The sequence below is a fragment of the Balaenoptera musculus genome, chromosome 12 (assembly GCF_009873245.2).
Source record: "Balaenoptera musculus isolate JJ_BM4_2016_0621 chromosome 12, mBalMus1.pri.v3, whole genome shotgun sequence".
NCBI lineage: Eukaryota > Metazoa > Chordata > Mammalia > Artiodactyla > Balaenopteridae > Balaenoptera > Balaenoptera musculus.
Genome location: NC_045796.1, coordinates 8,615,521 through 8,759,699, shown reverse-complemented (window position 1 = coordinate 8,759,699; position 144,179 = coordinate 8,615,521). Strand labels below are relative to the sequence as shown.

Sequence of the window (144,179 nt, the reverse complement as noted above, 5' to 3'; positions counted from 1 at the left end):
TTCCTGTGGTACCTGTCACTTCTGCTGATGCCCCATTGGCCCAGACGCTTCACATGGCCAAGCCCAGCTGCAAGCGGGTGGGGGGTAGGCGCCACCTGGCAGGGCAGGAAGAAACTGCAAACTCACAGCCCAAAGGGGTGTGGGTCCAGGGATTGAGGCTTTGGGGGGAATCTCCCCCACATGCAAAGAGCAAGGATGAAGACACTGGCCCCATCTTCACAGGACTCAGAGTCTGGGTGGGGGGCAGGCAGGGAGATATACAGTTCCCACGACCCAGTGTCAGAATGGAGTAAACCCAACAGTGGCCCAGAGTGGGCTCCATGCGGTGGGTGGAAGCGCCAGCAGGCAGCACCGGGAAGGAGACTCTACAAGGCGGAGCCAATGGCAAGAGAGAGGGGCTGGGTCTGCAGCCCCGGCAGCTGCACAGTGAGGTGTCTGGGATGGGGGGCCGGCTGCAGGGGATCCTGGTGGGTAGCAAGGAGGAGAGGTGGAAGATGAGGCCACCAGCTACAGCTAACTGACATCATTACAGACAGGGTGGTACCATGTTATTAGTTTTAGTCAGTCTCACATTCTTGCTCAGGTGACTCTTGAAATTTTAAATACTTATAATAACTCCAGCAAGTTTTTACTGGGAAGTTGTGCAGTTGGCATTTACTGGTGCAAGTGACACAGTAGGATGGAAAAGATGTGGATGAATTTATATCACTAGCCTAAGGATGATTTTTTAATCCTTTTTCAATTTCAGATGCACGTTGATATTTCTGTGGGAGTTACCTTTCTTATCCCAATTATATGGTCAAAGGGAAAGCACATTGAAAATTTTGTAGCTGAGGAGGCTGCAACTTCAGCTTTTCGGATTAAATTCGGCACAAGGACCCTGCCAACATTAGGGGCTGAAATTGCTGGAGATGTGTTTATTATGGCCTGCAGCCACTGTAGCAGAAATGGAATTTTGTTTGAGGTTGTAAAGAAAAAAATGCTGCAGGATTTATGGAAGCGCAAATGGCCTGGGTATCTCTGGAAAGGGTGTATAATGGGTGCTCCGGTGATGAGGGGCCCCAGGCAGCAGCTTTGCTTTGCTCTGCACTTAATGACACAAGCCTTCACCTTCACTTCCCACCTCTCTTCCACCCCCTTTCACTCTCTGCTCCTCCACTATCTTCAATTTTCTTCTCTGTTCCTTTTCCTCTCTTCTTTCTTGCTTTACCCTAAAAGAGGAAGTAGCCGTTTCTGCCCCCTTGGGAGCCCCTTCCATAAACTTTAAACAGAAATTGACAAGATCTGCCTTGCAGTTCAGTTCAGGAAACATTATGGGCTACTTTTCCAGAGAGGCAGGCAGGATTTTTCCGCAGGTGGTAAAAAGAAAATGCAAGGAGATGGATCAAAAACTAGAGTTCTTAATATAATCTTTGAAATGAGAGTTTTTAATACAATCTTATTTTTGTGTTCCCCTCCCGCCCGAGTCCCCAGCAGGTATTCTGGGCTTTGTCATGGAGTGAGTGAGAGAGGGAGAAAGAAGCTGAGGCAGGGCAGTTTCCTCATTCTTAAAGCTTCTGTTTGAGAGAGACGAAGAGGAGGGAGAGAGAGAGAAAGAGAGAGAGAGGTGCAGAGAGAGGAGATTTACAAAATATCTACTTGACTGCACAAAGGTTCTAGTACAAGGGTGTTCCCTGCAGCATTGTTTATAACAGTGAAATGCTGGAAACAACTTATATATCCAATAATCAGGCACTAGTTTAAAATTATGGTGGGGTGTGACAGCTTCCCAGCCCCCAGAATTTCTGACTCAGTCCGTCTGGGGTGGGGCCTGAGAACCTGCATTTTTAACAAGCTTTCAAATGGGCTGATGCGACTGACCTGGAACCACCCTTATATCACTCTGAGAACCATTGTTCTAAATAAGGAAAAAGGTGCTTCAAAGTTAGAAGTAATAATCTTCTTTCCAACTTTTCCATATTTTCTAGAATGAGTGCTCCTTTAAAATATCATATGCAAAATATTGTAAAAGAATTTTGGAATTTTTATGAGACCAGTTTTTTTCTTAAACTGAATAACACATCTGCATGAATAAATATTATTTACCTACTACCTCCCAATACCTGTAAATTGAATTTCAGATAAAATTCATTCTTTACTCTGTGTCCTAGCCCTTGCCCGCTGACGTTTGTGTATGTTGACGACCACTATGTGCATTGTGTGATATTTTGCAGTTCGAGCTGATAAATTCTTGGCCCGAAGCCATGGCTCAAAAAGTCACAGTACTGCTGACATTATACACGGAAGGATCTCCGTGAACCAGAGGGGTGCACACCCCTGTTTGAAGAGTTTTAAAACATTTTCTTCTCTTCCCTCTGTTTTTTTTTACACTCACAGCTGCTGAATCGTGGTGTGTTTCGGCGTCAGCACTTGCCTTCAGGAGTTCTTGCCCACCTGTCAGGTCAGTGGGGCTGCTATACTGGTCAGTGCCCAGGATCTGCTCACGTCCTCTTGAACCCTCTCCCTCCATGTCTGTGGGCTCCCCGACCTTTTTTAAAGGACTGCCCTTGGCTATGGGAGCACCTTAGCCCCAATACCAACAGGCCCAGCTCCCTGACTTGCGTGGGGACCACCCTGAGGTCCCTGAGGTTCCTCTGAGGTTCCTCTGTGGAATCAGGCTGCAGTGACCCTCTATGGGGCGTTGGCTTGAGACTGAGCCTTTGCTGGCCCCCCCGTCTTGCCTTCCTCACTTCCCAGTCGGCCCTGGGAGCACTGCTTTCACAATCAACACATCACCTGTGTATGAATCTTCATCATGGGGTCCACGTCTGGGGAATTCTGACTTAAGTCACGGGTCCTTGTATGGTGTATGTAATCTACACAGGATTATTGTCAACAATAAAAATGCATTGGTTGGAACTCTGCTGACCAGTAAGGACATACAGAGTTACAAGGCACAGCTGATGGTCTGGAGGGAATCAAGATCTTGTTTGGGAGATGTAAAGCACGTAGAATAAAGTTCAGTGATACCTGGGGGCAGGATCTTAGTTGAGACATATTTGCCCATGCTTTCGTCTTCAGGTCACTCTTTGCCATCCTCCCCTCCCACCTGTGGAGTGCTGGGGGAGCCAAATTGTCCCTGTGTCCCAAGTGCAGCACAGAAGTCACAGGAAGACCCACAAGTATGAAGAACGGTGTGGTCAGGCATGTGAGATGTCTCAGTGGGGTCTCATGTGACTAGATGAAATGGCCTGGTGGCACCTTCCCAAAGGCTGTGCACCCTCTGAGCTTCTTAAACTTAGGGAAAGGAGGGGAAGGTGACCGAGATTATGTTTCTCTTCATCTTGATAGGAGGAGGTGTCAAAATAGAAATCCGGTCGACATACAGAAAACAAGAACTGAGATCCATGTGCAGCACAAATGTAGGGGCAAGCACCAAATCGATGGTGCAGCAGGCAGCGCTGTGGCGTTGAGCATATGACAGTTTTATGGGTTCAAGGAGGCTCTGCAATGCGTGTGTCTTCTTATATCAAGTCTCTCTATCGTAGACCTTCAGGGAAGTCAAAGAGTTGGTTAAACCAATAAATAAGAAAAATCCTATGCAAAAATCACACCCTCATGTTATGCTTTGCTTTGACTTGCTTCACTTTCAAGCTTGCCCAAGGCCAAGTAATCCCCAATTCAAGCCTGGTTAGAACTAATCAGAAGAGTTTTGTTTAACAAAGCAGAGGGAGGTCAGTTCTTTAAAAGCAAAATATTCAAAGGATTTAATTTTTATACACATAAATGCATTCTATTTACTGAGTCCCTAATTTGGCCCAGAGCTGAAGTGGCCCCGTGACCTCTTCAAGGTAAACAAGGGTGAGGGACTTGTTTGCCTGGCTAGTTACTCCTCCTTGGCTTTCCTTCGTGGTAACTCTTGGAATGAAAGATGGATACAGCTTCCAGTGTTGTGCTCTTGGCTTGCAGCCTGGGGGTTGGGGACCCCTGCCTTAAGGGACTTCTGTTATCAATTTCTTTTCCTATTTGTAGTATAAGGAGGATGTTATTTGCCTTGCTAATTATTAAGAATAGAAAAGAGATGAATCCTTTTAGAGACTTTGGCTGGTACAGAATATGACCTGAGAAAACCAGTGCTTTTATGATACATAATGTTAACAGTGATATTGACAGTGAAATGCTGACCAGCCCCTTGTGTCAGTCAGGGTTTGATCAGAGAAGCAGAGACACTAGGGGAGATAAATATATCTCCCTGTCTGTCTATCTATCTATCGTCTACCTGTCTATCTATCCAACACCTATTTGTGGACATAAATATACACATACATACAGATAGATATAGTAATAAATATAGATACATAAATCTTAAGGGCTCAGTTATAGAGATTTGACCGTGGGCAATTCTGGGAGCTGCTGCAATGATCTCTCTGGGAGCTGTTGCCTTTGTGCGATGCTGGAGCTTGAAGTCTGAAAGGCAGGCAGCAGGGAAGCAAAGATGGATGTAAAGTCTTGGAAACCAGGATCAAGCTGCAAGCCAAGAGCATGACACTGGAAACTGTATCCATTTTCATCGCCTCTGACCTAGATGGTGTGGTGGCCCTGCAGGGACTGGGCCCTTTGTCACTCAGCTAGTCACTCTGGCCCAGGGGTCAGAGAAACTAGAGGGGATCTGCAGATCTGGGTGTTGGCAGGGGTCCATTCCTTCTGGAGGCTCAAGGGGACAATCTTCCTAGTCTTTTTCAGCATCTAGAAACTGTGAACCTTCCCCGTTTTGTGGTCACGTTGCTCTGACCTCTGCTTCCATTGTTGCATGTCATTCTCTGACTCTCCCACCTCCTTCTTCCATCTTTTAAGGACCTTTTGATCACATTGGGCCCAACTAGCTAATCCAGAATAATTTCCTCATCTTGAGATCCTTAACTAATCACACCTGCAAGATCTCCTTTGCCGTGACGAGGTAGCACATTCACAGGTTCTGGAGATTAGGACATCTTTGGGGGCCATTATTCTGCTACTGCAGGGAGTGGGTTCCAGCTGTTTTGTGCCACACTCCCATGTAGAACTCTGAAATGGCCTGTGCTGAACTCTGGATATCAGTGAAGTTTACTTAGCTCTAAATGCTAGTAAGCACTTCCTGAGTAATGTAGGGTATAAGGCATGAATTAAGCCCTAGATCACTGGACACTATTGGACTCACAGAGGAGAACCTCATATGCTGTACACAATCCCATCTGCAGCCTAGAATCGTGTAGTTGTGACTATAATTACTCAGTGTATTTTTAACTTTTCTTTAAATTACAAAAACAACCCATGAAGATATGCTTGTTGTAAAAAAAAATTCAAAATGAAAAAAACAGAACTATAAATAATGAAAGGCAGAAAACCCTCTTAGATAGCCTCATCCACCAGAGGGCAGACAGCAGAAGCAAGAACTACAATCCTGCATCCTGTGGAACAAAAACCACATTCACAGAAAGATAGACAAGATGAAAAGACAGAGGGGCTATGTACCAGATGAGGAACAAGATAAAACCCCAGAAAAACAACTAAATGAAGTGGAGATAGGAAACCTTCCAGAAAAATAATTCAGAATAATGATAGTGAAGATGATCAAGGACCTCGGAAAAAGAATGGAGGCAAAGATCGAGAGGATGCAAGAAATGTTTAACAAAGACCTAGAAGAATTAAAGAACAAACAAAATGAGATGAAAAATACAATAACTGACATGAAAAATACACTAGAAGGAATCAATAGCACAATAACTGAGGCAGAAGAATGTATAAGTGACCTGGAAGACAGAATGGTGGAACTCACTCTGTGGAACAGAATAAAGAAAAAAGAATGAAAAGAAATGAAGACAGCCTAAGAGACCTCTGGGACAACATTAAATGCAACAACATTCACATTATAGGGGTCCCAGAAGGAGAAGAGAGAGAGAAAGGACCCGAGAAAATATTCGAAGAGATTAGAGTAGAAAACTTCCCTAACATGGGAAAGGAAATAGCTACCCAAGTCCAGGAAGCACAGAGAGTCCCATACAGGATAAACCCAAGGAGAAACATGCCGAGACACATAGTAATCAAATTGGCAAAAATTAAAGACAAAGAAAAATTATTGAAAGCAACAAGGGAAAAATGACAAATAACATAAAAGGGAACTCCCATAAGGTTAACAGCTGATTTCTCAGCAGAAACTCTACAAGACAGAAGGGAGGGGCATGACATATTTAAAGTGATGAAAGGGAAGAACCTAGAACCAAGATTACTCTACTAGCAGCAAGAATCTCATTCAGATTCAACGGAGAAATCAAAAGCGTTACAGACAAGCAAAAGCTAAGAGAAGTCAGCACCACCAAACCAGCTCTACAACAAATGCTAAAGGAACTTCTCTAAGTGGGAAACACAAGAGAAGAAAAGAACTTACAAAAACAAACCCAAAACAATTAAGAAAATGGTCATAGGAACATACATATAGATAATTACCTTAAACCTTTAATGGATTAAATGCTCCAACCAAAAGCCACAGGCTTGCTGAATGGATACAAAAACAAGACCCATATATATGCTGTCTACAAGAGACCCACTTCAGACCTAGGGACACATACAGACTAAAAGTGATGGGATTGAAAAAGATATTCCATACAAATGGAAATCAAAAGAAAGTTGGAGTAGCAATACTCATATCAGATAAAATAGACTTTAAAATAAAGAATGTTACCAGAGACAAGGAAGGACACTACATAATGATCAAGGGATCAATCCAAGAAGAAGATATAACAATTATAAATATATATGCACCCAACATAGGAGCACCTCAATACATAAGGCAACTGCTAACAGCTCTAAAAGAGGAAATCGAGAGTAACACAATAATAGTGGGGGACTTTAACACCTCACTTACACCAATGGACAGATCATCCAAACAGAAAATAAATAAGGAAACAGAAGCTTTAAATGACACAATAGACCAGATAGATTTAATTGATATTTATAGGACATTCCATCCAAAAACAGCAGATTACACTTTCTTCTCAAGTGTGCATGGAACATTCTCCAGGATAGATCATATCTTGGGTCACAAATCAAGCCTCAGTAAATTTAAGAAAATTGAAATCATAACAAGCGTCTTTTCTGACCACAATGCTATGAGGTTAGAAATCAATTACAGGGAAAAAACCGTAAAAAACACAAAAACACAGAGGCTAAACCATACGTTTCTAAATAGCCAAGAGATCACTGAAGAAACCAAAGAGGAAATCAAAAAATACCTAGAGACAAATGACAATGAAAACACGATGATCCAAAACCTGTGGGATGCAGCAAAAGCAGTTCTAAGAGGGAAGTTTATAGCTATACAAGCCTACCTCAAGAAACAAGAAAAATCTCAGATAAACAATCTAACCTTACACCTAAAGGAACTAGAGAAAGAAGAACAAACAAAACCCAAAGTTAGTAGAAGGAAAGAAATCATAAAGATCAGAGCAGAAATAAATGAAATAGAAACAAAGAAAACAATAGCAAAGACCAATAAAACTAAAAGCTGGTTCTTTGAGAAGATAAACAAAATTGATAAACCATTAACCAGACTCATGAAGAAAAAGAGGGAGAGGACTCATATCAATAAAATTAGAAATGAAAAAGGAGATGTTACAACAGACACCATAGAAATACAAAGCATCTTAAGAGACTACTACAAGCAACTCTATGCCAATAAAATGGAGAACCTGGAAGAAATGGACAAATTCTTAGAAAGGTGTAACCTTCCAAGACTGAACCAGGAAGAAATAGAAAATATGGACAGACCAATCACAAGTAATGAAATTGAAACTGTGATTAAAACTCATTCTATGAGGCCACCATCACCCTGATACCAAAACCAGACAAGGATACTACAAAAAAAGAAAATTAGGATACCAAAACCAGACAAGGATACTACAAAAAAAGAAAATTACAGACCAATATCACTGATGAATATAGATGCAAAAATCCTCAACAAAATACTAGCAAACAGAATCCAACAACACATTAAAGGGATCATACACCATGATCAAGAGAGATTTATCCCTGGGATGCAAGGATTCTTCAGTATATGCAAATCAATCAATGTGATACACCATATTAACAAATTGAAGAATAAAAACCATGTGATCATCTCAATAGATGCAGAAAAGGCTTTTGACAAGATTCAACACCAATTTATGATAAAATCTCTCCAGAAAGTGGGCATAGAGGGAACCTACCTCAACATAATAAAGGCCATATAAGATAACTCCACAGCAAACATCATTCTCAATGGTGAAACACTGAAAGCATTTCTTGTACAATCAGGAACGAGACAAGGATGTCCACTCTCACCACTATTATACAACATAGTTTTGGAAGTCCTAGCCATGGCAATCAGGGAAGAAAAAACAAATAAAAGGAATACAAATTGGAAAAGAAGAAGTAAAACTGTCACTGTTTGCAGATGACATGATACTATACATAGAGAATCCTAAAGATGCCACCAGAAAACTACTAGAGCTAATCAATGAATTTGATAAAGCAGCAGGATACAAAATTAATGCACAGAAATCTCCTGCATTCCTATACACTAATGATGAAAAATCTGAAAGAGAAATTAAGGAAACACTCCCATTTACCATTGCAACAAAAAGAATAAAATACCTAGGAATAAACCTACCTAGGGAGACAAAAGACCTGTATGCAGAAAACTATAAGACACTGATGAAAGAAATTAAAGATGATACAAACAGATGGAGAGATATGCCATGTTCTTGGATTGGAAGAATCAATATTGTGAAAATGACTATACTACTCAAAGCAATCTACAGATTCAATGCAATCCCTATCAAATTACCAATGGCATTTTTTACAGACCTAGAACAAAAAATGTTAAAATTTGTATGGAGACACAAAAGACCCCAAATAGCCAAAGCAGTCTTGAGGGAAAGAAACGGAGCTGGAGGAATCAGACTCCCTGACTTCAGACTACACTACAAAGCTGCAGTAATCAAGACAATATGGTACCGGCACAAAAACAGAACTATAGATCAATGGTACGGGATAGAAAGCCCAGAGATAAACCCACACACCTATGGTCAACTAATCTATGACAAAGGAGGCAAGGATATACAATGGAGAAAAGACAGTCTCTTCAATAAGTGGTGCTGGGAAAACTGGACAGCTACATGTAAAAGAATGAAATTAAAACACTCTCTAACACCATACACAAAAATAAACTCAAAATGGATTAGAGACCTAAATGTAAGACTGGACACTATAAAACTCTTAGAGGAAAACATAGGAAGAACACTCTCTAACATAAATCACAGCAAGATCTTTTTTGATCCACCTCTTAGAGTAGTTGAAATAAAAACAAAAATAAATAAATGGGACCTAATGAAACTTAAAAGCTTTTGCAAAGCAAAGGAAACTACAAACCACATGAAAAGACAACTCTCAGAATGGGAGAAAATATTTGCTAACGAATGAATGGACAAAGGATTAATCTCCAAAATATATAAACATCTCATGCAGCTCAGTATTTAAAAAAAACAAACAACCCAATCAAAAAACAGGTAGAAGACATAAATAGACATTTCTCCAAAGAAGACATACAGATGGCCAGAAACACATGAAAAGCTGCTCAACATCACTAATTATTAGAGAAATGCAAATCAAAACTACAATGAGGTATCACCTCACACCAGTTAGAATGGGTATCATCAGAAAATCTACAAACAACAAATGCTGGAGAGGGTGTGGAGAAAAGGGAACCCTCTTGCACTGTTGGTGGGAATGTAAATGCATACAGCCACTATGGAGAACATAGAATTACCATATGATCCAGCAATCCCACTCCTGGGCATATACCCAGAGAAAACCATAATTCAAAAAGACACATGCACCCTAATGTTCATTGCAGTGCTATTTACAATAGCCAGGTCATGGAAGCAACCGAAATGTCCATCGACAGAGGAATGGATAAAGAAGATGTGGTACATATATACAATGGAATATCACTCAGCCATAAAAAAAGAAGGAAATTGGGTCATTTGTAGAGACGTGGATGGATCTAGAGGCTGTCATACAGAGTGAAGTAAGTCAGAAAGAGAAAAACAAATATCGTATATTAATGCATATACGTGGAACCTAGAAAAATCGTACAGATGAACTGGTTTGCAGGGCAGAAATAGAGACACCGATGTAGAGAACAAACGTATGGACACCAAGGGGGGAAAGTGGCAGGGGGTGGTGGTGGTGTGATGAATTGGGAGATTGGGATTGACAAATATACACTAATATGTATTAAATAGATAACTAATAAGAACCTCCTGTATAAAAAAGTAAATTAAGAATAAAAGAATAAAAGGCAAAAGCCATCTTCCAGCCTCCCTCTCAATAGATAACTGCTGTGACATTTTGGAATGTGTATTGGTCAGCTTCCATTTGCACTTCTGACCTTCCCCATCCTTCTCCACCCTACCTGCCCTGCCCCTGGGAGCCTGACCCCTATGGGACCACATTAATGAGATCCTTTACTCTCCAGCTTCTGACTGGACTTGGCCAATGGGAGGCACTAGGAGGAGATTGGAGGGAGGGAGGGAGAGGAGTGATGGCAGGGTTTTACTCCCTCTCGTTCCCTCCCTGTTGGGTCACTGTGAGTTGGTTGCATCTCCACCGAAATCCAGATGGTGACCTTTTCCAAAAAGCCATCTCCTCCATGTCCCCCAGGCTTGGGGGTTGTTGTGGTTCCCTGCTTTCGTTGGTCCTGGGAACTGCATTAATCCCTATTGTTTCCCAAAATTCTTCCCCTACTTTTGTAAGCCATCCCTTTATCAAATTCTCTTCAAATTATTCAGCTCTAATGCTAGCACCCTGATGGATACAGAGCATGTCCTTCCACATTTTTTATACAACTTTATACATACACACACATAAGTAATCAGATGGTAAGCTGGATGCTTTGATTAGGGGTGTGTGTGTGTGTGTGTGTGTGTGAGAGACAGACAGACAGACAGACAGACAGAGAGACAGAAAGGGAGACAGAAAGGGAGACAGAAAGACAGAGACACACACACACACACAGAGAGACAGAGAGAGACACAGAGAGATTTGAGATGTACAACCGCGCAGATATTTGGAAGTAGATGGTCCAGAACTGGTTGAATGACTCACTTCCATGAAGGTGTGAGAGGGGTTGGTTTGTTGCAAACTAGAGTGTATTTCTCAGGAGGATTACTTTGAAAAGATATACATGTAACTTCAGTTGCTCTGAATACCAACCCCACCTCCTAGGGGTGGGAGCATAGGGGTGATTCCCCGTTTATCTCAAGTCAACAGGAACCTTGATGGGGCTGTTCCAGGTGGGGGGACTAGCATCTGACGCACAGCTCAGAATGTAAAGAGAGGCTTTATCCTCAGCCTGAGGCAGCTGGGTGAGGTGAACCTGGACTCACGGAGCTGGTTACACAAGCAGAGATGGCAGTGGGAAGGTGGGAGGTGGGGCATACGTGTTGCTCGTAGGCCAGATGGGGACCACAAGGGAGGGAGAACTGGCTATTTAAATCCTGTCCTAGAAGGACAACTAGGTCAACCAAGAGAATCCATGTAGATCTGACTCGCAAAGAAACAGGTGTGAAGGGATAAGCCATCGTGGAAAGTGCAATTGCATGTTTCCCGAGGGGGCTCTACAGTATCCACAAAGGTGCCCCTGAGAAAGAGAGAGTGACGCCAGCCTACAAGACCCTCAGTTGGCCAAGAACTCTCCTGCCCACCTTCTCCTCACTCTCTTCCATACTCTTGATCCTGGAGGGGTCAGGACCCGTTAGCAAGCTGAGGGCTGTGAAAACCTCAGGAAGGCAAGGGGAAGCAGCTTCAATGTCTGCGGGCTTCTGGGTACAGCCGGCTCCAGGGGAGGTCGGGAGAAACTCTAATTCAAATCAAGTTTGGAATTTTTATGACTATACAGGATTAGACATTTTTAGGTATGGAATTGACACTGTGTTTATGACTTAGAGCAGCCATAGGATTTGTTTTCTCCCTGTGAGTTCACAGAAGTCATGACACTGCCTGAGTTTTCTCCCTGAGACAGAAGACGAACTGATCCCACTGTAGATATTTTAAAGGAACAGTGGAAGACAAAAATAAAGTCATTTTCTTATCAAATCTTACGAGGCTTTCCTGTTCCATATACATCTTAAAATTTTTTACTTGACCTGTACTATACTTTATACAATCTTCTGAAACATCCTCTAGTCACTAACTGGCATGTATTAGACATCATCCTGTGTCAGTATAGTTTCAATCCATTGATTTTCCCAACTGCCTAGAATTCTACGGTCTGGATGTACAATACTTTCACCAGTCCTTTATTCCTATTATTTTTGTTATTTACTATTAAGAATAATATTGCAAAAATATTTGTTTACCACCTATGTGACACCTATGAATAGATTCTCTGGATGGATTACTGACGTGGAGCTGCTGTCACATAGAACATGTTGACCCCATGTGTTTTTATCTTCCTACCCTTCATGCTCTTTCTTTCTGATAATAGCATCCCTCTTTTCCTTTGGGGAAATGGAGATGTAATAAGAAAACATCTCAAATTTTTGTTTTCTGCTGTTATTTAAAAGCAAATACAGTGGGGGCAGTGCTTGCACTGCCTGGGGAAGAAACTTAGCATCCTGTCCTCTTGTGGGGAAGTGGAGTCATGTGATCCATCTAAGCCAATCAGATGCTACCTCCCGAGAACACAAAAAATGGAAAACGGTTGGGGATGATTTGTCCCAAAAGGGGTGCCTTAATCAAGCTGGCTAAATATTTCTGCCCTAAGGCTCTACTGAGTCCTATTTTTCCAGAGACTTTGTTATTAATTCTTATTCTTCTAATGCTGTGGGGGGGTTTGTTTTGTTTTGTTTAAATCTAGCTAGATGTGTCTGTGTTGTTTGTTAATGATACAAAGAATATGTGTATTTAATATTTTGACAAATACCTCTAGTTGTCCTCCAATCTGAAGTAGCTGTTTAAACTTCCACCAACAATTGGCAGCTTTGGGTCTTCATTTCACTTTGATTTGCTTTAAACAGTCGTGTGGTGTTATTCAATTTTTCTAATACAATACCACTTCGATTTCCTGATAGAGTGATTCTACTTCTAACTGAGTAAAATGTCATTTTCTCCTGTAGGTTGGCCAATAAACAACTTATTATTCCTAGAATGCGACAGGCTTGTATTATCTTGCCAGAAGTATAGTTGATGAAATGGCCCAGGGTCAAGTTAATTTGATTTATAACTGGAGTGATTCACAAGGATATGAACCACAAACTTGGACTCAAAGTATTCCAAAACTGAGTATTCTCACATGGTCACCTTGGCAACTGTAAATAATGACATAATCCTCAAGTATCAGCAAGAAGAACGGTCAAGTATTGTACAAAAAGTTCCTTTAATTCACATCATGTTTGCCAATTATTTTATTCTTACTTTAAATGTATATTAGAAAAACCAGCTGTAGAAGCTGAACAATTTGAATTGAAGGCATATGAAAAAAAAATCAGATCCTCCAACTGGGCAAATACCATCACTGAAAGCAGTACATGTAGGATTCATTGCCCTGTGTGAAGAAACGTGTCCAGGTGACTTATGGACAATTGGAGCCATAAGTAAAGGTGAAAGATAGTGAGCACTCAATTACCAAGAATTGTACCAGGGAGAGTATGGAGAAATGAAATCATGCCCACCACCAACTTCTTGAAACATTTCCTGCAGTGTGAATAAGGGGGAAAAACTGGACGCATTTGACTTTTATCTCCTCTCCTCTCTCCACCTACTTTTGTTGAAATTTAGAGAAGAATGGAAAATGTCCAGAGGAGAGAGAATTAAAACATCCTGGCACAGGGGCTTTGCAAGGTTTTGCCTGAGAGCTGGAGTGCTATTCAAAATATTTGACAGCCAGTATGGTAACGTAAATGAACATATAAGGCAAAATTAAATCAGTTACCGCCATGTGTTTTATAGGATCTTATAAAGGAAGATCACTTGAGTAAATAAAGTTGTGTTGTTTTGTTACTAAGATACGGGGAAAAGATTGCCTTTCACATGGCAAGCAGTACAACTGACAGCAGAGAGATTGCCAAGTGCCTGAAATAAATAAAGACTAGTTGCCAAGGCCTCCAGTATAGACTGCTGATGAGAGTGGACACTGCATTCTGCTCATATTTCACAATTAAGGAAGGTGTTTTCTGTATGGAGTTTCTTTCTTTCTTTTTAAATAAGAGAAAATCAAACAAAAATTTAATAGCATGTATATGTGGGAGAGACCCAAGAAAACTGAGTAACTCCTGGGGTTCTTTATAGATACTATTTCAGTTTATGGACTCTGCCTTGTGTTTTGAGTTTCCTAAGAATTTTTTTAAAACATGAAGTGATGTTAAGTTTTATCTAATAAGTTTTCTGAGTCAAATAAGAAGAGCATAAGGTTTTTCTCCTGTAGTCTATTAATGTGGTAGATTACATTTATGCTAATGTTAAACCTCCCCTGAATTCCTGGGAAAGAGCATATTTGGACAAGATATATTTTTGTTTTTATGCTTGACTGGATTTGGTTTGCTAATGTTGTTTAGGATTTTTGCATCAATGTTTATCAGTTAGAGTGTCTTTAATGTTCTCTCACTTTATCATCTTGGTCTAGTTTTGGCATCAAGATTATATTAACCTCATGGAATCCTCCTAGGGGAGCACTTGCTCATTTTACATCTTCTAGAACAGTGGTCCCCAACGTTTTTGGCACCAGGGACCAGTTTCATGGAAGACAATTTTTCCAATGGACCAGGAGTGGGGGGTGGAGAGGAAGATGGTTTGGGGATGATTCAAGCACATTACATTTATTGTGCACTTTATTTCTATTATTATTACATTGTAATATATAATGAAATATTTATACAACTCACCATAAAGCAGAATCAGTGAGAGCCCTGAACTTGTTTTCACTTGCCACTCACTGATTTTTGATATGAGTCTGCAAGCAATTGATCTATCATGGTCTCTGTGTAGTCAAACCTCTCTGCTAATGATAATCTGCATTTGTAGCCATCCCCCAGCGCTAGCATCACCGCCTTGACTCCCCCTCAGATCATCATAAGGAGCGAGCAAGCTAGATACTTTGCACGCACAGTTCACAGTAGGGTTCACGCTCCTATGAGAATCTAATGTGGCCGCTGATCTGACAGGAGGCAGAGCTCGGGCAGTAATGTGAGCGATGGGGAGCGGCTGTGAATACAGATGAAGCTTCGCTCGCTCACCCGCCACTCACCTCCTGCTCTGAGGCCCAGTTCCTAACAGGTCATGAACTGGTGCTGGTCCGTGGCCTGGGGGTTAGGGATCCCTGTTCTAGAAGATAAGAACAATTTTTCTTTGAAAGTTATGTACAATTTGCTCATAAAATTGGCTGAACTTGCTATTTTCCTCATAGGAAGATTTTAAAGTACTGATTAAATTTCTCTAATAATTGTAGGACCATTTGGGCCTTCTCTTTCTTCTTGAGTCAAGTTTAATAACTTATAATTTTCCAGGAATTTATTTCATATAAGTTTTCAAATTTATTAGCATTATATTTATGAGCAGATTAAGTAATTATGATGAACAGATAAAACAACTATGATACTTCATAATTTCTTTTCCTTTTAATATCTGCTGTTTATGTAGTTGTGTCTTCTTTTTTTTAAGTTCCTATTTACCCTTTATCTGTGCCTTCTTTCCTTTTTTTCTTAATAAATTTCACTAAATATTTAGTTATTACTCTAAGGACCATTTTCTATTTTTATTTTTATCTTTATTTATTTATTTATTTATTTTGATAGGTAAGAAGTGGATTTATTTAGAGACATACACATTCCATAGACAGAATGCGGTCCATCTCAAAAGGCAAAAGTGGCCTTGGGAAAAACACACTCCACAGACAGAGTGTGGGCGGGGATTTCCAGGAATTGAGCCACCACCTACTTTTGGGCTTTTATGGTTGGCCTTGGAACTGTCATGACGCCTGTGGGTATATCAGTTAGCTAATGCATTACAGTGAGTGTATAATGAGGCTCAAGGTCTACTGGAAGGTGAATCTTCTGCCATCTTGGACCTAGTTGGTTCTAACCAGTTTATGTCATATCCTCAAGGGCTATGTCATTCTTTTAAAGGTTGTGCCCTGCCCCCTTCCCTCCTGTTTTATTTTCCCCTCAGAGATTTTACTCCTATATTCTTAAGGGAAGCAGAGGGGCAATGGTCCATCTTCTGTAACTGCTTCAAGGCTGAGTAGGGGCATTGACCCTGCCTGTCAGGGAGCAAAGATCTCTGGATGCCTGATCTAGGGGCCCCCAGTAAGGACTATTTTTTAAAATTATACTCTCTGTTGTAGCTATGGATTTCTTTTCATTAATGTCTGCTCTTTTTTTTTTTTTTTTTTTACTATCTCCTTCCTTTTCCTTTAAAGAGTTTATCCTCTATTCTTGTTTTTTCTTAACTTCTTAATAGGGCATTTAGCTTATTTTCAATGTTATAATTTTAAATCCAGGTGTTTGAGGTTACATATTTTTCTCATATATGAATATTTAAGGCTATACACTTTCTAGTTTTGCAACATCCTATGTGTTATGATATGTACAGAACTTACTATTGTTCAGTTCTGAGCATTTAAAAATTTCTGTTATGATTTTGTCTATGTTTAATTTCCAAATATAGATTTAAAAATTTTATTTTTTAATTTTATTTTATTATTTTAAAAAATAAATTTATTTATTTATTTTTGGCTGAGTTGGGTCTTTGTTGCTGCATGTGGGCTTCCTCTAGCTGTGGAGAGCAGGGGTTTCTCTTCATTGTGGTGCTCGGGCTTCTCATTGTGGTGGCTTCTCTTGTTGCGGAGCATGGGCTCTAAGTGCACGGGCTTCCATAGTTGTGGTATGTGAGCTCAGTAGTTGTGGCTTGCGGGCTCTAGAGTGCAGGCTCAGTAGTCGTGGTGCACGGGCTTAGTTGCTCTGTGGCATGTAGGATCTTCCTAGACCAGGGATCAAACCCGTGTCCTCTGCATTGGCAGGTGGATTCTTAGCCACTGTGCCACCAGGGAAGTCCCTAAAAATTTTATTTTTGACTTTGATTTCACTGCACTATGGTAAGAGATCATAGTCTGTATGACACCTATTTTTTTTTTTTTTGAAATTTGAGGCTTCTTTATGGCCTAATTCATGGCCAATTTTTATAAATGTTCCATGTGTGCTCAATAATAATGTATATTGTGTATATGACCAATAAATCGAGCTTGTTAATTGTGTTAAATATTCTACAGCTTTACTACTTTATCTGATTTATATATCCATAATTGAGGAAGGAATGTTGAAATCTCTCCTCTCTTGGTTTAGAAGCTATACATTCTATATTTTTTATATTTGTCACTCCTAAAAGTTTGCTGTACTTAATTTAAAAATCTAAATTAAATTTCCCAACCTCGTTTCTGGACAATATATGGTTATTTTAACACTCTTAACAATGATTACCCCAACTAGATTTCATTCTTTTGTGATCCAGTGTTTTAGTTGTCTTCTTTTGTAACTCCATAATTATATATTATTTTTATTATATTACACAACTGGTATTTGTTTATATTTACCTACATATTTCCAAAGTCCTTTGCTCACCTTTCGTCTTTGCATCTCAGACCTTTATTCTGAGCTCATTCTTTTAGAAGTTCCTGTAGTAAAGGTTTATAGGTAGTAGGTACTCTCAAATTTTATTTATCTGAAAAAGCCTTTATTTGATTCTTAAAAGATAATTTTTCTGGGCACACAATTCTAGATCTGAGGTTATTTTCTCTCAAAGTCTGAAGATATTATTCCACCATCTTCAACCTCCTGTTGTTGAGAAGATTGCTGTTCAACTTAGTCCTTTTGTAGGTGTTCTCTCATTTTTTTCTGACTGCTTTTAATCATCTCATTACACTCTGTGTTTTCAACATCACTACAATGTACTTAGGCGTGTATTTTTTTGTATTTATCCAGGTTGGTGTTTGCTATGCTTCATACATCAATGGGTTTATATCTTTCATTGATTTTAGCCATTATTTCTTTGAATATTGCTTCTTCTCTATTCTGTTTTTTTCTTCTGGGACTCTTTTTTCGCTATAATTATTCTGAATTCTTTTTCTGGAAGGTTTCCTATCTCCACTTCATTTAGTTGTTTTTCTGGGGTTTTATCTTGTTCCTTCATCTGGTACATAGCTCTCTGCCTTTTCATCTTGTCTATCTTCCTATGAAAGTGTTTTTTTTTTCCACAGGCTGCAGGATTGTAGTTCTTCTTGCTTCTGCTGTCTGCCCTCTGCCATTTTATATTTTGAATCTAATAATTCTAATATCTAAAGTACTTGGGAGTCAAAGTCTTGTTTCTGCTGACACTTCTTATGGTGTTTGTTTCTTTGGAGATTTATGATCTCATATTTGATTGATCGTAAACTGTGGGACTGGAAGTGGGATGTGTTCAGTGCATGATTCCAGGGGACTTACTTCTGAAAAACCAGGGCTAAACAGGCTCTCTACTGATTTGTGTTTTATATGAAAAAGGAGAAAATAAACCCAGAGATACAATCTTGCATGGATGATTCACTCTTGAATGAATGAAAAGAATACAGGTCTGGTAGCGGCGTCCATATCCAAGGGGTATCAGAGCCAAGGCAGAGGTAGATAGTGAGAGCAGTCCAGTCCTCAGTCTGGAGGCCCTCAGTCCACCTGCCAGAGGATGTGTTTGCCAAGGTGATGCTTCTCCCTCAGGTGAGAAGCCCTGGCAGTCTCTCTTCCTGGAGAACCTGTAACAGTTCTCCAGTTGGTTGGTTGGCTCAGCAGTTTCAAGTTTTCCTTGTGATCTCTGAAACATTGCATATTTTCTTTTTTGCCAAAAGTTAAAACAAGACATCTTGCTTTTAAAAATACATTCTAATGACATTTTCATGTTAGGCTCTACAAACCAAGCTAGCAAAGGCCTAAAGAGAATATCCAGCTTGATTAATTAACCTAATTAACCTGTTCAGGAGTTTGCTAACTATCACAATATGCAAAGCGACCACAATTTGATTGCTACATTTGAACCTCTGTTTGATATAAAGTTAATTAAACCATGCAGATAAATCACATTAAAGTGAATGATTCATGATTGGATCTTGTACTTTGTTGCTACCAAAATATCTTTTTTCTGAAAGATAATTCCATACACTGTGTCTTACTCATGTTTGTGCCTCCAGTGTTTATCATAGTGCTTGACACATCGTAGGTACTCCATGAATGTTTCTTGAAGAAATAAATTATTTAAAAATGATTCTCTAGGGCCTAGTGTGTTCTCCACATTCTTCATGGTTTTATGGGATAGCAAATAAGAAGGTGAGCTTGCCATGAAGTCAGGAACAAGAACACATGATGATAAACTGTGTGATGCAGACTAGAAGTGCTAAGAAATTTGCAGGGAGAAATTCTTTGAGGGTCTAGTCAGGAAAGGCTTCCAGGAGGAGGTGGCATAAGATTTGAATCCAAGCTGCAAAAAACATTTGTTGAAGTGATGGTTAGATGAAGGGAAAATGGGTTGGGGCTTCTAGGTTCAAGGAGGAACATGAGAGGGCACAGAGGAGGGGTGGCCTAGGTGGCCTAGTGGAGCACCGAAGGGGGAAACCCTGCATCATTTCCATCCATGGGATGCTATACAGGCCCCACTACATGCAGTGATGCTGCAAATGGAATCCATCCTGGAAGGGCCCACTCATAGAATTTACGAGCTGCAATATATGTCATATTTATGAGCACACAAGAAGGATACTTGTCATGAAAGCAAAGCAGAAGATTATAATCTAGTTTAAAAACATGCCCAAGGGCACAGGATGGTGAGATACACTGACAAAGGGCACCAGAGACAATGGCATAAATAAGAAGGGGAGGCAGTGGAGGGTAGAATGTCATGTTTGGTGACCCTGTAGAGTAGGCATTCTGGGGCCTGTGCAGGTGGCATGTCCTCCCCAGCAACATGGCCTCAGCTGGAACAAAGGTGAGTGAGCTTGGAGGAAAGATTCAAAGAGAAACAAATCATTGGTCAGTGAACCTGGGGATTTGCATGAAAGCAGGGGTGCTGCTACAGCATCAACCCGTGGTAGCTGGCCTCCAGGTCGGCCCTCCATGATCTGCACCTCCTGGTATTCATGCCTTTGTGTAGTCCCCTCCCACGTTAAATCAAGGTTGGTCTGTGCCACCAACAGAATATGTTGGAAGTGACTGTGGGTGACTTCCAAGGCTGGTGGTAAAAGGATTGCTACTTCTGCCTTGGACTTCTGCATTGCCTGCTCCAGGGAATACCAACTGCAGACACTCAGCTCTCTGGGAGGCCCAGTCGGAGAGGAGCCGAGGTCCCCATCCAACAGCCAGCACGGACTTGCCAGCCACATGAGTGAGGCTCCTCGGAAGTGCATCCTCCAGCCCAGTCCAACCTTCAGATGACAGCAGCCCCAGCAGACATTCTGACTGCAACTCACAAGAGACCTCCAGCAGCCCCACCAAGCTGCTTCCAAATTCCTGACCCACAGACACTATGAAGAATAGTCTATGAGTATTGCTTTCAGCCACTAATATTTGGAATAATTGGAACACAATCCTTCTGGAAAATAAGCGAAAACACAAAAAAACAAGCCTGTCACATCTCTGGGTAACCGTTCAGTCATGGACATGAGGCGGGGTCAGACAAAGGCAGGTGGAAGGCGGCCAGATGTGCTTTCTTAGCACAATGCCTGGGCCAACTTCTGAAACTGCCAACTGCAACCTGAAGACCGTCCTTCCTGAGCTCTTGTTCCACTCCAATTGATTAACACCTCCCCCCGCCCCAACTGGGCTCTTTTAATTCCACAGGATTACAGTGGATGCACTTGATATCCCCCTATGGAAAGCACACATAGGGTTAAAGCCTCCTTGGGGAAAAAAAGAGAACAAGGGAAGGGTAGGGAGAGGTAATACTGAGAACAATTCCTGTAAGCTTCAAGGGCTGACCTCACAGCCCTCTGGGCTGTAATTCGTTCCTCTCTGACCTGGAGTGTGAGCTGGGTGAGGTAAGGGCTGCCTGACTCTCAGCCACATGTGCATCCGCAGATGCTAACACATCACTTGACACAAAAATATCTGTTCAATAAAGGTCCTAGAAAGGAATAGATTCATGAATGATTTCCCTATAGTCCAAGCCCTAAGCCCGTTGACAAGAGGTAGATGATAGAACTGGAGTGTCTAGCTGCTTCCATTTACAGTATGTGTGACTTATGGTCCCGGGATACAGGTCTGTGGGCTTGTACATCATGGCAAGAGAAACATTCTCAGAATCCCTAACAGTTACTGTGCTAGACTGGATATCTGACATCTTAATCCTTTATGTTTCACTAATTCCCAGGATATCTGTACAAAAGAGAACTTGCCTTGGCACTGCCTTGCAGGGGGAACAAGTTAGAACTTCTGTGCAAAGAAAGCACGTTTCAGGCAGTGATGGATTTACAGCAGTTTGTTTAAGGAGTACCTTCCAAACCCTGAGAAGATGCATGATGTAATATTCAGGTCTTGGTGATTGTTGGTTGACTCAGAAGGATCTCTCACCATTTGAATGATAAGGAGGTGACTCTGATAAATGTGTAGTGGACATGGGGCAGGCCAGGCAAAACATATTTTTATTTGCACTTTCTGCCTTGGTCCTGATGCTTTTATTGAAAATCTGATAGAGAAGGGGTTTTTGGAGATGCATGGTATCGTGGCAAAGACATGCATTTGGGGTCAGGCGTGTTGGACTCTCACCCTCACGGGTCACTAGTGTGGGTGGACACGGCATATGACCTCTCAGGGCCTTGGTTTTCTCTCTGTAAAATCAGAGTGATGCCTCTGACGTTCTTGTGGGACGTGGAACAAAATGGTTACCACTCAAGAAAATTTGATGAAGCGTTATTTTCTTTCATTGCTGGTTAGAAGCAACCAGCTTTTTTCTCCCATGTCAAGGTGGAATCTACTTGCCTATGTCGATTTGCTCTTTTCTTTTCCCTTTCCCCTCTGTTTATGGAAACCTAGAGACTGATGTTTTCCTCCAGGTCTGTTGTGCCTGAATTAATGCTCTCCCCGCATCACTCCAAGCACTGTGGGTATGCCATCTCTTTCATTCTACTTCTATGTAGAGTCTTTTAAAAGTTTTGTGCACATCACCATTGGGTAATGGGTATCGTACAATGTCTTGCTGCTGTCACGGCACAGAGACACATTCAATATGGTGCTTAAAAAGGAATTCAAAAGCCAAGAGCCAGACTGAAGCCTGAACAAGATTTGATGTCGGATGACAGTATGAGACATGCATTGTAGTTGGTACTGGATGGCCATCTGAACTAGGTTTCTATTTCTCCACATGAAACAGGAAAACAGCATTTGAATCTATTTTGCTGCATAGGAATGCCATGACAATGTGTATGGGGAGTGCTGAACTCTCTGAATGTATAGTTATTTAAAAATTAACTAGAACCAGAGATAGCGTGCCTGGACACAGATTGATTTGTAAAGCTAGGAATAAGCCATAGAAATAACTTGGAGGCAGGCTAGTAAAGGATTGCAATTAAATAGCTGATGATCTGCCTAGCCCAAAGATGACATTGTTCTGTTTCGTTCTGACAAACAAAATAGAAGCAACAACCACGAGCTTAAGAAATTATGTGAAAAAATAATAAAGTCTATCAGGACAAGTGCAACAATAGAGTGGACAAAGAAATGACCAGAAGGAAGGACACTTCAGAGAGCTTATATTTTTGAGATGATCACATTCAGGACAGATGACCATGGCTCTTAGGTCAGGTGTTTTGAGATCTTTTAAAAGGTTTTAAAAACCTTTACAATTTCTCTTAGGACTTTTAAGATTAAACACACTCTTAAGTTTGTAATCAAATCACAATCCAGAGTCATAAATGTTAGGTATTTCATTTACTATCGAACAGCCCATGGCCAGTTGTTCTGATCTAGTCATCAAAACTCTAAAGTTGGAGGTGATTTTGCATGGTACTTTACTCTGAGATGTCCAAAGAAGAAAGTGGCTCTAATAACGAACATGCTGGGGAGGTAGGTGAATGCACGTGTATTTCACGAGGAAGGAAGGAAACTACCCTTCGATGAGCCTTCCCTGTGAGCTTCTGCACGCAATGCCATGTAATCATTTTCTTAAAACTAAACTGAAGAGTGAAATCCTGAAATTACAAAAGTCCTAATGGAGAGTTAATGCCCAGGGTGAGAACAGTGTGACTTCTTGTATTGCCAATTCTCTTTCTCTGTTCCCTCTCGTCCAGTGTGTCAGAAAATCATCTTACCTGTACCTTCAAGCTGTACCGAGAGTCTCATTAGTTCTCATCTCCTCCATGGCTATCCAGTCCGAGCACCATCTTCCCTCACCTTGATCATAAAAGCCTGCTTACTGGCCTTTCGCTTCCACGTAAACCTTGTCACGGCACTCTTCTCATCAGGGTCCTCCAATGCGCTCCCCCGCCCCTCCACCGTGGGATAAAAGCCTAAATCTTAATGGAGCCTGCATTGTCCTTACTACGATGTTCCCCATCTTTTAAAACTTATCTCCTGCTAACTTTCAATCACTGCTGTTTTTAGTGTTTTAGATCCCCCGTGCCTAGAGCAGTGTCAGGCACGAAGTAGATACACAATAAATATTGGTTGACTGAGCAAATGAATGGCAGCTGATCTATCAGTATTTCCTGGAACTTACTGTGTGCTTGGTACTGTGATGGCCTTTTTGGGTGGCAGACAGGACATAAAGATAAATCTTGATTCTCATCCTCCTGAGGACAGGGGGAAGGTACTGGTTAGAACTCATGGGTTGCGAGGTAGAAATCCTACTCCAACTTAGCCAAAGAAAACTTTTGTCTCCCGGAAGCAATCTTCAGGAAGGACAGAGCTGGGGCTGGAGCCCAGGACTTGCCCACTTGCACGATTCTTTCTCCCTGATTGGTTGTTCTCTATGTTTTGGCTTCAGTCTCTCTGGATGGTACCCTCGAGGCTGGAGCCAGACACACAGGCCCCTCTTGGCTACTGTATCAGTTTCTTGCGGCCGTTGTAACAATTACCAGTTTGTGGGCTTAAAACAACCAAAATTTATTCTCTCAGTTCTGGAGGCCAAAAGCCTGAAATTCTTTCCACTGGACTGAAATCAAGATGCTGGCAGGACTGTGCTCCCTGCAGAAGCTCTAGGGGAGAATCTGGTCCTTGCCTCTGACAGCTGCTCATGGCTGCTTGTGTGCCTTGGCTTGGGGCTGCATCACTCCCATCTCTACCTCTGTGCACACATTGTCTCCTCTTCTATGTATCTCAGATCTCCTTCTCCTTCTTATAAGGACACATGTAATAGTATTTAGGGCCCACCAGATAATCCAGGATAATCTCTCCATCTCAAGATGCTTCACTTAATCACATCTGCAAAGACTTTTTTCCCCCCCTCTGTATAAGGTAACATTCATGGGTTCCAGGGATTAAGACATGGACATCTTTGGTGGGGGGGGGGGCATATTTCAGCCTACCTCAGCGACCATCCTTCAGCATCCATGAATGACCGGAGGAAAAAAACTTTTTCACCAGCTCCAACGAGAAAAGTCCTGACTCTGACTGACCCTGCTTGGGCCACTGGCGATCCTTGGACCAACTTGGGTGGGAAAGAGGGTGGTTGGGAGGGGACAGGCCCCACTGGAGCAGCTTGGTTGGAGTAGAGGAGGGGGCTATTGTTCCCGGAATAAGAGCAGGGAGGGGGGGGGGTGCTGGGCAGACCAAGGCCATAGCGCGTTAAATGGCGGGGGTGGGGGGGGAAACATTGCAAAACTGGGGAGTAATTAAACATTAAAATGGTTGCAACCTGCAGGAAGAGTTCTGGGAGCTCACAGACCTTGCAGGATGAATGAAGACCTGGGACCCAGGGGAACGTTTTCCCGAAAGGAAGGCCATAGAATTCTGCCTTTCCTGGGTGCTCACTGGGCAAGCGGCGCCTGCCAGGGCTTAACCGCGCGGATATGGTGTTTCCGTTCAGAAAAGAGATGCTGTGTTTCTTTTTCGTCAGTCGAGAATTCGTCTTGCAGTCTTTTCCTCTTTGCAGGACACAAGTCTGGTCAAGTTGTGGCCTGTCACGACGGAGGGCTGACTCGACCTTAGGTTGTGAGCTGCAGTCACATGAGGTCTGAGAGGACGCTGCTGGGCGACGGCGGCACCTGCGCCCAGAGCGCGGACCTGCCCGGGCGCAGGCGTCCTGCTCGCCTCCAGGGGCTCTCCCAGTCCGCTCGGACGGGCGGCGAGGCTTCCGAGGCGGAGAGCCGACCACAGATAGGTGGGAATCGGGAGAGGGAGCCCTAGGCCGTGCTAACATCATAGAGATCGGAGGAAGCGAGGCCGGGCGAGTGCTCGGCCCTGAGTGCTCCGCGCTTACAGAACGCTGCCTTTGAACCCAGTTCAGGCGCTCCGCAGAAACCACAGCCGGGAGCAGCGGTATCTCAGCACGTTAAACCCCCCTTTCCCGGGCGCGGGGTGTGGGGAAGACCGGGGAGAGCCGCAGGGACGACCGCAACAGGCTGATAGAGGTGAAGGCGCCTGGCTCGGGTCCCCAACGTTGAAGCCAGAGGTATTTAAGGTGACAGAGGGCATGCCTGGGCTTGGCAAGGATTGGAGGTGATGGGCCATCCCCGCAGCCAGAAAGCCGGAGAGGTTAGACAGCGGGAGCGCACGCCCGCACAGCAATCCCTGCGTTTCTAGACCCGCCCAGCGGTTTTCCCGGGCGCCTGGGCACCCTGAGCCGCGGCCCCGCGCCCCGCCCGCCTCGGGCCGTCACCCCGCCACCCTCGCCGCCCCCGCAGCCCGCACGTCGGCAGGGGGCGCCCGCGCGCGGCTAAAAGGCGCGGCCGGCGGCCGGCGGCCTCAGTGCGGAGCGCGGCGGCCGCGGCGCGAGCAGGGAGCGATCGGCGCAGGGCCCGGGCGCGCAGGCGCGACGCAGAGCGCTCCGACGCACACCGACGGCGGGGACCCGACGGCGGCCCCTCTGCGCTTCCAGGCTCCAGCCCAGCGCCCACCCGGCAGCCGCCCGGCCCAGCCCGCCGCGCACCCCGGGCTCCCGATGGCGCCCGAGGTCGGGGCGTCCCCGCGGGCTCGGCCCCCGCTGCCCTGGGCGGCGCTGCTGCTCCTGGCCGCGCTGCTGCTGCCAGTCGTCTCCTCGGCGGGGGCTCCAGGTATGCGCAGTCCCGGCCTCGGCCGCCCGGCTCTCCGCGCCTCCCCACCGCTTCCCTGTCCGCCTTCCGTGCGCCGCTCACCGCCTGTCGCTCGGGGGGCCGCCGGCCTGCGCTGCACTGGCTGCATGTCCTGTCACTAACCTGTGCGTCCTCACCGCTCGCAGGTCGGGGCGCGGAGGGGCGGCTGGGGACGCGGGTCCGGGCATTCGGAGCCTCGCGCGCTGGAGGCGGGCCCGGGGACACGGTTGGCGGCAGGGGACCTCAGCGCAAAGCGGTTTCAGCTTTGCCGTCGAACGCCCGGAAGACTCAGCAGTCTAACATTCCGGGAACATTCCGGCAAAGAAAAGAAGGGGGGAAAAAGAAAAGAAAGGCCACCTCTCGGCGCTGCGGTGGGGGGAGGGGTGACGCTTTCCTTTGCCCGGAATTCCCCGTGGACATCCTTCTTTCCTCCAGTTCACCTGCCCCGAGGCAGGGATGCCTGGTGAAGGACGGCACTCGGGAGACCAGAGGGAGGCAGAGAGGCAGGACTGTTCTAGAAGAGCACGGGGATAGCTGTGAACCGCCGCGGGGCGATCGGGTACCTCGGTGCCCAAGGAGAAGCCGCGCTCTTACGTTGCCTCTCGGTGGGAAGTTTGGAGCGGGAAAGAGGACAGCTGTCTTGAGAGGAGGGAGAGGGGAGAGGGAGAGTCAGTTCGGGAGAAGCTCACCATTCCCCGAAGGCTGAGGCTGGAGACGGGGGTGGATGCTTTCTTTGGGGGCAGAAATGTGAGCAACGCTTTTCAGAAAATGCAAGCGCGATGTTTTCAGATTTCTTGTACGTCTCCCGCAGAGCGAGACAAATTTTTCATCCCTAAGCCGTTGGTGGCCCTTGTTTCCACCTCCTGTGCAGGCATTTTCACACTTGACAACTGCGTGGCTTTTATTTATGTCATCGGTTTGTAGGAATCCAAGAAGTCAACATTTTTGTTGATACTGCTCACTCCCAGCTGGGTTATAAAAATTCAGATGCGATTCTCAGGAGGGCTACTTGCTTTATGATTCTATTTAGTGTCTCGATTGCCCTCCTACTACAAGGGAAAGGGGAAAAGTTGGGGGTCACATTGCCTTCCGAGTCTTTTTGGTGGGTGCATCATGCATAACGCTTGTCTCAGGATTATGCCAAGCGCTGGGATGCTAAATGCCACTTTTTCATAAAACGAGGGTCCAGTTGTAGGTTGTTTTCGTCTCTGTTAGCTACTTCTAGGAAAGCATTCACTGAATATTTGTATAGTGCTTATCAAGAATAAAACTATTTTAAAGCCCTTCAACTTCCCCAACTACAGCCCGTGGCTTTTTTTTTTTTTTCTAAATTAAAATTCTCTGAATTTGAAAGAGTTTTTGTGTCAGAAAACAGACTGAAAGTGGAACCAGTGGCACACTGGCATTTTACAGCCTTGTACCTGTTAGATTCCACTGCCACCTGCCCGATGGGTTTACATTTGAGTGGGTCTGAAGTCTGGGTGGCTTGTGATCGCTCCCGGAATCCTGCTGTCTTCTGTCTGCTGCTCCTTGTCTCGCTTTCTGCTCTGTAAATCACTGAGCTGTGGAATGTTGGAGCTGGAACGCTTGCTGGCACTTCTCTCTACTGTGTTGACGTGGGATTTGCAATAAAATGATGACCAGACTAGAAGCAGACAAAGGAGGACAAACACATTTTGAAATGCATATCTACTGCATTTAAATGACAGAAGGAAAGGAAGCGACGTCACCTGCAGAGAGCTCCATGTGCTGGGGAAGAAATCAGGGGGCACGTAATTTATTCATCTGCTTCTCTGGAAGGCTTCCTGCCTGTCTTGCTGTCATAGCTACAGTCACCGCTCCAGACTTGTACTCTGGTACTTACAGCAGGGCTGTGGACACACTGCTTCCTCTCTCACTGAATGAATGCATGGGCTTAGCAAGCTGCTCGAGTCAGGCCCTCTCCTATCCCCCAAACCTCTGGGACCAGAATCCCTGTCATGAAATCACCCAGAGCCACCTTCCTAGTGGCTGACCCATCACAGCTCAGAGGAGCTTTCCTTAAAACAGAGGTGATTTGCAGGGCATGCTGAAGATCTAAATAAACCCTTCAACTTGGTGGTCAATTAAAATGTAAAACAAAATAAGCAAGTGATGCACGCTCCCCGCCATTCCTACAATAAAATACTACGCAACCGTTAGAATTGTGATTGCACTTGCCAGTCTGATAAGATATGTTTTTCTAAAAACATTTGAGGACACAAATACTCTCATACATTTATAGTGGTTATCTTAGGATGGTTTTGGGTGATTTAAAAGCTTTTTTGTTTAAAGCTTGAGGACCCTTTCAGGGAATCCGCAAGGTCAAAGCGATTTTCAAAGTAATACTAAGATATTATTTGCCTTTTTCACAGTGTTGATGTCTGTAGTGAGGGTACAAAAGCTTAGTGAGAAAACTTCAACTGTCGGTGCTATAGTGTGAATCTTAGCGTTGGTGCCATTGTGAGTTGGTAGTCATTGCATTTTTCAGGCTTTTGAAGTTAAGAAAGGATATGCCAGTTTCAATGAAGAATGTCCTTGGTGCAACAGTAAAAATTATTAATTTAACCAAATCTCCACCCTTGTATGCATGTCTTTTTAATATTCCGTGTGAGGAAATGGGAGAGGCACATAAAGCACTTCTGCTGACTGCCCAAGTTCGTCAGTAATCCTGCAGAAAAGCAGTTGTGTGATAGTTTGAGTTGTGAGCTGAACTAGCCGCTTTTTTTCATGGAATGCCACCTTTACCAGAAAGAATGGCTGCAGACAGACGAGTTATTTTGACTTGAGTATTTGGCAGACATCTCAAAAAATGAACAAAGGCAGTCTGCCGCTTTTGGTAAAATAACTGCTAGGATGTCTTGCCAGTGAGAAAATTGAGCTGTCAAGTGAAAATTAGAATTTTGCCATGTCACCTCCAACGTCCTAAGCTTGAAAGCTTCCCAATACTTAGAAACTTTTCTAACAAGATAGGTGGTGATATAAAAGAATGTGATTTTGAAATACTGTGTTATAAAATGTGTCAACATTTAGATGCTCTGCATAAGCAAGTGAACTGGTAAATCCAAGTGACGGATGCACAGTGTTACAAAATCTTGCCTGGCTAAAAGGTCCATCAAAGTGCAAAATAACCCAGTGGATTTTTAATGTAACAAAATGTGAAAAATTCTTTTTATGGTTTCAGATTGTACATTGCAACTAACCTTTAAGAAACTGCTACTTGATGAGTTTTGGTGTAGTATCAAAGATTTTCCAAAATTATCTGTAAGGCTATTAAAATACCTTTCCCATATCTGTATGAGGTCAGATTTTCTTCAGGTACTTCAGCCAAAACAACATACTGCAATAGGTTGAAGGCATAACTGGATAGGAGATCCCGCTGTCTTCTATGAAAGAGATTTGCCAAAATGCCAAAAAATGCCATTCTTCTCATTTTCTTTGTGTTTTGGAAAACAGTTATTTTTCATAAAATGCAGTTTGTTATGTCAGCTTGTAATGGTTTACTATTGCTATTTTAACATGAATTAATAAGTATGTAGTTTAACCTCTTCCTAGATTTAATTTTTGGTCAGTAGATATGGATAGATAAAATCCACAAAAACACAAACTCTGTGAGATCCTCATTAATTTAAGAGTAGATAGGAATCTGAGAAAAGGAAGTTTGATAACCACTGCCGTATAGAAAGGATGTAGGTTCAACATCAAGGCGCCTGGGTTTGAGTCTCAGCACTGCCATTCACCCGCTGTGTGGCTTCGGGCCAGTTAGTCAATCCCCACTAGACCAAGCAAATGGAAAGATTCCTTCCACCTCTAGAAGCCCTCACAGATTTTCCTGTGGCCCAACCTACATGCAGCTCTGTAGGGTTCCCCTCCTATTTCTGTCCTCTTTGAGAGGAGGAGGTGAATACACCCTTTCCTTTTATCTTGTACATTGGAGCCCCTCCTCCCCCAGATGAAAGAACTGTTTTATTTGTCAACTGAGCACACAATTCATTAGTTGGAATTAGAGGTTGTAATAGAATTGCAGAGTGATAATTTATGTCCTTGGAAAGTTATCACTGGTCAGTTCCAGAGCGTCATTTTACCAAGACCATTCATAGCTCTATTTAAGACACAAAGGCCCATTCCCTGAAAACCGGCCCTGTTGGGGGTGAGGAGTGGAGGGGTGTATTAGTTTCCTGTTGCTGTTATAACAAATTACCACAAACTTAGTGGCTTAAAATAACACAAATTTATTAACTTAGAGTTCTGGAGGTTAGAAGTCTGCAATGGGTCTCACTGGCCTAACATCAAAGGTTTTGTTCCTCCTGGGGCTCTAGGGAGAATCCGGTTCTCGACTTTTTCAGCTTCTAGAGGTGCCGGGGATCCTCAGCTGGTGACCTCTCCAGCAATGGCATCACTAAACTTCCATCCATGCATCACCTTCTCTGACTCTGACCTTCCTTCTCCCTCTTTCACTTAGAAGGACCCTTGTGATTACATCGGACAACCTCCCATCTCCAGATTGTTAACTGAATCACATGTGCAAAGTCTATTTTGCTGTGTGAGATCACGCATTCACAGGTTCTGGGGTTAGGACATACCCATTTTTGGGGGCCATTATTTCGCTACTGCAAAGGGTGAGGGTGTGGGTAAAGGGAGCCTAGATGCAAGCATTTCAGGAAAGGCCCCATCATGATTTGCTCATTAAGGAGCAGAGCTGTTTTCATTGGTCCCTATGGAATTTAGGAATTTCTTGAGTTCTAGTAAAACTTCTATTCAGAAGCTTTTATTTCAGTTAGAAAATATGGACGTGAGTATTTAAACGTATAAAGATAAAGGAGAGAAAAGAATATATATGTATGTGTATTCACATGTTTAACCATAGAATATTTATGTTAGGATACACCTGACGTTGAGACCTTGGCTGCCTTTGGGGAGAACTGGGTAGCTGAGGGCAGGGAATGGATATTATTTCATTATTTTAAATAATTTTTAAAAATATCTATTTGGTTGCACTGGGTCTTAGATGCGTCAGGCGGGCTCCTTAGTTGCAGCGTGCGAACTCTTAGTTGCGGCATGCATTTGGGATCTAGTTCCCTGACCAGGGATGGAACCTGGGCCCCCTGCATTGGGAGCGCAGAGTCTTAACCACTCTGCCACCAGGGTAGTCCCTGTTGCATTATTTTAGTAGACATATTTTAGAGCATTTGGAATCAGGGAGATATTGGTTAAACACATGGCGAACATCCTTTTTTCCTTCTAAGACATTATCCTTGTCTTAGTTACAAAGAAGATGAATTTAATTTAATTTGGGGGAATTGTGTTATTAGTATCATCTTATTAAGGAAAATTCTCCAGTATGGATCAGATGATTAAAATTTAGAAATTGTGAATAAGGAATTTTTCTGCCCCTGAGTATTAGGTGATGCCACATGGAAGATGCGGAAGACACAATTTTCTCCCAGTTCCTTCCTTTTTCGGCTCCTGGCCCGGCAGGCGGCAGCACTTGCGGTCCATGGCCCTTAGAGGGCGCTCGGGGCCTTCCCGCCGCGTTGCCCCGTTGCCGCCGCCCGCTGGCCCCTCGCGTTCCAGCCCCCGTCTCCGGGGCTTTACAGAGACAAGAAACTTAGGACACACGTTCAGTTACCTGCTTTGGTTTTCCCTTGGTGTTTGCCCTTTTTTTTTTTTTTTTTTTCAATTTTGCTACTCATTGGAGTTTCCTTCAAATATTAAGCTGGGAAGGACAAATCGCTCACTGAGAGTGGACATGCCTGCAAGTTAGCAATTTTCAGTTGCTCATTGGTGAGAAAGAATTTGAAGCCTAAACCTAAAGCTGGGGTCAGCGGCGCTTTAGCTGCTGGGGTACCCCTGTTATATCTGCAGGTTCTGGCCAAAGCTGCAGCCGCTGGAGGATGGGTGAGCACAAGGGACCCTGAGGGGAGGTACCTGCCTCCTGGGCACTGCAAGTCAGTTTTGAGTGAGTTTTGGTGAAACTGTCTCTCTCAGTATCTCCCCTCCATGCTCACTGGATTCTTTTTGTAACCAGGGAGAGTAATGCAAATCCTAAGACGGGTTTAGAAGTGCACCATAATAACTGGAGAGCTGCTAATTCTTCTCCTGTGGCCTCCTGTATGTGGAGACCATGATAAAATTATAACATCATCAGAATCCTTAAAGTACAGTCTAATTAATCCTATGTTCATCTTTATGAGGAGTTCTTAGGTGTGCATTTACTTTCTTTTTAATATGAACTGGCAGTTAAAAGTGCCTCCGTTTACCATTTCCCTGTATGTCATTTCATTTAATTTTCCCTGCAGCCTTGTGAAGTTGGTGACGTCCTCATCTAACCCCGAGGCGACTGGGTGCAGAGAGGTTAGCTGGTTTTCCCAGAGTCGGACATCTAGTTAAGTGGTTGTCCTGGGATTTGGACTTCAGTCTTCTGGATTGAGATCCCATGTTCTTCCTACACAGACTCCCTGGCTCCCACTGGCTTGGACGTTTCCTATGTTCCCCTTGGTCTCCTCGTTAGGCCGGTACAACCGTTTCTGATTTGCTCTGGATACCCTTCCAAATCTGTGCTTTGGTAACATTGCTGTTGAGAAATGATTCTGTCGTACACGGAAGCATGTTAAACTCTGGTAGGGCTTAACTTCAGATGGGGTTTTAGTGAACCCTATTCCCTGTTACGAAATCGATTTGGCATTTGGACATAAGCAAGATCCTCATTGTGGGAAGTGCCCTCTACTTAGTGGGCCCTGGAGGCCAGTGCTCTGGGTCTAGTTTGTTACATGAACCCTTCGACCTTTAACGCAGGGGTTCTCTGTGAATGTTTGATCCATGTGATGGGATTCATAACCCTGAACCGCTGGCCTTGGATTTTCACCAGAAGGCTCCCAGAATTCAAGTTTGATTACAGCGGAGGGTTAAACCAAGCAACAATGCTGAGAAACAGGAGCTGCTTATCTGTGGGGTTGACAGATCCCCACCTGGTGAGACTGTAGTACTAAGAGCGTGGAAGTGTTTCAGACTTCTCAGAAGAGATGTGCCATTTAAATGGTGCAATTTGTCTTTTAGGGATTATTCTCTGGTGTCACATCTCTTCATTCACTCCAGTGGTCCTGACCCAGCCGCTCATTTGCACTGTGACCTTGGGCAGGTCATGACTCTTCAGGCCTCGGTTTTCTCATCTGCACAATTAGGGGATTGGACTAGAGATCTGGAGAAGGGCCCCTTCCAGCTCTCACTTTGTGGGAGTTTCCATTGGAAGGTGTCCATTCATTCAGCAAGCACAGGAATGCCAAGTCCAGTAAACGCAGTCCGTCTGTGACAGCACAGGCATGGGGAGGGGAGGGGAGGGGAGGGGAGGGGACAGACAGTGTGATGCGTGTTAGGACTGGAAGGTCCAGGGCAGCTGTATTGTTTCGTCGCAGGCAGATGGTTGGCCAGAGCCAGCAGTCACGGATTGGGGATGCACCTGTGTTGCTCTTGCGAGAAGGGTGGACGGTGGGTCCCTGCTCCCTAGTGCTGTGGCCGGAACCGCTTAGCATCGTAGTCAACAATCCGAGCAGGTGTGCAGCCACGGCTCCTAATCTGAGACGACACCACATGTGTCTGCAGATGCAGTCCCACTGACAGTCACCCGCAGCTGGACCACCCAGCGCAGGGCAGGGCCAAAGAGGCGGGAGACCTGCTTGGTCACGCGTGGCCTCCTGGGAGCTCAGAGGAGCCACCCGAGCCAGGCCAGGCCAGGTGAGGGCGGCCCCGGCCAGGCGGGCCCTGCTGGCTGGGATCTGAAGACCTGTTGACACCGACGGGTACTTTGGGTCGACAGAGGGGAAAGCTGCCGGCACGATCTCACGGGGGCAGCACCACCTCATCCTCATAGTGTTTTATAAAACAAAATCCTCTACAGCGAAGGCTCAGGCTCTCCGGACTAGCGATGGCCCAGCTGTGTGGTCGTCACACTGATGCTTCCACCTAGAAAGTAGAGAGCGTGGGTGAGCCTGTCACACGGAGGCCAGGGGGGCTTATTGTATTTGTTGTAGGTCAGTGTAAAGACAGCTTTACGAGAGCATTTCCCCAGCCAGAAGGGTCAGGACTTCGGACGACATTATGTGTGTAAAAGGTCATTTTTTAAAATCGTTTTTAAAAGTTTTTATTTTCAGGGAGTTGTAGATTCCCTTGCGTCACCCAGTTTCTCCCGAAGGGCACATCTTGCATGAGGGCAGTGCGCTGCCCTGGTCGGGGAGATGACACTGGTGCAAGTCATCAACTCTATTCAGAGCTCACCAGTTTCATGTGCTTTTGTGCGTGTGTTTCTGTGTAATTTCAGCACACGTGTAGATTGTGCAAGCACCACAGTCAACATACAGAACATTCCATCAGAAGGACCCCTCCTGCTTTTCTTTTATAGCCACGCCCACCTCCCTTCTTCCCCTCCTCCTTGGCAACCACTAATCTGTGCTCCATCTTTGTAATTTTGTCATTTCAAGAATGGCATATCAGGGACTTCCCTGGTGGTCCAGTGGTTAAGATTCTGAGCTTCCACTGCAGGGGGCAAGGGGGCTCCAATCCCTGGTCAGGGAACTAGGGCCCAAAAAAAAAAAAAATGTCATGTCATATCAATGGAATTGTATATATAACCTTTTGAGATTGGTAAAAGCCTATTTTTAAAAAGTATATATTTTTGCCCATTCTGCTTGAGATCACTACAGTTAGTTTGCAAGTATTTTGTGTGTACTGAGATATTATGGTGAGTAATTTGGTATGGCAGGGAAGTACTACGCCCACCCTGGTCCAAGCCACCTTACCTGGATTATTGCGATGACCTTCTCACTGGTCCCCCTGCTCCTGCCCTCTTCCCCCACACTCTGCTTTTAAAACAGCATCACAGTGATTCTCATGATGCATGAAGTCACAGAGCCTTCTACCTCTCTCAGATAAAAACCGAAGTCCTAGCAAGTTTTCAAGGCTACATATGATCATCTTCCTCACCAGGCCTTCCCTCACTATCAGCTTCAGCCCCTGGGCCTCCTTGCTGCTTCCCTAATGTGCTAGGCACCTTCCAGCCCCAGTGCCTTTGCACTTGCTGTTCCCTTGGCCTGAACAACTTTCCATAAACATGTATGGGATATCCCTCACCGTCTTCAGGTTCTTTATGCGGTATCATCTTCTCGTGAGGCCTCACCTGACCACTCCCCACCATTTAACAGTATAATCTTACCCTTACCCCACAGCACTTCTTATCCCAGTTTTATTTTTCTCCTCAACCTCTATCACTACCTGAGAGTGTGCGTATTTCACGTGTGTGGTGGTGATTGCCTGTCTTTCTCCTCTGGAACGGAAGCTCCGTTTTGTCAGTTGTGTTCACTGAATTTTCCCCATTGCCTGGAACGCTGCCTGAAACTAGTGGGTACTTAGTAAATATTCACTGAATGATGGCATATGCTTTCTTTGGTATTAATTACCTATGATATGCATTCAGTCTCTTTATGTATGTTGCCCTGAGGCCAGCAGGATATGTGCAGTTGGTGGGTGTGGGGCAGGCCCCTGCACCCCTCTCACTCTAACCTGTGGAGTCAGCACATGAATTTTGAGGGGTGTTGGCTTGTGTTGGAAGTCCCGTCTGCAGCGGGAGTGAAGAATTTTATTCACATGGTATTCTTGTTTCCTAGGGCTGCCGTAACAAAGGGCCACAAACTGGGTGGCCCTTTAAACAACAGAAATTTATTCTCTCGTAGTTCTGGAGGCTAGAAATCTGAAATCTGCAGGGCAAGGTCATACTCTTTCTGAAGGCTCTAGGGAAGAATCCTTCCTTTCTTAGCTTCTGGTGGTTTCCAGAATCATTGGTGTTTCTTGGTTTGTAGATGTGTCACTCCAATCTCTGTCTCCGTTGTCACTTGGCATGCTCCCTGTGTGTCATCTTATAAGGCTATTGGTCATACTGGATTAAGGCCAACCCTCATCAAGCATGATCTCATCCTAATTTGATTACATCTGCAAAAACCCTGTTTCTAAATCCTGTTCACAGGTACTGGGCATTAGGGCTCAACATACCTTTCTGGAGGACGCAATTCAACCCACAGCATATGGTATGCCTTCATACCAACACAGTTCCTTTTCAGTAGGTGAAAGAATTCACACAACTTCCAGCACTGGGCCGTAGTTGAGAAGTGGGCAGATATGAGTCACTGTGTTGCATTGTGTGCTGAACTGTCAACCCAGAGCTCCAAACACCTACGCACATTCAGTGAGCCTAATTCATAGATCCAGCCTGGCTAAAGCCTTCGTTCATAAAGTAAGTAATTAAATAGTTAAATCAGGTCTTCTATGGGCAAGTAACTCTGTTAGGCTCTAAGGCACAGGCTACAAAGACTTAATAAAGAAGTTGGGATTGATGCAACAATAAATAATGGCATCAGATGTGATCAGTGTAGCAATACAGGATCATCTAGTACTTTCTAATCAACTTCCACCTGCCAGATAGAGTGTTAAGTTCTGAATGTTTTTACACTGATGCACATAGAATCGTAAGATCAGCAAGGGAAATCACCAGATGTGTCCTAGGACTTGGCCTGGCGGGTGCACTTTGAAGTTGACACAATCTACGTTTTTTTCCTATTTAGTAAAAGTTGAGATGTGTTGCTGTCTTTCTTTTATCTAGGTTGTATTCTCTAGTGGTGTCTTCTAGGTGATGTGATGTGGCAGACTTGCTCTCCCAGAGTGTCTGACTCCCTGACATTCTTTGTGTTATGGAAAGCCACCATGTTCTCTTTCTGCTGTAATACCTCCCTGGCTCTGCTGTTTATAATACTATTTTCTACCCTACCCAACAATTTCTTTCTATTATTTTCTGATAGACTGGGAGGATTGAAGCATCTTCTTACGTTGAATAATTCTCAGAATCCACATACATACCTACAGATATCCAAGCAAACCATAGTCAAAGGGAAGAGAAAAGAGGGGCAGAGAATACTAAGCTCCTTGACTTTGCTGAGACCTGGGCTGATCTTATTCTACAGTTGTCGTGATGACATTTTGACTGTAACACCCAGGGAGAGAGAGGTCTGGGAGATGAGGCACAGGCTACTGTCTGAGTAGATTGTGTGTCTCTTGTAGAACATGAGGGGTGTCTGGGATGAGTTCCACAGGGTCCGATGATGCCCTGAAGTTGTAATGAGCTTTCCTTGCAGGGAGCAATTCAGGAACATTCTGAGGGTTAAAGGGTAGGCTGGGTTAGAGTCTTAAGAGATTAAATGTCTTATTAGAATCCAAGTTGTGGAAAGCAGTGACCAGTGCGCCACTCATGGGAGAAACCTCTAGCAAAGGCTGTCCCTGAATCCCACTGGTGCCATACTTTGTTCTCTGATCATCCTAGCCTGAAGAGGACCTTCTGAGCCCTGATAAAGTTTACTGTTAGTAGCACTCAGCTGATATTTAATGTCGGATGCCCCTGCTCTTCCTTTTGGATGCCAATATAGTGCTTCCCTCAGGAGACTGAAGACCTTTGCCTTTCTTATATATCTGTGATTACCTCACTTGTATCCCTGGGCAGTGCCTTGCTTAATAACCCTGCCTCACCCAATTGAGTAACACATTCATAGATGTTTACCCTTGAAGGTGGGGGAAACCTATTGGAATTTGGGTAGAACCATCTAGTCATGGAAAGCATTGAAGACCATTTTAGACACACAGTTGATAGGCAGATTGAAGAGGGGAGACTGGATCAGATTACCCAACTTTCAACTCTCAAGATTTAAAAATTCTAATAAGTATATTATGTAAGCGTATTTCTTGAGATTGAGGGAAATGAGGACCCAAAGCCCTCTCCTGCTGTGTGAGGAGGGAGTGCTGGCCAAGAGCCCAGGTACTGGGAATCCTGCCGGGTCGTTTTCTATTGGGTTGTAATTGGTGACATTGGTCCTTCTGTGGTTCTTCTTCCTACTGTTGTATCTCACATTTATTGAGTGCTTTATGATTTTCTTTCACATTTTATTCTCACAAGAATCCTTGGAGGGTAGCTATAGAAAAGGAACGAGTTAAGTTTGATATTTGCAGCGTGAAACATCGGTGGCATATTTGCTTCGTTGGGGGGCTTTGAATGGGAGTGGACATGTCCTAATAACAAGGGGAGAAAAAATGAGCTCTTCTGAGCCTTTACTTGACTTGACACTGATGGACATTCCCTTCTTCCTGAAGATCTCTCCACTCCTGCCTTCCATGATGCAACTTGAATCCTGGTTCTCCTCTTTATCACTAATGTTTCAGATTTAAAACATTTTGGTCCCAGTCATCCTGTAGACACCAGTGTTCTTTGGGTTTCATTGGAGGTGCTAAGTGGACAGTTGGATGCGCTGGTGCTCAGAGGAAAAGCCAGAGCTAGAGTTATGAATTCGGGAGCCATCAGCACATGGGTGGTGTTTGCAGTCCTGGGACTGGATGTGCTAACTTAGAGAAGGCCCAGGAAGGGTACGCAGAGAAGAGGGGGGTCCAGAGCGGGGCTTGGAAGCACTTGAGCGTTTTGAGTTCTGGCAAAGAGGGAGGAGCTGCCGAAGGAGACAAGTGATGGGGAAGAGAAACCAGGGAGTATGGTGTCCTGGAAGGCGGGAGACTGTGGGTCAGGGAGGACAGGAGAGGTACTTCCACGAGGAACATGATTCAGCTGTTGCTGGAAGCAGCGCAAGTGAAGGACCGAGAAGGAGGATTTGGCAACACGACATCTTCCTGACACTTACAAGAGCTCGTTCAGTGCAGTGAGCTCATGTGTCCCAGTGAATTCAGCTTCCACTAATGACTTTCAGTTTTATACCTTTGGTTCTGATTTCTCTCCAGGCCTGCATTTATTCCTTGTAGTTATAATGACAGCTGAGAGGCAACCAGGTACAGTAGGAAGAGCATGGTCTATGATTTCAGATAGTGACCACTATCACTTACTAGCTGTGTGCCCCTGGCGAGTCACTCGACTCTCGAAGACTCAGTTTCCTCATTTATGCAAATGAGGATACTGTTTGGGTGAGCAGATGTGAACTTTTATATGTAGAATGGATAAACAACAAGGTCCTACTGTAGAGCACAGGGAACTATGTTCAATATCCCATGATAAACCATAATGGAAAGGAATATATAAAAAAGGAATGTATATACATGTATAACTGAGTCACTTTGCTGTACAGCAGAAATGAACACAACATTGTAAATCAACTATGCTTTAATAAAAACAAAATATTGAATAAAAATAAGCATACCAAAGCGCAGTTCACTGGGTTGTTACGGAGATTCAAGAGCTAGAGGTTATGATCACGTGAACGCTTTAACCACCTCTGGACCCCCAGTGCGTAGCCCAGAATCTGACACATAGTAGGTGCTCAGTAAATATCTGTTGCAGAAGTAAATGAAATGGCTGGCACTGAGTAGGTACACAGCAATTGTTCATTTCCTTCCTTCTCTTTTACTTCTCTATTTTTTCCTTTTCACAAATGGTCCCATTGCAAAACTTAAAACTGTTTGCTCCTTGGGTGTGTTGTGCATTTTTTCATCTTCATCGATAGATGATTTGCCTCTGCCCATTCGTAACCAGTAAGTGATTATCTGAAATATTTTAAAATTTTAAATATGAAAACGTATTTCAGAAAGTGATTATCCTTAGCAATCTGGGTTGACACTGGGTCCATGTGGGGTTGGCTTCCGGTCATGTCTGCCTCATTTACTCTGTTTCATACCTTCCTCTCCACAACATTTGCTTGGCCTCTCTTCTAAGGGTATTTTTTCAGGGAGCTTTCTGAGTAAGATGAGCGTTGATTATAGCGACAGTAATGCCCAAGTGTTTAACATAGTCAGACAATGACTTTCACATTTTGGGACAAGGAATGAATTTTCAGGGAGTTTTCTTTGGCTGGCATGTCAAGCAGTTTGTAGTAGGCTGAGTTTAAGCTGCACCAGCTATTTCTCAGCTGCGAATTGAATTTGAAGAATGTGCAAAAGATCCCACAAAAGCCTGGAAAGTACTGGTTTCTTGTAGGGTTTCTGATGCCAGTCAACAGCAGGAAGGAGTCCTATATTCCCTTCTCATATCGAGGCATTTTCTTTTTAGGGTTCCTTGTTTTCTTATTGTCATAGATAAATATGTCTATGGAATTCCTCCAATTACATTTCCCTAAAGCATTCTGGAAAGCTGGTGGTTTAGATGGGGAAAAATTCTTGTTTTTGTCTCTGGAATAGTAGCTTTTGCTTACATTGGTTCCTGAATAAAATGGCCAAGGGCTTTAAAACCTTAACTCCTAATGTTCAAATTCTGCCAGCTCTGCTGGTTAAGTTCACTCTTTCTGGCTGCATCATGATCTGGGTAGAAGTACTTACTCAAGTCCATGGCATACTGACAAATAAATCATTGACATTGTCAAAATTAAATTCCTCAGTGTGTGTGAAAAAAAAGACACATAAATGTATAAAATCAAAAAAAAAATTAAATTCCTGGAGTGGATCCCTTAAAAACAACAAACAGAAAGAAACTAAAGTTAAAGCAGTTCTCATTTAGAAATCAAGAGAAAAAGTGATTTGTTTTTATGGATCCAGAAATGATGATATCAGGTAGCAATGGATTGGGCTGCTGATAACACGCTATCTGGTGAGCAGTGGCTCAACAGGTTAGGGAATTGTTTATCTTACTCACCAATAAACTCGGGAGCAGAGAGGTTCTCAGGGACCCAGGATCTTTTTGTATTTCCACTCTGCCACCCCAGGCCAGGTCACCATTCTCAGACTTGTTACTTGATTGATGTTCCAAGATGGCTGCTGCATCTCCAGGTATCACACTGACATCCCGGGGAGGGGGAAATGGAGGAAGATACAAAAGGCAAAAGCATAGGACAGCAGATCCTGACCCTTTGATAATGCTTTCCTGGAGGTGGCAGCAGTAACTTTCTCATATGTCATTGGCTAGAATTGACCACATGACTACCCTTAGCTATAGGGGAAGCTGAAGCGTTATGAATATTCAGTAGCTGAAGTGTTATGAATATTCAGTAGCTGAAGCATTATGAATATTCAGTAGCTGAAGCGTTATGAATATTCAGTATCTCAGCCTCTACTATAGAAGAAGGCACGGGAGGAAGAAGAAGCTGGGCATGGCTCTTGGGTACCCAACCCACAGTGTCTATACAGCAGTTTCTGAATTCAATGCGAACTGCTAAACTGTTCTTAATTAGTTGGGAAACTTGGCTTGAATGGGACTAATAAAAATTCAACTTAAAACGTCTCAGAAGACATCCTGAGGGAAAAGGCAGATTCATTTTAAGAGTATCCTTTGGGCTTGAGAATTTGATTTTGGCTTTGCCGCTTGCTGTTTGTTTTGAAACAGAATTCTTTGCTGCTTCATTTTTTGGTCCATTTGTGTGTTTTTCTGCTTTGTAGATCTTTCCCAAGGTGCTGGGGGTCAGGAGAGAAGAAAGAAAGAAGATAATGAAGGGGAATAAAATGAGGTTAAACTATATTAGCAAGTATTCTGGCTTCCACTCTTCACCCCAGTATCCCCCCAAATACAAACACACAGCCTAGAATCTAGAACATTCTAAGCAAACTTTGTCCATCGGGAGCTGTTAACCCTTGAGGTGATGACGTGAGAGTGTTGGAATGACAGCGTCGTTTACCAGCATCAAGGGACTGTGGCTGTGTTGAGGGTGCAAGTGGCCTTGGGTGGGAAGCTGGGGGCCATCTCCTGTGGAGAAGGGGACAAAGGAGAAAGCGCTGCCCATGTGGCATTGGGCTCTTCCCTTGGGAAGTCTCCACGTGCCCACAGGAGTGCCTGGTGGCCTCAGGCTTGACCAGCTTGTGTGCAGCCCCCAAGGGGAGTAGTTTCCCGAAGCCAAGTGTGGGGATCAGCTCAGCCCATGACACGAGGCTGCCTGAAGCTGGCGCAAGGGGGAGGGTGCTTGCGCAGAGCTGGATGTGGGTGCAGTGGTGCTGCCAGCGGGAGAGGATGGAAATGGACTCAGACAAACTCTACTTAAAGACTAGCCAGCGGCTCGAATTCTGAGATTTGGATGGTTTTACCATTTGGCTGCTTTGAGCTGATGGGGAAAAAATGTGATTCACGGTTGTATTCAGTGACCATCCAGCGCCCTTATAAGCACAGTGGCAGGTATGCATATGAATTTGGCCTTTTCGTCTGAATAAAATGATGCTCTGTTGTCATCAAAATACTGGACAATGCCCGAGGGGCCGGGGACCTTGCAGGGAATTCGGGTTTAGCAGAGGCTGCTGGTGAGGTGCGCAGGAGTGCAGTTGCACCCAGGGCCCGGCTGGCCCCTCTGGTCATCGGGAAACCCGGACTGATGCTCCAGCCACACACAAGAGCTGCCCGGGCCATTTGGAATCTTCTAGCTTCTCTACTCACATACACCCTTACCAGGTAAATACGACAGGACATATTTGCTGTATTTGGGGGCATGGGGTAGAATGTAGAATCCAATAAGTCACCATTAACCTGGAGAAATTGACTGGGTTTTGAGGGATGTGAACCAGGGTTAAAGTCCGGAGAGCCCTGGCTACCCTTGATCTCCCGAGGGACCCGGAACATCTGCTTGCCTTGGTGTTTCTCTCTGCGTGAGGCCGGCACTGTGTGGATCCCCGTGGTGGGGTCAGAGGTTCTGTCTGCAAAGCTCTTTCAGCTCCCTGGAGTGTTTTTTACGTTTAAAGACCCCAAAGATCTAGAGTTTGGTTTCATTTTTTATGCAGTTATACCTAAAGAACCATGCCAGCCGTGGGGAACACTTTGATTGAACCCCATGCCTAGCGTGAAGTATCAGAAGAGGAGCCAGGCCATTATTTTCATACTCTGACTCTGTCTACCCAACCACAGATTTCCAGGTGGAAAACTCAATCAGCCACCTGTAAATGTTACTAGTATCAGTTTTACTTCGCACAGTTGCAAAACACCACGCACTTCCCCCCTCCCCTTTTGTTTGAAGGGAAGGGTGGTAACTATTTGGCAAATAGAATTCCAACATCTATTTGAAAAATTAGTTAAAAAGCAGTCATTTCAGTGTTTTGCCCACATGTTGCCAACCATCTGGTTGTTTCTGCATTTCTGGAGAATCCTGTGCTGTCTGGTATCTTATGGATAATTGTTGAATTTTTCCAGCTTTCCTCGGAATCATAGTCAGATTTGTAGATCACATTGCTTCCTCCCCCAAGCTACACTGCAATTTCAGTACGTCCTAACCTTTTTTGGCGTATCGATTGGATTTTTGGTCAAACATTTGTGGTTACACTGAGATCTGTGTTTTCTTCATTTCAGAGTCTGGGAAGTATTTGGCGGTTTTCAGTGGAAAGTCAAACTTGAATTTCAGACAAAGAAGCAGTAGAGAGACTTACACAAACATGAAGTCTTTTTTGCATTAAAGAGCAATCCTTGGTATACTTAAGAAATAATTTTAGCATTTTTGGGTTTTAAGGGACCAGTTTATTTCCAAAGCTTTTAACATTCCTTTGGGGGTTTTCTCCTTAACCAAGGTTGTCCTCTCCTGCTCCTTGGCCTCCACTGCCAGACTGGGTGGGCTACAGGGCGCCCTCAGCTAAGAATGGCAGCCATCCCTGGCTGGTATTTGCCTTAATTTCTTTGGGTGTGTCTGCACTGGCAGCCTTTTGTGACCAAATGTACTGGCTGCTGGGGTAGCTTCAAAAAAGTTATTTTTGACTTCCATAGAAGATTTTGATTAATAGGCTCTTAATCCATTAGGTTCTGACTGCAAGTGGCGAAAACCCAACTTGAACTAATTTAAATTCCAGAATTCATGGCTTGTGGAACCGTACATTGGGAAGGGCAGGGGTTGAGCTGGTCTTAAGGATGCCCAGACTCTTTCTCTCCATCTCTGGTCTCTGCGCCGTGTGACAGCAAGAACTGGTCGCCCACAATTCCAACCGAAAGCAAAGGCAGTGCTCAGGGTCCAGCTCCAATGAGAACAATTCCTGTGAAGTTTTGGGGGCTGGCTGGGTCACAGGACCAGAGGTCTGTTACCAGAGAATTGGGGGAGGCTTCACTGGGTAGAGAAAAATAATATGTGTCCTTCACACAGCACATTTTTGGTTCCCTGCCTTGCAGAGATTTTAGGGTCTTATTAGGACTCTTTAGGAATGTAGGGAGCTGAGAGACTTTGGATTCAATTAATTTTAGTCCAGGGAATCCTGAAGAATCGACACCAATTTCAGTGAAAGATGGCAGAGATTGCAGTTCTGAGAGAACCCTGACCCCCCTCTGGGCATTTGAATGAATCTCTTCTGGCTGAGGCTAAACAGGATAAGAAGTAAGGGAATAAAGCAATCTGGACTTCCAATCTTTCTATTTTATTTAAGCTGTGAGGCTGAGAAGCCTTCACTCTTGGACTTTACCTTGTCCCTGGGACTTTTGTAATAGGAGAGACAAATTGAAACGGGGACTTTTTTATGTTGCTAGTATTATATTTTCAGAGTATCTTTATTCTGTCATTTCATCTCGTTGCTGAAATCCCGTGGGCTATTTTGGACACCATGAGGTGGGCAAAATTTGGGATTGAAATAGGAAAGGCCAGAAGTGGATTTTCAGGCTAGAGGTCAACTTGGCTTTGGACTTGGTTAAAGAATGAGCCTTCCTCATTTCAGAGCTTTTTGGGGACCCGGGGGGGGGGGCAGTCCCCACCTACGATTAGTACTGGGGGAGGCTCTGAAGGGGGGACAAGTGGTCCTGACCCTCGCTCTGAAGAGGCAGTCACACTTGACCTCAGGTTGAGGTCATGCCCAGTGGGGTGAGGGAGCAAGCTTCCGGGGATGCTCCGGGACTTCCATTGTCCTCCCTTGATGTTTGCTTTGGCCTCTGTCCTCATCCTGCTCCCTTCCCTCCTTGAGGCGTGCTGATTGGAGGGGTGAGTGGTGAGAGCCCAGTCTCCATTGGTCTACTTTCTCTACTCGGTGGCACTCACGAATTAGAAGAGACAGGCACACAGGTGTCCTCTTGGAGCCTGCTTTGCTGTAGGAAGGCTGCATTCGGCTCCAATCCTGCCTACCCATGGGGAGCGCTGGGGGGAGGCCCAGGCCTGTTGCTCTCACCCAACCTGTGAGGCAGTGGTCCTAAGCTGGTCTGCTCTGCAGGCTCAGCTGTGTCCACCCAGAATTGGAGGCGGGAGGGGGGACGGGAGGGGGCACAGGAGGCACGATGGAGGTCACACATTAGACCCACCTTCTCCAGTGCAGCCTCCTCAGTAATAAACCTGATAGTTTGATTTCTGACTCCTTTATCTACTTTCTCAAATTGGTTGAGCTCAAATGTTCATAAGGACCACTTTTGTCCCCTACCCTTCAAATCCCGGAAAAGCTCCTTCACACATTTAGTCAGGTGAGATAAAATTGTATGTGATTTGTTATTTATCAGCTCAGGAGAAACATACAGGCCCTTTTTCATCGTTGTCCATTGTTGCTATCTAACGTCAATCTATAAATTGTGTAGTACAATATGACCGTGAGTTTTGAGATACAAATCTATTTTTCAGATTTAATTTTCAAGTGAAATCAAATTATCATTTGAGTCACCTCCCTCAGTAAGTATGCAGTAGAAAACTCAAAGAAGAAATACTTATTTTTCTTGTAATGACTGCGTCAGTTGTTGTCTCAGAAAATATTGGGTTCTACCAATTACCATGTTATCGGTGGATTTTCCTACCTCAGCTGGGGGGTAGCCTCCTTGTCTAGATGATTCTGTGAGGGGTTGCTCTGTCCAGTGCAGTCACAGGAATGAAAGGATTTGAGCTTGTTTGTCAGCTACTGTTCTGTTTCTAGATGGTAGGTTGACCGTAAATCCAGCTCAAAGTATTCATTCATTCCTCTGATATTCGTTGAACTCTGTGTGCCAACGCTTTGGTGTAGCGTATTTGACTAAAGTCAGTCAACTTGGAAAGCTGTGATGGAGCAGGTACAGAGGAAGCACACAGGCGGGTTAATGGTGGTCTCACAACTTCTCCCTCACGTCTGCCATCCATCTCCTTTCCCTCCTCTTTTTGCCTGTCTGGAGAATGTAATGAAGTAACTGGAGGATATTTTTTAAAAGTAGAACAAAACAAAACAAACAAACGAACACAACACTTTGGATCCAGAAAGATCCAGTTACTATTCTGAATCACAGTCTTAAGCAGGATTTTCCCATGGATTGTGTCATTTTTTTGGATCACTTTTATCCTTGATTCATTGTATGAATGGATTCTGAACTTTCCTTCTCTTAATCTGAGAAGTAGCCCTTGACAGAGCTCCCTTTCTAGGAACGTATTTATTTTCAGCTGTTGAGGATAGGTGTGTACCCTTAAGGATGGGTGGTGAGTCTGAACCAAGAGTTTCATTTTCAACACACTCAGTTTGGAACTCACGTGGGCCTATCAAATAGGCAGTAGGAACTCTCCATCTGGGATGGTTAGGGCAGAGTGGGCATGTGGAAGTCATTGACTGTACGAGTAGTTGAAGCCTAGGTAGCACCTCACACTCCCCTCCCTAGACGTATCCTGAGATGGGTCCTCCTTACTTCCTTGGAGCCTAGGCAAGTTTTTTTCACAGCTTTTGGGTCTCTTGGGAGAGAGAGGGAATTCTGGAGGTGGGAAATGAGTCCTTGAACATATCTGTACCTCAAGCCTTCAGGGGCTGGGTTAGTGCTGGTTCTTCTCTAGACTTTAGCATGCACCTTGACCTGGCGCTCTTACTGATGGACCCAGACTCCCATGGGAGTCTCAGCATTCACACAGGACATTGGGAAGTTGTCAGGATCAGCAACTAAATGGTTTCTTCTGGAGTTACAGCAGAGGTCACCAGCTGGCTGCCAGTGGACTGAGTCTGGCCAGCTGGGGTGTGTGTGTGTGTGTGTGTGTGTGTGTGTGTGTGTGTGTTTCTTCATATAGTGTTTCTTAAAACTTAAGTGAATTAGTATAAAATTGGGAGAATTCACACAAAAATCAGGATTTCTAACTTCTTAGAAAAAAATCCCCAGAATATTGGACAATCTGGATCCTGAATTCCTTTTGGTCAACAGGTGCCAGAAAGTAAATTGTGCCTTTGGTCAGAGTGTACATTCCTTAATATGTCTTCGCTTATTTGCTTCATCTTCCTGGTCCTTGGAGGTGTTTGGGTTAGGGACCCTCGGTTGACCTCATTAGTCTAAACCATCCTAACGTCTTTCTCTTCAATCCATTAGCCATTTAAGTGAGTTCTGAGTGTGTGGTCAGTATCTGATGCCCAGAGAGGTGCCAGAGTGGGGAGGTGGGGAAGGGACAGGTGAGGGATTGTGCCCTGTTCTCTAATGATAAATGAGCCCTGTAGATGTTGGGCAGACCAGGCCGGCCGTGGGACCTAGCTCTGGACCCAGCCTTCCCGAGGACTTCCGTCAGCCCTGGAGAATCCCTTGAGGCCACTCTGCGGACTCTCTGAGGACCGACATTGCAGAGCCCTTGGAATCTTGAAATCCATCCTTGAACAGATGTGGAGCCATACTTGGACCCTTCAACCAAATTGCCCTGCTAGGGCCCTCTTGAATGCGACCTGGAGTTTGGCGCTTAGACCAAAGTAAGAACTCTGGGTGCTGACTGTCCCTTATTTTTCATTCTCAAACGGACCAATAGAGGTCTCATGGGAGCCATGGCACGGAGATGTCTAGCTTGGCAATTACCAGGTCTCTGAAATATCATCAGAATACCATTTTGCCACTCAGTACCTGGTAAAACATTCTGGAATCTGGATGAGGTTTACTGGTATGAACTGTGGGATGACTCTGTCGTGGTATGAAACTGCTCGAGTCATAGCAGCCTCTGCTGGCTGCTGCTTCTGTCTCGAGCACCTCACCATCCGTTTCCATCGAAGACAGCCTCGAATGGGGGGTGATGGGGAAGGACACGGACAGGAAATTCTTTTTGTTTCCTCTGAAATCCCTTAGGGTGCAGCTTGAGCTCACGTCCTCATTTTGCCTTCTGTGGAGATGGAAAAACAGCTTGTCACAACCCTAACCTGTCACACACACTCTGTGAGGTGCCCTCCCCCAACATCCCCTGTATTGGGTCATGTGATTCCTGTTCTATTAACTTTGGGTGTGTCCTTCTTCTCTTTGGAGAAGCTGTTCAGGGCATACATGGCTTTAAAGAGTATACCCCTGTATCATCTTCATCAGATGAGAATACTGAAAACTATTACAAGAGGGTTCTGTGCTTCATTTATCTAGCAGACAGGAGGGTCTGTTCTAAGTTTCTAAGAACACTTAAAAATAAATAAGGAGCCAGTGTATGTCATGTATCAACTTTATGCTACCAGAATGCTGATCTGGAACCCAGAATGCAGTCTGCAGACCCTGAAACCAATTTCACACTCCTTATGTCTCTACTTCACATTTAAGGAATGAAGTCATGAGACCTACAAAACGATGATCAGGAATAGAACAAATTGCCATGTTTCCAGCCCCAAGAATAAGTCTTCTGTCAAGTAATCCAAGTTCATGCACACTGATCTGTACCTGCCTAGAACGGTTCTTCCTTAGATAGAGGCTGGTTTGATGAATACTCTCAGAGCTCAGGCACGTGGGGGGTGAGGGGTAGGCCTGGAATGACCACAGATTCCCTTTCACTTAGCCCTCCTGTTCTTCTTTTCGTCCAGGCCTTTCTGAGGCATGGGTGATGTTGACTAGGCAGCATCAACAATGAAATCAAGTTTAAATATCAAAGTTGATGAGAATCCAGGGAATGAAAATGTCGCTTAATTAAGTCACTGTAGTATTTTGTCTACTTGGCCCAATTTGTGTGTGTTGGGGAGTTGGGTGGGGGGATGGTACATTGGTCTAAAGCCTTTGGAGAATCTTAAATTCAGGACTGATTTTACAAGCAGATTGACCCTAAGGCTGCCTCTAAGGGATGACTTCAGGGTCCCCAAAGGTCTTCGTGTTCAAAAACGACCTTTATTAGGTAACTCTCCAAGGCCTAAAATGTCACCATTAGAAAGTTGTTCCTTTGGCCTAAGATTTTGTTATAAGAATGCAAATACTGTTCACTTACTCCATTCCTTCCAGGGAGAGGAGAGGATGTGCACAGGCAGCGGGAGGCAAGGTGACCGTAGGGGAAGGCAGAGTACCCCCCAGAGGCGAAAACCGTGTGGGGAGGTGGGATAGATGGTGGAGCAAATGATAAACACAGCTGGAGGCCTCACAGTTGGTTTTAGGATACTAGTGGCTTCCTAAATTAATTTTCCATGAGTGTGGTCATTGGTCATTTATGAGCAGGGACAGAGTCCGAGGGTCTGTGAGCTGTGGGAAGAGCCTGGTTTTGGAGTTGGACACAGCAGGATTTGCATTTGGTTCCACCCCTGTTCCACACAGCTGTGTGACTCTGGGCAGTTCTCCTAACCTCTCTGTTCCAGGCCTTGCTTTCTTCATCTGCCATATGGAGGGAGTAAATAACACCTCCCAGGTTGTGTGTGTTAAGAGCACCTATTGCAGTGTAAGTTTCAGGGCAGAGGGTGGCAGCTGGTAGGCACTCAATCAGCCCTCTTTTCCTGTCCATTTCCCTCTGCCATTTTTATACTTTAGAGTTGTTTTACACCATATGGCCTTTTTCTTAGTGCACAAATGCTGATGCAGGCAGTTATCGAGTTGAGACACACTGACGGTACTTGATCATTGGCAAGAGGAGAACAAACAAACTCATGCATGGACACACTTGGAAACTGATGGGGTAAGCGGAATGCAATGATGTGCATTAGGTTTTGGCGACCCAGGGGGATTTGCCTCTTGTTCTTCTTTACTTTCCTCATCTTATTGGAGCTCCTTGAGGTTTTGAATGTCCCCCTATGCTGGGCTGATGCAACCATTTGACTGCGATTCTCATGTGACTTAGAAATTATTCCATGCTGTGTCCAAGGACAGATGTAAGGCAGAGCAGGAATGAACAATGAGCATATTTATAGATTGTTCCTCTTTTCAGATGTCAGTAATGAATATAAATCATCTTCAGACCCAGGCCGTTGTGTACTGATTGAATCACTCGCACCCAGAGGAAAATGTGATGGTGTTAGGGCTTCGCAAGTCTCACATTTCAGACCATCTGTCTGAAGGGAGGTTTGGAATTGAACTGTAAAGAAAAGCATTATTCACTTATTCATTCATTTGTTTTCTTCCTTAGGAGAATCACCTAACCATGAACATCCTTTCGTGGTGTTGGAGTCCTTGCTTTGTTTCCACCGATATTTTGGTCAGGGTGAAATATTGGATTCCTGGGAATGATTTCTGCTATTGTGGGAAATGGGGATTGCAACTAGAAAGGGTCAAACACGTGGCAGAGAAGGAGGGGAGGTTTTTGTAGTGAGGCCTTGGGAGAAATAAAGGAAACTGAGGAGAGGGAGCTCCGGTCCTCAGACAAAGTAAATCCTGAAAAGTTTCTCGTAGGCGAGGAAGGGTCAGTGAAAATTATGGCAGAGTCGCCATGATTGCTAATCTTAAATATCCAGAAACTCACTAGTGTGCTATCTTTATTGTCTCCTCAACTCAAAATTTCCCCGATGGTGTTAAGTTTCTTGTCTGTGATTTCTCCCATCTCGGGTTTACAGGACCCTCACCTCTGACAATGGGGAAGGAATGCTTTCTGGGGTCTGGTCCGTGCTCATCTTCTGACACTGTGTGTTTGTCTCCAAAGTGGACATTCTTTCTCTAGTGCCTCGAAAATTATTATATTCAGACTCTATTTTTTCATTCCTTGAACTTCTTTAGTGGGGGTCCCAGGAGTTCTCTACTTTTATCATCTTTACTCCTGAGGCAGCAGGGTAATTTTGGGAAGAATAAGTGATATACGTTAGAATCAGCCATACTTATTTTGTTCAGAATCTTCATTCGTGTTACAGTCACATACTAACCAATCTATATGTTATCACGAAACACTCCTTTTTCCCTTTCTTCTTCTATGAGAGTCTAAATTCATTTTTCTTAATGTTACTAAGTTTAAATGTTTCTGGGTTTTTAAGATTACTTTGCCCCCCCTGAGAATGCCTTGCATCATTGAATAATCAGTTTCAGATCCAGATTTGCCCTAGAATTGACTGTTGCGTGAATATTAGCATCTGTTTATATTATGTTGCATTGCAATATCGGTTACATTATGAGCTGAGATATTTTGTTTGACAAAATGTTATGTTTCATTTTGGTTATTTTTGAAAATCAAGAACACTCTTTTGGAACTTCATAACTGAAGATAAACATGTGCTTCTTAATAATTTGTCCTTCCTCTTCTGGGACAAAATATGGAAACATTTAAATTAGCTACATGCAGATAAAACCAGCGGGTTACCTCTCGTACAAGGTGTTGATCTTGGTTTGTTTTCTTTGTGGAAATGAATGATTCTGTTATCTCACTTTGGATACAATGGAAATTCTTCCTGATCATGAGAGTTTTATGTTATTCTTCTCAGAGTTGTTTGAAAGATTGTCCAGCTGTACTATGCAAAATCCTAAGAAGTTACTTAATACATGAATGCTTCTGGAGAATATGTCAAATTACTATTTTGTTAATCTTGCACTAGCAAGGCAACATGATCAAGCTGGAGAACGCCTAGAGTTTATTTTGATTTGTCTTTCTTTTGGTTTAAATTTACCACCCACAGTTCCCTGAAATACATAAAAGCTTGTGGGTTTGGTATGTCTGTTTTGCTGTCGCACTGTAACGATGTCCAAATGTGACGGTACTTAAAGTCTTCAGGGTCAGACAGATTGAAAGTCATTTGCTCTTTTGCTAACCATGTCAGAGAACGTTGGAAAAAATTCGTTTTCCCAATCTGCCCTTCCCATGAGTTGATAGTTGCGCTGTTTGCATAGCTGACCACCCACTGAAGCCAAGGCATGTGAAACTGCTGTCCACTAAAATGGGCCTGAAAGTCACGTGGGACCCACCCAAAGATGCTACCAGTAGACCCGTGGAGCATTACAACATTGCCTATGGGAAGTCACTGAAAAGTCTTAAATACATCAAGGTGAATGCGGAGACACACTCCTTCCTTATTGAGGATGTGGGTAAGTGACGCTCTGGTCTTGTTCCTGGTCAGAACTAACTGTACACCTACCTTCTCCTTCCATTCTCAGGGTGACTATTTGTGGGACAAAAATGGTACCCAGTGGTTCTTTGGGGATGGACAGCCAAGGTCAAGAGGCTATTAAGCAACAGCCTTCATCTTGCCCATGGGCTTCCCCAACCTGCATTTGAAGTCCAGCGTTCCTGGATCTCTCTCCAAATTGACGTAGGAAACAATTTTTAGTTTCTGGATGTGCTTTTGGAAAGTACGTCGACCCTTTTTTATCTCATAGCAACTTGACAACTGGACAAGTCTGTAGCTTGATCTTGAGATTTCTAATTGATAAACCATTTTATAGTTAGGGATTACTCAAGTAATATGTCCCTGTAGGGGTGTGTGATGTGTCATGCTTTGCCACACGTGGTTCAAAGATATAACATTTCTCGCCATTAGATTTGATTCTGGAAGTTTGGGGGATTTAGCATTTTGCCTAAATATATTCTTTTATAAGCGCAGGTGTAGGTGGTTTTGAACTCAGGCTTTGAGCTGCCTCCAGTGGATGCTCTATCTTCTGCTTTTTTGGTCCCACTGGCCTGAAACCCTGTTTATTCTACAGTCATCTCATGGCCCAACCTTAAGATGGATCCTAGGAAGTAACAGAAGTCAGCACCTGTGAGAACCAGGTTCCCCGCCGGCCACGTTAGCGTCCTGCTGCCTTCCTTCAGTGGATCAGAACCCGCTCGTGGCTTCTTAGTTTCCTGGTCACCATCCAGTACACTGACTCCTCCTCCGCCTCCTGCACTGTGATATTAAGCTTTCTGGGCAGCAGAGCAGAAAGTGCACGGAGGGGAGACAAAGAGGGACAGATTCCCGTCTTCATGGTTCCAGCAAAACATACGTTTCACTGGATCTGAATCTCCTCCACGTCACTAGGGCCCCACAGAGTCCTACCGTGAGGTTAATTGGAGTTTCTATCCCACCAAAGGCACGAGCAGCGTCACATTTGCTTGCTCAACCCTTGGGTTGTTAGGGTTGCTGCAGAGAAGAAAAACATGCAGAGAGAAAACCCTAGAACTCACTGCAAACTGAGAGTGTCTCCCCGGCATCTTTCTGATGAGTTAACTGAACAGAATCAGAGACAACGTTGATGAAATTTCTTTGAAATACGAATAAGCTCAGAGCGAAGAGAGAAAGTGCCTGGCGAAGCCTGGTTTTGCTTTTTGTCTGAACCTAGAGCATTTCCCAGTTAGTCCGGCAGGTCGTGCCAAACCCTCAATGCCACCAGGCCCTGCCGTGGTCAGACAGAAGGCGGACCAGTCTTGAGCGTAGCAGGGGTCCCAGATGTGTGGCGCCCCTGGGCCTCTGGCTTTGAGAACTGAAGTTTTGTGAAAGGAACTCTCCTCACTTTGAGCAATGCAATTAACGTTATTGCCTTTGACAGAGCTCTTACCTCTCCAACGCTTCATGCCCTCAAATGCCCACAGACTTTCATCTCTTCCAGGAATTGGCACCTTCACTTACCTTTCATAAGATAATAGTTCATTTGGAGGAAAACCAGCACTACTAGAGTTTTGCTTTTCGAAGCTGCAAGTTCAGGGTGCCCTCAATTTGTAACACAGTGTCTGGGTTTCCTTTTGCGTCCCAGCAACTTCAGGATCTCAGCCAAAGAGACCTTCGCTGTGTGTCCTTGACCTGTAGATGCACGTCAAAAAGTGAAGCCCAATTATTTCAAGCTTAGCATATCCAAGATCCCAGGAAATGTTTTTCTAGATTTTTGTTGAAATAGTCAAAGACAGCATGTACACATAGTAAGGGAAGTATTTTATTATGAAAAGAGGAAAATTCCATGTAGCTTTATTTATTGCAATGAAGATTTCCCATGCACTAAATTTTATGAGTTACACTGAAATTTTCTCACTATTTTTTGGAGGTTGCCGTTTGGAGTTTCCATTGGGAAATATTCTTTGTAGTTACTAACACTGTGGGTTAAACCAGTTATCTAGTGGACAGTGCATGCCTGTTTCCTCCATTGATTTCACATTAAAAAAAACGCAAAAGCTTTTCTTGTTGACTGTTCATGAATCCAGGTTTATTACACATGTCATGTACTTTGTATTAAATAAATTTTGTGTTCTTTTGGTCAGGTGTGCTTCAGTTGCCTGGGATGAATGTCAGTGATTTTGATTAAAGAAAAGAGAGAAAGCTATAGTTAGACTGGTCACTTAATTCAGATTTTTATATTTGGTTATAACTGGTATAAGGAAGACGGTGACTTAAATTGTCATTCTTGGAGATTTGAAACGGTGGCTTGATATAAACCATATGTTTCAGAGCCGGGGGTAGTGTACTTTGTGCTGGTTACTGCAGAAAACAACAGTGGAGTGAGCCGTCCAGTTTACAGAGCTGAAAGCCTGCCTGGTAAGTCTTATCTAGAATTGGAGGCTGTATTTTTGTGACTTAGATTGGGAGATTCTTTGCTTCATCAGGTCAATACAAATCTAGAATCATTAAAGAGTTCCCAAACAAGAAATTTTTAGACTTGTATGGCAAGCTGAAAGATTGAAAACTAGGGGAGATTTATCCCTTCTTTTAAAATAATTTTGATGTAGGTTATTAGCATTTTGTCTTAAATTTCGGAGTACTCATTACAGTAAACTATGTATAAAAGACCAAAAATGTGTGTTGTCCATACAGGTTAGGGGCCTAGTCACTCGTATGGCCTGAGCAGATCCTTTGGAAGATTGTTGAAGAGATCGTTGAAATATGTGTTTAGGGATGCACTGAAATGTGGGCACTCCAACAGTCCTCCTTTCTAACTATCAAGTTACATTTTCCTAATTTAGGAGGTGAATGGATCAAGATTGATGGTTTTCCCATTAAGGGTCCAGGACCATTTAATGAAACCGTCACAGGTACTATTTGCTCATTCGGTTCATGTCTTCACTGAAGCACCATCTCAAAAGAGGACTGTGCTTCTGTCACACACACATGTGCTCACAAACCTTCATTTGGTTCCCATCGCTAAACTAACACACATGCCGCACAGTTTTGGTCGATCCGCTCTGCACCGGGTGGACCAGACTGCAGCCCGTGTTGCTCACTCCTCACTGCTCTTTCGTGTTCTGGCGTGGGGGCATGTCCTCGTCTACATCTGGGGAAGCTGTTGTGCTGTTCACAGGCAAATATGGTGGTTGAGATGGCAGCCCTGGCCCGATGAGGATATTTACAGCTCTTCTACCTGTGGAGGCAGAAATGAATGGGGCCCACCAAACAGTGGCTTTTATTGGCTAATATGCTGCATCAAGGCTTTCTCTCTTTTCTTATCCATGGGATATTTTGTGATATGTTAGATAACCTGCCTTCCATCTCTGCTCCATATTTGTATATATGTGTGTTTTATCATTTGGATGTTGATGTTGTCTGGCCATATTGTTTTACTTGTTGAGAGAAGTGTTGACATTTCCTGTGTGCTTCATGAATATATTTGATTAATGGTTAAACGATAATGCAAAATGAAAGCAGTTATTTCAGAGTGTGGTTGGGTGATATCCCAAAGGCAGTGTGGCAAGGAGCAGTGTTTTTAAATACATCAATCTGGTATTGTTGTTGAGAGGAAGGTGAGTATGTGGAAACCAACGACCCTAATCTGCTTCTCAGGTCAGATTTGATGGGTGTAGGCAGTTTTCAAAGTCCACTTTATACAAAAAGGGAGTGGAAGAACAAAACAACCAGAAAAGAAAACTGGATTTCTAGGAAAGGTGATATGTTCTTGTTTAAATACGTTGGACATGAGGGGATGTAGCGGCGACGTCTTATAGGTGATTGGAGATGAGGGCCTGAAAGTTGGAAGAGAGAAGCAAGAGGTAGGCGTGGTTTAGGAGTCATGCTGTAGAGTGAGAACTAAAGTAGGGAGAGTGATGAGTGGGTGAGAATTAGGAGAGACAAGAGTAGAAGCCAAGGATCAAACCTTGGAAGACGTTGACAGTAAAAGAGTCAAGAAGGTAGTACACCTAGAAAGTGTGCAAAATAGGAAAGGACGTTTATTTCAGAGGTTGTCTACCCCTAAAGATACACATGTAAACATTCACAGGCACACATAAACCTTTTACTGACAGATGTACTGTGTCTTGTATTTGAATTTCATACTTTGTATTTTAAATAACCATTTTATTTTTATCATCTACCTGATAGAGTTTTCTGAATGGCAGTTTTAGAACAAGTAATTTTCTTACTTTTTCTTAAGCAGTTAATTTCTTATGCCTTCTTTAATAGAAACAGGTGTGTGTGTGAGAGTGGGTGTGTGTGTCCTTTCTGAGTAAGCACATGTGACAGAAACCCTGGGAACTGGGAACCACAGACAGTCATGCCCCAGCTCACTCTTGGTTTTATGGACAGTGAGATCCTTTAACCTCTCTCTGCAGGAGCCTCTGTAGGCCCTAGTTGCCAAAGAATGCTCTGCTATAATACATAACACTGTATTTGCCATACATTATGTTAAAAAAGATGCTGGAAGAAATTGCTAGCCAAAACCTTTTGCAGTATATGATATAAAGCAGAACTTCAAAAAAATGCATATCCAGAATGCATAGACTTGGTTACAGTGTTCCAGAAAATAATTACATTTCATTGTTAATGAAAATAATAAAAATAACTTTTGAGAAATTATCAATAAGGGATCAACATGCATCTGTACCTTTCTTAATACGACCTGGAAAATATGCTATGCTATTGTTCTGAGGAAATTGTTAATATATGATAATCCTGTTAAACAAAAGAAGTACTATTCTGAATTCCAGGTATCTTCATGCAAAGTAAGGGATTTGTCCTAGAAACGCAGACATTAGCATCTGCACCAGGTATGAGGCCCCAAGGGTTGGCTCTAGTGCTTTGATCAGTAATACCTCACGTTCTTCCGGTGTTTACTTGAAACCAGAGGAAAATCCGTTCTTTTATTCTGCTGGAAACAGTGGTTTCAGTTCAGATTTCAGAAGGCCTCCTTTGCTGGCTGGAATCTATCTTGACCTCATTGTCTTTACTTAAAAATAGGACTTTAATTATTTAATTCATTCATTCAGGGCCTGTGGCTTTCCAGGCAGAGTTCTGGGTGCAAAAGGTGCAATAGTGAATAAGATAGACAAGGGCCTTAATGGCCTTAATGAAGACTGTATTCTAGTGGGAAAGAAAGACAATAAACCTGTAAGCAAAAAGTAATGCATACAACGTGTATGAGTTTGGTAGGGATGCCATAACAAAATATCACCGACTGGTTACCTTAAACAATAGATATTTATTTGCTCACAGTTCTAGAGGCTAGAAGTCCAAGATGAAGGTGTCAGCAGATTTGATTTCTCCTGAGGTCTTTCTCTTTGGCTTATCTTCCCTCTGTGGGCATGCATCCTTGGTATATTTGTGTGTCCAAATTTCTGCTCCTTCTAAGGACACCATTCAGATGGGATTAGGGCCACTTTAGTAATAACCTCATTTTAACTTGATCACTTCTTAAGAGGCCCAGTCTCCAAACACAGTCACATTCTGAGGTAACTAGGGTTTAGGTCTTACACATAAAAATTTGGGGGGTGGGGAGACACAAAATTTAGCCTGTAACATAATCATAAATTCTTTGAAAAACCAACAGCACTGTGAAATAGAACAAGCAGTGTGGCGTAGCCTGGGAGGTGCCAATAAGATGACTGAGACCCTATGGGGACTGTCTGAGAAGCCGCAAGAGGGGAGGAAAAACATGCAGGGAGGCTGGACCTGAGTGATTCTCAGAGGGTCACTCAAGCAAATGTGGACACTCTCAGGACTCAGAAAATGCAACCCTAGGGCAGAAGTTTAGACTTCCTCTTTGGGTAGCTCATCTCATATCTTTTTGTTAGAAAGTGTTCTTAGTATGTAAATGTAAAATCTCTCCTGTTGAGATGTAAACCCATCTCCCTTTGTTTTGTCCCCAGGGAAGAGATGTTGCAAGTCCCTTCACATATTGGAATCCTATTATTTAGCTTTCCTGCAGACTTTTCTGAAGTTGTTTGAGCTTTTTTTCCTGTGACGGGATCTGGGTAATCTGCTCTGTGCAGAGCCAGGCACTGGGAGTCAAAATGAGGACCATGGTCCAGGATGAGGACCACGGTCCAGGATGAGGACCACGGTCCACCTCTGTTTCCAGCCAGCCCAGGGACTCAGAGGGCAATTCATCTGCTTTCACCAGCTCTTCATCTGGGAAATTTTAGCTCTCAGTAGGATCCCATGTATTTTTAATAATGTTATGGTTTTCTAAAAACCTAGTCCTTTGTGCTTTCCTTAAACTATGGTGCCCAAACTAGACATAAAATGAAAGTCGGATTTATGCCTCATATTTTCTTTACATTATACTTTTAGTTCATGAAGCTTACTACTTTTTTTTTTTTTTTTTTTTACAGTTAAATTATAGCTCAGACTCAAGTTCAGCACAGAGTTCACAATTCTCTTAGGCCATTTGCAACCAGCACTGGCATGATACCTGTGGCCCAGCCCTTCCTTTCCTTATCACAGTCACCCCCGGATCCCCAGGTTGCTCCCTGAATCCAGGTAGCTTGAGGGCACTTGGCTCATCGTGCGCCTCGCCGCACCTACGTCCTGGACTGCATCCACCTCCGTGACAGTGGTCCATTGGAGAGTCTCACTCCTGTCACTTAAGATGAAGTTGCTCCCCTCCACAATCTAGAGTCATGAAATTCCCCATCATCTCACTTCTTCAGTGCCCTCATGTCAGAAGCTTGTTTCACATCCAATCAGGCTTTGGGTCTGTAGACCCTTCCCCTTTCCAGAGTCCAGAAGCCGTCTCCTGGCTCATTTCTTGCTTAGTTTATCTGGGTCCCCAGCATTTCAACCACACTCGTGTCAGCATGGCCATGCCAGCCACCCCCCTCCCCCCAGCTCTCTGGTTTTCCCTCCTGCGTGCTAACTGCTGAGCCTCGTGGGAGAAATAAAGAGCTAAGCTGATACGCATTTTGACAGCTTCTTATAGCTGGTTTTCTAACTTCATCTGGGCCCTCGGCTCTGCTTGGCAATTATTTGTCCTTACTCAGTTTCCTTTCTTTCTCCCACAATGGCTAGTCCAAAATTTGGCCACTTTCTTCAGGCTCCTTCCTCCGCCTGCCTTCCTCTCACTTCTAGCAAGTAACCTTGTTTCCTGCCTCTCTGGGAAATAAAGGTCATCAGGGTGACATCTCTTGTCTTCCCTCTCTTGACTTATAAGCCTTCATGGTTCCCTTCCCTCCTCCTGGCTCTGAGGAAAGATTGCTGTTCTCTTTAAGGCTGACTTCAGACACGTAAAGCTTCTTTGCAAGCGTGGTTAGACCCGAGGGCTGTTCTGGGGTTGGATTCATCTTTGGAGGCTCCCCTCCCCCATAGGAACTGACTCAAAAGCTGATTTGAACAGGTGTCAAATTATTTGACACTGAAACGGTGAAACTATGAAACCCTGAAAACCAAAGCTTGGCCTCTTTCCTTTCTTCCCTGGCACTCCTTTCATAGGAAATGTCTGTGGACATATCAGGAAGGCATGCCCCGAGCATGCGTTTTGGTCTTTTCTATCAGTAGTTCATCAAAATGAGCACCCATCTCCAGGTACATTTTCTTGCTAGTTTGTTTATATAGATGTGACTGATGTGGAATTTGAAAATTCTAACCCATTGTCTTGAGATGGGCTCCTTCCCTAATCTCTTAACTTACAGCATAATTAATCCATCAAACCGTAATCATCTCCACTGCACACTCTTGCAGCCCAGACTCAGGCTCAGCCAACAGTGAGAGCTGGTCTTCTGAGCCCCTCAGCCATACAATGATGGGGCTCCCCAGGAAGGCTCCAGGTTCTGTTCTAAGAACCTTCTCAGGTTCTAAGCTTCCTTCTAAGGTTCTAGGCTTCCTTTCAGCTTTGAAATTTCACGCATTAATGACACTAAGGCACTTTGAATGAGCGATCTTAAGCTTTGCAAGCAGTTGGGAAGCCTTGCTGAGCAATGGCTGTTTGCCTTGGTCTCCACCGTACTTGGAATGTCTTAGGTCAGCAAATCCAGGAAGCGTATGAGCCAAGGAAGAAACACTGAATTATAGTTTCTGGGTGTTGGGTTTGTGACTGCATACACAAAGGTGCCCAGGATAAAGAACTGTCTCCAGTGATACACTGGAAGTGGCGCCCTCCCCTCCTCTGGATGCTAATGGCAGGCATTCTGCCAAATGAGCCAAGGAGCCGGTCGTGTTAACTCACTTAAACTGATGTGTGTGTGCATGACTCTGGGAAAGAGTAGCCTGCGTGGTACAGCAGTAGGCGAACCGCAGACAGCACTGCCGCCCTGGGCGGTCGTCAGATAATCCTGGAGCCAGATCCTGGGGCTGCAGAGTGTTGGACCTGAGCTTTAAGTGTAGCCCAGTTCAAACTTTTTAATTATGAATCAAAGACTGTCCTCTTTGCACACACTGGTTTCAATTTAACAGTTCTTTGGCCCACAGGGAATTAATAATGTCTGTGACATTATATTTTCAGTAGCTCTCTCATGCAATTATTAGTGTTTGTTTTTTAAGTGTGCAATTCACAGGGCAGACCTGGTTTGTGGTTCCTGGCCTGGATGGTGAGCTCCTCCGGGGCAGGGCACAATGATATACTCATCTTTGTATCTCCAGAGCCTGGGCCAAGTGCATAGTATGTGCTCAAGAAATGTTTGTTGAGTGAAATAAATTTGGAGGGTGCTTCTTCTCCACACCTGTGCTCTGGAGGCTGCGCAGTGTGTCAGGAGGTCGGGCACCCCCGTCTCGTTTAGCCGCTGACTCTGGGGCTGGCCCCGGGCAGGCCACTTTGTCGTCACTCTGTGGTGCTGTCATTAGTCAGAGATCCTAGTTCTTGCCCCCTGTTTCTTGGCGGGGCCTGGGGGAAGGATGGCGTTGAATGCATTTGGAGATTGGAGTTCCTCAGGGCTGGCCGCTCTGTGGAGACAGAGTCAGATCCACCTGCTGTGGGCTTACCTCCCTCCACGTTCATCCTGGGGCTCAGGTCTCTTTACGTGAGTGCCTGTTTCAAAGCCGCCTCTCACATCAGAATGTGGTTAGACTTCAACCTTGGAGGCTGTTCTTTAATCATAAAAAGTAGGCAGTAGAGGCTTGTGTGCAGAGCTGTTTAACGTCACTTAGCCAGACGTTCTTGGGTGGGAACTCGGGAGTTTCAGCCCAAACAAGAATGCCGTGGGAAGAACTCAGCGCCGGCCAGCTGCCGGGAAGAGGCAGCAGTGGTGAGCGGCCTTCCAGGACAGCAGGGCTGAAACCCACATTTTGCAGTGTTTCATCTCCATGTCTACACTGATGAGTGTAAATATCTGTGCACAGATTTTCCCTTCAGTGAATTGTTAGGAAACGAGCGACTGTGAGAGAGGCCCTTTCCTCCGATGGACGGGCGCTTATTTCAGAGGCTGATGAGTGGCTGCTTCGAGTGGGCGGGGCAGGGGCTGTGGACAGCTGGGGAGATGAACTGTCCCCACCGTCCCCACGTGTGTGGCCTTGAATGGAATGTCGGCCGACCTTGCTGCCAAGTCTTAGAGGAACCTGCAGTAGTTAATAAATCTAACGTCCCAATAAGGCCAACATCTTGGGGGCTGGATGCCATTTTCTGACTGCGTATCTGTCACCGACTTTTCTTTGGATGTCTGAGTGAAGAAGAGGGTGGGAGGGGCAGTGGTGTCACTGAAGAGGGTTGCAGCTTCTAATATAGGCTCCCTGCAAAGGAAGATGTCAGTCCTGAAAGAAAGCACTTTCTTTTCTCACTTGTCAGCCTATTCATATATTGTAACTGGATCTTTCATTTGCAAATGACATGTTGGATAGCGCTAAAAATTGAAATAATGAATAGCTGTTCAACAGAAAAAGGTCTTTCATATCCAGAAAGCAACTGCATTGCTGAGTATCCTACTCCCAAATGAAACAAATGCAGAAGAGCTTTAGACTGAAACAAACCAAACCAAAAACAAGCTTTGAATAATTTTTCTTAGAATTTTTAACACCCCTTCCTCTTAGCTTACATCGACCAGCAGGCTCTGTGTCCGCTGTGGGGTGAGGAGACGCCAGATGTCTGCATTTCAGCCCTTAAGGACCTCAGGAAAGGATGATTGCTTCCTTTGCTTTCTGTGGCCCTCCTGAGTCCTCAGGAAGTATGGCTGAAAACTGAAGCACCACCAGATGGGTCCAGCAGATGCTTCTAATGATGTGCTTTCACATCCCTCATGGAGGAGGCTTTGCAGCGGGTCAGCTGCCAGAGCTCCCCATCCTTCCTTCCACCCTGAGTCAGGGGGGGCTCTGGGCCGGGGATGGGGAGCGAGTGAGCTGGGCCCAGGCAAGGGCTCACCCTAGGCCCTGGTGCAGGTGGCCGAGCAGGTCGACAGCTGTGTCACTGTTCCAGGCTTGTAGCTGAGCCACTGCCCTGAGTAGGACGCAGAGACCTTAGCTCTGCCTTCGTGGTGGTGGAGAAAAATTATTGGCTTAACGTAGGGAGAGACGCCCCTCAAAGGGCTTATGATCTGCAAGACTGAGGGATGTGTCCGTGCAAACAGTTACAGGACTGCCGATTTCTTGTTCTGGTAGGAGAGCACGGCTTCATCGCCAGCTTGTGCGGAGTTTGCCTGTGTCGCTAATGTCCTGCTGGCTGCCATCTTGGGGCGACCTGGCCTTTGCAGCCTCAGTCCTGTGCGGTGACATTGATGGTGTAATTTTCACTGATGTTCATAGCACCACTGGGGTCAGAGTCAGCCACTGATGGACATTTTTGGATGACATCCTGAAGCTGCTGACATACCGGTCACTCTTGGGGCTTCTCAAACTGGGTTCTCAGAACTCGGGAGAACATGGCACTGCTAGGAGTCCGGGAAGGCATGAGATAAACGACGCAGATCCGACGGGAAGTGGTTTCTTGATGGTCGGTCATTTAAAATGTTATTTTTGACTTTAAAACAAACCCCAAAATATTATAGAGTAGTCTATAAAATTCAGATGCAATTTTGAGATAAAACCGAGATTGGGGCTAAATTGCCATGCTCCAGGCTTCTGGGGATTGAGCTCACGTTCGCTTCTTGGTGAAGCGTTTGAGGAGCTCTGTTCAGGGGTAAAGTGAGCCAGCACTTTTGTGAAACAAACAGCCAAACAAAACAACATGGCTGGAATGGAGTGGTCCCGGGGTGGTTGAAGCGTTTGCTTTGTTTCTGAGACAGTCCTGCTGGATTTTGAGGACCCCACTGGGGGCACAGATGCTGGCAGCCTTGTGCCAGCCCATTGGTTTGCCTCTGATTGCACCGTCCCTTTCTATACCCCGCGTTGAGTAGGATTCCCTGTGGCTTCCTCATCTGGTGACAGCCTGTCTGTCCCTGCATGATCCTAGGAAGCAGGAAAGAGGAGTCTCTGTGAAACCTGGACAGGGGGCGGCAGAAATCTTAAACTGAGGGCACTTAGGTTTGTCGGTATTAAGTTAGTTTTAAATGCTTTATGAAAGGCTTCCCCAATCCTTAACATTATTAGTAATTGACATTGATTAGCTCGGGGGAGGTCAAGGTTTTTTGGTGTTTTTTTTTTTCTTTCAAGACCTTCTCTCTTCTCCCAACCCCTCAAAAAGCAGCACCGATGGACTGACTCCAGGCGATGGTTTCGGGGTGCTGTTCTGGTGTCTCTGACGGACGCTGAGATGCGTGCCTGCCGCACTCATTCTCCCCTTGGTGTCCACAGTGCCTCCCAGGATGAGTCAGGCAGCCAGGCCACTGGAGTAGCTGACCAAGTACTTGGCTCTTCATCAGATGGTCGCTCCTTGGAGACGGAACCACGGGTAAATGTAAGGGGAATAGTGTGATGAGTGGATCCTGGCGGAACAAATGGACCCACCTTCCCTGAAGAGCAGCCAGGCCCTTGGGAAGGAACTTAGCTGGCATCTTCTGAAGCAGGGGTACTCACGGCGTGAAAGTCTTAGATGGTGATGCCTAGCTCTGCAGACCAGTCCTTCACCAGAGGTGTCTGTGAGGCACCAAGGGGACCTCCTCCCAGACAGGCACCACGCTTCTGCCACAGTGCGCTGCTCGCGACACCAACTCTGCAGCCGCCGTGAGTTTCGGAATAACAGTGCAGAGAACCAGGGCTACAGCTCCGACAGACCTGGGTTCCAATGCCAGCTTAGTGCCTGTTGCTGCCCGGCTTCAAGATTCTCCCTTAATCTTTCTGAGCCTCACTTTTATTGTCTGTCAGTGGGGTGTTTATTAGGTTATTGTGAGGACGCTTGTCAGATGACTTACCTGGTAGGGATCCAATAGATGAGGAAGGTTGGTGATACTCTGACAGACACTATTCCAAAATGAAGCCATGAGATTTCCTTTCTCCTTGTTAAATAGCTGGGCCTGTCCAAATAGACAACAGCTCGGTACATCGTTAAATGTGCTGAGGTCCTGCAGAGCTTTGGGACACATCAGAGGTGTTGCAGGAGGATTATGTGTCAGAATTCAGCCAGGAAGAAGGAGCCCTTGGCAGACAGAGGCTGTGAGGTGTTGCCGACCTGCCCCGGTGTCAGGGGCAGGGGACCCAGACTCACAGTGAGGGCCGCAAAGCGCGTGTCTGTCTCCTCTGGCTGAGATAGCTCGTGTCACCCCCTCTAATGCATCTTCCCTCCCCCTCTCCTGCCCCCTCTCCTCTTCCTAATCATGCTTATTCATCAAAAGCACATACAAGCTCTGGAATCTCAACCAGACGGATAGACGTGGGAGGTGGGGGTGTTTTCACAAGCCCTCAGGTGTTCTGATGCACAATACAGCCTGAGGACAGCGCCTCGTGGGCCGGAATCCCGCCCGCCCTCAGACCAGTGTCCCTGGTGGCCTTGAGGTCTGCTGCTTGCGGAGGGCGGGGAGGCTGCCTGGGGCAGAGGCTGGGCGAGTGGAAGGCCGGTGAGCACCCCGGGATGAGGGTAAGGACCATCTTCTCAAAGCTTGGGGGTCAGCACAGTGCGAGTCAAGATGGTCCGTAAGTGGGACAGACCACTTACTCTGCGAAGCTCCAGACTGAGTGATCCCTCACGTTCTCCTGGAAAACGAGAATGTCCTGCTAGCTGAGACCAGGCCAGGGAAAGCGGTCCCGGACAGCAGTGGCCGTGTACTTTTGTGCCAACGAAGAGGAGGGACCCGCTCAGAGTGACTGGTAACTGAGATGCTGATGAGGAAAATGAACAGCGCTTATGGTGCAAAAAAACGCACCTGGATGGAGACAGCCTCACGTTTGTAGAGGCTTTGGCAATAAGCCCGTCTCTTTTGCTCACGTCTGGTTCTTTGGAACCCATTCTTTTAGTGCCCACTGTGCGTCAGGCATCACGGAAAGCTTTGTGATACACCCGCAGCTCACTTTCTGGAAGGAGCCCCCCACCCATCCACTGCATCTGATAAATGGGCGATTTCATTTTTATCACGACCACAAACACAACAGGCACTTAATGTGTGCTTGATAGATGCCACTACGATGCGAAATGCTTTACGTGGATTCGATTACAAAACCCAGTGTGCAAGACACTAGTTTACAGAGGAGGAAATTGAGGTTTGGGGAGGATTCTCAAAATCACACAGGCGGTGAGAGGTAGACGCAGATTCAGACCCCTGCTTCTGAGCCTGTGGAAGCCCAATTCAGAAGCTACACGTTTAACTAGCATTGAATTGTAAACGGGCAAAGCGTCATGATGAATTTTGGATTTTTTTTCTTTGTGATAAAAACAAATTTTAATTCCCTCCAATTTCAGAATACTTGCCAATTTGCATAGCTGGCGACACAAATCGGGAGGGACATTCTTCTATTTATTTATTTTTATACATTTATTTATTTATTTATTTTTGGCTGCGTTGGGTCTTCGTTGCTGCACCCGGGTTTTCTTTAGTTGCGGCGAGTGGGGGCTACTCTTCGTTGCGGTGCACGGGCTTCTCATTGCTGTGGTTTCTCTTGTTGCAGAGCACGGGCTGTAGGTGCGCAGGCCTCAGTAGTTGTGGCGTGTGGGCTCAGTAGTTGTGGCTCGTGGGCTCTAGAACGCAGGCTCAGTAATTGTGGCGCACGGGCTTAGTTGCTCCGTGGCATGTGGGATCTTCCCGGACCAGGGCTCGAACCCGTGTCCCCTGCATTGGCAGGCGGATTCTTAACCACTGCACCACCAGGGAAGTCCTGGGAGAGACGTCCTAATTGTGCCCGGTTTTTGGATACTTATCATAATCTACACGGTAATTGTTTCACCCAGCTGACCTGCCTAGTGTACGGTGTGTAATCACTGTAGGTCTTGCTGTGATTGACCCGTTCTGTGCAACATCTACCTGGTTACGTGGTGCCCAGAGCGATGGATGGAGTGTGTCCTGCCAAGTTTAAAATACACGCGGCACTAGTGGATGTGAACTTGACTACCCTTGGCAATTGTGACTTCCTGTTTTCAAGATAAAAGATTTACAGGGATTTATTAGAAAATTTTCAGAAGGCTTCTGTGAGGCTATCACATACGGCTTAGAGAAAACAGATAATCTCTTTGCAAGTGAATTTGAACCATATGAATAGTTTTTCTTCATGTGCGCATCAGCTTAAAAGAGGGCTCCCAGATGATCTATAAAAGATCTATAAAAGCTGTTGAAAGTATGTATCACCAGAATTTCAAAGGAAGGAAAATTTGAAAGTACTTGAAAAAAATTGTGGTTGGCTTTTCTAAACTCAGAGATTTGAAGGATGGAGGGCTGTGCGCTGAGGGATGACACTGTCACCTCACTCTGGTTTCCAGAGTCAGTGGCCTCTGCGCAGTCTGGGGACAGTTGTCTGGGACAGTCTTGGGGGAGGGGCCTTCTCTGGTTCCTTAGCTACCTGCTGAGTATACAGTCTGATCCATTAAAAAGAACGCATACATGCAAACGTAATGCCTACTGTGCAAGACGTTATGCTCTCACTCGGAAGGGGGCCTGTCCAGCTCAGAACCCTTGTCCCACATTCATTAGCAGAAGAGGTCTGGTGTTTGGTGGGATGGCTCATGGGTGAGGGGGGAGCATGAATGAAAGGGGCGTAGGTGGGCGAGAAGGGAACTTGGCATCAGTGGCTGAATTCAGGTCGCTGCTTGGCACTTAGCCGTGTGGCCTTGGGTCTGTTACTTCACCTCTTGGACCTCAGTTTTCTCGTGGGGATTATGACATCGATCCTACTCACCTGGGGAATGTTGGAAGGACAATTAAAATGAACCATGCAAGAGCTCGTGACAAACTGGGAGGCTCTGTAGAGAGCAGCCAGTGTGGTTGGTTGTAGTAGCCTCAGACCTGTGCCCAAAGCTCGCTTAGCAGGCCTCACCTCGTCCTCGAACCCTGGTGCGGGGGGTTAGACCGCAGGCTGGAGCCTGGGGGAAAGCCTGTACAGTCTGACGGGGTGGCGTGGCCGACGTTTAGTGGGCCTGGCGTGGGTCAGGACCTCAGGCAAAAACCTGTGCCGTCTGGGACCGAGCTCCTTGTTCCTGGAACCTCACCCCTTCCTCTTGCTCAGGGACCCTGTCATTTTGGGGCATTCCAGTGGTCTTTTTCCTTATTACTGTTTGTTCAGAATTTTGCTATTGAGTGTCAGGGGCTGTTTGTCCTGGAGCCCAGCCCGACAACACTCCCCAAGGTCCCCCAGTAAAAGCGCGCTCTCCACGGACGCTGGTTCCACTGTAAAATGGGAGGCTGGCAGGGTCCCAGGACAGGGGCAGAGCCACAGAGCGGGGAATGCCACCTCTGGTCAGTAATTTATTTTTTAGCTGACTCCTGCGAGACCCAGGCGTGTGTTTTCGGTAGCTTTGCCCATTTTGCTGGAGATCATCCCAGAAGTCCCACGCGGATGTGCTGCCTTCTGCAATGGAGGGGAGCGTGTTTGTGTCCCATGGGGCTGTAGAACGAGAGCTGTGGAGGGCAGCCCTGAGGCTGGTCAAGTCGGTGACAGCGCCGTGGACACCCACCACGTTTACTGCTGCCCCTGGGGAGATAGGCTCTGGTAGCCAGGTTGGTTGGGGGGAAAGTTCCCAGTCCCACTGGGAAAATGAGCAGAGCAAATGGCCTGTGGCAGCCTGAACAGGAGTCATTTCTCACCCCCGTGTCCCTGAGGTTCCTTTGAGGAGGTATGAGCTTTTCTTAAAAGTAAAATAAACATCGTATGTTGTTGGCAGAGATCATTTTCACCTTATAGACTTTTAAAAAAACATAGCCCTGACCCCTGCCCAAAGCTGGACACTCTGGAACCAAACACCAACCTCAGGGGGTTACCTCGGAGAGGCCGTGGCGTCACTCGTGAGAGGGGCTTCTGTTAAAACAGTTTTGTGGGTGGTGATAGTTTGTATCGGGGGCACACAGAGTAAAACATGACTTAGAAGATGTAAAGAGAATGAAGCAAGGTGTTTTGCTTCCTTTAAAATTTCTTCTCTCGACCTCTATTCCCCTGCTTATGGCTCATGTCAAGTTTATTTCATAACTTTGCATAAATCTGAAAATGACACAAACGCCATTCCTGAAAAGTTAAACTCGGTTGTGTATTTTGTTCTGATGAATGTCCTCCAAAAATGTGCTAACTTCAAAAACCAAACCAAAGCTTCACTGAGACTAAACATGCTGCTCCTTTTCCAGATTTTGCTTTCCATAAGTGGTTTTTACAAGATATTTTCCCTATTTGTTTTTAAAAAACTATTCTTACCCTAGCCCCACACAAAGTCTGTTCAGCAGTGACACATGCTGATGGAGAAAATCCATGTCCACAGTCACCCACAACACTTAACAAGATTTCCCAGCCTGTACCTTTCTAGAAACACTGGATGTTGCATTGTTATGAGTATGTAACAAGAGATTCCCACTAGGAACTCATAAGAGTAATCAACTCATAGGATTAATACCGGAACCCAATCGATTCATCAATGCTGTGCCATTAATGACTTGGACTATTGGCACTGAACACTTTGGGCAAATTATTTTCTTTTGAATTATAGCGATGAGCGTATTTGTCATTTCCGTAATTGCTTGGTGGTCCCTAATTTTTATAGAGGCTGGACCTTGAAATGGAGAGCCTACCCCTGAACTTGGAATAAAACTGAAATTGTTGTAGTATAACCCCAGCGAAAGTGGTTACACTCACATCACCAGTGTGCAAGACAAAGTTTTGTATACTTAGTTCATTGACTACATTATTGGATTAAAAACAAAAAATATCTCAGTAATCTCTACTGTGTGTACTGGGGAAAATATTTGTTGAACCATTGTATGGTATTCTCTTAGTAGCCTTTAGGAATGGCGGTGCCCAGTGACTGATTAGATAGCTCCAGCTAATATTCAAAAGGATATTCCTTTTGGACTGATTAGATAGCTCCAGCTAATATTCAAAAGGATATTCCTTTTGGACTGATTAGATAGCTCCAGCTAATATTCAAAAGGATATTCCTTTGGTTCCTATTTAAGACATTGGAGCCAGGTGTCTGGCTTTTCGGAATCACCATCTCCAATGGCTATTTACTGTGCTATTGAAACTCACTAACTCATGACGTTTGTTTTTGTATTTTGTCTTAGTGTTGAAATGTTAGCTTAGGTGGGAATTTTCCAGTTTAATAAAATTAGTCAGAACTGATGGTGGGGTTGATATACGGAAACTCATTAGGTAACTGGATCCCCAGAAAGGGCTAGAATGTGGCCCACTGTTAGAACCAGGCAGTGTAGTTGTCACATGGTCCATAGCCCTTGTTCCCAAGCTTATCAGCTCTAAATTGATGTAAAAGCAAAACGTTGAACACTAAGTATTGGCCACTGGAATGCCTTGCCTTGAGAATGTTAACAATGAGAGAGATTCTTTTTTTTTTTTTTTTTTTTTTAATTTGGTTGTGCTGAGTCTCAGTTGCGGCATGCCTGTGGAATATAGTCCCCTGACCAGGGATCGAACCCAGGCCCCCTGCATTGGGAGCGCAGAGTCTTAACCACTGAGCCACCAGGGAAGTCCCTAGAGCGATTCTTGAGATTTTCAGTTTAGTAAGAAGAGTTCTCTAAATGGATTCATTTAGCAGGAAGGCGACAACAGACATGGGGAATAGCAGCTGGGTTTGTCTGAAGGGGCAAGACTTGGACATGTAAGAGAAATTAAGATCAAGGCCAGAAAGCAGTATTTAGTTCTTAGTGATTCACCATAAAGACAAGGAAAGCCTGTCTTTTTCAACTGTATAGTGGAAAAGCTTCCAGGAGGACAGTTAAAAATAGCATGAAAGTGTTTGCTATATTTCACGCTGAATTATAGCGATGAGCATAGTTGTCATTTCCGTAATTGCTTGGTGGTCCCTAATTTTTATAGAGGCTAGACCTTGAAATGGAGAGCCTACCCTTGAACTTGGAATAAAACTGAAATTGTTTTAGTATAACCCCAGCGAAAGTGGTTTGGCTTTAAGGGGGCAAGAGGAAATAGATGAAAAGGAACATTGTAAAACATCCAAGATTTCTGGCTGGCAGTCTCACACACAGTATGTTTTCACTTTAAGTCCTTGAGATCTCTCGGTCTGCAGTGTGGAGAGGAACGTGGACACGGAGTGTCGATGCCCTTGGGGGAAGGATGTTCTCACTAGAACTGGTTACCAAAAATGGATGTTTTAAGCCCAACTGCTAATTGTGGCGGCCAGTCTTTGGATACGCTTTCCATCCTTGATGGCGAGCTCCAGGGTTTGCTGTTTAATGGTCTCTGTGTCGTGTCCTCTTTAAGAAAAGGACGTGCCCAACAAGCCCTTGCGGGTCCGAGTCCGCTCCTCCAACGACCAGCTGTCCGTGGCGTGGAAGGCGCCGCGCCTGTCTGGAGCTAAGAGTCCACGCAGATCACGGGGCTTCCTTCTGGGCTACGGAGAAAGTGGCCGGAAGATGAATTATGTTCCACTGACGAGAGATGAGCGAACACACGAAATTAAAAAGCTAGGTGAGTTTCATGTTCATTGCTATTCGATGTTTTAATGATGTTGGCTGTCATTTCAAGATTTTGAAGGCTGTTCATGACAGAACGTTGTATTTCAGTTGTAATGTTCATTTTCCAGGTGTTACAGGTATTCAAAAACTCATTCTCTGTTCTATCCTCCGTCCATGCCTCTACCCTTTCCACCTTCTGTTAGTGGTGGGACAAGGCTTCCCAACAAGTGCCCTTCAGCGGCTTCCTGACCCAGTTGCACTGGGTCGTTTTTCTGGACGTGATGGGGCGGGGCTAATGCTTTTCCATCTCGGCTCTGCTTTCATCGTTTTGCGCTCTAAGCTGCATCTTAGATCCTGGGACACTGGACCTTGCGTCCCATCGAGATGAAATGTGGTGGCAGCTGATGGAGCCTGCGGACCGAGCCTGCCCTCCTTCCTCTTTGCAAACCCTCATTGGGTGAAGGAAGCATCAAAGCACAGGCCGTGGAGGCTGTGATCCGGAGAGGTTATGTGCTTGGTTGCTTGGTTCCAGGCCTAACCTCTACTGGCCTTGCTCCTCGATAGGCCTGGACAGTGGACCCGGGCCACGCTCCCAGGGGCGCAGCAATGATCCCTCACGCCTGGCGCTTCCTTGGGGGTGGAGACACTGCAACACTCGTGCAACACTTCTGCTTTTCTCCCTTCCCTCATGCCCCCTCACCTACGTGATGGGTTTGGCAGGAGGCGCTGGGCAAGCGTGGCTCGGCCCCTCCCTGTCCCCTCCTCTGGGGGAAACGAGGCTGCAGAGTACGCATTCTGTTCTGCCCCTCTGTGCCCGAGTCGTGGAGGGCCCAGGGCTCCTGGGGCAGCAAGGTCTGTCTGACTCTGGGCTTTGGTGTTAGAACGTACACCTGCCCCGTGTTCTCCAGCTTAGTTTGTACGAGCCATAGATATTTTGGCCTCCACTGCTTATTCTTGTTCGCTTTCTAATTAGATCAGTACTCAGGCAAGGAAGAGGGTGTGATTTATTGGGCCTTCCCAAGACTCCAGTGGGAACGAGGGTCTCTTCACGACGCGGTCATCAGGCGTGGCTTGGCTCCCAGCCTACGCAGTGAGGGGCTGGAGACTGACCTGGGCAGATTTGAGCTGGTGGAGACACCGAGCGGGAGGCCAGGCTGGATTCGCTCCCTGGAAGATTCTCGGAAGTTACCTTCACTGCTCTGCTCACACACCCACTGTTGGAAAAGTCTGTTGGCTGTTCATGGCACAGGGTCAGCCTGGCGTTCTGTGGGCTTTACGGGGTCTCCACGTGGTGGCACAGGCAGCGGTGAGCCAGGCGTGGCATCGAAGCCTCAAAATAGACTCCAGACTTTTTCCAGCCAGAAGAGACTAGCTACCTGTCTGCTCCAAAGCTGCACGAAACCACGAGGGATCATGGGAGCGAATGGAGAAATCTGACTGTCCATGCTTCGTGAAGCCTGTCTTCAGTATTAGCAGTGAGACCCAGAGCTAGAGGCTCAACACCTGGAGCCACAGAGTAATTTGGGGACTCTTCATTCATTCATTCATTCCTGGGCCTACCCCTTGCCTTGAGTGGTTGTACTGTGCAGGTTAAGTGGCCCTGTTCTGGTGATTCAGGCCAAATTCTACCCAGGATATCAGCAGATAAATAGTCACTAGTTTTGCATTTCTGATACTGTAGAGAGAGCATTTTGTAAGTGGAAAGTTTTCATTTTTCTGCATCTTTTATAGACACCACACATTAAAATGTCCTTTGGTGTCGACAACTTTTTCATCTGACTGGTTCTGTTGACTTTTTGTTTTCTCCCAGTAGTGAACCCCTGGCTCACCTGAGTGTCGCAGAAGGATTTTTTTTTTTTTTTTTTTTTTGCTTCCTGAACTTGAGCAAATGTTGGAACTGAGGTCAGTGGTGGGCCCGGATCCTGGCCTGAACCGACAGCTCAGGACTCTGGGGCTTCCACTACAACCTGGTAGCTTAGGAATTTTCACCAAATAAAAAGGGTTGGACTTGCCATTGTGAACGATCTCAGTGGTCACCTTGAGGAGGCGGTCTCACTGGACACTTGCTCCGTGCTGGCCAGGAGGATGGGATGAGGATGGGATGATGTGAACTCCTGTGGATGTCAGAGCGGCCTGCTACGTTAGGGGATGCCTGTCTCCTTATTTTGTCCTGCATAGGATTTTAATTCCACTGATGACCCAGATGCCATTGAAAGTGTGGTACTGCAAGGAATGGCCAAATGTTAAGGAAACTTGGAGAAAAGTGGTGGGCCTGTGGTCCTGTCAGCAGAAACCCTGCCCTCGGAGTCATCCATTAAACATGTCCTCCTGGGCATCTTCCATGTCAGGCACCATCCTGGGTACCAGCTCCCCGGCGGTCGCGCACAAGGGCAGACGGTCCCCAGAGTGCGTAGCGCTCACTGTTGTGAAAGCAGCTGGAGAGGGAAAAGCAGGCACCGGAGGCAGGAAGCTCTGGGCCTTCTGCGGGCGGAGGGAGGGCGCCAGTGTTGAATCCTGTGGTCAAAGGGGTCCCTGGGGGCGTGGGAATACAGAGGGGGAGGAGGTAACCAGCCCAGGTGGGGTGGGAGCCGGACGGTAGCGAAGAATGAGCAGGTGTACGTTTGGAGTCCTTCGGAAAGTTTCCACGGACCTTCAGCAGTAGTTTCTGCCACATCACGCCGAGGTTGGGAAGTGAGGGAGAACGGGGGCTCTGACAGGGAGGGGTGGGGCTTGGGGTCCTGTGGTCCCTGGGCTGGTGACGCTGCAGTCATTTTGGAAATTTTATTTCTACCCTTTATTCAATAATCAGGAGCACAGAAAGAAGGGTGCTTTTATACCACTGTGTCTTTATTATAGTTCTATGAAAAAGAGATGGGCGGGTGCATACCCAACTGTCAGGTGCTTTCTCGGGCCCGGGGTCAGTGCCCGGTGAGCCCTGGGCCCTGCCCCTTCCTCACCTGCATTAGTAACAGCCTGGGGTTTGGAGCCACGCAGAGCTGGGTGTGAGACCAGCCCCGCATTTAGGCCATGACCTTGGGGTCACCTCACCCCACTGAGCTGGTTCCTCACCTGTGAAAAGGAGGCAATGAGAGTAGCCTTCCTCGTGGGGCTTTGTCGGCACTAAATGAAGAATTGATGTGCAATGCTTAACACGGCACAGAGACTAGACCCAGTACGTGTGAAACCATTGTTACGGTTTACTGCAGTGTAGACTGTTCCTTCGAGATCATCTCGGGCCAAGCTGACTTGGAGAGCACAGCAAATCAAGAACCTGGGCATTCAGCAAATCCAAGAACTTTAAGAAATGCATCGCAGATATGTCAAAGAGTCAATTGTGGGAAATTATTCTTTTCTTGGTAGTTCCTGATAAATGATAAGCCACTGCTTTTCACATTTAGTTATTTATACATGTTCCTGGATTGTGAGGTTGAATGGCAGAGTTTTTTCTTTGTTGGCATTTGGTGTACTTGCCAGTAGCAGCAAGAAATGAACACACCTGAAAGGACTCCAATGTTGAGAAGCTTAGTTTGATGTTCTATGAATTCAAGCGTTACAAACTTGATTCTTCCCTTTTGTGAAACATATATTTCAAAATTCTCTGACAGAATAAGATGTGAGAGCCTCAGTCTAAATAATTTACTCATGTCACAGTATGAGTTTCACCTGCCCTATGTGTGTGTGTATTCACACACACACACACACGCACACGGGAGGGAGCAGGTTGTCAAGTATTGCCCCTTCCCTTGAAATGTGATTAGGCTACAGAAGTTTACTTTACATAAACAGGGCTCTCAGTGTGAGTTTTTTTGAGCATGGGTCTCCTTTTATGTTTAACTTGACGTGCTGTTTGTAAAAATGACAGGTTCATTTTCCCACTGCCATATGGAAGTTTGCAATTCCTGCAGGCAGGACACCAGTGTTAGAAGTTTCCTTTAGGGTCTTAGTGCCGCCTTGTTAATGTGCTGAGGTATTACCTGATGATATAACTATCCGTGTTCGAAGTATGTCAGGTTGCCTCATTTTTATTCTTGAATTGATCAAGGCTGCTACAGGAAACTAGGTCGATAGAACCTGGAGTTGGGCATTAGCAACTTTAGATTTAGGGAAGATTATGAGTCCTTTTAGGGGTGTGACCTTGGGCAAGTCAATCCATTTTTATGGCTTTATGTCCTTATTTGTAAACTAAGAAGGTCAAATTGGAAGCTAGCCAAGGTTTCACTGGGGTCTCAGACTCCGTGATTCCATAGCACTTGAGAGTTGTAAGTTTTAGTTCATTATTGTAATTTGTTTCCAAATAAAGTTTTCAAGTTTAGGTTAAGTTGGACATTAGTGGGCCCAATGCACAATTTGGGAGGGTGGGGTGGAGGTGAACTGAAAGAACAATCCAGAAATAAAGGATGAATTTAAACTCTTCCATTTGCTCTTTAGCTAATCTTCAGAGACCCCCGTTCTGAGGATTTTAGCTCGAAGGGCACAGCATGCCATCCGGGCTGCAAGCCTGGTGCACCGGCTCTTCTTGTCTCCCTCCCTTCTTTTTGATGACAAATAAAAACAGAGTCATTCCCTCCTCTATATTTGGAGGTAAAAAAAAATTTAGGGAATTGTGTGGGTAAATATACTATTCATTTCTTTTTTAAACATTGCTCATCTTTCTTTGATGCTAATGAGCTAGAAACCCATTTTTCAGGAATTATAGGTAAAAATCCCGTCCACATTTCCTGACATAAATCGTGTTCTTTTTGAGTTTAGTTCCCACAGTCCTTGGTCTCATCTGTAGTTGTCCTGAATGAGTAGGAATGCCCGAGAGAGACGAGAAGGTAAGGGGAGAGGAGCACAGACGAGCAGGGGTGTGCTTTCCAGAAAACCAGCTGCGTGAGCCTCATCCCTTGCTTGTTGGTCCACAGCCTCCGAGTCCGTGTACGTGGTCTCACTGCAGTCCCTGAACTCCCAGGGGCAGAGTCAGCCCGTCTACAGGGCCGCCCTAACAAAGCGGAAGATTTCAGGTATGTCTCCAAGGACGCGTCTGGTCAAGCCATGGTCTAGGGCTTGCTTGTTTCTAAATGATGCTGGCTGAGCGACAATGCACATGGATTTTATTGAGTATAAAAGGAAACAGCAGGGCAGACTTGCTCACATTTTGGAGGCATGTGTGTTTCCTTTGTACTCAGAGGCTAGAGTGTTCTTGTGATGAAATCTATCTCTGTGTATATTTGAATGGCTTCAGATCTGTCATGATAGGAGTGCCGAGCATTTATTCCATTTAACAGGCGCTGTCTGATCCATGCATAAACTACCCTTGGTGAGAGATTGGGAACAAAGGGAGAGAAAGAAGAGTAGGTGTGGAGGGGGCAGCATGCAAGAGATGCACTCAAACTTTATTTCAGCTAAAATTGCCTTAAAAATAGCATTGAGAAGAGTGAGAAGAATTGTAATAGTGTCTTGCTGGTAGCCTGATCATTGGTTACTTACTAAGGGATACTTTTTTCCACATCCACTCACAGATATTTTTTATATCAATCATATAGTAACAAATTAAAGATACCTTTTCTGGATCATGTGCCTTAATTTAAAGAGGGAACCTACAGCATAATGATTTTCATGAATTCACAATTTATTTGAATTATATAATATAGCATATATCTATATATTATACTTTTATACTGATAATTATTATAATTGTACGTTGTATAAGAAAAATCCCACATGTATGTTGTTTCACTTTTTAAGTTCTTTAATTGCTGCTCTAGAAGAAGTCCCTGTATCACTTTTATAATGGGCTACATATTTCCACCTTCCCCTACTTGTAGTGAAAGCCACATCCTTTTGAAACATGATCCCTGAAAGATGAAAAGAAAAAAACAAAACAAACAAAAAACCCAAAAAACTCCAAGAGACTAAAAGCAAAATTGAAGACGTCTTGTGAGTCTCAGTGTTACAGATTGAACAGAAACTATAAACTTTGTGACTTTACTGTATTCCATTGGAAACTGGCAAACTGAATTCTCTTTTCTGTCTGAATATTACTTTTAATCTGCCTTGGAATCACAGATTCTAAATTGTGAGGACCTTGGAGTCAATGTGACTTGTGCAATTGTTGAGCTAGAATTTTTATTTCATGCCATGATTGCCCAGGAAATGCTCTGAGCTGACCCTTTCTTCCCCTAAACTTTTGCTTCCTGTAAAAATTGCATTATTTCCCAGAAACTCACAGTGTATATTGAGAAAACGCTGAGTGATCTGGAGTATCTCTGACCAAGGGCAAAGCACCTCCTTTTGTGCTACTGTTCTTATGTCGATTGGGTTAGGCAGCTTAGAATGTGTTTAAGAAGAGGAAGAGTGGGGAGTTTTGGTTTTCTGCATTGACCAGTCAAATAATTGCTTGACTTTCTATTCATTTCATTTTATCTACCTCAAGCATAAGCAATTAAAAAAATAAACTCTGGGGACCAGAGGGACTCAGGGCAGAGCCTACTGTTGGGGACAGCCTTTCCATGTACACAATTGTCATTGCAGAAGAGGATGAACTGGATGTACCTGAAGACATCAATGTCCGGGTAATATCGTCCCAATCTGTGCTGGTAGCCTGGGTGGATCCTGTTTTGGAAAAACAGAAGAAAGTTGTTGCATCAAGGTACCTTTCCTTCTTTCTTTGTCTTTATTTTCTATATGAGAGACATGGTTTTTCCTGCCCTGAAGAGACGTGTATTTATTTGAACATTTGTATTTTTGGACCTATGTGAACGCTGACCTCTTCTGTAGCTGACGGGTAGACTGTTGTATGACAGTCTAGCTGATCTCGAGTGTGGTACACATTGCCCACAAATCAGATTTGTGTAAGACACACAGCAGGACCTCACCTCTCATCTGTTCAAAGTCTTAACTTGTGTTTGGAGTTTTCCTAGATTCTGTTTCTTTCTTTGCCCCCAGTTGTGTTTTGCTTTGTCTCATGAATGTTCTGTTCACACACAGGGGACGTGGGTCCATCTTGGGAAAAGTCTTACCGTCTTCCTGTTATCCGGGAAGCGTGGCAGCAGGAAGGATCCTATGTAGAGTCGTGGCCGTTTGTCTGATGCCTTGCACACAGTGCTTCTTCTTTAGACAGTCTTCAGACACTGCACTGTTTCCTGTCGAACTCCTCTGTGTGTAACAAAGTGCACTGTATTTTGTCTTAAGCCATGATCTTACGCTATTCTGGTTTTTACATTCATTTGAAATAGCAATGGAGGAAAAACCATAAGGTTAAAATCATTTTTGTGCTTAAAAGGCCACTGGTGAATGCCATTTCTAGTTAGTGGTAGATTACTAGAGTCACAAAGATTTTTTTGTGTTAAATGACTAAGTAGTGTACGTAGCCAAGAGAAAGCCAAAGATTTGGTGGTCTAGTCACTATGTATTAATTTTTGAACCTATTTGCAACCAGGAAAAGTGATTATACTTTAGAAGATGAATGGAATATAACGCTGAGTGTGTGTGTGTGTGTGTGTGTGTGTGTATATATATATATATATATATCATATATATATCATATATATTATATAGAGAGATATTATATATTAGATATATATTATATATATTATTTGTACTAGATAGAGCTTCTGTTACTGTCTGCTAGTAAAAAAAGACATCTGCTTCTTGTCAAAGACCTCAGAAAATGCATAGTGATTCTCTCCCAAGCCATAGGGCCTCCCCCAACATGAAGTGTTCCTGATTACCACGGGACTTTGATTTCCAACATCTTGATGAAAACAAAAGAGGGCTTCAGTTTTCTTAGCAGAACTTTTATTGCGAATTGGTGTGCTGTGGCTGCAACTGAAGTCTTATCCTAACTAATTAAATATCGTAATGAATAGCACACTTTTAATGCATCAAGTGCTTTCTACTGTAAAGTGGCCACAAAGAAAACTTCTTAGAAAAGCAGTCCAGTAAATGGCATTTGCAATTCTTAATGTCAAGTGTTGAGGATGTCTTATGTCGGGGATTGCCCAGTGTGACCATGTTGGGTCACACCGTACTTCTCTGCCTGATAATCACACAGCAGAGTTCCTTTCATAAGCTCCTCTCTCCTGCTCTGTTTGTTACACATTTTTGTTCCATCTCATGGTAATAAGTCTACTCAAAACCACATGCTGCCTTTCCTTATAGAACTTATAGAAAACATGCCTGCTTTGGCATGAAATGAGTCTTCTTGTCTTTCTTTTCTGGAGAGCCAAGGTACTTCGGGCCAGTTCTGGTTCTTAATATTGCCTCTTCCACACAACGTACACACACACACACACACACACACACACACACACACACACCCCTAATAAGGCCCTTGCCTCATAAAAACAGTCTCCCTTCTATCCCTTCCTTTTAATCGCTGCTTGACCTTTTGAGCAATAAGACATTTTGGTGTTGAAAAGACAATAAGGTCCATCTCTTCTGGGCTATTTTAGACACATCTCCCTGGAACTTAAGTAGATCCTTTGAGCCAATAACAAAGTTAAAAGTTTAGAATTTTCTCCTCTTTGATTTCTCTACTTACTTCCAAAAGTCATCACTTGTGGGGAAGGGAAAACGTCAAGGAATCCAGTGTTCAGGTGCAGAGAATTGGTCAGAGGGCTGTGCTGTTGCCTTGCATTTTCTTACAGACAGTACACTGTGCGCTACCGAGAAAAGGGGGAGTCCGCAAGGTGGGATTACAAGCCCGTCTCCAACAGACGAGTGCTGATAGAGAACCTGATTCCAGACACCATGTATGAATTTGCAGTCCGCATCTCACAGGGTGAACGAGACGGCAAATGGAGTACATCTGTCTTCCAGAGAACACCAGAATCTGGTCTGTATTCAAAACGGCCTTTGGACTTTCAACTTGGGAATTACCACTAAAGGAAGATTTAAAGACAGTTTAAGAAGCCAGTAGTGATAAGGGCCAGCAGAGGCATTTTTCGAAGTAACATTAACCCTAAATTTTGGGAGCGTTTCTATGTATGAACACAAAGAAGTTTCCTTGGGTCCATGTTGTATCCTTCACTGGCTATTTTCATGAGCATGTTATTCTGACATGCAGAGCACATTAAAACCACGTGGAGCCTCCATAAATCCCCACTGTATGTGTGATTGTGCCTGGACAACACGTGGCTCTAGAATAGAGGAGAGACTCTTCTTTTTTTAAGGCTGAGGTCATGTTTGATTTTGGGGGAGAAATTTGTTCTATATTTAAGACTACAATTATTTTCTTTTAAACTGTGTCTTTAGAAACCTTATTCAAAAGAAGTTGAAACTGGATTTTCATCTTCTTTGTATATTTCAATATTCAGCAACGAGAGAAATTCTGAATTCCTAAAAGCATTTCCCTATGTATGTCTAACCTTACCATATGAGTTGGTAAAACTGATATAAATCACACAAAGAGCAAGTGGAGAATTTTCTCTCGTGTATAATAAAAATTAACACAGTGGCTCTGCAATAAAATTGTGTATGTAGGGACCACATGTCATTTACTTTTAGAATACCCATAAGGGCATTCTTAAACCTTGGATCCTTGTCCTTTTGTAGCTCCTACCACAGCTCCTGAAAATTTAACCGTCTGGCCAGTCAATGGCAAACCTACGGCTGTCACTGTAGCTTGGGATGCGCTGCCTGAGACCGAGGGGAAAGTGAAAGGTAGGAACCTCATTACTTAAAGTATAAGAAGCACGTGGGAGTGAAATACCCCAAAGAGAGCTGTGTACATTGACTCTGATAAAAACTGGTTCTAATCGCAGGCTTGGTGACTGCAAAAGCAACAGGGAAACAACACACCTATACGGGGTGCTAACGCAATGGACAAGGATATTTCATGAAGGGTTTTCATTGTCAGTAAGACCCAGGTCATCATGAAGATGACTTTTCATCTTCCCTCTATGCAGGGATTTTGATGCTATTATCAAGAGGGCTGTTTTTAATTGTATGGATGTGACATCATAACCTTTCACCAAACAAAATGACACCCTGTTTTTCACGCTGTGGGCCTTTTCATGGTGCCAGTAAGATCATGGCAGGTAGGAGTGAGCAGAAATCCCACGGGACCATAAATGTCTCGAACGGGACCATAAATATTTAATGGGCTTGAAAATCAAGTAATAAAATAAAATGTTAAATAGATTTTTTCCCTATTTGTCAGCATTTTGAACAATTGATTTTGGGAGGGAGGCTGGTTGAGGAAAATATGACCTTAAAACAGAAAAAAAATACTGTAGATTAAAAAAAATGAAAATAGCATAGAATATCCACAACTAGTTAAATTTTAAAATGGTCTGTTGAGAACATTAAATAAAAGCACAGATAATTTCTTTTTAATGTAAAAACATTCAAGAACCTTTTGGAAGTCTATCTGGAGACACTTAAAAGGGTGGTGTTGAGGGTCTCCCCTGACATCGCCTATACAAATGTACTCTAAGGCTACTTTTTATTGTTGCTTGATTTTGGAAGAAAACTCTAATATGGAAAGTTTGTGTAAGCTTAAGAAAATTCAGAAAATTATCACTGATCTTCTTTGAGAATTTCTTAATTGAAGAAATTGGGTGGTTCTGTTTTATATTCAACTGTAAGTTATCTTTTCTGACCTATAAGGATAACTTTTCACTGAACAGTAGAAATTACGGAAGGTAGAGGTAGGATAGTATTTTCTAAACTTAATGCTTTCTCACTTCCCACGTTTTTAAAGAATATATTGTACTATGCTTGCTCATTTTTTCAATGGAATAAATCAGAAACAAATGAAGAGAAAAAATAGTTAGGATACCCCCTTTTAATCGTTCTTTTTATGACAGTTTGAACATTGGCTTCTGTATCATTATTGTGATGCTGAAAAGACTTCTGAAACTTGAATAAAGACATGTTTTAGCTGACTACCTTTTTTATAAAAAAAAGTTATGAAGTTATTAAAAAAAAAGTCAGTTATTACTCCTTTGGTGACCTTATTACCATGCTACTTATTTTTTTCCCCTCTCCCACATCTTAGTTTATATTTATAGCTCTTTGGCAAAAGAAGCTCCCTGCTAGTCAATTAAATATTGCCAGAAGTAATAAATAGCTACTGAGTTTTTATGTCCAAAAGAACTCATGTACCTCACTAACCTAAAGGTGTAGTGGTAGGATTGTAAATTCATAATTATCCTGGGGCATTTTTTATGCCTGAGAAATAGAAAACATAATAAAAGAATATACTTTGACATGGTTAAATTTTTTCCAGATGAATTGAATCCACAAAAAAAAACCCCAAATTACAAAATTTTGTAGACAGTGGGTTCTTTTAATTCTTACTTTTGACCACCACAAATGACTAGTTTGTTCATTTTCAATGAGAAAAGAATGCTGTTTTTTTTTGTTTTTTGTTTTTTTCAGACAAATGTACTTTTTAAAGATTAGAGCTTAGGGAAAAGGAAGGATCATCCATGCTCCCCTAGGAAGTATGATAATTGCTTGGTCATTCTGTAATTTAAATTATTTTTCTTGGTTAGCTCCTACTCATATTAATTTGATAAGTTTTGTTAAGTCTTGAGTTCATTGGCAGGAAAATAGGCATGAGAGTTTTTAGTTGAGGGTGAAAATTATGCTTTAAAACGTGGCTTCCTTATGTTGCAGTATTTCCATATAAGCATAGAGATATATTAGTTCCTTGGACTGAATTTGCTATGATTTTCAAAGGCCCAGGGCATTATATGTTTATAGATATAGCCAATTAAGGATGGAGACATTAAACATCACATAAATCCGTGACTCAGCAACTTTTCCTCACAGTTTTAAATACTGTGAAAAATCCTTACCCGAATATATTAAGAACTTTCATAATTCCTACAAAAGTGAAATTATATTCCAAATATGGAATTTATCTGGCTTAATGCACAAATGCAGATAGCCCAGATTAATAAAATGGAACTCTTAAAAGGTGTCAGCAGCTATTCAGAATCAGTTCCTAGGAGTTGTCATCTTTTTTCCTGTGGTTTTTTCTCTTCTGCATACAGTCTGTCATAGTAAATTAGTAAATAAACACAATGAAGAAAAAACCCAAACACAAGGGTAAATATTTTTGGTAAATGTATGAAGACTGGCCTCCTGGGGTCCATACAGTTAGTTTGCTGTATATGGAAAGTTGCCAGCTGACTGACTCTGTAGGCCTGTCTGGTAGCCTGATTGAATTGCCCGTTCACCTTCTACTGTGTCTTTCTGCTCCAGCTACTGACTTGGCGTGCATCGCTAGAGAATTAATTTTAGTAATGCACGTTCTAATTCATCCTGCCCATACAGTCTGTCTACTGGACACAGGACTGTTTTCAGTTTCCTCCTTCCAACCGTCTGCCAAATCATTTCAGAATACATTCTTTCATACGCCCCGGCTCTCAAACCATTTGGAGCAAAGTCCCTCACCTATCCTGGAGAGACTACTTCTGCCCTAGTGGATGGTCTGCAGCCTGGGGAACGCTATCTTTTCAAAATCCGGGCCGCAAACAGGAGAGGACTGGGGCCTCATTCCAAAGCCTTCATTGTCGCTCTGCCAACAAGTAAGTAAGCATTGTGTATTTGTGGCTCTCTTTTTCTCCCTCTTCATTACTGCTAATTGTGGTGTGTTCCTTTGAATCACGCTCTTGGGTTTAGAAGGGCTCTGTTGATGAATTTTGGGGTTAAGGTACCATATTGATGTCTATAATATTTTTGTGGTCCCTTTAGAAATTGGTCTCCCCAAACGCTAAAATGTTATTGATGGCTAATAACATTAATTACTATTATAATAGTAATTATGAATTATCTAGTAATTATGTGACTAATGTATTCATTATGTGATTCATCTTATATCATTGTGTAATTTGGGGTTTATGATGACAGAGAAAGAACATTTTTACAGGCAGAATGTGACATTTTTAGTTGTTAGCTCATTTTAATGAATAAATGGCACATAAAATTTTTATAGTTTGTATGCCATTATTTTGGAATGCAACCTTACTCAGAAGAATTTCAGTTACCTTGTTTATCTGCTCAGTATCAAACCCCAGCAGGTTAATAAAAGCCAAAATTGGAGTGGGGTGTTTCTGGACTGTGTTTTCTTTCCTGCCTGTCTACATTTACACCAGATATTGGGAGCTTTCTCCTTCATTATATGCTGTGAGGATCCACAGTATACTGCAATATTCAACAGTTCTATCCTAAAAAAACCCTGAAATAGATGAAGTTTGCTCCCTCTGGATCCCTCATTGCTATATAAGTTCTTCTCCCCTTACGGCATCCCTTCCCACATTCCATCCTGCTCTCAATAAAGGGTAAATTATAGGGTACACATGATATAATGTTTTGCCTACCCCAGGGGTCTTTTTATTTTAGGCTTTATTGTGGGATTACAAATGTATCCATTATAAAAGGGATTTTAAGCAAGAAAAAAGCAAGTAAGGACATGTCATGTGGAATAGGGAACTCTTTGTAATGCCTCAAAAATTACAAATTTGTTGCTCACCCCAGTCATTTGCAAATTACACACAACACATCTCCATATAGCTTTCAGTATAGATCATTCAACATTTTGTGCCAGGCTTGTGTGTATTTCTTGCCTACATTGTAAAGAATGGCTATAATGCACTTGTAGTATCTTGACAGTTATATTAAGAAAGTCCTATATAAGATTTTGTGCTTACAAAATCAATGAATTACTTCCAAGTACTCATTTCAGAATTCCTTCAAATAAGCCGTGGCATAGCCTGATTCAATTTATAGAAACTCAATACACATATTTTCTAGGACTATGTTACTTAAAGCAAAATAGAACTTTAAAAGAGATTGCTATAATTGGGAAAATAAGTGTCATGTCTAAAGGAGGAGAAGTTATCATTTATTATTACTAACTTTAAACACCTCCATACTGCCATCTTACTCATTTTCCGTTGCATATCTTTCATGTTTCTTCTTTGACATCAAATCCTTTAAAATCTATTAACAGCCCCTACCAGTGAGTCTGATGTTCAGCAGAAAACAGACACGGGAGATCATCACAAGCCTGAAAAGCCCGAGCCTCCCTCATCTTCGCCCAAAGCTCCAGCTTCCTCAAAAGACACTCGTTTGCCTGTTTCTCCCCAAGGGAGAAATGTCAAGAACCTGCTTCTTGACTTGAAGAACAAAATATTGGCTAATGGTGGGCTGCCCAGAAAACCCCAGCTTCCCCCTCGGAAGAGTGAAGGGGTGGATCTTCAGTCGACAGAAATCACCGAGGAGGAAGCGCTGGATTCCCGAGGGCACCCACCAACCTCGCCCTCGGAGACCCAAGGCCAGAAGTCCCAGCAGAGGTCACCAAGTAGACCTGCCCACCCGGTCCTCCCTGCGGGGCGGACCCCAGGGAGAGCCCGAACGCCGGGGCTGCCCCGGAAAGACGGCGTGGACAAGCGTGTCTCCTCGGCCGCCTCTCACCCTCGCCCAGGGGCGCCCCCCTCCGCCTCTTCGGTCCCAGCCACACCCCCTGAGGGCCCCGCTCACCGCCCTTCCAGCCCTGGTGACAATGACTCCGTGGGCCAAGAGGAGGAAGGGCCAGCCGCAGGCTCCCCGCAGCCGCCTCCCAAGAGCGCAGCCCACGCCCGGCCTGCCCTGTCGCCCGGCCGGCACCCAGCCTGGGGCGCCCTGCGCGACAGAGGCTCCGCGTACCACGGCGCAAAACCAGTCTTGCCCGCTCGGAGGGCGCCCCACTCTGAGGACGGGGAGGAAAATTCCAGGGCTACAGCCCCACCCGCGAGACTGTCTCCATCCCACGGGGGTTCATCTCGGCTGCCGCCCACCCAACCACAGGCCGGGTCCCCGCTCTCCAGGGGCGGGAAGGATGGTCACGATGCCCCAGCCGCCAAGTCCACCGCGCCGTTACGGGCTACCCAGCCCTCCTCGGTCTCCTCTCGTCTGCCCTCAAGGACGCAGGCCTCTGAAGGCGCAGATGACTCGGACGGCGGCCGTGACCATGATGCTGAAGAGGAAGGGAAGCCGGCTGAAGCCCCGGCCCCGGCATCTCGGTCCCGGGCGCCTGTCTCTGGACATTCCGGCGTGCTCAGGAACAGGCCCTTCGCTGCCCCCGGGAGATACCCACACAGGCTTGGCGGCGGCCGCGGACCCCGGTTACGGCCCCCCAGCTCCCCGCCGTCCACCGTGGCCCCCCGGGTTCCCTCGACGGTGAGTTCTCACCCAGCTTCTGACCACGGGCGAGGCTTGGGCGGCCACGAAGACAGCGAAGAAGAGGCAGGAGACGAACAGCCGCTCCCGGCCACCGTGGCGAATGACCGCGCGTCTTCCTCCTCCGGGCAGTCTGCCTCCCGGGGCGCGGACCACCTGAGAAGAGGCCCCCAGAGAGCGGCGAGCCTGCAGCGGAAGGAGCCCCTCGAAGAGAACGCCAAGGCCGCGGGGACTTGGGCAGGGGCGCATCCTCAGGCCAAATCTCCGCCCTCTAAGGCGCAGGGTGTTCAGCAGAGCTCCGACGCGGGCGTGGAGGGCGGGTCTCCCCAAACGCTGTCTCCTGCGCCTCGCTCACAGCACCACCCCGGGACCGGCGTGCCCCGAAGGATGGGTGCCGGGTCCACCGCTCCGGAAAAGCTGCCTTCATCGGCCGTCTCCGCGTCCCAGCAGCAGCCCCGCGGCCCGCAGAGAAAGGAAGAGGGGCGTCCGCCTTCCAAACCCCAGGCCGGGCGTCCCCACCCCACGTCGCAGGAAAGCGCCTCCTTCTCAGACCCTTACTCGTCCAGAGGCAGGCAGTCCTCCCTCACGGCGAGCTCCCAGGGGGCGCTTCCCGCGTCACCCCAGAATCAGAGCGAGGATTCCGACGACAGCGCAGAAGCGGAGACCAGGGGCATCCGGGCGCCCGCATACTCGGCGGGTGCCAAGGTCGCCACCCCGTCCCTTCCCAAGCACCGCCAGGTGGAGGCTCAGGCAAGAAGCGCCGACGACAGTCACCTCCGCAGACCCCCAGGCAGGCCCGGCAGCCTCCACCCCCAAGCCCGCCCCAGGCTCCCCGGCAGAGCAGGGCCCCAGGCGGTGGGGAAGAAGGACGGTGCGTCCCAGGCCACGCCATCCAAAAGGGAGCCCCTCCCGTCAAAATCGCAGCAGTCGGTCTCGGCCGAGGAGGAAGATGAAGACGTGATGTTTTTTAAAGGAGGAAAGGACAAGGACAAGGACCCACCGTCTTCCTCTGTTCCAAAGTGGCCCTCCTCCTTCATCCCCAGGAGCGGCAAGCACGTGGATGGGAACATCGCTAAGGGGGAGACAGAGCCTGCTATCGTGCTTGCGCCTCCCAGAGTGAGCTCCCCGCAGGACAAGAACGCCACCCCGCTGAAGCGTCCTCCTCCTGCACCTCCGGGCAGCTCCCCGAGAGCCACGCACCTCCCGCCCAGACACCCCCCTCGCAGCCCCGCCACCCCAAGCCCCACGGAGGGCACCCCCTCCCCGCCGCGGTTCACCACACGCGCCCCTGCCATCTACTCGTCCACCACCCCTATGCTCTCCTTGCGCCAGCGCATGATGAACTCAAGATTCCGGAACCCTTTCTCACGACCGCCTGTGAGACCCCCTTCCAGACAAGGTAATTTGTTTTTAACTTAACATTTTCTTTACGGTTCTCAGCAGTGTTCGTAGAAAGTCCTGAGAGCCTTTTATTTTATCGAGCATCTGCTCTGTCCAAGCCTTGTGTTAGGAGCTTTGCAGATATAACATGATCGCACCCTCTTAACCGTCGCCTGGTTTTGCATTGCTTCTCCTGGTCTTCAGATGAGGAAGCCAGTGCTTAGGGGTCTGAGTGGTTTGCAGGAGGCCAGACAGCCGTGAAGTGGCTGAGCTGCAATTCCATTCCCAAACACTAACTCCACAGCCCTCGGCCATTCCGCTCTCCCATGCTGCTTCTTTGAGTTCCTTAACATATGCTCTAAATCTGAAAATATGTCGCAGCTGTGATGCCAAACTCAGGTTCCTGTGTTTTAGGTTATTTTTAGTTGTCCCTGTGCCAGGGCATATTAAGGAGTCCACAGGAAGGAGTATCTCCCTGTGTGGGCTGGATCTTGTGCTTGTTGTTCTGCATATAAAACCCTCAGCTGAAAATACCCCGGGACAAACTCAAACGTCTTGGGTGAGAATTGCTCAGGCATTGCAATCAGTGAATGTTGTTTCAAACCTCCAGAAAAGGCATGTGAAAGGCGAATGTCACACAGCGGAGTAGCAGGCCGATGTGTGACTTAGGTTGAGGACGGAATGTAGGCAGCTGTGAACTGGAGTCTACATGGACCCCAGGGCAGGATCTAAGGTATTTACCCGAAATCTGCATTCAGTTAAGTGGTGCCTTACCCTCTCCTTGTATGGAATCAGGGCTTAATAGAACACTTTTGAATGAATGTATTAATATTTGTTAATCTGTGCAATATGTTGTTAATTTAGCCCAGCGTAAAGACATAGATCAGTACCCCACGTGGAGTTCAGTTTTCCATTAAAACAGACTCTTTTACACAAACCTAAGACCCTGATAATAGATGTAAAACCCACATTCCCTTGTACATAGAAAAAACTCAATAAATTTAAAATTTTCAGTAACTATTTGAGCGAGAGAAATGTCTCTGACCTGCAAATAGTTGTCAGGAAGCCCAAGCACTTTATCTGGTGGGCCACGCTGGAGCAGAATGCTCCCAGTGGAGGCCTCAACCAAACTGTGGCTGATCAGAAAGGGCATGAGGTGAAGAGAGAGGGCAGGTGCAAGGAGCAGACAGACAGCAACTGAAGGCCAGCCAACTGGGCCTGCCACTTCCTCTCTGAGCAGATACTTCTCAAGCAGCCCCACTGAAGTCAAGCTTTTAGTCAGCTCTGTGGGTTTATGCTCTGCAATTGACGGTTGGGACCCAAGTCAGCTAGAAATAGTGAGCATGTTAAGTATAATCTATGGAGGAGAGCAGGACAGCATCTCATACACTTTAGAGAGAATTATCCCCATCCTTCCAACTCTCCTTCCCTCCACCTTCCAACTGGCTAAAATAAAGCTACAGCTACTAGCTTTAAGGTCTTAAGCCTTCTCTGGAAAATTTACTTATGTTGAACATGCTTATTCCCCCAGTAATGTCAGAAAACTGTGACTTTACCACACTTTTCATAGACATTCATATTTGTCATGTAGAAGTCACAGTTTAAGACTATCATTATCTAATATATTTGAGCTATTGGTTTAAAATTCTGTTTAGTGTTCCTGTTTGAAAAGATGTGTTACTACATATAGTTTGGCATGAAGCCAACTTTCCAGGAATGTTGAATTTACCAGGTTCTGTTGTTGGATTTTTTTGTTTCTGTTTTGGTTTGTTTTTTGGTTTTTTTTTTTGTACTGTGTAGGTTATAATGGAAGACCAAATCCAGAAGGGAGAGTACTTCCTGGTAGTAATGGAAAACCAAGTGGACAAAGAATTATCAATGGCCCTCAAGGAACAAAGTGGGTAGGGTAAACTTCTTTACACATACCGGTTGTTTTCATGCTGTTGGGAAGAGAAAAATGGTGGGCGTTGTGTAATAAAAAATGAAGCGGTCTTTTTTTTTTCTCTAGTTTTAACCACTTGTATGTCAATATACTTATACTATATTGTTTCTTCCAGTGCTCAGAAAAATCCTTGATTCTCCTGAGTAACTAGTTTGCTTTCTTCTCATAACTAATTAGGTCAGACATGGGCCTTTGTTCCCATTTGCCTTGATTGGTTAGGAAGGTCACACAAATGTTTGGGCCAACCAGTTACAGAAAACCTGAGGCACAACCTCTCAAATGAACTTCTTTTTTCCCCACTCCTGCCTGATAGCTTTATTTTATTTCTTGTTATTGTTCGATTAAAGAGTATACATATTTTCTGTAAATTGTCTCAAATCCTTTGTAAAAGGAAGCAGGGTAAAAACAATTGAACAAACCAAAAATCCCTGAATCAAATAGGCAGTTTTTATCAGATCACCTTTTGAACCTTCCAACAATTTGACCAAAATAAAAAATAAGTATTAGTGCTTTATGTATGTTTAAGCTAAATGACTTTAACTTCCTGGGGTTAAGATAAATGTTTAGGAGTTTTTGGTGGGTTGGGGGTGACAGGCAGAACACCTTACAATGTTCAGAGTTTTAAAATATTTTTTCAGAGAGTCAAAATATTATTTATAGTAGAATTCCCAGTCAAAACTTCCCATTTAAAACAATAAGGTTTAGGAAAACATACTGAAGAACTTCAAAGAATTTTCAGTCACAGGTGACCTAAAGATCCATTTTATCATTTCTCAAAGGAACAGAAATTTATGGAAGGAAGAATGCATATTAAAGCAAAGTGTCATTGTAAACAATTTTGAATTGAAGCTGCATGGAGTAGATTTCAAAAGTAGGGTTTATATAAATAAGTTTTATTTTAATTACTGAGACAGCACCCAACAAAGTGGCCTGCTTGCAGGGGCTCCTCCAATGTCCTGATTGTGCAGAGTCATGGTTTTCAAACATTGGTGAGCATCAGAATCCCTGGGGGGCTTGTCAGTGCAATCTGGGTAGGGCCAGGTAATTCTCATATCCGACAAGTTCCCAGGTGAGGCTGGGGCAGCTGGTCCAGGACCACACTTTGAGAACCAACAGTGTAGAGTATGAGTTGTTTCTTAACAGAGATAATAATACCTTTTGTTCAAGTTTTATAATTCCTTAGAATATGAAAATTTTGCATGCATACTGTAATAGGCAATTTAATTACAAATTAAATTGGTTTTGTTATAGCAACTTTGATTTTTAACACTAACAGCCAAATAGAAACATGTCATGTTCATTGTAAGAAGTTAAAACAATTCAGAAATATATGAAAGAGATAATAAGCATCCCAAACCACTTATTAGAAATAACCACTGTTAACAGTTTGGGATATAATCTGTCCAGAATTTTCTCTCTGCACTTCTAAGTTTATATACACAAATGAATATATTTTAGTTTTGCAACATAATCAGTCCTATAATCTAAGTCTGCATCAGGATATGTCAATAAATATAGAATTTCCACATCCTTTTCATTGGCTGCATAGTATTTCACTGGATGGATGGGCCATAATTTATTTAATCTCTTTCCTCTGTTGATGAACACTTAGGTTGTTTCCTCCTGTTTACATACTACAACATATTAAATGGTAAAAGTATTTTGAACATCTTTTGAATATTTGAGAAACAAAACAATTTACATATTATATAGATAAGCAATTATAATATGAAATGTGACTGTTTCATACTTTATTCTTATTAAACCTTATGAATGATGCTGACAAAAATAATATTTCCTATTCACATATGTTCATGTAGTTGGATTAAGGTGAACATTTTGAAATGTTCAACATATCCTTTAATCTGTGTCATGGATTTAGGTCGTGGATCTTGATCGTGGGTTAGTATTGAACGGAGAAGGAAGGTACCTCCAAGATTCACAAGGAAACCCCCTTCGAGTTAAACTAGGAGGAGATGGTCGAACCATTGTGGGTAAGTGAGAGTGTTTTTTAAGGAACGAAAGTGTCCTGACTTAGCTGTAGAGTGACAACTTCTCTCTTTCTCCTCCTACTCATTTTTAATGGGGGCCCTTGAGCCATGTGGAAAAGGAGGTGCCTCAGAAGGGGGCGGAACTTAGCTTCTTCCCTGATCCAACTGTCTTCTTACAGACTCCACCCTCTAGAAAAGGTGGCTCTTGACTTCATTCTTGGGATTGGGCAGCGGAGAGCAGGAGTCAGCAAAGCAGCTTCTAAAGCCAAACCCTGTCTGCTGCCTGTGTTTATATAGCCTGGGAACTCAGAATAGTTTTTACATTTTTAAATGACTGCCAAAAAATCATAGAATGATAATATTTGTGACATGTGAATATTATATTAAATTCACATTTCACTATCCATACACAAAGTTTCAGTGGAGCATAGAAACATGCATTTGCTGGTGTATTGTCTCTGGCTTTTTTGCCCTGTAGTGGCAAAGTTGAGTAGTGGCGTCATGAAGCTTAAAATATTTACTCTCTGGCCCTTTACAGAATAAGTTTGCCACCTTACTGTCCACAGTAACACTTAAGTCTTTAGGGGTAAGAATGAAGAGGGGGAAAGAATTACTTTCCTTACTGGAGACTTCGAGTTATTGCAGGTAATGGGGCACAGCAATGAAATATTTATATATTTATATAAGGTAGTACAGAGTAATGGACAATATAACTAGCCTAGAAATTTCTGGATAGCAGCAGATACTGCTCCCTCAGCTGATGTCCCTTTAATTATTTCTTCGCCTTTTACTGATGAAAATAGAAGCCTCTGAGAAGACATTTTCCGCTTGCTTTTTGCTTCCCCTGTGTCATCTCACCTTGTTGCACAGCTTTTGTTTGATTTTGTTTCAGATCTGGGAGGGACCCCCGTGGTGAGCCCCGATGGTCTCCCCCTCTTCGGGCAGGGGCGACATGGAAAACCCTTGGCCAGTCCCCAGGATAAGCCCATTTTGAGTCTTGGAGGGAAGCCCCTGGTGGGCTTGGGGGTCATCAAGACAACCACCCGTGCCTCCACCGCCATCACGCGACCCACGACCACCACGCCCCCTCGGCCCACCACGACCACCACCACGCGGCCAACGACCACCCGAACCACTACACGGTCAACCACCACTACCACCACCCCCGAGCCCACCACCCGCATCCCCACCTGTCGCCCTGGGACCCTGGAGCGACATGACGAGGATGGCAACCTCGTCATGGGCTCAGATGGGATCCCGGAGTGCCACCCCGAGGAAGGTAACCGTCTTCGTTCTACTGGTAACTCGCGTGATGGCGCGCTGCGCTGCCGACTAGGGTCGCAGAGACTGCGGGGTGGTGAGTGGGGTGCACAGTGGGGCAGCAGCTGCAGGCATTTGTAGCTCACGGCGTTTATTGACCGCGCTGTGTCACAACTAGGGTGGTCAGATTTAGCAAACAAAAATACTGCGTGGGACGTGCTTATATGAAAACTTCTCTAAAATTCAAATCTAAGTGGGCATCCTCTGTTTTATCTGGCAACCCTTGTCACCACCCAAGTCAAACATCTGGCTGAAACATGGGACATTGTTAGTTTGGACCAGAGCTTCCCAAAGTGGGTCCCACTGGATATTAGTAGATTAGTACTTGTTATAATAATAATTATAATATAATAATAATTATTATTATACAGTAATTTTTAAAGAAAAGGTTCTGTGATTAGCTGTGTGATTTAAACAAGGTTAAAGGAATTTCTTACTGTTGAACTCTAACCGTTGAATAAGTCTCATTGTGAATTTTCAAGTAAAGTAGCATTTCCCAAGCGTGTTTGATCAGCAGTCCCTTTGGAAAATGCTTATCCTTGCGTGGCAGCAGGGGCCGCCCACTGGCTAAGACTGAACCCTTTCCCTGCTCTGGGACACCCAGCCAGGGCTGTCCTGCGCCCCGGCTGTGTCATCCTGTATTTGCCTCAGGCTCGAGAAGGCGAATTCACCCCCTTTCCCTCGGGTTGAAATGAATTGCAATGCAGGCTGTAAAGCTTCTGTCTTTTTAAGCTAACGCAGAGTGAAGACCCTTCGTTTCAGGAAATCACACTCATGCCCCGAATTCTTACATAGCATCATTGACCTGATAAACCCAATCAGTTTGAACGTGAATGCTGTCTCCAAACTGGGAATTCTGTTTGAAGTTAGTCTTTCCATGGACAAGTTCCGAAGAAACAGGAACATTTGACATATCTGAAAATTTCACACCAAAGAACAAGGAACACACTGAAGAAGAGGACGACTGGGAAGAAAATTCTCACACTACCAGCTAACCCAGTGAGTACAAATTGGAATTTACCTTTGGGTTTCCAGTATGAAAATATTATGTATTTTCCTTACTTCTGCGTACTTTGATGTGTTTATTTTTTTTAATTGAAGTATAATTAGAACAGATATTTGTTTAATAATTGGTTGTAAACAGAAAAGTGACTATTTTGGATTTGGTTCTAATTACTACTACTATTATTATTAATATTTTACATTTTCTTTTGTCTCCTCTGATGTAGGCCTTATTGCATGTTCTTTGCATTTCCTTTGTATTTTGGGGCTTTTTAGTGGGCATGAAAGTCAAGATTTTTCTCGGTATTTTTGTTTCTTCTTTTCTTTGCAAATCATGATAGAGATGTGTATTTTTTACTTCACTCCTGTCCATTCGTCTGATAGCCTAGCCCAAGCCAAATTAGTGTCCAAGTGTTAATAATAATTTATCTCTAAAAGCAACTATACTCCAATAAAAATTAAAAAATAAAAATAAAAAGAAATGCAATGGTAGTAAAAAAAAAAAAAAAAGTAATAATTTTCCTCTAGACAGCATTTTGAAAATAAGTAGAAAGTCTTGGGAAAAAAATTAAATTTGGGGAGAGCAACCTATCATCCTCAAACAATATCGTAATGTACTATAATTTATGATTTTAAAAATACTTATGTATGGCTTACCTTCCTTTTTTATTTCTGCTGCTCCACTAACAACTTTATTAAACATTTTCTTCCTAGTATCATTTCTAATCATAGTTGTTTTTATTAAAAACATCTTTAATAATAGCTTTCTTAAGACAAAAATCACATGCCATCAAGTTCTCCCTTTTAAAGTGTATAGTTTTTAGCGTATTCATAGAGTTGTGCAACAAGCACCACTATTAAATTCCAGAACATTTTCATCACCCTCCAAAACAAACCCTATACTCATTAGTAGTCACTCCCCATTCCCTGCTCCTCCCAACTCCGGGAAACCACTAATCTACTTTCTGTCTCTGTAGTTGCCTATTCTGGACATTTCATGTAAATAGAATCATATGAAATGTGTCCTTTTGTGTCTGGCTTCTTTCAATTAGCATAATTTGTTTTCAAGTTTCATCCACATTGTAGAATATGTCTGTACTTCATTCCTTTTATTGCTGATTAATATTCCATTGTGTGGAGAGACCACATTTTGTCCGTTTATCAGTTGATGGACGTTTGGGTTGTTTCCACCTTTTGTCTATTATGATTAGTGCTGCTATGAACATTCGTGTACAGGTTTGTTCCTTTTTTTTTTTTGAATTCCTGTTTTTAATTCTCTTGTGTAGAGTTGCTGTGTCAAATGGTAACTCTCTGTTTAACTTTTTGAGGAACCACCAAACTGCTTTCCATAGCAGCTGCACCATTTTTATTCCCACCAGTAATGTATGAGGTGTCCAATTTCTCTCCATCTTCACCAACACTTGTTATTATCTGTCTTTTTCATTCACAGTGGGTGTGAAGTGGTATCTCATTGTGGTTTAGATTCATAGTTCCCTAATATCTAATGATGTTGACATAGCTATTTTTTATACTTTCTGTGTATAGGTTCTGAAATTGAAAGGGAGCATGATTAAGTCTTGTGTCTAGATAAACCCTGATTTAGTGAATTCGTTTGATAAATGTTTCTTTATCATTGTACAGTGATTTCATTATGAGAAAACCCATGTGGTAATTTGAAGAGGATGGAGTAGCTCTTGTTTTTGTTTTTCTGGCTTCATTCATAATTTTGGAAAATAATGTCAGCAAATGATCATTAATCATCTACTCCACATGGGTTGGGGTCTGTGGGAAACATAGAAAAGTCGGTGACGTAGCTGTGCCTCTGAAACCTCAAAATCTAACGCACAATCTACCTGAAATTACAGTAGATAGAAACAGCTCCCTCTCATTAGGAAACAAAGTTGTTTATCTTTATGGCAGAGCAAGATGGGATAAAGATCCGTTTCTCCAGGCCTGAGGCTTTGGTGTCTCGTATCTCCTTTTGTTCTCTCATCTCTGTTGTCAGGTCTCATCAATTCCCACCGATTCTTCCTCCGTCACATTTCTTAGACTTCATACCTCCATTGCTAGGCTGACCCTATTGGCCCAACACTCAAATTATTACTCCTTACTGGGCTTCCTTACACCAGCCTCCATGCGTCTCCTATCCAGATGTGCAGCTAGACACACATTCCTTGAATGCGACTCTGATCCAAGCACTGCGCTTGCCTCAGAAATAGAAAGCATAGTCCCCGCTTCATCCACCAATGGAATGCAACTGTCAGGGCTAATCCTGGAGAGAGGTAGAGGTGGAAGGGAGCATCTTAGGGGGGAATTAGCTTCTAAAGACGGCTTGTAATTTGAAAATCACAGTCAAAATTATTCACGAAAATCCTCTGCATTATCTATAAAGTACAGTAGAGTTTGCCATTTCTTGGTTGAACATGTTCCAGTGGCCTCGACCTGCAAAAACGCATCCTGTAAATGGGACAGTGAGACTCAGGACAGATGCTGATGTCAGTGGAGCGACAGTCCCAACTCTCCCCCTCACACTTCACCCCCAGAACCACCTGTACCGTGCCTCCCTGCCTCTTGCTCTGCTCTCGTGTTTGTGTTTTCTCTCAAGTACTTTTTTTGTTGTATTCGGTGTACAGTGGGCCCTCTGTACCGTGGGTTTCACATCTGCGGATTCAACCAAACTTGGATTCCTTGTACTACACTATTTTATAAAAAGGACTTGAGCATCCACAGATTTTGGTATTCACAGGGGCTCCTGGACCAATTCCCAGTGTATATGTAGAGACAACTGTAGTTCAGTTTATAATGTACACCCACAAGTGCTGGGGCTCCATGTGTATACAACCAATATTTATTTACCAAGCAAATTTTGGCCATGGCACTTTGCAACCTAGTAACCTGAAATTGCTGTTGCAGGGATGATGATTTAGAACCTGTGTTGTGATCCCTGAGAGAATACCTGCCCTTCCAAGAGTCCCCTCTTCAACCCCCATATAGCCGAGCATTTGTCATTATCTTCCATTGGCAAAGTCCTAACATTTTGTTTCTAGCCCTCCAATTTTAAAATCATCTTTTCACATCTCTTAGTCTTGGCTCCCCTGGTTAAATCATGCCCCTCTTTCCCTTGAAAACACTGCTTTAAAATAGTATTCTGGGAATAACCTTGTGTCATTAAATCATTCCAGTAATTTAAGCATTTGTTATAGAGGCCATATTGTTTGCATATTCCTGTAAGCATAGATGCATATTATATGCTTGTTTCCAGCGTATTGGTGCTCTTTCTCTCTCTTACACACACTCACACACACACGCACACTTTTTTGCTTGCTATGACTTCTCTATTAAATAATAAACTCCTTGCAATAGAGACAGCATCCTCTGCTTCATCTCAGATTCCTCATGGTACCTAATTATGCATCTTTGAATATCTACACCATACCCCAAGCCATAGGCATTCTCTGTTTTCTACTGAGAAGTCTTTTACCAGCGATCCTTGTTTTTCAGGTTCCATTTCGACAGCAGATCTGATGGTATGGTGTGTGTCTGGAAATGTTACGAGCCAGCTGAATATCTTCAACAATTTGTAACATGACCTTGGGGCATGTTTTAGAAGAACATCAGTCATTGTGGAAAACAGTTCCCTCCTGCCACAGCTCACTCTCAAGACAGAAAATACAAACAGAATAATTGAAAATTCACGTGAGCTGGACCAACCAAATAATTTGCAAATATCCTTGGGTTTCAAACGGCTGGAATTTACCTTCTCTCTAAACTTCTAATGAGAATCTTTTTTATAGTTTTTAAAAAATATCTCTGGAGCTAAGACCCAAACATTTTGCGCTCATTTTTTTCATGACTGTTTGGACAAACTACTCAAGAAAATAAACTTGAGTACCACATGGTTGGTGGCTGGCAGCTACTTTTATATGAAGAGGTGGAAGCTTTGGACATTGATTCTGGGTTGGCTTATAAAACATCCAGTTTTATGTAGCTCCAAATGCTTCAAAATGGCATTCAGGTGGGGCAAATTCTGAGGGTCAGCTTTCCCCCCAAAATTGTAAATCTATTTCATTACATCTGGAAGTTTCTTTTACTTGGAATCAAGATGGTGCTATCTTAGAAAAATTATGCCTGACTTTATTTGGTCTTAAAACAAAAAAAGGAGCACTACATCACTCAGTAGGATGTTTACTTTTGCCAGAAGACTTCACTGTCACTCATCTCAAGAAGTGATCCAAGTTCGCAGGTGAAAGACAGCGTTTCTGTTGCCTGGTGCTGGACCAGAGCGTTTCAGCTCCTCAAGGAATTGTATTTAGTATCAGGAATCCATGAAGGAAACCCTGTACTTTCCCCTTTTCTCGTTCACTCCAGGATGCAAAAATTTACAATTTATTCATTTTGACCTGACCAAAAATAATAATGAAAGGAAATGAACCTGAGCTGATAATGAGGTAAAACAAGACTACGTTCTTGAAAGTTAAATGGACACAGGGAGGAAAATGGTTTCTGGGAAACAACAGCCAGATAACTCCAAACGTTAGGTGGTGTCAACCTGAAAACTGTCTAATTTAAACCAGCCCAGAAGTAATTCCTCTTGGATCCAGGCATACTGATATTGGAATGACCTAAAAAAAACTCGCGTCTAATCGTTTTTCTCGAAATGCCCATCCTGAAAGGCGGATCATTTACAACTTCTCTTTGTTGACTTTCGTTGGCCCCGTCAGAACATCCCCAACGTCACCACCTCCATGGTGAGGCAGGTGGGGGGTCATGTCACGGGCCTCGGGTGTATGCGAGGCTTTTCATCGCAGAGGGCCCAGACAGGCGAGGCAAGGTTGCCACTGTCCTTGGCTGGTGGAGTTTGTTTCGGCATCGCATTCATGAAGTTATTCAAAGTAGGCTCAGACAAGGCTAGTAGAATGATTACATTGGTGTATTTCTCAGGAATGATCAATGATTTCCTAGCAAGAAAACAATTCAAAATTGGTGCCTGTAATTTTTTGTGTGAAGGAGGTCGGTGTACTTTCTAATTCAATTCCCCCTTCATTATGCTGCGGAATGACGATTCTAATAAAGCGCCTTAAGGTTTACAAGCAAAAGATTGGTTAGTCCAACTTTTAAACAGTGGCGGCAGTTTGATGGAGTATAAAGAACATAGTCCTTGGAGCCAAGGCCTTCAAGTCCAATTCTGTTCCAGCTCTTTGTCCTTTACCAGCTGTGTGACTCCAGGCATGTTATAAATCCGTGGTGTCCTTGGCTGAGAAGTGGGTATAATGAACCCCATTTATCTTATGTGGGGATTAACTCGAACAATGTATATGTGACAGTGCCTGATGCCCAGAAGGCAAGTGATAAATCCTAGTTCCTGCTTCCTGTCTCCTCACACCCCCTCTGCCTTTTAAGTGTGCCTTGAATTGAGAGTTCTATATAATTGCTGTGGCTTCAGGTCAAAAGGAAGAAAGGAATTCCTCTGAACTTTTAAGGTGCCTCAAGATTTTACCAGCTACAAAGAAACGGTCTCCTTTTTGCAGCTGCATTTTCCTCCCACAAGCCGAGAAGTAATATATTGATCTCCTCCCACCTTCTCAAAAAAGCTTCTGCTGAAAGGACCCAGATGGTGGAGGCAAAAAATGTGTTTTTTGCTTTCATTCACCTTTCTTAACCAAGTTGTCATCCATGCTCGTGATATCAGTTCAGTCGTTAATAATAGTCATTTTAACAATGGTTCTTACAATTAGGGCTTTCTGGAAGACATCAAAAAAATCACATATAAAAGTCCATCAATTGCATTTAGAGGGTGATTTTGTAGTCATAATAGATCTCATGGTTTTGTAAATAAAGCCCTACCTGTTTGTAAAGAGAAGTTTGTAATCATTGGAATATTATTTCCAAACTTCATATGCAAGTTAAGAAGTCTAATCAGTACAGATTTATCTCCTGAGTCGTTGAGAGAGGGTGGGAGCTTAGAGGGGCAGTGAAGCCAGATTGGAAAACAGGAGAGGCAGGAGGTCACCCTGCTTCTGGAACACGTGAGTGGCAAGATCCCGGGGTTGGAGAGAATGAGGGTACCATGAACAAAGGAGCTCCCGGAAGAAGGATTTTTGTCCCCATCCTGGGTACCAGCTGCCACTCTCTGCTCTCCCAGAATGCCTGTTCTCAGGCCTGCAACATCCCGGGCCAGGGGGGGCCCTGGGCAGGTGGGGAGCCTGGGCACCGCAGAGGTGGGAGGAAGGTCAGAAAACAGCCCCTTGTGCTGGTAGGGAAAGCTGGGGAGGTGTCTTTGTGTTGATCCTTGAGGACATCCCAGTGCCCTTCTCTGAGTACAAAGGAGAGAAAATCTGGGTTCCAGCTCCCTTCCTTCTGAGGAAGCTGAGGAGCCCCTGGCAGGGGGCGCTTATTCCCCTGGAACCATCGTGGGGCTGGATCGCTGTGCCCTTGGCGTGATGCTGAGAAGAAACCCTGGGGCATTTGCTGATCCTTCCCCTCTCCTCCTTCACTAGATGAGTTCTCAGGATTGGAGACAGACACGGCAGTGCCCACGGAAGAGGCGTACGTGATCTATGATGAAGGTACGAATGTTTTTAAACACATTATTTGGATACTTTTCTGATGGGAGAATCTTATTTTAATGACTAAGTGGATGATCTCAATTTCCGTTTCCTTCGGGACTCGGGTGGGTGGCAACGCTTAGGGAAGGGTGGTTATACTGTCCCCCTCCAAGTTACCCCCCAATGCAGGTTAACCTAAAGGAAAACAGTGTGCTTGATGCACAGATGCAGCTTCCAGACAAGCTCTCTGAGCCCCCCTTTCCCTCCCTCTCAACCCCTCCTTCCTCTAGAAATTCTGGAGCTGCTTCATTCTGAACCTCCCCGTCCCCCCTCCACACTGTTAGTAAAATGACTTGGTTTAACCAAGTCCCCGCCTCCAGCCTTGACTCTTCCCATTCTCATTCTTTCCTTTCTCTCCTTTTCTAATTACATTAAAAAATGCAGTGCTCTAGATGTGCTGATTTTCTTTTTTTTTTTATCATAGCATGTTTTCAAGTCAAGGTAAGTTTCTAAGATAAAGAATACACATGCCTTGCATGACATCTGGAACAGTCACTCCATCAATGGCAACTAATCCTGTCATTATACTTATGACCCTGCGATTGGTCTGTATGTTTTGTAAGTTACCTCCGAAATTGAAGGAATTCACGTGGAAATCTTGTCCCCACCCCAGTGCTGGCCTTTGACACTCGGGGTGTCTGTCCCCTCTTTTGTGCTCTGCCTGCCTGCTGCTGTCTGTAGTTCCAAGGCTCTTAAATCACGAATGTGGCAATAATGTCACCTTTGATGCAATCACGATCGTTCCATGTCGTGGTTTAATCCCCCAGTTTTCAAAAAAAAAAAAAATGGACTTAAAAGAAAAACAGCAGATGTGAGAAAGCAAAGGAAGCTTTCTTAGCATCTTTGAAAATAGCACCTTTCTTATGATTTGGAGCTGTTGAAAGAGAGCAGAGTTTTCTTTTTTGTTAACGGATTAGTTTTCTGAATAGGATTAATCCTACACCCCTCCCCAGAGAAGAGCCCATACACAGAAGATAAATTTTTTTTAAAAATCAAGTTTCTTTTCTCATGTGAATTTTTTATGGCTTTAAAAGGGAAAATTATTTAGGCAGAGAATGGTCTTGGACCAGTAACAGGAGCCTGCAAAACTGGGTGAATTCTAAGGTTCTGTCCAGCCTTGATTCTAAAAATCTCATTTTTCTGGTCATTGTGTTTCTTTTTTTCCTTCCTTTCTTTTACCAGGAGCTGCTTTTCCGAGAGGACTGAAATGGGAGGAAATACTGTTTAGTTAGCAAAAAAATTCTGTTCAGGCATAGCATTTATTCTAGGGGGTGGCGGGCTGTGTGCGCGTACATGCTTTCGTGTAGAGATCAATCTTAAGAAGGTATCTTTTGATGGCACACAGTGCCCCTTTTCTGGAAGTGCCCAATTGCAAAGCCATCACATCGTTTCAGATTATGAAGTTGAGACCTCAAGGCTGCCGGCCACCACCAAGCCCTCCACCACTGCCGCCACTCCTGCCGTCATCCCCCCAGAAGGCTCCATCAGTTCCTACCCTGAAGAAGAGTTCGATCTGGCTGGAAAGAAACGATTTGTTGGTAAATAGAACTTCCTGAATCAGAGAGCCATGGGTTTTAACTTTCGTTCTTTGAAGAAGAGCACAACTAATCCCTTGGATTGGCCAAGGCAGCGCATTTGCAGCGGTAGCTTATTTTCCCAGAGTGAATTTTCCATTTGGGCTGATTCAGCAAGTCATTCCTGTTTAGATGCACGTGAACTTGCTTTCTGCAGAAGTCAGGAGTGGGGGGTGCGTGCAGGAGAACGTTTGGTATCCGACAGAATAGAGTTTAGAGAGGCTGCCTTGTGTAGACGGAGAGGAAGGAACACTTTCGATAATCACCAGTCCAGGGAATATGAGTATTCTTATTGTAGTCAACTTTTCTGAGATGAGACTTCCCCTAGGCCTTGCCTGCACTTCATTAACTTCTTCCTAAAAGATGAGCAGTCTACTGAATTGAGCTACTTAGAGTGTCAAAGAGCTGAAGCTGTTTTCCTTCAGCTTTTTTTTTTTTAATTAATTTATTTATTGTTGGCTGCGTTGGGTCTTCGTGGCAGTGCGCGGGCTTTCTCTAGTTGTGGTGCACGGGCTTCTCATTGCAGTGGCTTCTCTTGTTGCGGAGCATGGGCTTTAAGCACGCGGGCTTCAGTAGTTGTGGCTCATGGGCTCAGTAGTTGCGGCTCACGGGCTCAGTAGCTGTGGCTCACGGGCCCTAGGTGCGCGGACTCAGTAGTTGTGGTTCGCGGGCTCTAGAGCGCAGGCACAGTAGTTGTGGTGCACGGGCTTAGTTGCTCCGCGGCATGTGGGATCTTCCCGGACTAGGGCTCGAACCCGTGTCCCCTGCATACACAGGCGGATTCTTAACCAGTGGCCACCAGGGAAGCCCATTCCTTCAGTTTTTTCTTCCACTCTTTTTTACATTCTTTTCCCATATAGGTCATTACAGAGTACTGAATAGAGTTCCCTGTGCTATTCAGCAGGTTCTTATTATCTTTTCTACATATAGTACTGTGTATGTCAATCCCAATCTCCCAATTTATCCCTCCCTCTTCTTTCCCCCCACTAACTGCAGTTTTGTTTTCTACATCTGTGACTCAACTTCTGTTTTGTAAATAGGTTTGTTTACCCTTCAGTTTATTTCCTATAGTTTTTTTTTTTTTAAATGGAACTGTCATTTTCAGGTTATCTTTTTTTTTTTTTAACTTTTTATTTATTTATTTATTTATTTATTTATTTATTTATGGCTGTGTTGGGTCTTTTTTTCTGTGCGAGGGCTTTCTCTAGTTGTGGCAAGTGCGGGCCACTCTTCATCGTGGTGCGTGGGCCTCTCACTACCGCGGCCTCTGTTGTTGCAGAGCACAGGCTCCAGACGCGCAGGCTCAGTAGTTGTGGCTCACGGGCCTAGTTGCTGCGCGGCATGTGGGATCTTCCCAGACCAGGGCTCGAACCCGTGTCCCCTGCATTGGCAGGCAGATTCTCAACCACTGCGCCACCAGGGAAGCCCCCAATTTCCTATAATTTTTGTTAGCCTCAAGGACTTGCGATCTAGAAATTGATTTTATTCTTTTTTCTCAATTATTAAAACGATTTCAGGAGGATATTCTGTTTCACTAAACTGTGTTTCATTCCCTTTGGGAGTCTTCTTTTCCCATGCCCTTAATGAACTTCACTAACAAGACAGATTAACATATTAATAAGTGGAAAAAAAATAAGTTATTACTGAGTGGAGACAGGCAACAGCTTAAACTAATATCACACTTTTCTGTTTCCAAAACAAATGTTCTGCCATCAGCAGAGAACTCTTGCCAGCCAAGATGTAGTACTGAGTGTCTGAACCACACGTACTTGAAGAACAAGAATCTTTGTGTGTGTGTGTGTGTGTGTGTGTGTGTGTGTGTGTGTTATCTGTTTAAAGTACTTTATTTTTTTATTTTTTTGAATTGTAAGAATCTTAATTAGAAGGAGGAGTCCTGAGGCAAATGGTAATGCTGGCCCGTGGCATGCCGCAGCCTGGCTGTATCCACCGAATGTGCTGACTTTTCTCTCTGTAGACCCGTGACAGAAATAGAAATGCTTTCAGTGCTATGATTAACTGCTCCAAAGAACTCTTCAAAGACTGAAAGGCTTACTATTGTCTGGCTATTTTCATATGCCTATAACTCTATAAAGCATAGTAGACGACTCCCCCAAACTTCCTGATGAGATCATGAACAAGCTCGAAAGGCCTAATTTTATACACAGTATTGGAATGTAGAGGATCTAAAAATTGCTTTCAGTCCTCACAGCCACTGAGAATGAGAACCTGTACGAAAAGATGCAAAGGAACGTTTCGAAAGTTCTAGAAATTGTTACTTGGGAGCACTTGGGGGTCTTGAATATATAGAGCTCAAATCCAGTTCCTTGGGTTTTCTAACTTCTAGAGCATATGTAATAAGAAGAGCTGTGGACTAGAGAGAGAAGCTTCTGTTTGCCCCCTGCTCTGGGGGCCTCTGTCAGCATCCGCAGGCTCAGCTGGAGTGTGGGTTATCTTGTCCTGCCTTAATTCTGGGGCCCGTGTATCTACTGAGATCACGTGTGTAGAGAGAGCTTGAGCCTATCCATAAAGGTGAGGTAGCTATTAGCGTCCTGAGCGGTAATGTTGTAGAAGGGTATTCAGGCCTGGCCTGTGCGGACATTCCAGGTAGTTATGTGAGTTCCTGAAGTCCCAGGGAAGGCCACCCAGAACTGAGGCTGAGGCTGTGTATCTTGATCAGTGTATGGTTTTTTCTGGTCCCAAGACAGTCTAGGGAATGAACTGAGTTGAGAGAACTCTTAAGTTGGGCTGATTCACACCCTTCTAAGTTTTTGGGCATAGGAATGGCAGAATGCTGCAGGCTTATGTTACATTGAATTGTAGTTCAGAGATGTTTCAAAACCACCGAGGTCATAATCATTGATGTTGATGGGGCAATAAGCTCTTTTGGCACCATCATGTTAAAAGATATAAATATATAGATCCATACAAGAGAGCTAGGGATGTGCGTCTGAGTTTGGCATCAGGGCTGATGACCCTGGATGCTTAGCAGGAAGAGACTGAATCGGGGGGTCTACTCCGTGGAGCAGACGTCACGTTTCTGCCTCCAGAGAAAGCCTTCAGCAATCCGATTGGGTATCTTTGTTCTTTTCCAGCTCCTTACGTGACGTACCTAAATAAAGACCCGTCTGCCCCATGCTCTCTGACTGATGCTCTGGATCACTTCCAAGTGGACAGCCTGGATGAAATCATTCCAAACGACCTGAAGAAGAGTGCCCTGCCTCCTCAGCGTGCCCCCCGCAACATCACCGTGGTCGCCGTGGAAGGCTGCCACTCGTTTGTCATTGTGGACTGGGACAAATCCGCCCCGGGAGATATGATAACAGGTGTGTCCAAGGCAGATGCTCAGAGTTCCTCTCAACCAGGACAGGAATACAGACAATAAGGGATGGATGGATGATGGATGAGTGGATGGATGGATGGATGGAGGGATACGTGAATGGGTGGATTGGATAAATGAATGATGGATGGATGCAAGGATGGATGGATAGGTTAAATGGATGGACAGATGCATGAATTGGATGATGAATTGGATGGATGAACGCAGATGTCTTCCTTTAAAAGGATGAAATAGAGGCAGTACGGGAAGCCTTGTGGGGTAGTATGAAGAGCACTAGATGGAAGTCAGAAGTCCTGAATCCTAGTCCCAAATTGGTTTTTCTGACTTTGAGCGACCTACCTCATCTCTCTGGACCTTGCTTTTCCTCCTACCTACTTCATCTCTCTGGACCTTGTTTTCCTCCTATGCAAAATGTCGTTACAGCTCTTATACTCTATAATCGTGCAAATAGCCAGGGAGTCCACAGAGCCACATGTAAGATGAGATCCCACAGCATGGGTGATTAAAGAGCTCCTATTGTGCGCTACCCGGAGTCACAGTCAACCCTGGGGTCGTGACTCAGCCTCTTCCCTTTTTTCCATGTCTGCTGGGTGCTTCCAAACCAGTCTCTGTGTCCCTGAATTCCTTAGATGGGACCCAGATGTGATGGAAAAGTGCCCAGGGATCTTGAGCCTCCTAGGTCTTGGCCTGTGAGATGTTCATGAGTTCATTTGATTCTGCCAAGGATATATTTGAGGATAAATTTGTTGAGATAAGTTCTTACAGTAAAGAATTAATGTTTTTTTGAATAGACCCTTCTTTTGCAAATGATTCTTTTTGGGTCAGTTAGTTATGTAAGAGGAAGGAACATATGTGTGTGTGTGTGACTCGGGACTGGAGATGGTGCTGTAAGTCAGAGTTTGACATATTATCTGTCACTATTATGCTAGTGTGGTTCATCGAATTCAAAATTTTTAGTGCTTTTGCTTTATGTCCCCAATATTATCTCTTAAAATAAGAAAATATCCAAGCACATCCAAAGAGCAACTTTTCTAATGGAGTTTGCACAGCAGCCCCAAAACCAGGATAAGGAACACAGGAAAGAGTGCCTGGGTATTGTGCCAGGTAAGGTGGAAGGGCCAGGGGAGAGAGAGGGTACAGATCAAGGGGGCGGAGTCTTGGTGTAACTGTAAGTGCTGGTCCCCCCCAGCCTGTGAGCTGCATAGGCTGCAGAGGCCAGCTTCTGTGAAGTCCAGCATGTTCCTAATGGAAAACGAATAAGTCAATGGAAGGAGGAAAGCTTGCAGCCAGAACAGCCAGAAAATCCTTTTATTAACTGAATATGATTTTATGAATGGCAATTTTAAAAAGCAAGCAAGTAAGCATACAGAAAAAAAAAATAATGGAAAATCTTAAGCTATTTAGCTTTTGATCTCTTGCATAACAGATGTTACTTAGAATAAATATACCACTGTGCCCTGAGCCACGGGGCTTCTGAAAAACAGAAGGATGGATACAGGATGAGAGCGCCAGCCACCTTAGACATGCCTCAAGGGCTGGAGCGTGAGGAGCCTTCAGAGAACTCCCGGTAAATGTCATTGGACTTAACTCCAAAGCAGTTCCTGTATCCTCCCATAGAGGGTGTGCTTCTGAAACACATGCTCTTGTTAACTTCACATCCCAAGCCTTCCAGAGCTCCCTGGAGACTTTGAGGTCATCTCATCAACACATACTCTACACCTAACCCTAAACCAAACCTCGGTGCCCTAATCACGAGTGCTCATGCCACGAGCATAGATAATATGGCTGAGGTATTTATAGGGATTCGGGCACTCCCAGTAGAAGGTTGTGCGGATACTGCAAAGCTGTTTACTGTGGAATAGTTCAGCGTACGACAGCCCTGCAATATGCAGGGCTGTTTAGACCCCAGAGGCTAAAAGAGAATATCGTGGGAGCTCTTCATCAGCAAATGAATCAAGCACCAGCTCTTTTAGCTGTAGAACAGCGAGGCAAAGTGGATACACAGATACCTCCTAGACCCAAACAGAACATCACACTTCTGGACCCACTGCAGGACATTTGGGTCCTGGTAGCTCCGTGAGATATTGAGCGCTCTGCTGGTTTCCACCAGCTCTACTTTCTTTCACAAGCGGTTGAGTCAACATGTAACCAGGTGGTATCCAAACGATACGAAACTCCTGCAGAGTGAATAGGCCTGCAACCCGTCGCTTTCCCTGATCAGTCCCAGTGAATGAGGCAGTTACTCCGTCAGGAGTGACTCCGTAGGAAATCACCCACATGATGGCCTCTGAGATTTTCCAGGACAGGTTTTGACAAGAACAGAGAAAGCAGGAGTTACACGTGCTCAGAAAGCACATTATAAAAATTCAGACCCAAGGATAAGCAGAGAAACCTGCGTAGCACGTGGGACGAAGCACAAGGTTCTGATGGAGTTGATTTCAAGGCGGGTGAGCCGGGCAGGCCCGTCAAAACAGGGCTCCTCGGGCACATGTGCGAGGATGTGCCCTTGTTATATGCAGCATGTGTGGCTTGATGTAGCTGTCCTCAGAGGAGGCGGGAACCCTAGGGAGAAAGTAGCAGCCCTTCCCAGGCCCCCGTGAAATACTTGTTGAAAAAAGAGAAGAATGCATTCCTCCGGAAAGCAGCGTGGAAGGGCTTCAGAGCCCAGTGCCTCTGCTGCTTTCTGCTCCCTGTGTGCCTGGTAATTAGCCATGTGACTCTCATCCGCTCTTTCCATCCACAGAATAGGTCTTACTGGAGGCAGTCAGAGAGAACGGGTCGCTAGATAAAGTTGTCTGCCTCTTAGATGCGTTTGATGCTGTTGATCTTTTCCTCCTTGCCCTGCGATCCAATTCTCTCAACCCGAGTCTCCCTCACAGGCTCACCCTCTTTGACCAAACATTCAAGATCGGACTTGCCGAAGCCTTGGTCCTAAGTTCTCTTTTCCTCTTACTCTGTGTTCTCTCGCTCCAGGATTTTACACACGCACGCGGTTTTACTTCATCTGGGAGAGGAGTCACTGGTTTATAGCTCAAGGCCCAGCCCGCCTCTCCTCTGAGCCTCAAACAGTAGAATCATGTCCACTTGACATCGTCACCGGGATGTCTCCAAAGCATCTCAGAGTCAGCGAATCCAGAAGCAAACTCATGATCCTTCTGAGCCCCAGACCTGCTCATCTGGGTTTTCTATCGCAGAGAAGCCCTCACTTTTCCACCCATTTTGCAAGCTTGAAGCTTTGGAGTCATCTTAAAATCTCCTTTTATTTCCCCTCCATATTCAGTTGATCACTAAATCCTGTCAGCTTCACCTTTCAGATTTCGCTTGCACACATCCGTTTCTCTCCATTAACTACCACGGTACCTGAGTTGTCACCACCACTCACCTGGATATTGTGACAGCTGTCCAGCTAGACCACCCCACCCACGCCCCACACCCTGTCGGTTCTCCATTTGGCACCAGAGAGATGCGCTGAAGACAGTCTTGTTGTGGCACTCCTTCAGTGTGTTCCCTTTCTTCTAGAATGAAAAGCAAAAGCCTTCGTGACCAAAGGGCCCTGCATATTTTTTCCATTTTGTGCTTCCTCAGCTTCATTTCATGTCGCCCCCGCTCCCACCCTGCCACTCTGAGGCTCCGCCTTCTCCTGGTTCCTCCCTCTTCAGCATCTTTGCCCAGGAGTTCCCTCTACCTGGAATCCACCCCACCTCCTACCATGCATCTTAGCTGCTTCCCATCCTTCAGTCGTCAGCCCCATTTCGGGGCCCTGGGGAAGCTCTGCCCACCCCCCCGTCCCCCAGCACATGGACTGCTCCTTCTTAGTTCTCATCACAGCTGTATAATCCTGTTTGTCTGCCTGCCTACTGCCCCTGGAGTTTTAGATAAAGCGAGTCACCATTTGACCTCCAGCACTTAGTATAGTGTCTGACACATAGAAGGCACACAACAAATATTTGTTGAATGAATTAACGAACGTGAACTTGGACCAGATTTTTACCCCCTCTCTAAGACTCAGTCTCCTCATGTGTCAGAATGAGGGCAGGGAAACCTATGTACTAGGACCAGGAGAATTCATCAAAGTAAAACTTAATCCGAAGGATTCGGCATAATGTTTGGCACGTAGAAAGTACTTGACAACGATTTCCTTCCAACGTAAGTAAAGAATGTGTGAAGCTGTGACGTGAGCTTCACTTGGCCTAATGAGGCAGCCTTGAAGGCTGGGCAGGTGCCAGGGCTGAGGGCCCACCTGCTGAGGCCCATTAACAGCAGATAAGGCAGAGAAAAGAGCTGCCTGACTGTTGTCACTAGACATGAGGTCAAGGGCAGGCAGAGATATTCAACAACTAGAAACCAAAGGAGAGCCGATAGCAGTAGGTGAGGAGATCACCCACTGTGAGTCTGGGGTCTTTCAGCCACAGACACGGCATTCACCATCACGGTTTCTTCGTTTCACGTGAAGGACAGTTGTGTATATCTCTACCGGGAACTTCTTAAACGCTTGTGTGGAGGTCACTGCTCTTTTCTTCTGCTGCGTGTTCACAGATGTTATTAGTTCTAAGGAGATGAGGAAGGCCAGGGAATGTGGGAGACGAGGACAAGGAAGAGAAGTAGGGAACCAGCTAGTCATCGGGAAGCGTCTTTAATTTTGTTATCTGCGTCTGGTCTCACCAGTGGGTACCAGCGTTCTACCCCATCCTGACCCAACAGACTCCCCTTCTTGACTTCTCCCACAGAGCTGCCTCCACGCCACTGTTTCCTCCCCATCATCCTCCCCTGGGTTATGCCTCCGGTGTGATGCGGTTCCTTGATGCTCATTGGGTTCTGCCTCCTTTCCACTTGTAGGTTACTTAGTTTACAGTGCATCCTATGAAGACTTCATCAGGAACAAGTGGTCCACCCAAGCTTCATCAGTAACTCACCTGCCCATTGAGAACCTGAAGCCAAACACAAGGTATGATGTGTCAGTCATTTACAAACGGAAAATGAGACCTGCGTGCCTGGTCATGGATATCCTTAGGTTGAAAAGGAAAGGATTAATCAAAAATGTTTTTATGATTTCTTTTGAATTCTCTAGTTAGTTCTCATAGACTATCAATGAATGCTTACCATATGTCATGTATTTTTCTTAGGAGAAAGCACTATGGGCACCGTAATTGTTAGATTATTGTATTTCTATTTTGTTCCCTATTTTCTGGAGACTAAAACTACCCGCCACTGGGGAAGGAAAGGTTGCTCTGTGTGTTGAAAGGGGATCGATCTGTTTGCACTCACCCCATGGTGGCTTAGGCAGCACAAGCTTTGTACGTGACATTGATGGAGCAGCAATTACTCAAGACTCTATACTGTACAAGTTCAGATCATTCAAGAAAGATGTATTTTACACATTAATAACGGTTACAAGAAGCATGTAACCTAGTCGGGGCAGTGGCTCGCTAGCCAGAGGGCCATCTGAGAGTGAGCCCCCAGTGTGAAATATGCAGAACTTGTTTCGAGGGTACAAACAGCATGAGTATGTATTTCCTCTTTTATACTATCTGGTTTTGCTGGTAACAACCATCAGGAAAGAAAACAATGGTCGAGCTGTGGTGTGCTTGTAAACTGGCTCTCTGGGAAAAAAAAAACCAAAAACAGTAACAACTGGTTAATGGTATTTGCCAATTTCTCCCACCATGGCCAATTTTGAGCTACCCTGGGTCTGCGGAATTCTTGATATTTAACGATCGGCTCTCTGAAGCCTGTAGAATGGCTCTAGCACACCGTGTCACGTCAGGCCACTGTATTTCCATAGCAAAGTGTTCTAAGTGAAGTGACTTGGACCCAGGTGTCCCATTTTTTATAGAGTCAGAGGAACACAGAGGAGATTGGAACAAAATACTCTCCTTAAACAGAAATGTGTTGAAAGGGATAGAAACTGGACAATATCCTCGGGCACCGAGAGGCTTCTGCACTAGCGGAGAACTTTCCTCAGGGCCTGTTAATGTCCTGGGCTCCCTTGGACTGAGCTTTCATAAACTGTTATAAATTTTGAGATTCAGCAAATAAAAAACAGGAAACTGAGAGAGCACTTTTCTTAGCTCTTCCCTGGTAGTAACGAAAAGTTGATTCATTACAAAAAGAATAAAACTAAAGAAAACAAAGTCAACATCCCATTTTTTTATTGTGGGCAGAGTGAACGTTTTTACAGCACAGCCTCAGTATCAGCTGAAAGAGGCCTTAGGGATGTTTGGCCTCATGGCTCCTTGCCAATCCCAGTCTCCTGCACCCTCCACAGTCCAGCATTCCTGTGGCAACTTTTGGTACCAAACTGATGATGAGGTTTGCATAATATCAGGGCACGGTCATGTAGGATGGTTTATTCATTCTTTCAGTAGGTATGACTGAGTGTCCACGATCCACCGGTAAGCGCTTACTGGGTGTCTGCTCAGGGCCAGGCACCGGGCTTCACACAGGAGAGAGCAGTGGGCGTGGGGAGGGCGTGGGGCAGGGGTACACAGTACACCGCGGCCCCTCATGGCTCACACAGCCTGGTGGAGACAGATGGTTTATAGACGCATAAGTATGAACTTTCCCCGGCCAGTGTCGTGAGGGAGAAGTACACTGCGCTCTGAGGGTATAATAGGGGGCTTTTTGCCTGAGCTTGGGGGTTAGCGTGTAGTCAGGTGAGCTTCCATGGCGAGTAAGATAAGCAGCACTTCACCTGGAGAAGGTGGGTGAGCGGGTCAAGTTGCTCCAGGCAGGAAGGGTGTTGGGAAGCCGGTGTGTTTAAGGAAGAAAAGGAGGCTGATGTGGTGGGGGGACGGGGGAATGGGGAGGAGAGGAGGCTGGAGGCTGGACCAGCCGGCCCCAGAGGGCCCTAGTGTCCCCTGAGGCTCGAGTCCTGCGTCCACCCACACCAAGCGCCCTGATAGACAGGCTGAGAGCAGCAGCTGCCTCTGCCCCGTGGTTCGTTCGTTCTGCGGAGGGAGTGGGCTGGCCGGAACAGGGGGCGTGTGCTGCCTCCCACAGAGACTTCCTCCGAACCCCTCCAACAGCCGCTGAATTTTTACAGCTCGAGAAGCGTGCCACGATGTAAGGACGCTCATTTTTCCCCGCGTTACCCTAACGCAGGCATCTCCGATGGGCTCACTGGAGTATCCACGTGCTTATTCCACGAAGGCTGCGTCTCCCCATCCTCTGCACGTCCTCAGGGCGTCTCAGGACCCCCTTCAGAGTCCTTGTAAGAGACGCAGAAGTCGGTCCGGCCCAAGAGGAGACAGGATGTAAAAACTGGCTTTGGTTCTTTATAACTGAACCTTCTTTTTTGACAAGATTAAGTGGGCATTGTCCCCCTTATTCACCCAACTCAGCCCTGAATCGCTTTCTGGAATCTTCATATTTTAAGTCCATACCTAAAGCACAAAGATTTGTCACCATGGAGGCTATTCAAAAGAAGGTGCCAGAAGCTTGTATAAGAAGGCAAGGCATGGATTGCTTTTGTTACTTGGGTGAGACAGAGACTCTTCAGGGTATGAAATATACATGTTAGTCTGTAGAAAAAGTTTAATGTGGTTTTTGAAAACAGGAATTTTACTTCTTTCATAATCGCATGTTGTTCTTCAGCTCAGCATATTTAAACTTACTTTGACATATTAGGTGAGTTCAAGTGGAAATACATCTTTAGAACTGGGCCATGTGGGCTTTGTGGAGGGCTGGAATTATTGTGTAGACAGGAGGGTAGATTTGGAGAATACGTAGGTTTCAGTGATAAAACAAAATGGATACAAGCAAGAAATCGGAATAGTCTCTCTCAGCCAATTGGTCATCCCTCTGCCATCTCCTCAACTGCACAGGGTGTTTCCCTCTGTGGAGCTGGGGAGGGGGTAGCAGGTTGGCTCCAGGGATGGCTTGAGAAATAGTCAACAGAAAGGTCCCCTGTAGCCTCCGAATATCAGTGTCACTCTCTAGGTTTCGATTTCCTACTTTTTTAAGGAAAAAAAAAGTATCCGTAAAGTTTGACTGTTATCATTGATGTATGCCCAACCCACCGCTTGAACTGCCAGCAGAGTTTGCCTTAAATAACTCCACGACCGCCGAGTTAAAAGTACGCACAACTGAGAAAACACGAAATGCTGAGTGAATTGAGATTTGGGAATTCCTATGTTCTTAATTGTGCGTACCTTTTTTTTAAAAAAAATGAAATTTAAAAATGGATTCTGTCCTAAATGAGATGTGAGTATACTTTCTTGGAAAGCTTAAAAGAAGACTTGATTTTACCGAATGGGCTTTTCTTTGCCATCTGTTTAATCAAACCCAAAGTCAAATATCTCTGTGTAACTGTGAGACCAGAGGCTCCCTTGGGGTTCTCAGAAGCTCAAAAACTCAGGAGGCTTGGTGCCAGGGCAGAGGTGCCACGGACACATGCCTTTGCTCTCTAAATGTAAATAATTCTCCTTTTAAAAATTTAGGGTATCTTATTTAGTGCACGTGATCTGTGTGTCTGACAATCAAATACAGGATTTTGTAACATTGAAGTGTAGTTTCTGCTGGCTGGAAACCAAGACTCCTTCTGAACTCTCTGAAGTGGTGGAGAGCTTCCCCTCACAGGGATTTTCTTACCCGCCTTCTTTACCTGGAAGTATTGATAGTTAGGGGCTAAGAGAGCACAGATAATACCTGGAATCCCAGAGGGGAGGACAACACAGAGATTAGCAGTAGGTAGAGTGGGTCTTAACTGTGTTGGTTTCCGGTATTTTCTCATCACTACTTTTGGTCCTTATAGCTCATCAGAGTCCAAAGTAAGATGCTCTGGGACTCCCAATCTACCGGGCTTGTCATTCTCCCTCTAGATGAACAGGCTGATTCAGACAATGTGCTTTCTAGCACATTCTCTGTTCCAAGAAAAAGATTAATCCACAGCAAAGCCTCTCCAGGCCTTTTCCACTTCCCCTTCCCGGACTTGCTTCTCTTTCCTCGAGGCACAGAAGCTGGAAACTCAGTGACTTTAAGGCTCCAGAGCCAAGCATAGCACTTGTCCTGCACCCAGAACACTGTTGTCATGTTAGTTCCCCCGAGGAGACCAGCCTCTGGACAGCTTAGCCTTCTCCCTGCCAACAATGGGTTTGCATCATCACACTGTCAAACATCCTGCTTTTTCACACAAAGTCCAGTGATTAGAATTAGGTTAAAATTGGAATTCTGCTTAGTAAGTGTTTCACTGCTCCGGCTTCTCCCTCTGGGTCAGTAGAACTCAAGACGGGACAAGAGGAGACCATTCCATCCAAGGACGGGCCTGCGTGGGGCAGTTCAACCCTTGATGCTCTAAGTAACACACACAATCTAAGTGACCTGTTTGCCCAGTATGCCCCTCTGTTCCCATTAGTCACATGTATTGTTTTGAAAAGTTATTCGAAAATGAGAAAGTTTAGAAATAACACGAAGAAGTAGCAGTGGTGTATGCATTTGTAAAAAATAGGACTCAAACCCTGCCACAGAGTAGGTGCTGAATAGTTTGGGTGTTTGTCTCATTACACAAAAATTAAACAAGGTTCTCTTTCAAAAAATGTTTTCTTCCAATTTCAGGTATTATTTTAAAGTTCAGGCCAAAAATCCTCACGGCTATGGACCTATCAGCCCTTCGGTCTCATTTGTCACAGAATCAGGTATGGGTGACTTCATGTTCTCGTTTTTTTCCTTTTCTTAAAAACAAGTAATCTGAAATCATGTCTACAATAGAATAAAAACTGAAGAAGTTAAATCCTCTTTTCTTTAATCAGTTCATATTGGATGTCATTTTATAAGATAAACATGATTTTCTTTCTGCTAAGCTAAAAGTTGGATAATAAAGTTTAAAGTAATCTTCATTGGAACTGCCTGGGAAGTGAAAAGGTCAAATTCCAATGAAAAGGGGGGGAAAAATCTAGTTTTCAACTGTGTGGGAAAAGTTTGAATCTATCTGTAGAGATTTAGTTACAGAGATAAATTCCTTTTGTTTTTTTAATTGTGAACAGCTGAAGAGCATAAATGTCATGTGACCTGAGGGGCAGTTGCTTCTTTCAATTAGTCAAATCTCTAAGTTGCTTCCTGTACTAGGAGACAAAAATGTCTCTACTTAATATGGAGGGTCTAATTAAAATACTGTCCATCTTGCAAGCAATATCACTCAGAGGATGCCCCTACTTTGGGATGCTGGTGTGCAGAGCTCTCAAGCCCTTCAGGGAAATGTCCCCGTGGTCGTGGTCTGAGGCGGTACACACAGAGCTGGCCCATGGTGGCAGGTGCCGGGTTGGCAGTGTTTCTGTATAGGAAGCCAGGCTGGAGAGTTGGTACCCATGGTCCCAAGACAGGCGCTTACAGAAGCCCAGCTGGGTCGGCTCCACACTAACGTGGCTGTCGCTTCCATTTGGTTAGATTATTTCCTAAGAGCAGGAGAGTAAAACAAGCATTTACACTTACAGCTAATGGTATGTCACTTTATTTTATAGATAGCAGATGATGTCAGAGTGAACGGGCTGTACAAAGGGGCAGCACAAAGCAGATTTGGGGTGATGAAAATGTTCGGTGTGATTGTGGTGGAGTTCCATGAGTCTATACGTGTGTTAAAAATTCATAGGATGTGTACCCTAAAAGAGTAATTTTACTCTGTGATAATTAAAAAAAAAAAAAAAAAAAGGATGGCCCATGTTTACCTGGCCTGTATTTTATAAAAATGAACTTCTTCTAAAGCAGAATTCCTTACAATGCAGTTTCATATTAAGTGGCACTATTTGGGCTAAGATATAGACATGTTTTAAAACAGCTTCATCGAGGTAGAAATGGCCTACAGTAAACTGTTCGTCCTCAAAGTGTACAGCTGAGGAAGGTTTGAGGTATGTTTATACCCCTGGGGCCATCACTGCAGTCATGCTGGTGAACAGCTCCATCACCCCGACGGTTTCCTCCTGCTGCTGTACAATCCAGCCCTCCCTTCCCTCCCCGTGTGCCCATCCTCTCCCCTCTTCTCAGACAACCACTCATTGGCCTTCTGTCGCTATGGATTCATTTGCACTTTCTAGAATTTTGTATCAATGGAATCATACAGTGTGAGTTCTTTTGTCTGGCTTCTTTCACTTAGCATCCTTTGAGATCCATCCATGTTGTCATATTTATAAGTAGTTCATTCTTTTTTATTGCTTAGCAGTATTCCATTGTATGTGCCACAGTTTGTATCTATTCACCTGTTAATAGACATTGGATTGTTCCTACTTTTGGACTATTACAAATAAATCTGCCATGAGCATTCATGTACAAGTATTTTTCAGGACATATGCTTTAATTTCTCTTGGGTAAATACTCAAGAGTAGAATGGATGGATTGCATAGTAGGTGTGTGTTTTTACTTTTTTAAGAAACCACTGAACTGTTTTCCCAAGATGGACACATTTTAAAACAAAATGAGTATTGAATTATTTTGTAGTACCCAATGTCAAAATATTATCTTCAAGGACCCACACCTTCTATATAAATAACAAGACAATATAAATAGAAAAGAGTATTTCTTGAAAGGAAATGCCTAGAAAATAAAAACTAAGGGAATGTCTTGGCATCTGTCAAATGAATCTTACACTTTCTTTATCTATTCTAGCTTGGTTAGTTCTTTTAATTACAAAAAAAAAAACATTCCAACAGTTGCATGGCTGTGTGATGAAGTAGTGAAGTCAATTATTTATTTTTCATTCTACAGATAATCCTTTGCTTGTTGTGAGGCCACCAGGTAAGTTTCTCTTCTTGATAAACTTGACATTCTAGTAATCAAGTTGAATATTGAATATGAGATTGTTATGGTTACAGGTAGACACGCTGAACCGTTTTTGTATTTTCATAATTTTCTGACAACTTCTATGGTTTCTTTGCACCCATCATCCTAATCTAGGGAAAAGCATGTTCTGGAAATTTTTAAATAGGGCCATAGCAGCCAATATCTATAAAAACCATTATGGGTGGCCAGTATCTATGAAAATAGATAACTTTATTTCCATAACCCCTTTGAATATTTTAAATTGCTGAAAAGATAGCAAAATGCATTAAGTGTACGACAAAATTTTACTTTGTTTTTCAAATAAACCGAGAAAGACCTATTGCTTAAGTTCAAGACTGGTCTTATGAGTGACAAGAACAGGAGGTGCCTGTGCTGAGGGATTTTGGGGCTGGGGAGGTAGGGTGACATGCCCTGGCAAGGTCAAATTTGCCATTATAGCTTATGTTCCTTGGCTTAAATTAGGCTTTTTCTTACTCTGAGAATCCTTTATAGAAATGCAAATACGTTAACTGCATTCAGGTACAGGGAACTCCCCAGTTGTACTTCAGTACAAAGAAAGAAGAGAAAAGACAGACAGAGAGAGAGAGACCACTGGGAGGTGGGAAAACTGCTCAGAAAAGCCCTGAGAGAAGGGGAAGTCCCAGTGAATAAATCAAATTCTCTGGTATTTTGTGCAAGAATAAACACTGTGAAACGCCATGACTTAGAAGGTGTGCTGTGTGTTGTCTAGGTGGTGAGCCCATCTGGATCCCATTTGCTTTCAAACATGACCCTGGCTACACGGACTGCCACGGCCGACAGTATGTGAAGCGGACGTGGTACAGAAAGTTTGTGGGAGTCGTTCTTTGTAATTCACTGCGGTATAAGATCTACCTCAGTGATAACCTGAAAGGTAGGTCTTTAGGGACGGTGTGCTATGGGAAGGTGTGGAAAGCTTTTAGTTTATCAGATGCTATCTTGACATAGCAGGTGCATCAGAATGCATTTGAGGTATGGACGCATCACATCTCAGTCTGGCTCAAGTGCAAACCAGTTTTGCAGGCTCTATTCTGGAGTGACTAGTATTTACATTGGTACCCAGGAATATATGTATATATTTTAAATCTACTACTTTTTAGGAATGAAATCCAAAATTCTGTTAGAAACGTAAAGGCCATTTTTCTTTGTTGTTAATCCCATAACATGAACAACAAAGAAAAACGGCCTTTAAGTTTCTTTAAGGTATGAGTGTAAGCTGGAAGTATGGAGGAAAAGTACCCCCTACGATTTTTGCCATTGGAACAACTTTACAGAGAAACAATGTAGATGGTGAAACATACCTGAGCTGCACTATTTGTTCTGTGTCCAAAAGTTACATTGTTTTCATCATGGTAGGGGATTAAAACAAAGAATAACATAAGTATTTACTTTGAACTACTAACATTTCAAAATGCCATTTCTACCCAGCTGGTTTTAACTCACCCACCTACCGAAAATTGTTTTGTATTTCAAAATTTGCACGACTTTTAATTTTTCTAGTACATACATTTAAAAAGAAAGAAAACTTTCCCTCGGCTGGTTTATATTTTGTCATAGGTCAGTGATTTTGTTGTTTTGTTTCTTGCTAGTGCTCATCATTTCTAGATAATGTCAAAATCTCCCCAACCATCCCCCACTCTTGCAATTTCTCCGTGTATATGCCTCTCCCTACAACCAGTCTGTTTGTTTCTTGCTGCTCTTTTTTCCCCTCTTGGGCACTGCCCTTTTGCTCCTCTGCTTCAGAATTCCCGGGAGAGGTTACACAGCCATGTCTGGTATCCCAGGGTTGAGAGAAACAACTTTGCCCTACTGTGCAGCTCTGGTTCAGGACCAAGGACAGCGCCACATGCTACAGACACACACCCTACCTCTAGTTATGTACGAAAATAGTTTCTTCTATTTTTCTAGGTATTCATGCTTTTCATAATTATTTCATAATACATTCTCTGCCTATCAGAGTTTCCTCCTTCTTTTTAAAACAAAGAGTAGAAAGGTCTCCCATTTACAGGCTGAAAATGCCTATAATATTAGTAGTTTCCATTTAATGAACACTTGCTAAGTGTTTAGCATACATGATCTTGCTGAATCCTTGTAACACTTTGAGATCGGTGCCATTATCACCATCTTTCAAACATGGAAAGTATGACACACAGAGTTTAAGTAATGTGCCCACTTCAAAGCTTGTGCAAATTCCTAAACCAGCTGTGGCAGTTCTGGAGCAGTCACTGACTCATCGTATTCCTTTATGCAGATACATTCTACAGCATTGGGGACAGTTGGGGAAGAGGTGAAGACCATTGTCAATTTGTGGATTCTCACCTGGATGGAAGAACAGGACCTCAGTCCTACATAGAAGCCCTCCCTGCCATTCAAGGTAATGTGAACAAAGGCCCAATGTAATATACTGGGGGGTGGAGAGGAGGACTGATATAAGGAGAAAATTCACTATAGCTCCGCACTTGGTTTACCATTTGAAGATGGATATTAGCGGAATTTTGGAGCATAAAAATAAGGAAGAACCAAAATACTCCTACCACATGCTGGGTTTAGGGTGAGCCTTGGAGAGGTAGGGATACAAAGGAATATAAGACCTTACCCCTACTCTCAGGAAACATGGTCAGTAATTGGGAAGGGAGGATAAATATGTGAAAGGTAACTAAGAGCAAGCAACTTAAAGTACAAATAATGACAAGAGTTATGTCACGTGATTGTCCCATTGTCAGGTAATTGTGCAGATTATAGTTACTCTCTGAGTTCAAAGAGTGCGGGCTGCCACTTGAGGCTTCCAGGGAAGGTTTTCAGAAGAGGCAGAATCTGAGCTGAGTCATAAAAATACATGCCAAGATTAGAGGGCCTTCCAGGTGGAGAATGCCATGAACAAGAGTCCAGTGAAAGAAAAAATAAACAAATACAAACCAACCATGATATGCTTCAGGAGATCATGTATCAACTATTTCATGATGGCATTGCAAGGTGAAAATAAGTGTATTAATCTCAAAGTTAACAACTTGTAATACATTACTAACTACCCCAAGCCCCCAAATAAACAAATAAACAGAACAACTGAATGAAGTCCAGCACTTCTAGTGATCTGGCATTTTTTAAGATATAAGATGTTCTGATCTTTAACATTTTTTAGTTCGGAAAAAAATACCATAGGTGGTACCAAGATTACCCATTTTCAAAAAATTAAGATACATTAAAATACACAAAACAGTAAAACAAGTATATTAGGCAGGGTTCTCCAGAGAAACAGAACCAATGGGAGAAAGAGAGAGAGACAGAGACAGAGATGGAGAGAGGGAAAGAGAGAGAGAGAACAAGATTTATTTTAAGGAACTGGCTCTATGATTGTGGAGGCTGGCAAGTCCAAAATCTATGGGGTGGGCCAGCAAGCCTGCTAGAGACCCCGGGAAGAGCCAATGCTGCAGTTAGTCCGAAGGCAGGCTTCTGGCAGAAGACCCCTCTCTTCAGGGAAAGTCAGTCCTTTCCTACTAGGGCCTTCAACTAATTGGATGAGGCCCACCCACATTGTGGAGAGTAATCTGCTTTACTTAAAGTCTGCTGATTGAAATGTTAATCTCATCTAGAAAATCATTTCACAGAAACAGCTAGAATAATATTTGACCAAATAGCTGGATGCCATGTCCTAGCCAAGTTTACACAGAAAATAAACAATCACAATAAACATACATAATACACCACATCTCTTAATTGTTTCAGGATCTTGCAGTGCCCCAGGGTTAGTACTAAATGCATTATTTGTATTTCACTGTGTTTCTGTGACTGTTGTCATGGTTTTGGCTCTGAACAGAGGTGCTGGTTCATCAGAAACTCACTGGTGGAATGGCAGGTAACCTTTCATCTTACAAGAGGACACAGGGCCAAAGGGATGAGAGCAGTTGTTGAGTTGCCAACATTTTCTGAAGAGGTTGGAGTATCACTTCTTCTTGAAAGGAGAAGTGGTCAGAACTGCTACAAGATTCTTTCCTCTGAGAGATTTACTTGAAAGATCTGAAAGTCTACTGCAGATTCCAAGAAGTAAATCTTGGAGGCCTGAGGTTCTAGGCAAGTCAGGGTCCCCAGATTCTGTGGGAATCTTGGTTAAGGTTACTTGCCCAGCTCAGGGCCTGCCCCACTGGGAGTGCTGCATTGTGATTGACTAAAATGATCTTCCTATGTGGAGAGAGGGAGAGAAGGAGGACTAATGAGCACTCTTTCCTACCTGTGTCACACATGTGGCGACTGGATTAGCCCCACAAATCATCCTTGGGATAAACCTCAGAGGGTGGGTATTGTGACTCCACACAAAAATGGTCGTATTTATTTGGAAGTAACTTTTGTCACAGGGCCAACTTATCAGAAATCTTCTGTCTGAAAGGAGGTTGTAAGGGTGAGGATTCTTCCTGTTGGTTCAGGTGCTTTTGATGCTACGATACGGACACCAATTCCAAGTGTGGGTTCTTTTCCCACACCACCACGCAATTCTCCAACACCAGTGGGTGCTCTACAGTTCAACTCTATTCCGAAACCATTTACCCAGAGAGAGCATCAGATGCCATAGTTTCAGACCTCAGTCCTACAGGACTGCCCCTCTTCATCCACTTTAGATGCCAATCACAAGTCCACATTGTCACCTGTCCTTCTGATAAGGACAGGCTATAAATCAGAGGTTCCCATGACCCCCTCTTTGGATTTGATTAACTTGCTAGAGGGGCTCACAAAACTCAGAGAGACACTTCACTTACTAAATTACGGTTTATTATAAAAGGAGGTAACTTGGGAAGAGCCAGGTGGAGGAGATGCATAGGGCAAGGTATGGGGGAGGGCAGGAAGCTTCCATGCCCCTTCCAAGCACCACTCTGCCTGAATCCCCATGTGCTCGCCAACCTGCGAGCTCCCCAAACCTGTCCTTTGGGGGTTTTCTGGAGGCTTCATGACATAGGCACACTTGATGAGGTCACTGACCATTAGTGATTGAACTCAATCTCCGGCCCCTCTCTCCTCCCTGGAGGTTGTGGGTAGGGCTGAAGGTTCCCACCCTACAATCACACGGTTGGTTCCTCTGGCGACCAGCCCTCATCCTTAGGTGCTTTTGGAAAGTCACGTCATTAGCATAAACTCCGGTGTGGTTGAACAGGGTTTACTATGAATATAATAATATTCCACACACCTCTATAGCTCTTGTCACTCAGGAAATTCCAAGGGCTTCAGGAGCTCTGTGCCAACAATGGAGATGAAGACCAAATATACGTTTTCTATTATAAATCACAATATTACTCATTATTCTTTCCCTCTCTTTCCTTTTACCTTCCAGGCTACTATCGCCAGTACCGCCAGGAGCCGGTCAGCTTTGGCAACATAGGTTTTGGAAGCCCCTACTACTACGTGGGCTGGTACGAGTGTGGGGTTTCCATCCCAGGGAAGTGGTAACCCCAGGACGGTCGTGCTGGAAGCCCGCCCTGCCCGGCCCCCTCGACTGACTTGCACTAGGGCCCGTGAGCAGGAGAAGAGGTGGTGTCCCAGGCCTCACTGTCCCCAGTGTCAGCAAGGCCACACGGTGGACACCGGACACTTCAGGCATCTTTGATCTGGAGCTCAGTCCTACTTCTTGGCCTGGACCACACACAGGATTCAATGTTGCTGTTGACTTTGCTTCTCCACATGTTTTGCTTATAATAGCTCATCCCAGACACGGCAGAAATGCGCAGCTACCGGGACGCCTGGTGTGATTTTCATACTTTTCAGGCACAAAGTTCAGACGCTTTGGTATCTCCAGGGACCAGCATAAACACGCCGTGCTTGCTTTGCGGAACACCACCCACATTCTTTGTTCTCACTGGACTCCTCCAAAAGTAGCTAAATTTAAGCTTTGGATCCCTTTCTATGCAGTAGAACTGAATTACTAAAAATGCCACCAAAGGAAATGTAGCCTACTTAAGATTTATTCTATGGACTTACCCACCACTAGACCAATTGTATCAAATCTTATTTGTAAATTCTCAATTTTGATATATATATATATATATATGTATATATGCATATACATATCCACACTTGTCTGCAAAGACATTGATTAAAATTGCTAAATTTGTACTTGTTCACTAGATAAATGTGTGTGGGACTTTTTGGAGCAGAGGTGCTGTTTATTAACATCTTTTTAGAAGGTTGCAAAGAATATGTACTCTGTATAACACGGCAGGAATGGAAAGGTATGTCTTCTTTCTGTGAATGCTGCCGAGCTGTGGAAATGATTGGGATGCAGCGATGCAAGCTGTGAGCCAGTGGCAAACTGAGTGATTTCCACCTTCCATCCTCACGTGAGAAATGGGCTGGTGGTCTCTGTGAGGACATATCCAGTAAGTTTCCAGATTAAGATTTTAGGTCCCAGATGATTTTAAAATCCAGTTTAAAAAAAATTCTTTCGCCTCTCCTGCCTAGCTCAGTATCTACTCCTTGAAACAGAAGCATCTTACCCCTCTCAACTGCAGCATGAGAGGGTTTATTTAATGACACTTTAATTCTTCTTAAAACGTGGTGTCCTTTCCACGTGAGTGGCACCTCCACGTCCTCAGGCAGCTCTGGAGAACGAAGGGTTTGTCTTCTCTCCTAAGTTTCAGGGTAGAAGAACCAGTAGTGGGAACGAGCCAGAGGCAGACACACTTCTGGGGCCCGGGGGCTGTACCACTACGTAAATGATGTAATGGCAGAAAGCATTCCGCCTACTGGAATCAGTTATTTTCGGTGCCAGCAGCGTGTTGAGGTGAAGCCTGATGTGTCCGCTAAGTCTGAAGATAAAACAGGAAACAAGTCACTGCGGGATTTTTGTGATGGGGCAGCGGGAGCTGACATCTTCCCCAGTGGCCACAATTCCCTCTTCTATGGTAAACAACAGTGAAGAAAATGCAGGCGTTCTGACAGTCTGGGAAAATACTAGGATAGGACTCTTCTGGGTTTCTGGGGCTCTTGTACATAAAAGGGGAATTGTTTAAAAGGGTGTCTAAAAAACACCTATTTTCCACACTAACATTCAAACATGCTTCACAATAACAAGCAAGGATAAGATCTTTAAATATAAGTGAATTTTCCTAATAAACCCATCTTTGTTCTGGGGCCTCCCGCGGAAGAGATGGGGGATCAGGTCCAACACAGAGACACAGGCGCCTCTCCTCCGTGATTCACACTTTCACACATTAAACGTCGTGTTCCCTGTCGGCCTCACCCTGAAAGGTTTTACACTCATTTCATACACAAAAGGACACGTTTCCCTCAGAAGGATTTCCTTACTTCACAGAAATACAAAGATATCACTGGTGTTCATTCAGGCAATGTTTTTTGAGCCCCATCTGGAACCTTAGACTGTATTTGATTCTGGAAAGCTGAACTTTTATTACAAAGAGATGTTTGCAGTTCTTTATAGAAATTACTGCAAATCCCAGATGATAGCGCAACCAAAACAAAAACACTGAATTTATGCAAAGGTGATCGTCTTCTCAATATTCTCTCCAAATTAGGTTATGCAATAGTTCAAATGAGTCCACAGCGGTCACATCAAGTTTCTAGTGCTGTGTGGTCCTGGAGGACACGTTTTAGGGACTCCATTGGCAGCGGGGTGCCAAGAAGGGGGCATTCAAGATAGTAGAGGGTCTGGCAACCATTCCATGTCAAGTTAGAGGAGTTTAATTACCAAATGAGCCTTGTTGGAAAATACTGAGATGTTCATCGCTGAAAACCCTTAAATATAGCTGGAAATGTCTAAACTTGCAACTTGAGGCCCTCAGCCTGTTTTTAGTTGGCCTGTGAGCTCAGAATGGTTTTTCTATACATTTAAAGGGTTGTAAACAAAACAAACAGTCCAAGCAAAAACACCAATATTGTGCAATGGAGACCATACATGGTTCCAAGGCCTAAAATATTTACCCTATAAGACAAAGTCTCTATAGCTGTAGATTAGCGTTTTCCTGAGGTTTAAAGAAGGTTTTTAGCGAAGTCCAGATTTTAAAACTAGCACATGCTACTTAATAGATGTTTGTTGGCTCTTCTCTGACTTGAGTTATATTTATTATCTAACTAGCAAATCTGAACTCTGCATTGAGCAGTTGATCCGGGTCCCCCAGTTTCCTGTTGGTCAAGCCCTCTGTGCTGTGGTCTCAGGAAGTATTATGGTCTCTAGGGGACTTCATGCATATTTAATATAACCATTTGGTTAAAACATAATTTCCAGCTTTTACAAGATGAGTCTTGACTTATTTATTTTTCCCTTTTTGACCTATTCAAGCCATGTATCTTAGTCAGTTCAGGAGGGTGGGGAATTTGAGAATGTGGTGATGAATGGGGTTAAAACGCGTTTGCCTCTCTGTACAGAACACAGATCTCAGTCACTATGCGTAATTATAACCCCACTGGTGGTCCAATGGTTAGGACTCTGCACTTCCACTGCTGGGGACACAGGTTCGATCCCTAGTCGGGGAACTACTAGATCCCGCATGCTGTGCAGCACAGCCAAAACAAAACAAACAAAAAAATAAAGATGAGGAAACTGAAGAAAAGGACTGTTCAAGGATACACAGCATCAAATTGCGTGGATCAGGCCAGAATGAGCCTTGTGATTCAGAGTGGTTCCTTTCAGTATATATAGTTATCTTAAAGTCAGGTAGAAAAGTAAAACTCAAACAGTGCAAAAATCCTTCCTTAATGAAAAGCACAAATGTATTTCTTACAAAATTCTAAAACAACAACAACAATAAAACAATTCCACCAATAGAATCAGCCCACGCTTCTGCAACAGAATACAGGTTGTAGATGCCTTAAAATCATCTCCTTAAGATGTAACTATTTTGCAATTGGAGACAAGAAGTGAATTTAAAAATATCTTCCCAATCACCCCATGTCCCCATTCTCAGATTAGGCTGAGTCAGGAAAATTGTATGAAAACACAAAGTGTACTTGTCATGAATGGCGATCGAGTTTAAATATTAACTGTAAGATTATCAATGTACACATTTGAAAAATCATGATGAGAGCTAAGCACATAAGGATTTATGATAAAGGGAAATAAAATCAACACAGAAATGGAGGCTGATAAATTTAACACACACACAAAAATTCTTGGTCCAAATTGGGAAAGCAGTTCTCTCTCAAGCAGAGATTGTTTGTTGGCCAAGAACAGAAATGCCCTCAAGTGTTAAGGAAAGGGTTTAAGTGAGGTTGGACCACGTGGTCTCAGGACAGGGAATAACTTGCGGGAGGTGCTGCCAGGTCGTGGAGGTGAGCGAGCAGTTGTTCTTGCCTCCCTGTCCATGAACAAACGTGCGCCCCTCCAGCCTGCCAAGCCGTCTGAGTCCCTTTCAGCTCCCTGTGGTTTTCTGCAACGGTTTGTCAGACCACGCCCATGATCTTCACGCTCCACCCCGCATCGCCACTCACCTCCATCCGCTTCCCCTCCCACTTCGGGAGACCCCACCTCACTTCACCAGGCAGATGGCAGATCTCCACGCACCTGCAGTGCGTCCATCCTGCCATCCTCACAAAGAGCTGCCCCCTCCGGCCCAGGACCAGACTCCGATCTGTAACTGCAGTGTCTCCCTTTTGAAAGATCCTTCCCCAACATTCAGACGTGCTCTAGTGCTTCTCATCTTAAAAATTTTTTAATTCGAATTAAAAAAATTTTTCAACACCCGTGGTCCCCTTCAGCTACTCCCTTCACACTGTGCTGGCTTTGAGCTCAGTTCCTGAATTAATCACCCCCATTCCATCCCCTCGCCCCCCACTCCCCTGTATTTCTTAACACGGCCACACCCTGGCCTCTCGTAGCTCAGCTCTCCCAGGTCTCTCCTGGTGGCTACATCCAGTGGACACTGGTCAGGCTATTTCTGTTGTGATCTCTCGGCGGCACTTGACAGCGTGTCCTTCTTGAGCCATCTCCTACCTGGACCTTCCCTCCCAGCTCCAAAGGCATCCAAGCCTTCTTGGTCCTTGTTTAAGGGGCTTTGGTGTTTCAGGGTGACTCTGGCGACTTTCTCCCCTGGCTTTTCTTTCAAAAGCCTAAACATATAAATAGATTATTTGAGGTGGGGGAGGAGGAAGGTGGGTATTACGGGGTCTTTGTGGAGTTGGGGGGAAGACGGGTAAGAGCAGTGCAGGAGACATCTCCCCAAGACGGGGGGAGGACGCTAGTTGGGGTTCTAGGAGGAGCAGGGCCCCACAGACCTCTCTCTCTCCATCTCCCTGGGAACACAGCGGGGTGAGGATGACCGTGGGGAGCTGATGAGGCCGGACCTGGGTGAAGGGAGGCTTCCAGCTCACCCCATCCGAGCCCATCCCACCCCACGGGGCGGGGAGCAGGAGGGTGTTCGCCTTCCAGGGCCACGGAGGCCTGGGTGGTGGTGCTTTAGTGACAGCTATGCCTCTCATTCACAAAGCAGATGTCAACTGAATCCAAAATACATGCCGGACATCCTTCTAGACCCTTTTCCAGGCTGCAGGGTGTCCAAAATACACACGATCCCTGCCCTCGTGGAGACTGTATCCTCGCGGAGCAGACAGAAGACACACAAGCCAGTGACCAGGTGTCAGCTGGTGGAAGTGAATGGGACAAACAGAGCAGATGACTGTGTCGTGGGCAAGTGGGGACCTAAAGCAGCGAAGAGGCTCCTCAGCGGCTGGAGAGAAGGGAGGTGGGCATGGAGGGAGCACCAGCAACCCCTGAGACCGAAGGGTTTCTGCCTTGGCACGTGGGACCTCAGACCTGACTTTCAAAGGCAATAATAAAATAATGCTCATTTTCTGGTCTTTGAATTCAGTAGAACTAACCTAGTTGACCCATTATGTTGCTAAAACTTTGACACCATAAAGGAAAACGTCTTGTTCCTGTCCCATCCAAGGGAGGGCTGACCCCAATCCAAGTCCAAGCCCATCCAACTAATCACCCATCTTCAAGCTCCACACATCAGTAGGGGAGAGGAGAGGGACAGCAGGGGTCTTTCACCCAGAATCACCCAGCCAGGCCTCGTCCCTCCTCTCAACAGTGACTGGCTACTGACTTTATGTTTGGGTGGAAAAAGGGTCCTTTTGTAATTTTCCCAGAACAAAAGGCATTTACCTCATGATGAGCTGAAATCTCCCTTCCAACAGAAAAATTAATTGGTGTCTATCTTTTCTGGAACTTTGCCATACCAATTTCCACCACTCACTGAATTATCAGTTTTATGAAGGCAGAGCAGGATCCTATGGGGCCTTCCCAGAACAGATGCCCCACCCCCACCCCATGTCATCTGCCTGGGTTTTGTCTGTAGAAAAATTTTAGTCCAAGAATAAGTTTAATCAGAGAAGTGAGAAATTGCAGAAAGAAAGGAAAACAGTCAGGCAAGACACAATTACAATAGTTTAGCCATTGAACAAAGTCAAGGACTTTTAGTTCCTCCTCAAGAGCTATAGGTAATATCCTAAGCCATAACCTTTGAGCTGTTTTTCAGATACCAAAACCCCCACCAGGTGGAAGAAGTTAACTGTGTGCTGCCACAAGCACGTGGACCCCAGAATGGCTGGAACCAGAAGGTTGATGATGTTGACTCCCAATTACATCACCACCAACCAATCAGAAGCATGTCCACGAGCTGATCACACACCCCCACAATCCCCCTCCCTCACCCTGTCTTTAAAAACCTTTCCCTGAAAGTCTTCGGGGAGTTTGTGTCTTTTGAGCACTAGCTTCCTGGACTCCTTGTTTGGTACCTGCAATAAACGCTGCACTTTCTTTCAGCACAACCCAGTCTCAGTAGATTGGCTTTGCTGTGAGTGACCAAGCGGACCCAAGTTTGGTTCGGTAACAAGGCCACATCTGTTATTTCATTTACTATATCACATCCTGCCATCTAACACAGACCCTGGTGCTCTGTGCTCTCCTCTGAGTTCATTTCTTCTATGTGTCCTACTTTGTTCAGTCTGCTGGCCCTGTTCACTTTGTTTCAGAGAATTTGAGGCCAAGATCATTTTCTCAAGGAAGTCCCATTGGCATGGAGAAATCTGTCCAGTGTCTGACAATGGTCCTCTGTTAGCTTATTTCCAGTTCTGTGACAATGTTTTTGGTTTCTGTGATTTTTTTTCCATTTAGAAATTGGAGATGAGATACACTGTAGGTCATTTGTAACATAGAACCTGGAATATAAAAGGTTGGTAAATCAAGCCTATTTCGTTTTTTTCTTTCTGTCTGATAGCAGAGAAACTTGTAGTTGGGCAAAAAAAAAAATTGAGCAGGGGAGGAAAAACCCATGCAAATAGGGGCCCCACGAAGTCTACTCCTTCCCCTGTCTTCCAGAAGGCTGGTTGATGCCAGGTAGTAGAAGGGCCTGGGTGGGAGCTGTGTCTCAGGCTAGGGAAGGGGTGGTGAGAAAGATTCTAAAGATGGATCTCTATGTTGACTTCTTGCCTTCCTGCTCCTCTCTGGCCTGTCTTTCATGTCTTTGCAGTCTACTTGTACTGGACAGGACCCCTCAGAGCACCTACAATTTACACTTCAATCCACTGTCCCTTTCTGAGAAAAGGAGCTTTGTGAAGGAGCAAAAGTTGGCTACACTGTCCAGTTCTCGTTGGGCAAGAACAGTTCTGGAACTACAGCGTGACAATAGGGAATGTTGAGATGCATCCATCAGATTACATATCCCTTTATGGAGTTGATAGGTAGGTAGGTAGTAGAAAGATAGATGAATGGATGGATGGATGGATGGATGGATGGATGGATGGATGGATGGATAGATAGATAGATGATAGATAGATAGATAGATAGATAGATAGATAGATAGATAGATAGATAGATAGATAGATAGATTAGGGGTAATGACACCATCAAGATTTTCAACAGTGATACCAAGAGAGAGGCTCAGGGAGCAAGAGAGATGCCAGAAGAGCCACGCTGGTCTACAGGTACCACATCTGTCTGTTTGGTCCAGATGTTTGCTCTCAATCAGAAACCTTGGTTTCTGCTCCACAAATTCTTCTCTATCCTTGCTGTCTGCAACTTTTGTCCCATTTCTTCAAAGATGATGCAGCCATCTGAGCAGATATAGACCTTATACATATTTCATTAATTAGGCGAACATTTATCATTTACTAACTTGTAGAAGGCCCTGTGATGATGGATTAGCACCCCACCAGTAAACAGATGTCACCTTCAAATTAGGATAATTAAAGGAGGTTTAAGAAAGGGATTGTTTATGTGGGTGCAGGTGGGGAACCACAAGGAATAGTGCATCAGTGGGCTGTTATTACCTGCAGCCTGGAGGGCCAGAGGGAGGAGTGGTTGGCAGAATCCAGAAGGAGAGTCTGACAGACAAGCCCAGCTTTAGAGAAGTGATGACCTCACTCAATGGATCAAGCAACCCTGCAGGGAGGGAGCCCAGGTTTCCCCTGCTCACTCTCCTCCCTTCCTTTTCTCTTTCCCCTTCCTCTCACCTTCCCTCCTATTTCCTGCCAGGGTCCTCGTTACCCAAACCCACCTGGAAGCCAGGTGGCAAGGAGGCTGGTTGATGAGGTTGAAACAGATTGGCTCCCGCCACAGAGAGCAGGGTGAAGAAAGGAAGAGAGCAGATCTGCGGAGACACGATCAGAGGCATCCATCACTTCTGGGAAGTGATAATGCATCTTTTGCAATCATTCGTTACTTTTAGCCCATCATGATACCATTAGCAAAAATTAGTTAAAGACAATTTTTAGAGAGCTCATTTAAATAGAAAGGGCCTTCATACTCCCTTTTCTTCTTGGAGCTGGTAGAGACTTTCAAGGACATTTAGTTTAAATCATCATATAGTTAAGGAAACTGAGACCCGGAAAGCTGAAATCACCTGCCAAAGGCACACAGCTAGCTACAGGCCCTGCTCTCCCAGCAGCAGGAATGGCAGGTATGAGCATCCGGCTACCACGATTTCCCTGATCGTGGCGGACGTCGCCAGTTGATCGAGGCAGAAGCTGCATCACTGTCAACGCTGACCTCTCAGCGGTGCTCTCAGCTGAACAGCACCCGTAGTCAAATTCAGACATGCCTGCAGTCCCCACGCTACACTGTCTCATCCCTGTAAATGTCTCTTGGGTTTTTTTTTTGGCCATGCCGCCCAGCCTGTGGGATCTTAGCTCCCCGACGAGGGATCGAACCCGTGCCCCTTGCCGTGGAAGCCTGGACTCCTAACCACTGGACCGCCAGGGAAGTCCCAATGTCTCTTAGTTTTGATTCCTGACAAAAACTAAACTTTCCTTCTCAGGGCCCCATATTATGTGGTTGGAATAGAGGAGAAATGATAGTTTGAATTAACTCAGTGTTTTCCACCCCAGTTTTTGCCTTAGTTGACAAACTTGGCTTTGTTCAGCAACAGGTTCTCATTTAGTTCCATTTATCAAGGATTCGCTCAGCGTTTGTTGGGCACTCAGCACTGTGCTGGCCGCTGCCGAGGCCAAAGGGAGAGAAGCTGGGTTTGTTGCCCTCAAAGGTCTAGTCAGCTTCAGGGGAAAAGCACCCACGCCTCTCCTCACGTGGGGATGAACCTGGGGTTACTCCTCCCAGCCGCCTCCCGGGACCCCAGACTCAGGAGCGCTCTGCCTTCTCCCACGTCCGTCCCTGCGCACGTGCCGCGCACACACGCTTCATGGCCCTCCCACCTGGCCCTGCGCAGGCATCGCTTCCAGACCGCCCGCCACCCTAACGAGACCCTAACAAGACCCCAGTAAGCCCCACCCCACTACCAAACCTTGAAAGGTTTGGAAATGTATGGGTTTGCCTCAGGATGAAAAAGTGGGGCAATTCACAGATGGATCTCGAAAGCTCTCTATGGGAGCTGGTCCTGCCCTACTGAACTGAGAATCCTTCAGGAATGACTGTGTATGGCCAGCTGCTCCCAGGCACTACATGCTCACTCTGGCCCAGGACTTCATGGGACCCAACTGCAGACCCAGGGCCATGTCGGGAGAGTGGATGCCACCTAACTTGTGCCCTCAGTACATGGTGATGTTTAGCAACAATGCCAGGCTTTCTCCACTGTTCAGCATTTATCCATCCTTTCTTTAATTCAACAAACTTTCCATGACAACAAGTGCCAGGGAGTGTGAATGAATAACAAACACACAGAGTTCATGCCCATCTCAGAGTTCACACTCTACCCTAAGACAATACTTGAAAAGCTGGACATCTTTCGAAGCTTGGTGAAATAATATCTAAGTGATGGGTATTTTATGTTTGTTTCTCTGTGAGCTGTCATCTCTATTGTTTTATGTCCGTGTGAAGCACAGCTGTTTTGAGACTCTCTAAATTCCATTTCCAACGTTTCTGGGCTGCCTTGTTGTATAGGAAATATTTATTTGGTGACGACTTCTCTGTTAGCTTTTGATGCTGAATTGGAAAATGTGGTCTCTCCTTTGGGAATGTTCTGGTTAATGAAAAACAAATGGTGGTCTGAGAGGTACAAAGCTTGTTGACCAGTCCAGAAGATTTTCTTGGTATAAATTCACGGCTTTGTCTGTAGTCAGGGTATTTCATGTACTGATTGAGTTGGAATATACCTTGTAATCTGCTTCACAGTTCAAATACAAGGTGAACACCATTAATACATCCATCCATACATCTATAATAGCCAATTGTAATAAGTCCTTACTAAGTTCCAGAGACCTTTCCAAGTACAGATTCATTCTTTGTTTTCATTTTTTATTTTTAAGCCATTTTATTGAGCTATGAGTGACATACGAAAAGCTGTGTATAATTAATATATAAAACTTGATGGGTTTGGAGATAAGTCTACACTTGTGAAACCAACACCACAATCTATGCCACAAACATATGTATCACCTTCGAAAGTTTCCTCACACCCTCTTTATTTATTATTATTTTCGCATGTGATGAGAACACAGTGTAAGATCTATGCTCTTTGCAAATTTTCAAGTATATAATACAGTGTTACTATAGCCCCTATGCTGTACAGTGGATCTCCATGACTTACTCATCTTGCATAATTGAAACTTTGTAGACTACTAACTCTTCATTTTCCCCTCTGCCAGTCCTTGGCAAACATCATTCTACTCTCTGCTTCTATGAGCTTGACTATTTTAGATTCCTCCTATAAGTGGAATCATTAGTACATGCCCTTTGTGACTGGCTTATTTCACACAGCTTAATGTCCTCTGGGTTCAAACATGACCTCCTTTTTGAAGGTTGAATAACATTCCTGTGTGAGTGTGTGTGTATGTATACTGTGTTTTTATTCACCTAAAAATTTTTTCTGTTCAGAACTCACGCTTTGTTGCGTATATCTCTGTGAATCTTGACAAATTCATACAGTCATGTAACCACCAATATAATTAAATTCCATCACCCCCAAAATTCCTTTTCCCCATCGCCAGCCCTGTCACCAACTGACCTGTTTTCTGTCTTTATAATTTCCCCTTTTCCAGAATGTCATGTAAAAGGGACCATACAGACTTCTGAGCCTGCCTTCACTCTGAATGAGCTTAACGCCTTTGAGGTTCGTACCTGGTGTTACCACATGGAGTCATCCTTTTACTTCCTGAGTACTGTTCCATTGTATAAATATGCCACAGTGTGATTATGCACTTACCAGATGGAAGGACATTTGAGTAGTTTCTGATTTGGGGTGCTTGTGTATAAAGCCTCTATAAATGTTCGTGTACAGGACTTTCTGTGAACATAAGCTTTTATTTCTCCAGGAGTGGACTTTCTTAGTCATATGTTAAGTGTGTGTGTGTTTACCTTTGTCTGAAACTGTCAAAATGCTTTCTAAAGTGGAGTACCATTTGCATTCTTACTGGTAATGTGTGAGTTTCAGTCGCTCTACATCTTTGCCAGCACCTGGATTTTTCTATTTTAAAACTTTAGCCATTCTCACAGGTGTGCAGTGATGTCTCACTGTGGTTTTAATTTGCATTTCCCTAATGACTAATGATGTTGAGCATCTCTTCATGTGGCATCCAGATATCCTCGAAGTGAAGTGTCTTTTAAAATATTCTGTCCATTTCTTTTAATTGGGTTGTTTGTTTACTTATTTTTGAGTTATAAAATGTTTTATATAGTCTGGAAATGAGTGTTTTGTTAGATACATGATTAACATATATTTTCTTCCAGTGTGGGGCTTGACTGTTTACTTTTCTTAACAGTGTCGTCTATATAGCACAAGTTTTAAATTTTATTTGTTTAGTTTATCAAGTTTTTTCTTTTATGAATTGTGATTTTAGTGAAATAATTAAGAAATTACAAAGATTTCCTCTTATGTTTTCTTCTAGAAGTTTTATAATTTTAGCTCTTAGTTGTAGGTCTATAATCCATTGTGAGCTAATTTTTGTGGAAGATGTGAGGTATAGGTTGATGTTCTTTTATTTTTCTGCATATGCAGAAAAAATGTTCTAACACTATTTGTTGAAAAGACAAGCCTTTCTCCATTCAATTGCCTCTGTTGAAATTCAATTGATATGTATGTGTGGGTCTATTTACGGATTCTATGTTCTGTTCCATTGGTTTATCTTTACATCAATACCACAGTCTTTTTTTTTTTGTAGCTTTGTAATATCTTGAACTCACATAATATGAGTTATCCAACTTTGCCCTTCTTTTGCAAAATCATTTTGCCTATTCAAGTTCCTTTGCCTCCATAGAAATTTTAGAATCTGCTTGTCAATTCCTACCAAAAAAATGTATTGTGGGACTGATTGGCATTACACTGAATCAATGATAAATTTAGGAAGAATTCATACCTTAACGATACTGTCTCCCAGTCCATGAATTTGATATATCTTTTGATTTATATAGATCTTATTTGATTTCTATCATCAATGTTTTTAGTTTCCAGGATACAAATCTTGTGTATATTTTGTTGGACTTATGTCTAAATAGTTCACATTTTTTTGGCAATACTATGGTACTTAAAAAATTTATTTCCAATTGCTTATTGCTAGTATATAGAATTACAATTTATTTTGTATGTTGGCCTTATGTCCTCAATCATGATAAACACACTTATTAGTTTTAGGAGACATTTTTTGACATCTTGGGACTTTCTACATAGGCAATCATATCATCTATGAATAGAGACAGGCTTATTTCTTCCTTCCCAGTATATATGCACTTTACATCTTTTTCTTGCCTATCACTCTGCTAGGACCTCCAGTATGATAATGAATAGGAAAGGTGAAAGGAGACATCTTTGCCTTGTTCCTGATTTTAGGAGGAAAGCATTTAGTCTTTCACCACTAAGCATGATGTTAGCTGTAAGCTTTTCTTGTAGATTCATTTTATCTTGTACTTACTCCCTTTTATTCCTAGTTTCTTTTGAATTATTGTCATTAATGAATATTGTTTTTTGTCAAACTATCTATTGAGATAGTTTTTATTATTTTATCTGTTGATATAGTGAATTATATCTTTAGATTTCAAATATACAACCCATCTTGCATTCCTGGAATAAACCTCATTTGGCCATGATGTAGTGTTATTGTTATTTTAATATATTGTTAATTTCAATTTTCTAGTATTTTTGTTGAGCATTCTTGCAACTATGTTCATGAGAAATAATAAAAAGTACAACTATTCTTATCTGACGAACAGTCTGCCCTTAGCTCTCTGCTCTCTGAGAGCCAACCACTGCTCCTAAATGCAGGCTGTTGCCATGTTAGGGTGGATGAAATCCCGGCATTGTTATGGGCTCATTAATCACCCAGAACCATTGCTCATATGCTTAGGTTTTGAATAAACCCCAAAGACATTTGCACAGCCTGTCTGCAGTTTTGAATGTCAACCACCGAGTAATAGAAACTTGGTTCCTACATCAATGATCCATCTATATCTCATGACTAAAATTTTATTCAGCTGGAGCCAAGAAGACTGTCTTTTCCTCGTGAAAAAAAGCTAAAGTCACTTTTGTTGCAACTGGCAAATAACAAAAATCTTAATTTAGTCTGAAATCCTAACCTCACTAAGTTTTAGTGGCTTCTGATCTGGGCCAATAGAGCAGCCCTCAGCTTATAAAAGATTCATACTTAGAGTTCATCTTCCTTGGTTTCTGCCGTGATAACCAGTGTAAAGCAAATATCTCTAGATTTACTCCCCCCGCAAAAGCCACCAAGATCCTCTAAGACTTCTCCAAATGTTTTATCACATATTTCTGACAGACCCTCCTTAAAGAAAATCACCTGAATTTTGCTGCCATCATAGAATGACTTCTTAAATTTCTTAAAGGTGGAAATAAAATATATATGTATCAGATTGGAATTATGAAGTTATACATGTCTATTTCAACAGAAGAATCAAGTTAGTTGTAGTGTCTTTTGGAGGAAAGGCCTTCTTGAGTGAATACTATTTGTATAACGTTTTCAGCATTGTACACCCAGCACACAGCCAGGCCTGAGAGCTGTGAGAATTTCCTAGGAACTTATACTTAATGATGTCCCCTTAGGGTGTCTGTAAAAACTGTTGCAGAACACATGCACTGAGCTGCTATAATCACACATGTAACGGTGTATAGGTTGCACACTGAGCAAGAATGTGAAAAGACCTAAAAAGATTTTTGAGAACTCAGTCTCTGCTTTCTATTAGTTTCCCCATATTTCAAATAATCAAAACCTGTTGCCAAATGTGAAATAAAATTGAACTGTTAACTTTCACTTACAAGAGAAGATACAAAGTACTTTGCTTATTAAACGTACCAAGTAACTCAAATGCCCCAGAACCACTGTCTGCTATGTCTTCTCTGCTGACCACATACCAAGGTCCCGCCAGTCACAGAGCTAGGTGAGACACAGGACCTTCCAAATGGAAGCAATGCAAGGAAAATCTTAAATCTCATCAACTCCGAAGTCTCGTTTCTCTTTCAGAGTGAGGAGAAAATTCAGATATAATAAAGCAGTGAGAATGAATCTTCATAAGAGACTGCCGATAAAAAAAAAAACAAACAGGCGAGGAATGATGATGAGTAGGAGGATTCTGGTCACTGAGATGTTTTCATTCCCTCTGAGTTGGGTCTGTGGCTGTAGAAGTTGACCTGGATGTAGGATGTAAGGTTTGTGTGACTCTTGCAGAAAGGTGTCCATAGCATCCAGAGCTTTTCTTGTTACGAACATTATTGTCCTTATTTAAGTGGACAATGGCCATTACTGTGGCTCTTCCCAAATATTCTATTCTCCTCTTTCCAAGCACTGAGTAGGACGGCAAATTCCTTGTGCTTCCAGCAGCGGTGATGTGCATCACCTCCAAGCAGAAGCACTGAATTTCCTGCGTGAGGCACTCCCTTTTCCTGCTTTGAAGGTCATGAAGGCAAGTGTTGCCATGGATCCTTGACCATCCCGGATTCTGGGTGACCACAGTGAGCAGAGCGTCTCCAACTCATCCTGTATGTGCAGCAAGAGCAAAGGATCCACACCTGTTGTGTTTCTCCTGCGATATGGAGGTTATTTATTAGCACAGCAGAGATTTGTCTTTGAGTTCCTTACAAATTCAGGTCAAAATACATGTGATGGGGTAATATTTTGGAAATGTTAAGTTTTTTTTCTTCCCCTTTTTGCCTCTCTATGTCATGGCTAGTGCTTCTGTGTTCGTTGTCTTGGGAGGGGGATGTGGTGGAGTGAAGAGCAGATATCCTTTCATTTATTCAGTTATCAACTCATTTTGTAATTACTTATTGAGCTACCTGACTGACACAGATCTCAGTGCTGAAGATCAGCCCTGAATAACGGAGCCTATGCTCTCTCCTGGCTTTGCGTTTCCAGCGTCTCTGTTGGGAAATGGAGAGTGCAAGCATCAACAAGATAGTGGATGGCAGGAGCTTTGAGAAGAATGTGGCTGGTCTTCTCTTTTCCCTGGACAGTGGTCCTGCACCCCGCCTTCTGGCAAGGCAGCAAAGCCTGGGGAAGTTGGGAAGAATCTGAGGGGGGGGGTCTATGTAGTGGTTCCACAAGAGCCCTGCCCAAGTGGCTAGAACTTGGGGAGGGACCAGCAAACCCAGGCAGACAAGGCGAGTCTCATCAAGGTTCCCAAGCCAGGAGCAGAATTATCCCTGTGCCCCAGGGGGAGGGAGAGAAGTAACAGCTAAGCCCCTGGGTCTGCAAGAGGCCAGTCGACAGGACTTACAAGGATTGATAACCACAGGCCCTAGGATCAGAGGGAGATCTCAGCAGACAACCGCTGAGCAGACACCACTGAACTAACGTGGACCTGTCTCCTCCCACACGCACGATGGCTTGGTTCAACGTACGCACTACAGAACTTAGCACAACTGCAGAGAAGGAGAGGGGCGTCCAATGAACGGAGATTCAGTTTTTGCCGCCTGGTGGGATCAGGGTAGCGAGGCTCAGAATCAAAGGTGCATTTTTGGTCACAGAGTGGCTGAGATTTATAACTACTAGGCACAAATAAGATTTCTTCCTGGAGACAGTCTGTACTTGCAACCCATGCTGAAGACCAGCAAAGCGAATTTAACGTGGCTGCAAGTAAAAATAAGCCGTCAAGGCTCAGTCTGTCACTGACCCGGAAGAAGCCAGCACAGAGAGGTGCCTCAGCTGCTCAGCTCCGCTGCAGGCGGAACACACGGGCTTCTCCTTTGGCCCCGTGACCCCCCGCACTCCCCACCCCCGGTCTTGTCTCCTCCTCTGTGGTCTCACCTCTTCTGCCCTTTGCTGATGTCCCCTCTTCAAATGAGTCTGGAAAGCCCAGACTGCCCCCAAGGTCAGCCCTAGACCCATCTCTCTTCTCACACCCTGCAAAGGATGGACTGTTTGAGTCCCCCCAGGATTTGTATGCTGAAGCTCTAATCCCAGTATGATGGTGACAGGAGGCGGGGACTTTGGGAGGTGATTAGTTCATGAAGGTGAAGCCCTTATAAGAAGAGACACCAGGGAGCTTGCTCTCTCCCTGCCATGTGAGGACACATCCAGAAGAACGCCATCTGCGAGGCAGGAAGGGAGCGCTCACCAAAACCCAAACGTGCTAGCCTCCTGCTCTGGTACTCCCAACCTCCAGAAATGTGAGAAATAAATGTCTGCTGTTTAGGCCACCCAGTCTATGTTATCTGTCACTGTGACTCAGACACTTTCTACTCTATTTTCAGCTTTGTGCTGAGAATGGTACGCTGTTGAGGAGAGCTGAGAGCAAAGCTGCCTGGGAAGGACAGTTAACTCAGAAATAACATCATGGAAAGACAGCATCCAGTCTCGTGATGTTTGCAAATTTCTGTGGAGTTGGCTCCTTTCTGTGATCTAATTCATTCCTGTTTCCAATCATTCTTTTAAAAATGTTCACAAATCAATTTTCCGTGATCTCCATTATCTCCATCCCCATTTTTCATGACTGCTGATAACTCAGCAGTCAAGGACAGCACAGTTACAAAATACATTTAATTTTGTTTAGATTTAATTTTGTTCCAAGACTATACTTTGATACCCTACAGATAAAAAAAAAATTTAGAGACCATGGGTCAATTTAAATTAACTTGTTGAGAGATATTCTCAGAAGAAATCTAGAATATTTTTATTTTTAAGTATTGCTGAAAATATTTTTGGCCTCTGAGTATATATGCATTGTCCACTGAGCATTTACTTTGATGATCCTATCTAGGTGAACAGTTTCATTCAATTTGATTCAATTTGATTTTATTCAGTTCAACTCAACTCAATTCCATCATACTAATTGATATCAATTAGTATGATGGAATTGATGTAGGTGATTATTAGCACCTACATTTACATATAGCAATTTGCTAGGCATTCAGTCATGGTCCCTGAATTTGAAAATTCGTCATCTAATTGGGAAAGGGTACAACTCCAAGATTATTCGTAAGCCAAAGCAGAGTAATCAGAAAAGGCTGGGGATGACAAAGATGAAGCAGTCATACCACATTTTCCTCCCATGTCCATGGCAGACATTGCTAATCATTGCTGTATTATCTCTGTGGCCAGTGGTGACCTCAAGATCTTTCTTGGTCAGTCACGATCAATTAATCCATATTGGTATGTTAACTGAGCCTCTTATCTATCCCTGGAATAAATTATATAAGTGCTCAGATGAATTCCAAATTGGAGAATTTCATTTGGGTTTGTGCCTGAAAGTTTTTTGCTTAAGAAAATAAAGCAGCTTGAGAATTATAAGGATTTGTTGTTCAAGAATGAGTTAGAACAACGTGAGTTTTTACTGAGTTTTTCCCAGTCAATTCACAGCATGAATTTATACAGTATTGCAAAGAAACATTTGAGAGACTAATCAGAGGGTTTTGAAATCTGAAATTGAGATTAAAATTTCAAAATCTGCAAACTGTATTGAGACCCAGAAGCACAAGTTTCCACCGTACTTTACCACTATTCAATTATGTGATCTTCGGGAATTCTCAACCCTTCGGTCATTTGAGCCTCATGACTGGGTTGGGAAGCATAATGTTTTTACAGCAATTTTTTCAAAATAATCTGAATTCAGCATCCTAATATATAAGTAACAGATACAAATGCAACATTCCTGGTTGAAGCTGAGGCTTGGAGGCTGGGCCCTGACCCCTGTTATCTGCCCTTCAGCCTCCACTGCAAACTTATGGAAGACCCTGAAATACCTGCAAAGAACGTTAGCAATTTGAGGAACATATTTTGAAGACTCCTAGCCAAGAGATTCTTTAGATATTCTTCCAGCTCTACACATGTTAATGAGTGTAAATCAGCTAGATCTGATTCAATACAGTTGTGATGGCATTGATAAAAAAAACAGACTCTGGAAATCATTTATATCAAGGGCAGATTTGAGCAGATGTAGCAGGCAGTCAGTCCTTTGTACTGTTTCGGGCCACTCATCACTCACAAGGTCCCGGTCTGGGAACTTCTGTGCAGCCCATCTGACTGTTTTCCTATTACTTTGCTCCCTCTACCATGTGGCAGTGTGAGATCACTTCTGTGTATATAAAATGAGAGAAATGAATAAACTTTTAGTGGACTCGGAGGCCAGGTTTTCAATTTCAGTCTATTTTTAGTATTTTGACATTTTCTCCTTGACACCAGTTCAATAACACATTAAAAGCCTTTCCAAAGGCTGTACTTATCATAAGTACAGACTCATTGGATCCTGTACGTCATTGAGACATCAAGGTCAGAATTAGAGCCTCTGAAACTTACGGTTTGGTTACCACTTCTTTGGTATAAGTGAGAGTAAAAAAAGTTATAAATGAGAAGCAGAATCTTTGATCTCTATTGGTAGCAGAATAGGTGTTTGGTGATTTGGCTCTTGCATTCTGGGGTCTAGAGTTTCTTAGGCCTTGACGGCTCGGGGGTTATGGGGAGCATTTACAGCTTAGTAACATCAGACCATTCATGGATTCAGTCCTGCTGGTTTTAGGTTGGAATCACACAAGGAAAAAGAGGCAAATTAAATCATTTAACACAATCCTGCTTTTTGATTGCTCACATGTAAATAACTAAAGAGAACCTGGAACATCTCTTCTCGGATAAACTTTCACAACAAATTTTCCAAGCTCTAAGGTTCTGAAGAACTGGATCTCTCACAGGGGACCCAGGACCTCACACAGACACTAGTGAGTAGCAAAAAGAACATAAAGAGAAATAAGCTTGGGCAACGTTGAACAGGGCTGGAAGCTGGTATCAGTCCTTGAGCTGGAGGTGATGAGCACAGATTTTTTTTTTTTTTTTAATGGGAATTGTCTTTAAAAGGGGAAGATTGGAAGAGAATCAGATGTGTTAGGAAGTGGGGTTTGGAGCTGGAGACTGTATCAGACTGATTCTCACCTGCATTTTCTTCTTCTGGTTTCCTCACCCATCTGTTTACAGCTCTCTAGCGCGCTGGCCCGAGCTTTCAGTGGGCGTGGCCTCCCGTCAGGGCTGCGCAGTCTCAGTTGTGCTCTTAGGAAATGCACCTTCCCGGGAGCCCACCTCAAACCTCTGAATTAGAATTTCTGAAGGTGGCTCCTAGAAATAAGTAGGTTTTTAAAGGAAAATCTTCAGCACTGCTTCCTCGGGGAAGCCTTCCCCGACTTTGCTGTAGCATGGGCTGCAGTACTGACGGTACACTTATTTGCATGATTATGTGTTATTTTCTGTCTTCCCCACTCAACCAAAACTCTACAAGAGCAGAGACTGTGTCATTCTCACTCACCGTTGAAAGTCAGGGCTTAGCACTGCACCAGGCACATCACAGCTACTGAATCTGTTGAATGAACGAATAAATGAATAGGTAAACAGGTGAATGAATGAATGGAGGGCCAGGGGAATGAATAGATGAGCCGCCGGGTTTGGGAAATGCTATGGCGGTGAAGGTCCCTTCACAGGTTAGTTTTTCTGATCTCTGCTAACATCATACTCCTTATTACGGGATGTACGTTGTTACGATTATTAGGGGAAGGAGGAAAGAAAATTAGGAGTGGAATTTGCAAGATGGATAAAAATATAAACTACATAAACTTTTGTCAAAGTTTACTCCTCTGAGTAGGGATTACTTGGTCACATTTCCAGCTCAAAGGGGGGCAACTGATGTCATGAGGAGACTGATCTTGCCCAAGCTTCGAGCCAATCTCGTTGTCTTTCTTACATTATCCTGGGTCTAAAGGAGACCCACTTTTGATTGTTTATTACTTACTGAATTCTGTCATGAACAATGTTCACACACTGAAGCAGTCAGAAACTAAAAGTACCATGTGATTTTACATGGTAGAGAGCCCCAAACTCAGTTGTTGAACAGAACTGGTTACTTTCCAACTGGCTCTCAGAACCAAGGTGAATGTATAAGATCTTGCAGAGTTTACACAGTTTTCAAATAACCTCATCAGAGGGCCCAGAAAATGGCAAAACAAGTTACTCCAGGACATGGGCTAACTCAACAGATGTGACTGAGACAGGAGGAACAGGTCTTGGTTCCGGTTTACAGCAAGTAAGGGGCCCATCCTTTTCAGAAGTCAGGAGAGGTGAGCGATCTGGAGGCTGGAGAGCCAGGCCAGGCCTGCGGTCAGAAGTCAGAGCAAGCTCTTATAACTAACGTCGATACCTAAGACAGGGTCCAGAATCCAGGATTACCAGGGCTCTGGCACAAACCTGCGCGCAGGAGTCCAGAGTTTTAGCCAGAATTTCAATGATTAAGATTCAGCTCAGAGGTCATCCCAAGTTCAGAGTCAACAAATACTGCACAGCACAGGTGCTGAGCACCTACACCTCACAGTTAATCCTCGCCCTAAAGTTAGAAACTGGGTATTACCACCACTACCTATAGCTGAGATTGGGCAATAGTTCCAGGTAATAGATAAATAATAATAGATAAATTAATAGATAAATAAATAACATTTTTTGAATATTAATAACTTATTAACATGTATGAATTCACTTGAGTCTCAAAATTCAATAAATACTTACCAAATGCCCTCTCTACAACAGGGAATACGCTGGGTGTTAGGGATTTAAAGATAAATAAAACATTGTTATCACCCTCTGATCTCAGAGTCCAGAACAGTGGTTCTCAACTGGGGTAATTTTGCCTCCCGAGGGACATTTTGTTGTCTGACAACAGTTTGGGGGGGGGGGCAGATGCCAGCGGCATCATCCAGTAGGTAGAGGCCAGGGATGATGTTAAACATTCCACAAGACACAGGGCAGCCTCACAGCAAAACATTATCTGGCCCACAGCGGCAGTAACACAGAGACTGGGAAACCCCGAGTGAGAAAGTGACATCCACACGTAAAGCTGTGAGTGCAATAAAGTGTGGGACTTCCCTGGCGGTCCAGTGGTTAAGACTCCGTGCTCCCAGTGCAGGGGGCGAGGTTTCGATCCCCGGTTGAGGAACTAAGATCCCGCATGTCACATGGCGCAGCCAAAAATCAAAA

The 144,179-nt window shown here is 44.2% G+C and overlaps 1 protein-coding gene across 1 annotated transcript; it reads left to right on the top strand.

Moving 5' to 3' along the window:
• The first annotated feature begins 25,220 nt into the window (after positions 1-25,220).
• FNDC1 (fibronectin type III domain containing 1) lies at positions 25,221-123,425 on the top strand. Its single transcript, XM_036872111.1, has 22 exons — positions 25,221-25,374; positions 25,496-25,571; positions 25,797-26,266; positions 71,060-71,266; positions 76,158-76,256; positions 77,767-77,884; positions 79,884-80,071; positions 80,791-80,898; positions 83,589-83,777; positions 85,202-87,808; positions 89,590-89,690; positions 91,614-91,725; positions 92,615-93,001; positions 100,542-100,610; positions 102,044-102,187; positions 105,316-105,546; positions 110,397-110,505; positions 115,113-115,192; positions 117,252-117,281; positions 118,057-118,218; positions 119,596-119,718; positions 122,662-123,425. The coding sequence occupies exons 1-22, from the start codon at positions 25,221-25,223 to the stop codon at positions 122,775-122,777; spliced, it is 5,880 nt and encodes a 1,959-aa protein (XP_036728006.1). The 3' UTR covers positions 122,778-123,425.
• The last annotated feature ends 20,754 nt before the right edge of the window (positions 123,426-144,179 follow it).

Coding starts and splice junctions, on each gene's coding strand:
- FNDC1 (XM_036872111.1), top strand. CDS start 25,221: ATGAGGTCTGAGAGGACGCTGCTGGGCGACGGCGGCACCTGCGCCCAG. Junction 110,506..115,112: donor AACCTGAAGCCAAACACAAG/GTATGATGTGTC, acceptor TTCCAATTTCAG/GTATTATTTTAAAGTTCAGG. Junction 117,282..118,056: donor GCTTGTTGTGAGGCCACCAG/GTAAGTTTCTCT, acceptor TGTGTTGTCTAG/GTGGTGAGCCCATCTGGATC.